The 144,179-nt window shown below is 45.3% G+C and overlaps 1 protein-coding gene and 1 long non-coding RNA gene across 5 annotated transcripts; both read right to left on the bottom strand.

Moving 5' to 3' along the window:
* Window positions 1-25,675: 25,675 nt before the first annotated feature.
* Window positions 25,676-32,137, bottom strand: LOC129816667 (uncharacterized). Its single transcript, XR_008753587.1, has 3 exons — window positions 32,071-32,137; window positions 28,451-28,575; window positions 25,676-27,801 (listed from the first exon to the last, which is right to left on the bottom strand). It is a non-coding gene; the product is annotated as an uncharacterized LOC129816667 (long non-coding RNA).
* A 14,888-nt stretch (window positions 32,138-47,025) lies between these two features.
* On the bottom strand, window positions 47,026-125,325 carry LOC129816666 (zinc finger E-box-binding homeobox 2-like). 4 transcript variants are annotated; one of them, XM_055871422.1, is made up of 10 exons: window positions 125,014-125,325; window positions 123,172-123,328; window positions 62,057-62,329; window positions 59,194-59,262; window positions 57,610-57,807; window positions 57,105-57,319; window positions 53,978-54,086; window positions 51,573-53,608; window positions 50,926-51,103; window positions 47,026-49,118 (listed from the first exon to the last, which is right to left on the bottom strand). In XM_055871422.1, the coding sequence occupies exons 2-10, from the start codon at window positions 123,242-123,244 to the stop codon at window positions 48,532-48,534; spliced, it is 3,738 nt and encodes a 1,245-aa protein (XP_055727397.1). In that variant the 5' UTR covers window positions 123,245-123,328; window positions 125,014-125,325; the 3' UTR covers window positions 47,026-48,531. The 4 variants fall into 4 exon arrangements, with proteins under 4 accessions (XP_055727397.1, XP_055727399.1, XP_055727398.1 ...); XM_055871424.1 differs by having other exon boundaries at window positions 51,004-51,103; window positions 125,014-125,324; XM_055871423.1 differs by lacking the exon at window positions 59,194-59,262 and having other exon boundaries at window positions 125,014-125,324.
* Between the last annotated feature and the right edge of the window lie 18,854 nt (window positions 125,326-144,179).

The following is a 144,179-nucleotide window of genomic DNA, read 5'->3' as shown; positions in this document are numbered from 1 at the left end:
AAGCGGCCATCAGAGGGGAGGTCCTAAAGGACGTGCAACGCTTTCATGCAGAGTTGAAACCTGCATTGATATCTTTTCATGGAAGAACATGAAAGAGTCCCTTCTTTTTCCCCTTAACATTAACAATGGAGAACCTGTTCCATATAACCCTACATACCCTTGGTTCCTTCCACATTCTATGTGAGAAAATGAAATAACAATAGACTAATCATGATCAATCTGGTTTCCCTCCCCCTTGAACACCTGATGGCATTCTGTTCTCCGGAGGAACAGAAATACACGCTGCCTGACAGCCACACAAACACCTCAGAGAGAACTGGGGTGAATGGGGAGACTGCAGCGGGGTCCCAGAATCTGGCACCTGCTGATTATCTGCATATTGATTTGATTACCCACAAGACCTCTGAATTGACAATCCTCAAAGAAATTCAATGTCCCACTGTTCCACCATGACAAATGTGATAGCTTTGTCTCTCACTGCAGGTTTTTGCTGGCTCAGGTCAATCGCAATTCAATTATAAAAGTCCACCTCTCTGAAGCCGAGTGATAGACAGATAGCGCAAACACACACTATCCAGATGATTTGAGCGCTTGGAATGAGAGAACATTTCAGAGACAATGAAAACACAAATACAGAACAATCATCTGGTGTTCCTCTGAGAGTTTTATCTTTTCAAAGAGCTGGACTAACTGGGTTTGGAAAAGGACCGCAGGCATGTTGAGGGATTGTCGGCCATGCATGTAATCGCTTACTTACACTCTGTGAGTTTGCTTTGGATCAGGCAAATTACCATCTGAAAATGAGCTGAAAATCACTCTGGGCGAGAGGCCTGCGTCATCCATGTCATCTCACTTTCAGTATTTCTTACCCCAGCTAATATACAGGGAAACATGTGGAAATATACACACAGATTCTGCTCATCATTGCTTTCAATGTACTTAAAATTTCAAAAGGCAAATAAATACTCTCTAAATACTATAAACAAACATTACTCTTAATCTTGGCACAAAAGCTGGCTAGTTATGTGATTATGCATTATCATGACGTTGAATGTTAAACCTATCCCTGTGAGGGAATATGTGCATCCAGCATAAATCGGAGTGGACTCAAATCACATAACTCACTCGCTCTAATTGGAAAGGCCATAAAATAAAGTCTGCATGACACAATAACTGCAGGGAGGGTCACACACTCTCACACACAAGTTTCATGGAGAGGGAACTCCCAAGGGGACGTAGGCCTACATAATCAGCTATAATATGAAAAAGAGAATGCTCAGAGCAACTTGGGTGAGCGACGGAAACGGCTTTCATCTTTTCCATAATGGCTGGCCAGGAAGCAAGCAGAGGATTCGCAAAAGAAACTGCATCAGGTGTTTGTCAGTTCCTATTCAATAAACTCCATGCTGACCCGATGAAAATATGGGCATTATGGTTTCCCTTAAAAATGGGATACCATGTAAGAAATTCCAGCTGTGTGTGTGATATATCAGAGAATTGTTCAAGCAGCGACACAGACGACGGGGTGACATGCACAAACCTGTGCAACGAATTGTCAGACTTTGTCAGAATAAATTTGGTGTTTCAATACTAATATTTAAGTTTAAACAATTACGATATTCTGGCTTTCGTGTGAAGAACTGTATGTTGTTGATTTGGTCTCTGATAAGAAGCTGACCCTCTCTGTTGCATAGAGTTTTGGAGTGCTTTGCAGAGAGTACATTGTTTTGGAACAGAGCAATAAGATAGTACCAGCCCTCGTCACTGATCTGAGACAACAGCTTATAAATATAGTACCACCCCTCGTCACTGATCCGAGACAACAGCTTATAAATATAGTACCACCCCTCGTCACTGATCCGAGACAACAGCTTATAAATATAGTACCACCCCTCGTCACTGATCCGATACAACAGCTTATAAATATAGTACCACCCCTCGTCACTGATCCGAGACAACAGCTATAAATATAGTACCAGCCCTCGTCACTGATCCGAGACAACAGCTATAAATATAGTACCAGCCCTCGTCACTGATCCGAGACAACAGCTTATAAATATAGTACCACCCCTCGTCACTGATCCGAGACAACAGCTTATAAATATAGTACCACCCCTCGACACAGATCCGAGACAACAGCTTATAAATATAGTACCACCCCTCGTCACTGATCCGAGACAACAGCTTATAAATATAGTACCACCCCTCGACACAGATCCGAGACAACAGCTTATAAATATAGTACCACCCCTCGACACAGATCCGAGACAACAGCTTATAAATATAGTACCACCCCTCGTCACTGATCCGAGACAACAGCTATAAATATAGTACCACCCCTCGTCACTGATCTGAGACAACAGCTATAAATATAGTACCACCCCTCGTCACTGATCTGAGACAACAGCTTATAAATATAGTACCACCCCTCGTCACTGATCCGAGACAACAGCTATAAATATAGTACCACCCCTCGTCACTGATCTGAGACAACAGCTTATAAATATAGTACCACCCCTCGTCACTGATCCGATACAACAGCTTATAAATATAGTACCACCCCTCGTCACTGATCCGAGACAACAGCTTATAAATATAGTACCACCCCTCGTCACTGATCCGATACAACAGCTTATAAATATAGTACCACCCCTCGTTACTGATCCGAGACAACAGCTATAAATATAGTACCACCCCTCGACACTGATCCGAGACATCAGCTATAAATATAGTACCACCCCTCGTCACTGATCCGAGACAACAGCTTATAAATATAGTACCACCCCTCGTCACTGATCCGAGACAACAGCTATAAATATAGTACCACCCCTCGACACAGATCTGAGACAACAGCTTATAAATGTAGTACCACCCCTCGTCACTGATCCGAGACAACAGCTTATAAATATAGTACCACCCCTCGTCACTGATCCGAGACAACAGCTTATAAATATAGTACCACCCCTCGTCACTGATCCGAGACAACAGCTATAAATATAGTACCACCCCTCGTCACTGATCCGAGACAACAGCTTATAAATATAGTACCACCCCTCGTCACTGATCTGAGACAACAGCTTATAAATATAGTACCACCCCTCGTCACTGATCCGAGACAACAGCTATAAATATAGTACCACCCCTCGTCACTGATCCGAGACAACAGCTTATAAATATAGTACCACCCCTCGTCACTGATCCGAGACAACAGCTATAAATATAGTACCACCCCTCGTCACTGATCTGAGACAACAGCTTATAAATATAGTACCACCCCTCGTCACTGATCCGAGACAACAGCTTATAAATATAGTACCACCCCTCGACACAGATCCGAGACAACAGCTTATAAATATAGTACCACCCCTCGTCACTGATCCGAGACAACAGCTTATAAATATAGTACCACCCCTCGACACAGATCCGAGACAACAGCTTATAAATATAGTACCACCCCTCGACACAGATCCGAGACAACAGCTTATAAATATAGTACCACCCCTCGTCACTGATCCGAGACAACAGCTATAAATATAGTACCACCCCTCGTCACTGATCCGAGACAACAGCTATAAATATAGTACCACCCCTCGTCACTGATCTGAGACAACAGCTATAAATATAGTACCACCCCTCGTCACTGATCTGAGACAACAGCTTATAAATATAGTACCACCCCTCGTCACTGATCCGAGACAACAGCTATAAATATAGTACCACCCCTCGTCACTGATCTGAGACAACAGCTTATAAATATAGTACCACCCCTCGTCACTGATCCGATACAACAGCTTATAAATATAGTACCACCCCTCGTCACTGATCCGAGACAACAGCTTATAAATATAGTACCACCCCTCGTCACTGATCCGATACAACAGCTTATAAATATAGTACCACCCCTCGTTACTGATCCGAGACAACAGCTATAAATATAGTACCACCCCTCGACACTGATCCGAGACAACAGCTATAAATATAGTACCACCCCTCGTCACTGATCCGATACAACAGCTTATAAATATAGTACCACCCCTCGTCACTGATCCGAGACAACAGCTATAAATATAGTACCACCCCTCGACACAGATCTGAGACAACAGCTTATAAATGTAGTACCACCCCTCGTCACTGATCCGAGACAACAGCTTATAAATATAGTACCACCCCTCGTCACTGATCCGAGACAACAGCTTATAAATATAGTACCACCCCTCGTCACTGATCCGAGACAACAGCTATAAATATAGTACCACCCCTCGTCACTGATCCGAGACAACAGCTTATAAATATAGTACCACCCCTCGTCACTGATCTGAGACAACAGCTTATAAATATAGTACCACCCCTCGTCACTGATCCGAGACAACAGCTATAAATATAGTACCACCCCTCGTCACTGATCCGAGACAACAGCTTATAAATATAGTACCACCCCTCGTCACTGATCCGAGACAACAGCTATAAATATAGTACCACCCCTCGTCACTGATCTGAGACAACAGCTTATAAATATAGTACCACCCCTCGTCACTGATCCGATACAACAGCTTATAAATATAGTACCACCCCTCGTTACTGATCCGAGACAACAGCTATAAATATAGTACCACCCCTCGACACTGATCCGAGACAACAGCTATAAATATAGTACCACCCCTCGTCACTGATCCGAGACAACAGCTATAAATATAGTACCACCCCTCGTCACTGATCCGAGACAACAGCTTATAAATAAAGTACCACCCCTCGTCACTGATCCGATACAACAGCTTATAAATATAGTACCACCCCTCGTCACTGATCCGAGACAACAGCTATAAATATAGTACCACCCCTCGACACAGATCTGAGACAACAGCTTATAAATGTAGTACCACCCCTCGTCACTGATCCGAGACAACAGCTTATAAATATAGTACCACCCCTCGTCACTGATCCGAGACAACAGCTTATAAATATAGTACCACCCCTCGTCACTGATCCGAGACAACAGCTATAAATATAGTACCACCCCTCGTCACTGATCCGAGACAACAGCTTATAATAATAGTACCACCCCTCGTCACTGATCCGATACAACAGCTATAAATATAGTACCAGCCCTCGTCACTGATCTGAGACAACAGCTTATAAATATAGTACCTCCCCTCGACACTGATCCGAGACAACAGCTATAAATATAGTACCACCCCTCGTCACTGATCCGAGACAACAGCTATAAATATAGTACCACCCCTCGTCACTGATCTGAGACAACAGCTTATAAATATAGTACCACCCCTCGTCACTGATCCGATACAACAGCTTATAAATATAGTACCTCCCCTCGACACTGATCCGAGACAACAGCTATAAATATAGTACCACCCCTCGTCACTGATCTGAGACAACAGCTTATAAATATAGTACTACCCCTCGACACTGATCCGAGACAACAGCTATAAATATAGTACCACCCCTCGTCACTGATCCGAGACAACAGCTATAAATATAGCACCACCCCTCGTCACTGATCTGAGACAACAGCTTATAAATATAGTACCACCCCTCGTCACTGATCCGATACAACAGCTTATAAATATAGTACCACCCCTCGTCACTGATCTGAGACAACAGCTTATAAATATAGTACCACCCCTCGTCACTGATCTGAGACAACAGCTTATAAATATAGTACCACCCCTCGTCACTGATCCGAGACAACAGCTATAAATATAGTACCAGCCCTCGTTACTGATCTGAGACAACAGCTTATAAATATAGTACCTCCCCTCGACACTGATCCGAGACAACAGCTATAAATATAGTACCACCCCTCGTCACTGATCCGAGACAACAGCTATAAATATAGTACCACCCCTCGTCACTGATCTGAGACAACAGCTTATAAATATAGTACCACCCCTCGTCACTGATCCGATACAACAGCTTATAAATATAGTACCTCCCCTCGACACTGATCCGAGACAACAGCTATAAATATAGTACCACCCCTCGTCACTGATCTGAGACAACAGCTTATAAAAATAGTACTACCCCTCGACACTGATCTGAGACAACAGCTTATAAATATAGTACCACCCCTCGTCACTGATCCGATACAACAGCTTATAAATATAGTACCACCCCTCGTTACTGATCCGAGACAACAGCTATAAATATAGTACCACCCCTCGTCACTGATCCGATACAACAGCTTATAAATATAGTACCACCCCTCGTCACTGATCTGAGACAACAGCTTATAAATATACTACCACCCATCGTCACTGATCTGAGACAACAGCTTATAAATATAGTACCACCCCTCGTCACTGATCCGAGACAACAGCTATAAATATAGTACCAGCCCTCGTCACTGATCTGAGACAACAGCTTATAAATATAGTACCTCCCCTCGACACTGATCCGAGACAACAGCTATAAATATAGTACCACCCCTCGTCACTGATCCGAGACAACAGCTATAAATATAGTACCACCCCTCGTCACTGATCTGAGACAACAGCTTATAAATATAGTACCACCCCTCGTCACTGATCCGATACAACAGCTTATAAATATAGTACCTCCCCTCGACACTGATCCGAGACAACAGCTATAAATATAGTACCACCCCTCGTCACTGATCTGAGACAACAGCTTATAAATATAGTACTACCCCTCGACACTGATCTGAGACAACAGCTTATAAATATAGTACCACCCCTCGACACTCAACTCAGCAAAAAAAAGAAACGTCCTCTTTTCAGCAAACTTAACATGTGTAAATATGTGTATGAACATAACAAGAGTCAACAACTGAGACATAAATTGAACAAGTTCCACAGATATGTGACTAACAGAAATTGAATAATGTGTCCCTGATCAAAGGGGGGGTCAAAATCAAAAGTAACAGTCAGTAGTGCATCTCCTCCTCATGGACTGCACCAGATTTGCCAGTTCTTGCTGTGAGATGTTACCCCAATCTTCCACCAACGCACCTGCAAGTTCCCGGACATTTCTGGGGGGAATAGCCCTAGCTCTTACCCTCCGATCCAACAGGTCCCAGACGTGCTCAATGGGATTGAGATCCGTGCTCTTCACTGGCCTGGTCTGCCACTGCGAGGACCATCAGCTGTCTGTTCTGTCGCCCTGTAGCTCCGTCTTAGGCGTCTCACAGTACGGACATTGCAATTTATTGCCCTGGCCACATCTGCAGTCCTCATGCCTCCTTGCAGCATGCCTAGGGCATGTTCACGCAGATGAGCAGGGACCCTGGGCATCTTTCTTTTTTCAGAGTCAATAGAAAGGCATCTTTAGTGTCCTAAGTTTTCATAACTGTGACCTTAATTGCCTACCGTCTGTAAGCTGTTAGTGTCTTAACGACCGTTCCACAGGTGCATGTTCATTAATTGTTTATGGTTCATTGAACAAGCATGGGAAACAGTGTTAAAACCCTTTACAATGAAGATCTGTGAAGTTATTTGGATTTTTAAGAATTATCTTTGAAAGACAGGGTCCTGAAAAAGTGACGTTTCTTTTCTTGCTGAGTTTATGTTCCTTACACTGATGAAGAACTTAAAGAGATAACAAAAAAAATGTTTCCTTCTTAATGTTGCCACCTCTGACAATCTCACCCAAACACTTCAGACAGGTCCACTAAACACCGAAATCTGTAACGTCACACCGACATCTGTAACGTCACCCCGACAATTAACGTCACGTCGACATCTGTAATGCAACACCGACAACCGCAACGTCACACTGACAACCGCAACGTCCCACCGACATCTGTAACGTCACACCGACATCTGTAATGTCACACCGACAACCGCAACGTCACACCGACAACTGTAACGTCACACCGACATTTGTAATGTCACACCGACAACCGCAACGTCATACCGACAACCGCAACGTCACACCGACAACCGCAACGTCACACCGACAACTGTAACGTCACACCGACATCTGTAATGTCACACCAACATCTGTAACATCACACCGACATCTGTAATGCAACACCGACAACCGCAACGTCACACCGACAACTGTAACGTCACACTGACATCTGTAACGTCACACCGACATCTGTAACGTCACACCGACAACCGCAACGTCACACTGACATCTGTAACGTCACACCGACAACTGTAACGTCACACCGACATCTGTAACGTCACACCGACAACCGCAACGTCACACCGACAACCGCAACGTCACACCGACAACTGTAAGGTCACACCGACATCTGTAACGTCACACCAACATCTGTAACATCACACCGACATCTGTAATGCAACACCGACAACCGCAACGTCACACCGACAACTGTAACGTCACACTGACATCTGTAACGTCACACCGACATCTGTAACGTTACACCGACATCAGTAACGTCACACCGACATCTGTAACGTCACACCGACATCTGTAATGCAACACCGACATCTGTATCGTCACACCGACAACCGCAACGTCACACCGACATCTGTAACGTCACACCGACATCTGTAACGTCACACCGACATCTGTAACGTCACACCGACATCTGTAACGTCACACCGACATCTGTAACGTCACACCGACAACCGCAACGTCACACCGACAACCGCAACGTCACACCGACAACCGTAACGTCACACCGACATCTGTAATGTCACACCGACAACCGCAACGTCACACCGACAACCGCAACGTCACACCGACAACCGCAACGTCACACCGACAACCGCAACGTCACACCGACAACTGTAACGTCACACCGACATCTGTAATGTCACACCAACATCTGTAACATCACACCGACATCTGTAATGCAACACCGACAACCGCAACGTCACACCGACAACTGTAACGTCACACCGACATCTGTAACGTTACACCGACATCAGTAACGTCACACCAACATCTGTAACGTCACACAAACATCTGTAACGTCACACCGACATCTGTAATGCAACACCGACATCTGTATCGTCACACCGACAACCGCAACGTCACACCGACATCTGTAACGTCACACCGACATCTGTAACGTCACACCGACATCTGTAACGTCACACCGACATCTGTAACGTCACACCGACATCTGTAACATCACACCGACAACCGCAACGTCACACCGACAACCGCAACGTCACACCGACAACCGTAACGTCACACCGACATCTGTAATGTCACACCGACAACCGCAACGTCACACCGACAACCGCAACGTCACACCGACATCTGTAACGTCACACCGACATCTGTAATGCAACACCGACAACCGCAACGTCACACCGACAACTGTAACGTCACACCGACATCTGTAATGCAACACCGACAACCGCAACGTCACACCAACAACTGTAACGTCACACCGACATCTGTAACGTCACACCGACATCTGTAATGTAACACCGACATCTGTAACGTCACACCGGCATCAGTAACGTCACACCGACATCTGTAACGTCACACCGACATCTGTAACGTCACACCGACATCTGTAACGTCACACCAACATCTGTAACGTCACACCGACATCTGTAACGTCACACCGACATCTGTAAAGTCACAACGTCAACCGCAACGTCACACCGACAACCGCAACGTCACACCAACATCTGTAACGTCACACCGACATCTGTAACGTCACACCGACATCTGTAATGCAACACCGACATCTGTAACGTCACACCGACATCAGTAACGTCACACTGACATCTGTAACGTCACGCCGACATCTGTAATGCAACACCGACAACCGCAAAGTCACACCGACAACTGTAACGTCACACCGACATCTGTAACGTCACACCGACATCTGTAATGCAACACCGACAACCGCAACGTCACACCGACAACTGTAACGTCACACCGACATCAGTAACGTCACACCGACATCAGTAAACGTCACACCGACATCTGTAATGCAACACCGACAACCGCAACGTCATACCGACATCTGTAACGTCACACCGACATCTGTAACGTTACACCGACAACCGCAACGTCACACCGACAACTGTAACGTCACACCGACATCTGTAACGTCACACCGACATCTGTAATGCAACACCGACAACCGCAACGTCACACCGACAACTGTAACGTCACACCGACATCTGTAATGCAACGCCGACAACCGCAACGCCACAACAACAACTGTAACGTCACACCGACATCTGTAACGTCACACCGACATCTGTAATGCAACACCGACAACCGCAACGTCACACCGACAACTGTAACGTCACACCAACATCAGTAACGTCACACCGACATCTGTAACGTCACACCGACATCTGTAACGTCACACCGACATCTGTAATGCAACACCGACAACCGCAACGTCACACCGACAACTGTAACGTCACACCGACATCTGTAATGCAACACCGACAACCGCAACGTCACACCGACAACCGCAACGTCACACCGACAACTGTAACGTCACACCGACATCTGTAATGTCACACCAACATCTGTAACATCACACCGACATCTGTAATGCAACACCGACAACCGCAACGTCACACCGACAACTGTAACGTCACACTGACATCTGTAACGTCACACCGACATCTGTAACGTTACACCGACATCAGTAACGTCACACCAACATCTGTAACGTCACACCGACATCTGTAATGCACTACCGACATCTGTAACGTCACACCGACATCAGTAACGTCACACTGACATCTGTAACGTCACACCGACATCTGTAACGTCACACCGACATCTGTAACGTCACACCAGCATCTGTAACGTCACACCGACATCTGTAACGTCACACTGACAACCGCAACGTCACACCGACAACCGCAACGTCACACCGACATCTGTAACGTCACACCGACATCTGTAACGTCACACCGACATCCGTAACGTCACACCGACATCTGTAACGTCACACCGACATCTGTAATGCAACACCGACAACCGCAACGTCACACCGACAACTGTAACGTCACACCGACATCAGTAACGTCACACCGACATCTGTAACGTTACACCGACAACCGCAACGTCACACCGACAACTGTAACGTCACACCGACATCTGTAACGTCACACCGACATCTGTAACGTCACACCGACATCTGTAACGTCACACCGACATCTGTAACGTCACACCGACATCTGTAACGTCACACCGACATCTGTAACGTCACAACGTCAACCGCAACGTCACACCGACAACCGCAACGTCACACCAACATCTGTAACGTCACACCGACATCTGTAACGTCACACCGACATCTGTAATGCAACACCGACATCTGTAACGTCACACCGACATCAGTAACGTCACACTGACATCTGTAACGTCACACCGACATCTGTAATGCAACACCGACAACCGCAACGTCACACCGACAACTGTAACGTCACACCGACATCAGTAACGTCACACCGACATCTGTAATGCAACACCGACAACCGCAACGTCACACCGACATCTGTAACGTCACACCGACATCTGTAACGTCACACCGACATCTGTAACGTCACACCGACATCAGTAACGTCACACCGACATCAGTAAACGTCACACCGACATCTGTAATGCAACACCGACAACCGCAACGTCACACCGACAACTGTAACGTCATACCGACATCTGTAACGTCACACCGACATCTGTAATGTAACACCAACATCTGTAATGCAACACCGACATCTGTAACGTCACACCGACATCTGTAACGTCACACCAGCATCTGTAACGTCACACCGACATCTGTAACGTCACACTGACAACCGCAACGTCACACCGACAACCGCAACGTCACACCGACATCTGTAACGTCACACGGACATCTGTAAAGTCACACCGACATCCGTAACGTCACACCGACATCTGTAACGTCACACCGACATCTGTAATGCAACACCGACAACCGCAACGTCACACCGACAACTGTAACGTCACACCGACATCAGTAACGTCACACCGACATCTGTAACGTTACACCGACAACCGCAACGTCACACCGACAACTGTAACGTCACACCGACATCTGTAACGTCACACCGACATCTGTAACGTCACACCGACATCTGTAACGTCACACCGACATCTGTAACGTCACACCGACATCTGTAACGTCACAACGTCAACCGCAACGTCACACCGACAACCGCAACGTCACACCAACATCTGTAACGTCACACCGACATCTGTAACGTCACACCGACATCTGTAATGCAACACCGACATCTGTAACGTCACACCGACATCAGTAACGTCACACTGACATCTGTAACGTCACACCGACATCTGTAATGCAACACCGACAACCGCAACGTCACACCGACAACTGTAACGTCACACCGACATCAGTAACGTCACACCGACATCTGTAATGCAACACCGACAACCGCAACGTCACACCGACATCTGTAACGTCACACCGACATCTGTAACGTCACACCGACATCTGTAACGTCACACCGACATCAGTAACGTCACACCGACATCAGTAAACGTCACACCGACATCTGTAATGCAACACCGACAACCGCAACGTCACACCGACAACTGTAACGTCACACCGACATCAGTAACGTCACACCGACATCAGTAAACGTCACACCGACATCTGTAATGCAACACCGACAACCGCAACGTCACACCGACAACTGTAACGTCATACCGACATCTGTAACGTCACACCGACATCTGTAACGTTACACCGACAACCGCAACGTCACACCGACAACTGTAACGTCACACCGACATCTGTAACGTCACACCGACATCTGTAATGCAACACCGACAACCGCAACGTCACACCGACAACTGTAACGTCACACCGACATCTGTAACGTCACACCGACATCTGTAACGTTACACCGACAACCGCAACGTCACACCGACAACTGTAACGTCACACCGACATCTGTAACGTCACACCGACATCTGTAATGCAACACCGACAACTGTAACGTCACACCGACAACCGCAACGTCACACCGACAACCGTAACGTCACACCGACATCTGTAATGCAACACCGACAACCGCAACGTCACACCGACAACTGTAACGTCACACCGACAACTGTAACGTCACACCGACAACCGCAACGTCACACCGACAACTGTAACGTCACACCGACAACCGCAACGTCACACCGACAACTGTAACGTCACACCGACATCTGTAACGTTAGACCGACAACTGTAACGTCACACCGACATCTGTAACGTCACACCGACAACTGTAACATCACACCGACATCTGTAACGTTACACCGACAACCGCAACGTCACACCGACAACTGTAACGTCACACCGACATCTGTAACGTCACACCGACATCTGTAATGCAACACCGACAACTGTAACGTCACACCGACAACCGCAACGTCACACCGACAACCGTAACGTCACACCGACATCTGTAATGCAACGCCGACAACCGCAACGTCACACCGACAACCGCAACGTCACACCGACAACTGTAACGTCACACCGACATCTGTAACGTCACACCGACATCTGTAATGCAACACCGACAACCGCAACGTCACACCGACATCAGTAACGTCACACCGACAACCGCAACGTCACACCGACAACTGTAACGTCACACCGACATCTGTAATGCAACACCGACATCTGTAACGTCACACCGACATCAGTAACGTCACACTGACATCTGTAACGTCACACCGACATCTGTAATGTCACACCGACATCTGTAACGTCACACCGACATCTGTAATGTCACACCGACAACCACAACGTCACACCGACAACTGTAACATATACACAGGACAGTACGGATGAGAATGATAGATGGGCTTTAACAAAACAGGATATTAAAGCTCCGTAGTCACTTCTAATCTTGACTCTTACAGAACTAACTTCTCTCCAGTCAGTCAGATTGCCATTAACCATGCTTCGAAACCCTATCAGCTCTCTGGGTCGGATTAGGAGCCTGCAACGCTCTCTCTCTCAACTCTGCTTTCTTTAATCAGTGGCCTGGTTATCCCTAGAAGGCAAATGACTGTAGCCAAGGATGATGACACTGACCTTGTGACATGGGGGGATTGGATGGGGAAGTGGAGGACACGACCCTTTGGGCAGATGAGCTTGTCCAGGTCTTTGGGCCTGTGGTCCGGAATCATCTTCATGAAGGACGAAATGGAGGACAGGAAGGACTCCATGTTGAAAAAAGAGGAGTTGAACATCTTCCACCAAGCTGAGGGTGGGGGGAACAAGAGGGTGCACACAGTCAGTGACACGCACGCACGCACACACACACACACACACACACACACACACACACCACAAACACACACACAGTGACACTGCTGTGCCGTTCATTTGCAGATTCTGTGTGCCACATGGAATGGTTCAGCATAGTGTGCATTTATCTGTACGGTCTAAAATGGCTCCCATTCTCTTTGAATTAGAACGAAAGCCCTGCATTATAATTCAAATTAGCAAAGCAATCTGGCTTGAATCCAATCAAACATCTCTTAATGACACATTCCCTTTGAGTAGCGTATTATTTAATGCTGCCATATTTGACTGGGTTGATGACATTAAAGTAGATTGAGTGGGCCTTATTGACGCGTTTCCCCACGCAGATCAACAACATTGACTTTTCTTTAGAGTGCCTCTCTCTTTACTGTTTGCCCTCTGATTAATGACAACGCAGTCGCTCGACACAAGTGACTTCAATTACCCAGAGAGCATCATGTTGGCCTATCGTAATTAACCAATCATGTTGCGCACCCCTGACATGCTCATTAAGACAAACTATTACCGTATGAATAGTGTTGTTGTTATTTAAAATACACAGAGTAATTATGCGTGCTGCTAATTTTTCCTCACTTGTTCGGGCTCTTGTTTCTTGGGACAGCTGTTTGCTTTGACGTAAGTTTTGTCCATGTTAACTGTGATACTAAGGTACACACACACGGCACCAAATCCATTGTCTACTGTACAGTCAAGGCCAGGTTAATCTTCACCATGAGAAGACATGGTTGCATTCATACTGGAAGTGTCTGTCCAGACTCTTGTGGACCGGATAGACCAGCTGGTTCTGGCGGAAGTATAGCACCTTTTTCAGTGTGGCCAGGTCAGGGCACAGGGCCACCAGCTCAGTTCATCTATCTGCAAATACGTTAATTCCTCACTAACAAATGCCAAGCCTTACTTCCAGATCCTCTATGTGTCTACTACTGTGTGACTAAAATGAAACCTTGGGAGGTGAGAGAGAACTGTCTTTTTAGCTGAGCCATGTCAGAATTAAATTTTCCCTCCGATGCCAACCTCTAAAATTAATTTTATTCATCAAAAGGAAAAAGATATATCCTGCTTAATACCCATTGGTTAAAACCAGCAGGTAAAATGATAACCAGCAGGTAAAACATTAACATCACCCAGATCTACTAACTTTCCCCAGCAGGATAATCCACCCAGCCTTGCCCATCTCTCATGCATTAGATTTATTTATTTTAATTTTATTTAATTCACCTTTATTTAACCAGGTAGGCCAGTTGAGAACAAGTTCTCATTTACAACTGCAACCTGGCCAAGATAAAGCAAAGCAGTGTGACAAAAACAACAACACAGAGTTACACATGGGATAAACAAACGTACAGTCAATAACACAATAGAAAAATCTGTATGCAGTGTCTGCAAATGAAGTAAGGAGGCAATCAATAGGCCAACAGTGGCAAAGTAATTACAATTTAGCAATTTACATTGGAGTGATATATGTACAGATGAGGATGTGCAAGTAGAAATACTGGTGTGCAAAAGAGCATAAAAACAAAAACAAATATGGGGATGACGTAGGTAGTTGGTTGGATGGGCTATTTACAGATGGGCTGGGTACAGCTGCAGCAATCGGTAAGCCGCTCTGACAACTGACGCTTAAAGTTAGTGAGGGAGATATAAGTATCCAATTTCAGTGATATTTGCAATTTGTTCCAGTCATTGGCAGCAGAGAACTGGAAGGAAAGGCGGCCAAAGGAGATGCTAGTCGGGCGGGCGGGTGTGGGCAACGATCGGTTGAAGAGCATGCATGCGTTTTACTAGCATTTAACTTTTTAGGGATAGAGGGCAGCATTTTCACTTTGGATGAATAGCGTGCCCAGAGTGAACTGCCTCCTACTCTGTCCCAGATGCTAATATATGCATATTATTATTACTATTGGATGGAAAACACTCTGAAGTTTCTAAAACTGTTTGAATTATGTATGTGAGTATAACAGAACTCATATGGCAGGCAAACTTTTAAAAAAGGAAGTGGAAATTCTGAGGCTGGTTGATTTTCAACTCATCGCCTATTCAAATCCCAGTAAGATATGGATTTGTTTGCACTTCCTACGTCTTCCACTAGATGTCAACAGTCTGTAGAACGTTGAATGAAGCCTCTACTGTGATGTGGGGCCGGATGGGAACTGTTTCAGTCAGTGGTCTGGCAGATTCCCAGTTCCTGGTCACGCGCATTCCAAATGATATCGTCTTGCTTTCCATTACTTCTAGAGACACAAAGGAATTCTCCGGTTGGAACGTTATTGGATATATATGATAACAACATCCTGAAGATTGATTCTCTACTTAGTTTGACCTGTTTATTCGACCTGTAATATAACTTTTTGAAGTTTTCGTCCGAGTTCGCCTGGATCTGCGCGAGCGTTTGGATATGTTTACTAAACGTGCTAGCAAAAGTAGCTACTTTGAAATTAATAATTGACATTATCGAACAAAACAACAATTTATTGTGGAACTAGGATTCCTGGGAGTGCATTCTGATGAAGATCATCAAAGGTAGGGAATATTTACGATGTAATTCCGTATTTCTGTTGACTCCAACATGGCGGAGAAATGTTTTTTAATTTTTTTATATCTGAGCGTCGTCTCAGATTATTGCATGGTGTGCTTTTTCCGTAAAGTTTTTTGGAAAACTGACACAGTAGTTGCATTGACCTCTTATGGCTGCAGGGGCAGTATTGAGTAGCTTGGATGAAAGGTGCACAGAGGTGCCCAGAGTAAATTGTTATTTGTTTGTTATTGACCAAATACTTATTTTCCAACATAATTTGCAAATAAATTCATTAAAAATCCTACAATGTGATTTTCTGGATTTTTCTTTCTCATTTTGTCTGTCATAGTTGAAGTGTACCTATGATGCAAATTACAGGCCTCTCTCATCTTTTTAAGTAGGAGAACTTGCACAAGTGGTGGCTGACTAAATACTTTTTTGCCCCACTGTATATGCATATTATTATTAGTATTGGATAGAAAACACTCCTAAGTTTCTAAAACTGTTTGAATTATGTCTGTGAGTATAACAGAACTCATATAGCAGGCAAAAACCAGAGAAAAAATCCAAACAGAAAGTGGAAATTCTGAGGCTGGTCGAGTTTCAACCAAGATCCCATTGAAATCACAGCGAGATATGAATGAGTATTCACTTCCTACGGCTTCCACTAGATGTCAACAGTCTGTAGAACTTTGTCTGATGACTCTACTGTGAAGGGGGGCCGAATGAGAGGAGAATTAGTCACCACTGCCATGAGGTGACCATTCTTTGACCATGCGCGTTCACATGAGAGGGAGCTCCGTTCCATCGCTAATCTGAAGTCAATGTAATTCTCCGGTTGGAACGTTATTCAAGATTTATGTTAACAACATTCTAAAGATTGATTCAATACATCGTTTGATATGTTTCTACTGACTGTTATGGAACTTTTGGACATTTCGTCAGGTTTTAGTGAACGCGCTTCGTGACTTTGGAATTGTTTACCAAACGCGCTAACCAAAGTAGCTAATTGGACATAAATAACGGACATTATCGAACAAATCAAGCATTTATTGTGGACCTGGGATTCCTGGGAGTGCATTCTGATGAAGATCATCAAAGGTAAGGGAATATTTATCATGTAATTTCTGGTTTCTGTTGACTCCAACATGGCGGCTAATTTGACTATTGTTCTGAGCGCCGTCTCAGATTATAGCATGGTTTGCTTTTTCCGTAAAGTTTTTTTAAAATCTGACACAGCGGTTGCATTAAGGAGAGGTGTCACGTTCCTGACCGGTTTTCTGTTATTTTGTATGTGTTTGACGGTCAGGGCGTGAGTTTGGGTGGGTAGTCTATGTTATGTATTTCTATGTTGGTTAATAGGGTGACCTGATATGGCTCTCAATTAGAGGCAGGTGGTTTTCATTTCCTCTGATTGAGAGCCATATTAAGGTAGGTGTTTTCACACTGTTTGTTTGTGGGTGGTTGTCTCCTGTGTCAGTGTCTGTATGTTACGCCACAAGGGACTGTTTCGGTATCGTTCGTTCGTTTTGTATGTAGTCTGTTTCCTGTTCATGCGTTCTTCACGTTATATTTAAGTTCGTGTCCAGATCTGTCTACATCGTTTATTTGTTTTGTAGTTTATCAAGTGTATTTCGTTTCGTCTTCGTCTTGTTTAATAAATCATTATGTCACATAACCACGCTGCATTTTGGTCGAATCACTACTCCTCCTCTTCGTGTGAAGAGGAGGAGGAATATCGTTACAGAACCACCCACCAACAAAAGATCAAGCAGCGGTGTAACGGGAGAGAGAGACAGCGCACGAAGCAGGATTTCTGGTCTTGGGAGGAAATCATGGAAGGAAAAGGACCATGGGCTAAAGTTGGAGTGAATCGCCGCCCATGGGAACAGCTGGAGGCAGCTCGGAGAGCGGAGGAAACCGGAGAGAGGAACCGGCGTTATGAGGGGACGCGTCTAGCACGGAAGCCCGAAAAGCCAGTGAGTACTACCCAAAAATTTCTTGGGGGGGGGGTTTAAGAGGTAGTGGGCCAAGGGCAGGTAGGAGACCTGCGCCCACTTCCCAGGCTAACCGGGGAGAGCGGGAGTACGGGCAGACACCGTGTTACGCAGTAGAGCGCACGGTGTCTCCTGTACGTGGTCATAGCCCGGTGCGGGTTATTCCACCTCCCGCACTGGTAGGGCTAGATTGAGCGTTGCGCCGGATGTCATGAAGCCGGCCCTACATATCTGGCCACCAGTACGTCTCCTCGGGCCGGCTTACATGGCACCAGCCTTACGCATGGTGTCCCCGGTTCGCCTACATAGCCCGGTGCGGGTTATTCCACCTCCCCGCACTGGTCGGGCAACGGGGAGCATACGACCAGGTAAGGTTGGGCAGGCTCAGTGCTCAAGGGAGCCAGTACGCCTGCACGGTCCGGTATTTCCAGCGCCACCTCCCCGCCCCATTCCAGTACCACCAGTGCCTACTCCACGCACCAGGCTTCCAGTGCGTTTCCAGAGCCCTGTTCCTCCTCCACGCACTCTCCCTATGGTGCGTGTCTCCAGCCCAGTGCCTCCAGTTCCGGCACCACGCACTAAGCCACCAGTGCGTCTCCAGAGCCCTGTACGCACTGTTTCTTCTCCCCGCACTCGCCCTGAGGTGCGTGCCCTTAGCCCGGTAGCACCAGTGCCGGTACCACGCACCAGGCCTATAGTGCGCTTCGAGAGGTCAGTGTGCCCTGTCCCTGCTCCCCGCACTAGCCTGAAGGTGCGTGTCCTTAGCCCGGTGCCTCCAGTTCCGGCACCACGCACCAGGCCTACAGTGCGCCTCATCCGGCCAGAGCCATCCGTCTGCCCAGTGCCATCTGAGCCATCCGTCTCCCCAGCGCCATCTGAGCCATCCGTCTCCCCAGCGCCATCTGAGCCATCCGTCTCCCCAGCGCCATCTGAGCCATCCGTCTGCCCAGTGCCGTCTGAGCCGCCCGTCTGTCCCGAGCCATTAGAGCCGCCCGTCTGTCCCGAGCCATTAGAGCCGCCCGTCTGTCCCGAGCCGTCAGAGCCGTTAGTCAGTCAGGAGCTGCTAGAGCCATTCGTTAGTCAGGATCTGCCAGAGCCGCCAACCAGACAGGATCTGCCAGAGCCGCCAACCAGACAGGATCTGCCAGAGCCGCCAACCAGACAGGATCTGCCAGAGCCGCCAACCAGACAGGATCTGCCAGAGCCGCCAACCAGACAGGATCTGCCAGAGCCGTCAGCGAGCCATGAGCGTCCAGAGCCGTCAGCGAGCCATGACCAGCCAGAGCCGTCAGCCAGCCATGACCAGCCAGAGCCGTCAGCCAGCCATGACCAGCCAGAGCCGTCAGCCAGCCATGACCAGCCAGAGCCGTCAGCCAGCCAGGATCCGCCAGAGCCAGCCAGCCAGGATCCACCAGAGCCGTCCAGCCAGGATCCGCCAGAGCCAGCCATCCAGAACTGCCCCTCAGTCCAGAGCTGTCTCTCTGGCCGGAGCTGCCCTTCAGTCCGGAGTTGCCCCTCTATCCTGAGCTACCTCTCTATCCTGACCTACCTCTCTATCCTGACCTACCTCTCTATCCTGACCTACCTCTCTGCCCTGAGATACCTTATCCCGGTGCTGCCCCTTATATCGACGGTACGCTTTAAATTAAGTGGGTGGAATAGGAGGGTGGTCATTCTAAGGGGGAGACGTAAGCTGGGATTAACTATGGTGGGGTGGGGACATCGCCCAGAGCCTGAGCCACCACCGTGGTCAGACGCCCACCCAGACCCTCCCCTAGACTTTGTGCTGGTGCGCCCGGAGTTCGCACCTTAAGGGGGGGGGTTATGTCACGTTCCTGACCGGTTTTCTGTTATTTTGTATGTGTTTGACGGTCCGGGCGTGAGTTTGGGTGGGTAGTCTATGTTATGTGTTTCTATGTTGGTTAATAGGGTGACCTGATATGGCTCTCAATTAGAGGCAGGTGGTTTTCATTTCCTCTGATTGAGAGACATATTAAGGTAGGTGTTTTCACACTGTTTGTTTGTGGGTGCTTGTCTCCTGTGTCAGTGTCTGTATGTTACGCCACACGGGACTGTTTCGGTATCGTTCGTTCGTTCGTTTTGTATGTAGTCTGTTTCCTGTTCATGCGTTCTTCACGTTATATGTAAGTTTGTGTCCAGGTCTGTCTACATCGTTTATTTGTTTTGTAGTTTATCAAGTGTATTTCGTTTCGTCTTCGTCTTGTTTAATAAATCATTATGTCACATAACCACGCTGCATTTTGGTCGAATCACTACTCCTCCTCTTCGTATGAAGAGGAGGAGGAATATCGTTACAAGAGGTATATCTATAATTCCATGTGTATAACTTGTATTATCATCTACATTTATGATGAGTATTTCTGTTGAAACGATGTGGCTATGCATAATCACTGGATGTTTTTCGAACAAGTGAATGTAACGCGTATAACGCGTATATATAAATATGCACATTATCGAACAAAACATACATGTATTGTGTAACATGATGTCCTATGAGTGTCATCTGATGAAGATCATCAAAGGTTAGTGATTAATTTTATCTCTATTTCTGCTTTTTGTGACTTCTATCTTTGGCTGGGAAAATGGCTGTGTGTTCTTTGGACTTGGCGGTGATCTAACGTAATCATATGTTGTGTTTTTGCTGTAAAGCATTTTTTAAATCGGACACGATGGGTAGATTAACACGATGTTTATCTTTCATTTGCTGTATTGGAGTTGTTAATGTGTGAAAGTTACATATTTCTAAAAAATATTTTTGAATTTCCCGCGCTGCCTTTTCAGCAGAATGTTGTGGTGGGGTTCCGCTAGCCGAAAATGTGTCCTATTAAGGTTAAGAGCAGTTGGAGGCCACAGAAGGAGTGTTGTATGGCGTTGAAGCTCGTTTGGAGGTTTGTTAACCTTTCACGAGCCTCTACCCCGGGTCCGGGAGCACCCCCCCCCCCCCCACACTGATTAGCATCGCTAGCATAGCGTCACAATTAAATAGTAGCATCTAAGTATCATTAAATCACAAGTCCAAGACACCTAATGAAAGATACAGATCCTGTGAATAAAGCCACCATTTCAGATTTTTAAAATGTTTTACAGGGAAGACACAATATGTAAATCTATTAGCTAAACACGTTAGCAAAAATCACCATTTTTCTTTGTCCACCATTTTCTCTCAACACCAGTAGCTATCACCAATTCGGCTAAACTAAGATAGTGATAGCCACTAACCAAGAAAAACCTCATCAGATGAGTCTGATAACATATTTATGGTATAGGATAGGTTTTGTTAGAAAAATGTGCATATTTCAGGTAGAAATCATAGCTTACAATTGCACCCACCGTCACAACTAGACTAGAATAAATACATAGAGCAACGTGTATTACCTAATTACTAATCATCAAACATTTCGTAAAAATACACAGCATACACTAATCGAAAGACAGATCCTGTGAATACAGACAATATTTCAGATTTTCTAAGTGTCTTACAGCGAAAACACAATAAATCGTTATATTAGCATACCACATGTGCAAACATTACCAGAGCATTGATTCTAGCCAAAGAGAGCGATAACGTAATCATCGCCAAAATATATTAATTTTTTCACTAACCTTCTCAGAATTCTTCAGATGACACTCCTGTAACATCATATTACAACATACATAGAGAGTTTGTTCGAAAATGTGCATATTTAGCCACCAAAATCATGGTTAGACAATGACAAAAGTAGCTCAGCTGGTCAGAAAATGTCCTGCACCATATTAGACAGTGATCTAGTCTTATACATAAATACTCATAAACTTGACTAAAAAATACAGGGTGGACAGCGATTGATAGACAATTTAATTCTTAATACAATCGCGGAATTACATTTTTTTAATTATCCTTACTTTTCAATACAGGTTGCACCAAGTGAAGCTATAGCAAACAAGATGGCGGCATAAACGTTTAACATTTATCGACAGAAACACGATTTATCATCATAAATTGTTCTTACTATGAGCTGTTCTTCCATCAGAATCTTGGACAATGAATCCTTTCTTGGGTCTAATCTTCTTTTGGTCGAAAGATGTCCACTTGTCCGTCGAAATGCCCACTAACGTACGACCGGGACCCCGAAACGTGCCCGGAGCTTCAAAGTCTATTACAAAGCAATGCCTCAAAATCGCACTAAACGGATATAAATTGCTATAAAACGGTTTAAATTAACTACATTATGATGTTTCTAACACCTGTAACAAGTAAAAAGATGACCGACGCTATATTACTGGCTAAACCAATGCTTGGAAAAAGGCTAGTCAGATATCCTTCTTGCGTTGAGCGCAGTGTCCAAAGGAAGGCTACTTCCGGTATTTTGTCATTTATAGAGCCAATGATTGCGCAATCGACTCCATTCAAATTGTCACCACTTACTGACATCTAGAGGAAGGCGTGGGCAGTGTTTGTATCTCATAGGATTAACAGAGACTTTTAAAACTGATCTGGAACCAGAGGCCAAGATATCTAAATCTCACACACTGGGAGGAAAAGTGCTGTAGAATGAGTTCTGTTTCACTCAGAGACATAATTCAAACGGCTATAGAAACTAGAGAGTGTTTTCTATCCAATAATAACAATAATATGCATATTGTACGAGCAAGAATTGAGTACTAGGCAGTTTAATCTGTAGAGACAATTATGCTAATTTGAAACAGCACCCCCTATAGTTGCAAGAAGTTAACACAGTGTCCAAAGAAGCGCCAGAAGTATACAGAATGGTGTCGTCTGCATAGAAATGGATCAAAGAATCACCCGCAGCAAGAGCAAAATCATTGATACATACAGAGAAAAGAGTCGGCCCGAGAATTGAACCTTGTGGCACCCCCATAGAGACTGCCAGAGGTCCGGACAACAGAACCTCTGATTTGACACACTGAACTCTATCTGAGAAGTAGTTGGTGAACCAGGCGAGGCAGTCATTAGAGAAACCAAGGCTGTTGAGTTTGCCGATAAGAATACGGTGATTGACAGAGTCGAAAGCCTTGGCCAGGTCGATGAAGACGGCTGCATAGTACTGTCTTTTATCGATGGCAGTTATGATATCGTTTAGGACCTTGAGCGTGACTGAGGTGCACCCGTGACAACCTCGAAAACCAGATTGCATAGCGGAGAAGGTACGGTGGGATTCGAAATGGTCAGTGATCTGTTTATTCACTTGGCTTTCGAAGACTTTAGAAAGGCAGGGCAGGATGGATATAGGTCTGTAGCAGTTTGGGTCTAGAGTGTCTCGCCCTTTGAAGAGGGGGATGACCGCGGCCGCTTTACAATCTTTAGGAATCTCAGACAATACGAAAGAGAGTTTGAACAGACTAGTAATAGAGGTGGCAACAATGGCGGCGGATAATTTTAGGAAGAGAGGGTCCAGATTGTCTAGCCCAGCTGATTTTCAGGGATCCAGATTTTGCAGCTCTTTCAGAACATCAGCTATCTGGATTTGGGTGAAGGAGAAACGGGGGGGCTTGGGCCAGTTGCTGCGGGGGTGCAGAGCTGTTGGCCGGGGTAGGGGTAGCCAGGTGGAAAGCATGTCCAGCCGTAGAGAAATGCTTATTAAAATTCTCGATTATCGTGGATTTATCAGTGGTGACAGTGTTTCCTTGTCTCAGTGCAGTGGGCAGCTGGGAGGAGGTACTCTTATTCTCCATGGACTTTACAGTGTCCCAAAACTTTTTGGGATTGGTGCTACAGGATGCAAATTTCTGTTTGAAAAAGCTAGCCTTTGCTTTCCTAACTGACTGTGTGTATTGGTTCCTGACTTACCTGAAAAGTTGCATATCGTGGGGACTACGATGCTAGTGCAGTACGCCCCAGGGTGTTGTTGTGCTGGTCAAGGGCAGTCAAGTCTGGAGTGAACCAAGGGCTATATCTGTTCTTAGTTCTACATTTTTTTAAAGAGGCATGCTTATTTAAGATGGTGAGCAAATTACTTTTAAAGAACAACCAGGCATCCTCTACTGACGGGATGAGGTCAATATCCTTCCAGGATACCCATGCCAGGTCGATTAGAAAGGCCTGCTCACAGAAGTGTTTTAGGGAGCGTTTGACAGTGATGAGGGGTGGTTGTTTGACCGCGGACCCATAACGGACGCAGACAATGAGGCAGTGATAGCTGAGATCCTGGTTGAAAACAGCAGAAGTGTATTTAGAGGGCAAGTTGGTCAGGATGATATCTATGAGGGTGCCCATTTACGGATTTGGGGTTGTACCTGGTAGGTTCTTTGATAATTTGTGTGAGATTGAGGGCATCTAGCTTAGATTGTAGGAGGGCCGGGGTGTTAAGCATATCCCAATTTAGGTCACCTAGCAGTGCGAACTCTGACAATAGATGGGGGACAATCAATTCACATATGGTGTCACAGGGCACAGCTGGGAGCTGAGGGGGGTCTATAGCAAGCGGCAACAGTGAGGGACTTATTTCTGGATAGATGGATCTTTAAAAGTAGAAGGTCGAACTGTTTGGGCGTAGACCTGGATAGTATGACAGAACTCTGCAGGCTATCTCTACAGTAGATTGCAATTCCACACCCTTTAGCAGTTCTGTCTTGACGGAAAATGTTGTCATTGGGGATGGAAATTTCAGAATTTTTGGTGGCCTTCCTAACCCAGGATTCAGATACGGCTAGGACATCACCGTTCGCAGAGTGTGCTAAAGCAGTGAATAAAGCAAACTTAGGGAGGAGGCTTCTGATGTTAACATGCATGAACCCAAGGCTTTTTTGGTTGCAGAAGTCAGCAAATAAGAGCGCCTGGGGACACACAGGGCCTGGGTTAACCTCTACATCACCAGAGGAACAGTAGGATGAGGGTACGGCTAAAGGCTATAAGAACTGCATCGTTTCCACCGCAGCCCTGTGGAACACACATCTCTCTCTCCGTCTCTCTCTGCGGCGTCTATGTATCTGTTGCGTGCTCAGCGATGAGTCTTTGAAGCTCCAGCAACTCCCTAAGTGACTTTAAGCCATGGCTCGTCCCTTCATCAGTCAGTCAGTCCCTTTTACCCATGAGCAGGACTCTTTGATGTGGTTGAGTCCACGAGCCATCGCTAAGATCACGTCCCCGTGTGCCTCTCAGACCTGGGATTAGCCCAATTTCCTGGCCTGTTTGGGCCTTCGATCAAAACCAAAAGAGGCCTACAGTACTGCACGTTACAGAAATCACCCTCACCGCCTAAACTCTGTTGGTAATGCAGGGCTCTGACTCAAACCAGATGAGAGTTCTCTACTTTTAACTTGTTCCTGCCAGTAGAATAGTCCACAGGGACATCCTGTGTAGTTAAGAATTAGAAGCACAGAGACTGGATGAGTTACTTAATGTATCTCTTTAGGAGGAGATGGATTTTTTTTTTGCTTTACGTTTTTATTATATGAATAATAAGTAGAACATTTTGATTTGTTATGTGTTGAATTACAACTTGTTTTCACTTAGAGGGAAAAGCAAATATCTCGTTCTGCATCAAAAAGTATCATCAAAAAAGGTATGACCAGCAGATCTGAGAAAATGGCTTAGTTTAGTTACTGTATGAGCTATTACTTAGCAACATGGAACTCCATAATGTAGGCTATCTAGCCACAACCGATTTGACTACCTGTCTTCATTTTGACTGATGACCTTTTGAAGTAGGAATTTCACTCTACTGTATGTGACGTGGCTCGCCCACTTTGTTTCTTCAGTAGCAACCGTTACAGCAGTGTTGCAGATATGACAGATAGAGATCAAAACCAAACAAGAAGGTTACACATCAACCTGAGTGGTAGTCCTGTGGGTGTGTGGAAGGACTGCAGCATCACTGCATCGCTTTTCCAAACGTATAATAAATCACCCCATCTTTGGTAATCTGTCAAGTACTCACCAAGTCCTGAATCAGACCAGTTTCTGCAAAGCAGAGTTTCTCATCAAATACATAATGATTATATTGCACCCTCTGGCTTAATGACAAAGAAAAGTAGCTAATAAAACATGCAAGCAATTCCAATGCACAAAAAGAGGATGACTAACTACTGTTATACATTGGGTTCTTCCCTTAATAAGGTGTCAAACATACGGAACCCTTTCAATTATTTTGATTAGAAAAATATGTTTTGGGGGAAAAACAATCTCAATCGAAATGGAAATGACTAAAACCAAATGGAAACTGTGTAGAAATTAAAATGAACCTATATTTACAGTCTCTTCATGCTGTCTAGCTTGCTAACAGTAATCAAAACGAAAGCTAGACAACCAGGGAGCATTGGAAATTCTAGAAGCAATGGATAGAGCAGGGTTTCCCAAACTCAGTCCTGGAGCCCTCGTTTTGGATTTTACCCAATGACTACAAAGCTGATTCAAATAACCAAATCATCATCAAGGTTATTTGAATCAGCTGTGTAGGGCTAGGGCAAAAAACAGTGCACTCAGGGGGTCCCCAGGACCCGAGTTTAGGAAACCCTGGGATAGAGGATATTGTTTGCAAATTTTTATGGCGAGAAAATATAATACATTTTATGTGCGGCCATCCAGACCTCGGTGAAGACCGAATGCGACCTGCGGGCCAAAATGAGTTTGACACCCCTGCTCTACATATTACCTAAACCCTCTATGTGGAAGTAAATGACGGAATGGAATCCCAATCTCTGACATCTAGTAGTGAGTGATACAAGGGTACCTTAGAATAGCTAACAACCGCATGCCCCACTCTCCATCTCACTGTACCAAAACAGAGGAATTGGATTTCCCCTACACTGAGCTCACTGTACATGGAAACTCACAAACAACGTCTTGGAAAGAGAAACCCAGTGTACGTTTAGCAACACCAATTACCTAGCAACCTTACTCGGGAATGTATCAATTAACTCCATCCTGCGTCTTTGTGTTAACCTGTATGAGGGGCTGGCCAGGATGGCCTGGGCTGCTGTTGGCTACGCAGTCTTCCACATTCTCTCTGAACAGGTCTATCAGCTGCTTGTGGGAGCACCTCCAGCAGAAGCACACTCATGGATAGGCTATGCTGAATCTGAGGAGAGAAACATGGATGATAATAAGCAAGGACAAAGAACCCCTGCAGTAAGAATAGGAAATGATGGTGAAATCAGAGGTTGGCAATGAAGGCCTCCTTGGCAGGGAAAGGTAAAAGACCCGTTCAATTTTGGGAAGGATAATCTATTAATTTCCTGTGGAACAAATTTTTTTAAAGTGCTGAGCTAACCCCACACAGGCTTTTCCAAATGTATTAGTTTGGTCATCAGAAACTCTATTAGTCATTAGTATTAGTCATCAGAAACTCTATCTGGTAGTGTAAAGGAATGGCAAGCGCAAGGAAGAATATGAGTGATGGGGATAGAAGGAAATGGCAGCCTAAAATGCTGAGAATACATTGATATACAGGACACTAGGCTCCCGACTGGCGCAGCGGTCTAAGGCACTGCATCTTAGTGCTAGAGACGTCCCTTACAGACCCTGGTTCGATTCCAGGCTGTTTCACAACAGGCCGTGATTGGGAGTCCCACAGGGAGGCGCACAATTGGTCCAGCGTCGTACTTTGCTAGGATTTGGCCGAGGTAGGCCGTCATTGTAAATAAGAATTTGTTCTTAACTGACTTGCCTAGTTAAATAAAATAAAAACTGTGTTTGAGTGCAATTTCTTTTCCAATGAATTCTCTCACCATGACATCCAGTTTACATCTGCAGTAAATGCTGTCCTCCATCTCATTCGTCCTGCCCACAATGGGTAACTCATCGTTCGCCCACAGACTTTCCAATCAGTCAATATCTTGGTCCCTCTCTCGCTCTGAAATGCAAGTCATATCTTAAGTAGGGAATGAGCTGTGCAATCTTTTTGTAAATGACAAAACCTTTAGGAGTTTAAAAGACGTGGAGTTCAGTAGAAAGTAGATGTTTTACAGGGCAAACAGAAGTCTAGGCCAATGACAATAAAAATCTATCTTCCTGAAAGCACAATTGTGACCCATTGAACCAAAATCCCTAATGGAATACCAAGACATACTGGGCAGCATTAAATGTGTAAACAAAATCTAAATGTAGAAATCTTTGTTACATATTGACATCTCTGACCTACTGTGTGTGACTCTTGTCAAGCACAAAACATTATGGACGCCTATACAGGAAAAGAAAAACTAAAAAAACTATGTGGATAGATGATGGACCATTGCTGTATAAAGCTCGGCATAACAACAGCTAACAGAAGACAAACATCTCATCTGGAATATAACACGAAACAACAAGTCAGACCACATCTCCGGGGTGATTTCCAAACATTGCGAAATGGACCCACTGACGATCAAATCTCTCCTCACCTATACCTTTCGCCCACCTCTTCAGAGTATTCAGGGTACTGACATCTTTCCACCTCAGAAATGAACTGAAAGGGTTAATGTCACCATTCTCTCCCCCTCACGCTGCTATGAAAGGGAATCCCCAACGCACCAAACCACCCAGGAGTGAATAACAAGGTAAGGACACTGTGAATGCTGACTATTCATTTCACTACCTGACTACCTATTGGATGGGGTTTGAAAGGGAAGAGGCTATAGATCTGATACTTCCTCTGTGAGGGTTTATTTATCCTAAACATAAGATCAGATGAGATATCGCCTCAGATACTGTAGATGCTGAGAACGTGGCAGACTGAAGCGGAGGCTAACTGAATTTCAGTCTGTGTTGTGCACCGTCCGGAAGGTAGTTAGGGATGAGGTCTCACTTGACAAATGTCGTAAATACATATATAACATAACACACCTACTACACATCTAAATATAGAAATGCATACACTAGACAGTCAAATAAACTGCAGTTTGACATGTGGGAAAATATTTGAGAAAATAGGTTAGCTTCTGTCATTTTCTCTTCCTTTAACCTGAATAAATATCATGGTATATATCAAGGTATAAGAGCATCGTCTTATTTTTGATTGAAAGGTTTAGTTAGATGACATACTTGAAATAGACTACATTCCTAATGTATAGAATTTTCCATCCTGATTTATAATTAAGTTATAGGTCATAAGGCAATAATATTCACAGATATTGTTCAAAAGTGGGTACTGCAGTCATGAGACTAACCATGATTCCATTAGGATCAGTGCTCAACCAGCAAAACAGAGGGTAATATTGTGTCCTAAAAACCTTTCATTCAGTCTTCTCATGACAGGCTTTTCAGTTTGACAATGCAAATTTAAGCGGCTTCCCACATCGAGCAAGGAACGTGTAATGCTATTCAGAACTCCTTTGATCTCATATTAGAAAAGGGGAGGCAGCTCCCATTTTCCGCAGATTAAGGTTTCAAAGCGGTGAAATGAGTGAGCAGTGACTTTTCCTTCTTTTAATTGAGGGAGTCGTGCCCTTGTACTTCACAAGCGCAGGCTTTATGTAAAAGCGAATCATTTAAGGATCCACTGAAAGGGACTACAGCTATAATTATAGGCACATGGACATGTGCTAATCTCTCTGTGCTGCTTTGAATGGGGAGAAGGAGAAGGCACAGTGATATGAACAATAACCAGGAAAATGGAAATGCAGGCAGCACAGCAGTCCAATATGCACTGTGTGTGCAAAACATTTAGGTCACCTTCCTAATATTGAGTTGCACCCCCTCCTTTTGCCTTGGACTCGACAATGTGTCGAAAGCATTCCACAGGGATGCTGGCCCATGTTGACTCCAAAGCTTCCCACAGTTGTGTCAAGTTGGCTGGATGTCCTTTGGGTGGTTGGCCATTCTTGATACACAAGTACCCCGTTCAAAGGCAAATGGCACACATACACAATCCATGTCTCAATTGTCTCAAGGCTTAAAAATCCTTCTTTAACCTGTCACCTCCCGTTCATCTACACTGATTGTAGTGGATTTAACAAGTGACATCAATAAGGGATCATAGCTTTCACCTGGTCAGTCTGTACCATGGAAAGAGCAGGTGTCCTTAATGTGTTTTACACTGTAGAACTTCACAGACTTCATATGACAAACTAGAGTGCCACACTCAAGAATATCAGTCCTCCTTTTGGAAATTACCCTACCTGTGAGGTGAGACATTAATTTGCTTTTATAACTGTGCTATTACCTCTAAACTGCTGGGTAAATCCCTTTGAATTCAATCACTTTTTGACAGCATCCCTTTTGATTTAAACAAAACTTTACATACATGTTTGATCATGCAAGAAGTTCTCAGAAAGTGACTTTTTGGACCTGAATGGCAAAACATTCAGGAGATAAAGGTGCTCAGTTGAAACATTTTGCACAGCCCACCCTACCGTGAGACACCATGTCACTGGAAAACAGAAACGGTTGGGTTTGATATCATTTAAAAGCTTACAAACAAGGTTGTCAAACTGAAATCTTTTAACGTTTAATGTCAATTATCTAAAAACGTGTCATCTACAATTTTCTTTATTTTCATATTCACATATGTTGTAGCTTAGACCCTACGTTACATCATCTGAGGTTGTGTAGTGCCCACCATCGGTTGAGACACAACATGTTTCTGAATACAAGGTGAGTGCCATTTCAATACTATAATTCATAGAATGGACCTATCCCTTCAGACCACTGGAATTTAGCTGGTACACCATTGACATTTAAATAGCATTTTAATTACTACCATAAAGATGGCCGCCCGGCCCACCCACTGCCGATTGTCAACCTAAATGGTTATGTGTATTCTATTATCTATTTCTATGATTTCAATAGGTTTCCTGCGTAGGATTGACAGTCTACTCTTATTAAATCCCGTAGATCACTTCATTACTCCCTTCTTGTGTACAAAGCTCTACTCCACAAGCTTCCATCATACCTCACTTCCCTGTTGAGATAGAAAAGTATGAGATACAATACCAGCTCGCAGTGTTGGTTAACTATGGAGGTCCCGCTTGTCTCCACAAAGTTTGGTAAATCTGCCTAAAGTTTTAATGCACCATTATTATGGAATACCTTACAAAACTAATAACACCTGGATTTCCTAGTGTCGGTAGGGCAGTTTAAAACTCTGTTGTTAAATGAGCTCATTGTAATGGACTCCCAAGTGGCGCAGCGGTCTAACGCACTGCATCTCAGTGCGAGAGGAGTTACTACAGTCCCTGGTTCGTATCCAGGCTGTATCACATCTTGCCGTGATTGGGAGTCTCATAGGGCGGCGCACAATCGGCCCAGCGTCATTCGGGTTTGGCCGTGGTAGGCCGTTATTGTGAATAAGAAAAATCAGCCAACAAGTGCTCAGCATATGTGGGAACTTCAAGACTGTTGGAAAAGCATTCCAGTTGATTCCAGTTCCTACCTCATGAGCTGGTTGAGAGAAAGCCAAGAGTGTCCAAAGCTGTCATCAAGGCGGTTATCTAAAATCTAAAAAAGAAATATATTTTGATTTGCTTAACACTTTTGGTTACTACATGATTCAATGTGTTATTTCATAGTTTTGATGTCTTCATTATTATTCTACAATGTAGAAAATAGTAACAATAAAGAATAACCCTTGAATGAGTAGGTGTTTCCAAACTTTTGACTGGTACTGTATGTCTCATGGTATGGTAGGGGATGCAAAATACACCATTATCTCGAGTGATTTGGCATCCAGGTCCAAAAAGTTACTTTCTGAGCACTTCTACAATGGGCAAATACGTATGGAAGGTTTTGTTCAAATCAAAAGTGGTTGTCAAAAAGTGATTGAATATAAATGGATTTACTCTGCTATTAAAATCATACTGTACAGGTCAGAAAATGATTTGTCATGCAGCTGACTTATCACACCTTTAGGCACTGACTGAAATAAGGCTTTTACATTGTGTTTAAGCAATTCTCAGAACTTTGGGTGGCCTTGTAAATGTAGAGCATCCCTTTGAAGTAGGCCCACAGAGTCTTACTCATTTAAAAACCACATCACTGGTGAACGTTTCACTTATGAGCTAGGTCTACTGCAGTAAGAACAATGTCATTTGTTGATTAAGACAGTAAGTGAACTGTCATAAACGACGACAATTTGAATTTTGTAAAGTACCTCAAGTCCACGATGATTTCCTCCACGGAGTTGAGCGTAGACTAGAGTTTTTTTAATCCTTAACGTGTACTTATATTTGTGTTCTGTTGTTGAGTGCCTATCTTTGTTTGTTGAATTCCATCCTTTTTAATAAATCATAAATCAAATACAACTACAGACTGCTTCCTCATTGCTGTTGATCTAAAATGTCAACTCAGCGCAAATGTGCATGTGCCAATTGATTCTGAACCAGGAAGCAGTTGATGGTTTTATTCGATTTTTTTGATTAAAAAGTATGGATTTCATCAAACAAAGGGTTTAAAATGTACATTTTTTTAATTATCGACTGCATAGTGACTAATTAGTCAGATGTTCGTTTCAAAAAGTGTAGTCTACGCTCAACTCCGTGGATTAAATCATCGTGGAGTTGACGTACTTGGTACTATTTAGTATGAGTTGGCTTATCAGATGTTGGCAGAAAAATGTCATAAATTGTGACCATACCCTAGGTCAACAACAATTGAAAATAGGCTACTAAAATCATTCCAATCCCAATTAAAAGGAAAATGCAGTTTAGCGGTATTAGAGGACTTGAGGACCATGAGGACACCTGGGAGCGGGAGTGCAAGACTGTTTGTATGGCTTGCTTGCTCTATGGAGAACGGGTCGACACAGCTGCAGAGAACAGTGCGACTTTTTCTAAAAACAGTGCAGAGATGACTGTAGTAGATGGCTTTGGCTAGGTAACTGCTGTTTGGCTAGGTAACTGCTGTTTGGCTAGGTAACTGCTGTTTGGCTAGGTAACTGCTGTTTGGCTAGGTAACTGCTGTTTGACTAGGCAACTGCTGTTTGACTAGGCAACTTCTGTTTGACTAGGCAACTGCTGTTTGACTAGGCAACTGCTGTTTGTCTATGTAGCTGCTATTTGACTAGGTAACTGCTGTTTAACTTGTCATGGAGCTAAACAAGTGTTTTAATCCTGATGCTGAACTAGTGAACAGCAGCTAATTCTTGTATGACATGTGTTTTTAGAATGTTAAAGGGATAATCCATCCCAAACCACAAATTCCTATGATTAAGTTAAATAACACTAATATGTGAAAACGATATTTTTGTTGAACAAATGTTTCAATTTGTCCTCATAACAAGGTTGGTAATGTAGCAACGTCAAAATCAATGTGGAAATCTGTTGCAGCTCAAGTCGACTACAAAACCCACGATGCAATGATCTCTCTCTGGGCTGGCAAACGTAGATACACACAATAATACCAAAGGCAGTAGCTAGCTAGCTGTAAAATTGCCTAAACAAACTGCACTGTCAACTTAAGAGTTCAACTTGCAGTCCGCCTCTGCCCAGAGCGAGTGCAGAGTACATTGCTATGGCAACAATGGCACTTTCCCAGACACTGGCTGCATTCCAAAAACGTAACTTCTTATGGCTGGGGGCAGTATTGAGTAGCTTGGATGAAAAGGTGCCCAGAGAAAACTGTCTGCTACTCAGGCTCAGAAGCTAAGATATGCATATTATTAGTAGATTTGGATAGAAAACACACTGAAGTTTCATAACTCATATGGCAGGCAAAAACCTGAGAAAAATCCAACCAGGAAGTGGGAAATCTGAGGTTTGTAGGTTTTCAAGTCTTTGCCTATCCAATATACAGTGTCTATGGGGTCATATTTCACTTCCTAAGGCTTCCACTAGATGTCAGCAGTCTTTAGAACCTTGTTTGATGCTTCTACTGTGAAGTGGGTGCGAATGAGAGGGGATTGAGTAAGGTCTCTCCCAGAGAGCCACGAGCTGACCATGCGCGTTCACGTGAGAGTTAGCTTGAGTTCCATTGCATTTCTGAAGACAAAGGAATTCTCCGTTTGGAACATTATTGAAGATTCATGTTAAAAACATCCTAAAGATTGATTCTATACTTCGTTTGACATGTTTCTATGCACTGTTACGGAACTTTTGGACTTTTCGTCTGCTCTTAGTGATCGCGCGTCATGAATTTGGAATACTGGGCTAAACGCGCTAACAAAAAGGAGGTATTTGGACATAAATTATGAACTTTATCGAACAAATCAAACATTTATTGTGGAACTGGGATTCCTGGGAGTGCATTCTGATGAAGATCATCAAAGGTAAGTGAATATTTATAATGCTATTTCTGACTTCTGTTGACTCTAACATGGCGGATATCTGTTTGGGTTGTGTTGGTCTCTGAGCGCTGTACTCAGATTATTGCATGGTTTGCTTTTTCCGTAAATGTAAAAAAAAATCTGACACAGCGGTTGCATTAAGGAGAAGTATATATTTAATTCTGTGAATAACACTTGTATCTTTTATCAAGGTTTATTATGAGTATTTATGTAAATTGATGTGGTTCTGTACAAATTCACGGGATGTTTTGGAGGCAAAGCCAAATGTAAACTGAGGTTTTTGGATATAAATATGAACTTAATCGAACAAAACATACATGTATTGTGTAACATGTTGTCCCGGGAATGTCATCTGATGAAGAATATCAAAGGTTAGTGATTCATTTTATCTATATTTCTGCTTTTTGTAACTCCTCTCTTTGGTTGGAAAATCACTGTATGCTTTCTGTGACTAGTTGCTGACCTAACATAATTATATGTTCTTCGAGAATGTTATCTTTAAAATGGAGTCTAATACTTGTATGTTTGAGAAATTTGAATTATGAGATTTCTGTTGATTGAATTTGGCGCCCTGCAAATTTCATTGGCTGTTGGCGAGGGGTTCCGCTAGCGTTCCTAGACAGGTTAAACACTGGAGTGAAAGATGTGCAGAAGATGAATGTGCAAGTAGAGATACTGGGGTGCAAAGGAGCAAAAAAATAAATAACAGTATGGGGATGAGGTAGGTGGATGGGCTATTTACAGATGGGCTATGTACAGGTGCAGTGATCTGTGAGCTGCTCTGACAGCTGGTGCTTAAAGTTAATGAGGGAGATATGAATCATAAATAAAGGTTAAATAAAAAAAATGAAAATTTTAACCTCTGGGGTGGATTATCCCTTTAAATCCCATTTGTCTGAGGTGAATGAAACTACCGCAACAAGGTGATCATGGCTGGAGTCAATGTTCATGGCTGGAGTCAATGTTCTCCAAATTGCGATTTTAACTCTTTTTAAATTGTGTAAAAATTAAATATGTGAGATTCATTTTTATACAAATGCCATCCCCTGTCTCTTTGCCATACCCTCGGACCTAGATTTATCTGAAATGACGTGCTGGTTTGTGACCGATTGCTTAAAACACATGGCTGGGCCTATTTAGATTTCGCATGACATGTTGGCAAGGCTCAGGAAATATAATACGAAGTTAAAATACTTTAAACACTTTGTTTACCGCCACACTAACCGATTCACGCGCATGTGTTCAACACTCTAGCAACATCTTTCCTTTTTACTTTGTAGCCTACATTGAATCCAGTCACTACACATGGATTCCGTATTTTGGCCGCTCAAAAACCCGATCCAGAATGCTCATTTTACAAGGCGCAGTAATGCTCTGGACCAGAGCTAGATTGTACACAATGTCTCCTTTGCCAGAGACACATTTCCATCCGTAACCATATTTGTCATTGAATACATTTACAGTCTCCCTATGCAAATTGACAATTGTTTTTCTATTCAGTAAGACAAATGAATGTAGAAATAAAGCGTCGCTTTATAGAAAGTGTTTGAAACAACATGCCTTGCACATGTCAGTGTTCTTTTCTGTCTACATGTGGAAAGAAAACTCACCTTTCCTGAATATTATTGGTAGAAAAAATGACGCACTCCTTCCGTCCGTGCGTGATGGTGTCGTTTTAGGAACGCCCCTTACGCTGTTCGTTGTTTAGGTCTTCACTGGTTTGAGAGAGAGAGCTTTTTCGCTCAGTGTTTTGACAATACTGTCAAGGGATGATTTTGCAAGGCTGCTTGTGAACATTTTCTCTGCCGACAACTGATCTTCCATGTTTTAGTGGACTCAGTGACGATATGTACAATATTTTACCCAACATCTGCAAGATCCCAAAATAGACTTTAACTTGTGTGTGTGTGTGTGTGGGGGGGGGGGGGGGGGGGGGATTCTATTTGCATTTCATTGTGTTAGTTAAATTAGTAAGGTCATGGATAATGTAGTTCTTCTGAGATCCGGTGTAAACAGTTCATGGCCAGTTTGGTTGTCTGCTGCTGTGGTAATTTTAGCTCAAGCCTAGTCTTTTTAAACTTCAAAGAGGCGAAAGTAATTTAAAAAGTCTATCACACAGCCTCTACGAAATCTTCACATAAAGTAGAATCCACATCCGAAGGTCAGAATTCAGCAGAACTAATCACATAAGTGTAAAGGCAGCAATAACTAAAAGTTGAGAGTGAGATTTTAGATTATTCTTTCTCGTTTTATAGTAAAGTAAAAGTCTGTGCTAATTACTTTATATTAAATAGGAACTTTCCCTGACTAGAAGCTTGTAAAATGTCTATAGTACTTTTGAAAATGTTTCCCTTTTAAATGTTTATTGAATGTTCCATTATATTGGTATGTTCAAATTCAATTATTATTCAATTGTAATGCGGAACAAAAAGACAACACACAAACGCTTCCTTCTGGGACATGCTACGTTAGAAAGTCTGCAGTCCACACACTGAACTGGGACATGCTACGTTAGAAAGTCTGCAGTCCACACACTGAACTGGGACATGCTACGTTAGAAAGTCTGCAGTCCACACACTGAACTGGGACATGCTACGTTAGAAAGTCTGCAGTCCACACACTGAACTGGGACATGCTACGTTAGAAAGTTTGCAGTCCACACACTGAACTGGGACATGCTACGTTAGAAAGTCTGCAGTCCACACACTGAACTGGGACATGCTACGTTAGAAAGTCTGCAGTCCACACACTGAACTGGGACATGCTACGTTAGAAAGTCTGCAGTCCACACACTGAACTGGGACATGCTACGTTAGAAAGTCTGCAGTCTACACACTGAACTGGGACATGCTACGTTAGAAAGTCTGCAGTCCACACACTGAACTGTGACATGCTACGTTAGAAAGTCTGCAGTCCACACACTGAACTGGGACATGCTACGTTAGAAAGTCTGCAGTCCACACACTGAACTGGGACATGCTACGTTAGAAAGTCTGCAGTCCACACACTGAACTGGGACATGCTACGTTAGAAAGTCTGCAGTCCACACACTGAACTGGGACATGCTACGTTAGAAAGTCTGCAGTCCACACACTGAACTGGGACATGCTACGTTAGAAAGTCTGCAGTCCACACACTGAACTGGGACATGCTACGTTAGAAAGTCTGCAGTCCACACACTGAACTGGGACATGCTACGTTAGAAAGTCTGCAGTCCACACACTGAACTGGGACATGCTACGTTAGAAAGTCTGCAGTCCACACACTGAACTGGGACATGCTACGTTAGAAAGTCTGCAGTCCACACACTGAACTGGGACATGCTACGTTAGAAAGTCTGCAGTCCACACACTGAACTGGGACATGCTACGTTAGAAAGTCTGCAGTCCACACACTGAACTGGGACATGCTACGTTAGAAAGTCTGCAGTCCACACACTGAACTGGGACATGCTACGTTAGAAAGTCTGCAGTCCACACACTGAACTGGGACATGCTACGTTAGAAAGTCTGCAGTCCACACACTGAACTGGGACATGCTACGTTAGAAAGTCTGCAGTCCACACACTGAACTGGGACATGCTACGTTAGAAAGTCTGCAGTCCACACACTGAACTGGGACATGCTACGTTAGAAAGTCTGCAGTCCACACACTGAACTGGGACATGCTACGTTAGAAAGTCTGCAGTCCACACACTGAACTGGGACATGCTACGTTAGAAAGTCTGCAGTCCACACACTGAACTGGGACATGCTACGTTAGAAAGTCTGCAGTCCACACACTGAACTGGGACATGCTACGTTAGAAAGTCTGCAGTCCACACACTGAACTGGGACATGCTACGTTAGAAAGTCTGCAGTCCACACACTGAACTGGGACATGCTACGTTAGAAAGTCTGCAGTCCACACACTGAACTGGGACATGCTACGTTAGAAAGTCTGCAGTCCACACACTGAACTGGGACATGCTACGTTAGAAAGTCTGCAGTCCACACACTGAACTGGGACATGCTACGTTAGAAAGTCTGCAGTCCACACACTGAACTGGGACATGCTACGTTAGAAAGTCTGCAGTCCACACACTGAACTGGGACATGCTACGTTAGAAAGTCTGCAGTCCACACACTGAACTGGGACATGCTACGTTAGAAAGTCTGCAGTCCACACACTGAACTGGGACATGCTACGTTAGAAAGTCTGCAGTCCACACACTGAACTGGGACATGCTACGTTAGAAAGTCTGCAGTCCACACACTGAACTGGGACATGCTACGTTAGAAAGTCTGCAGTCCACACACTGAACTGGGACATGCTACGTTAGAAAGTCTGCAGTCCACACACTGAACTGGGACATGCTACGTTAGAAAGTCTGCAGTCCACACACTGAACTGGGACATGCTACGTTAGAAAGTCTGCAGTCCACACACTGAACTGGGACATGCTACGTTAGAAAGTCTGCAGTCCACACACTGAACTGGGACATGCTACGTTAGAAAGTCTGCAGTCCACACACTGAACTGGGACATGCTACGTTAGAAAGTCTGCAGTCCACACACTGAACTGGGACATGCTACGTTAGAAAGTCTGCAGTCCACACACTGAACTGGGACATGCTACGTTAGAAAGTCTGCAGTCCACACACTGAACTGGGACATGCTACGTTAGAAAGTCTGCAGTCCACACACTGAACTGGGACATGCTACGTTAGAAAGTCTGCAGTCCACACACTGAACTGGGACATGCTACGTTAGAAAGTCTGCAGTCCACACACTGAACTGGGACATGCTACGTTAGAAAGTCTGCAGTCCACACACTGAACTGGGACATGCTACGTTAGAAAGTCTGCAGTCCACACACTGAACTGGGACATGCTACGTTAGAAAGTCTGCAGTCCACACACTGAACTGGGACATGCTACGTTAGAAAGTCTGCAGTCCACACACTGAACTGGGACATGCTACGTTAGAAAGTCTGCAGTCCACACACTGAACTGGGACATGCTACGTTAGAAAGTCTGCAGTCCACACACTGAACTGGGACATGCTACGTTAGAAAGTCTGCAGTCCACACACTGAACTGGGACATGCTACGTTAGAAAGTCTGCAGTCCACACACTGAACTGGGACATGCTACGTTAGAAAGTCTGCAGTCCACACACTGAACTGGGACATGCTACGTTAGAAAGTCTGCAGTCCACACACTGAACTGGGACATGCTACGTTAGAAAGTCTGCAGTCCACACACTGAACTGGGACATGCTACGTTAGAAAGTCTGCAGTCCACACACTGAACTGGGACATGCTACGTTAGAAAGTCTGCAGTCCACACACTGAACTGGGACATGCTACGTTAGAAAGTCTGCAGTCCACACACTGAACTGGGACATGCTACGTTAGAAAGTCTGCAGTCCACACACTGAACTGGGACATGCTACGTTAGAAAGTCTGCAGTCCACACACTGAACTGGGACATGCTACGTTAGAAAGTCTGCAGTCCACACACTGAACTGGGACATGCTACGTTAGAAAGTCTGCAGTCCACACACTGAACTGGGACATGCTACGTTAGAAAGTCTGCAGTCCACACACTGAACTGGGACATGCTACGTTAGAAAGTCTGCAGTCCACACACTGAACTGGGACATGCTACGTTAGAAAGTCTGCAGTCCACACACTGAACTGGGACATGCTACGTTAGAAAGTCTGCAGTCCACACACTGAACTGGGACATGCTACGTTAGAAAGTCTGCAGTCCACACACTGAACTGGGACATGCTACGTTAGAAAGTCTGCAGTCCACACACTGAACTGGGACATGCTACGTTAGAAAGTCTGCAGTCCACACACTGAACTGGGACATGCTACGTTAGAAAGTCTGCAGTCCACACACTGAACTGGGACATGCTACGTTAGAAAGTCTGCAGTCCACACACTGAACTGGGACATGCTACGTTAGAAAGTCTGCAGTCCACACACTGAACTGGGACATGCTACGTTAGAAAGTCTGCAGTCCACACACTGAACTGGGACATGCTACGTTAGAAAGTCTGCAGTCCACACACTGAACTGGGACATGCTACGTTAGAAAGTCTGCAGTCCACACACTGAACTGGGACATGCTACGTTAGAAAGTCTGCAGTCCACACACTGAACTGGGACATGCTACGTTAGAAAGTCTGCAGTCCACACACTGAACTGGGACATGCTACGTTAGAAAGTCTGCAGTCCACACACTGAACTGGGACATGCTACGTTAGAAAGTCTGCAGTCCACACACTGAACTGGGACATGCTACGTTAGAAAGTCTGCAGTCCACACACTGAACTGGGACATGCTACGTTAGAAAGTCTGCAGTCCACACACTGAACTGGGACATGCTACGTTAGAAAGTCTGCAGTCCACACACTGAACTGGGACATGCTACGTTAGAAAGTCTGCAGTCCACACACTGAACTGGGACATGCTACGTTAGAAAGTCTGCAGTCCACACACTGAACTGGGACATGCTACGTTAGAAAGTCTGCAGTCCACACACTGAACTGGGACATGCTACGTTAGAAAGTCTGCAGTCCACACACTGAACTGGGACATGCTACGTTAGAAAGTCTGCAGTCCACACACTGAACTGGGACATGCTACGTTAGAAAGTCTGCAGTCCACACACTGAACTGGGACATGCTACGTTAGAAAGTCTGCAGTCCACACACTGAACTGGGACATGCTACGTTAGAAAGTCTGCAGTCCACACACTGAACTGGGACATGCTACGTTAGAAAGTCTGCAGTCCACACACTGAACTGGGACATGCTACGTTAGAAAGTCTGCAGTCCACACACTGAACTGGGACATGCTACGTTAGAAAGTCTGCAGTCCACACACTGAACTGGGACATGCTACGTTAGAAAGTCTGCAGTCCACACACTGAACTGGGACATGCTACGTTAGAAAGTCTGCAGTCCACACACTGAACTGGGACATGCTACGTTAGAAAGTCTGCAGTCCACACACTGAACTGGGACATGCTACGTTAGAAAGTCTGCAGTCCACACACTGAACTGGGACATGCTACGTTAGAAAGTCTGCAGTCCACACACTGAACTGGGACATGCTACGTTAGAAAGTCTGCAGTCCACACACTGAACTGGGACATGCTACGTTAGAAAGTCTGCAGTCCACACACTGAACTGGGACATGCTACGTTAGAAAGTCTGCAGTCCACACACTGAACTGGGACATGCTACGTTAGAAAGTCTGCAGTCCACACACTGAACTGGGACATGCTACGTTAGAAAGTCTGCAGTCCACACACTGAACTGGGACATGCTACGTTAGAAAGTCTGCAGTCCACACACTGAACTGGGACATGCTACGTTAGAAAGTCTGCAGTCCACACACTGAACTGGGACATGCTACGTTAGAAAGTCTGCAGTCCACACACTGAACTGGGACATGCTACGTTAGAAAGTCTGCAGTCCACACACTGAACTGGGACATGCTACGTTAGAAAGTCTGCAGTCCACACACTGAACTGGGACATGCTACGTTAGAAAGTCTGCAGTCCACACACTGAACTGGGACATGCTACGTTAGAAAGTCTGCAGTCCACACACTGAACTGGGACATGCTACGTTAGAAAGTCTGCAGTCCACACACTGAACTGGGACATGCTACGTTAGAAAGTCTGCAGTCCACACACTGAACTGGGACATGCTACGTTAGAAAGTCTGCAGTCCACACACTGAACTGGGACATGCTACGTTAGAAAGTCTGCAGTCCACACACTGAACTGGGACATGCTACGTTAGAAAGTCTGCAGTCCACACACTGAACTGGGACATGCTACGTTAGAAAGTCTGCAGTCCACACACTGAACTGGGACATGCTACGTTAGAAAGTCTGCAGTCCACACACTGAACTGGGACATGCTACGTTAGAAAGTCTGCAGTCCACACACTGAACTGGGACATGCTACGTTAGAAAGTCTGCAGTCCACACACTGAACTGGGACATGCTACGTTAGAAAGTCTGCAGTCCACACACTGAACTGGGACATGCTACGTTAGAAAGTCTGCAGTCCACACACTGAACTGGGACATGCTACGTTAGAAAGTCTGCAGTCCACACACTGAACTGGGACATGCTACGTTAGAAAGTCTGCAGTCCACACACTGAACTGGGACATGCTACGTTAGAAAGTCTGCAGTCCACACACTGAACTGGGACATGCTACGTTAGAAAGTCTGCAGTCCACACACTGAACTGGGACATGCTACGTTAGAAAGTCTGCAGTCCACACACTGAACTGGGACATGCTACGTTAGAAAGTCTGCAGTCCACACACTGAACTGGGACATGCTACGTTAGAAAGTCTGCAGTCCACACACTGAACTGGGACATGCTACGTTAGAAAGTCTGCAGTCCACACACTGAACTGGGACATGCTACGTTAGAAAGTCTGCAGTCCACACACTGAACTGGGACATGCTACGTTAGAAAGTCTGCAGTCCACACACTGAACTGGGACATGCTACGTTAGAAAGTCTGCAGTCCACACACTGAACTGGGACATGCTACGTTAGAAAGTCTGCAGTCCACACACTGAACTGGGACATGCTACGTTAGAAAGTCTGCAGTCCACACACTGAACTGGGACATGCTACGTTAGAAAGTCTGCAGTCCACACACTGAACTGGGACATGCTACGTTAGAAAGTCTGCAGTCCACACACTGAACTGGGACATGCTACGTTAGAAAGTCTGCAGTCCACACACTGAACTGGGACATGCTACGTTAGAAAGTCTGCAGTCCACACACTGAACTGGGACATGCTACGTTAGAAAGTCTGCAGTCCACACACTGAACTGGGACATGCTACGTTAGAAAGTCTGCAGTCCACACACTGAACTGGGACATGCTACGTTAGAAAGTCTGCAGTCCACACACTGAACTGGGACATGCTACGTTAGAAAGTCTGCAGTCCACACACTGAACTGGGACATGCTACGTTAGAAAGTCTGCAGTCCACACACTGAACTGGGACATGCTACGTTAGAAAGTCTGCAGTCCACACACTGAACTGGGACATGCTACGTTAGAAAGTCTGCAGTCCACACACTGAACTGGGACATGCTACGTTAGAAAGTCTGCAGTCCACACACTGAACTGGGACATGCTACGTTAGAAAGTCTGCAGTCCACACACTGAACTGGGACATGCTACGTTAGAAAGTCTGCAGTCCACACACTGAACTGGGACATGCTACGTTAGAAAGTCTGCAGTCCACACACTGAACTGGGACATGCTACGTTAGAAAGTCTGCAGTCCACACACTGAACTGGGACATGCTACGTTAGAAAGTCTGCAGTCCACACACTGAACTGGGACATGCTACGTTAGAAAGTCTGCAGTCCACACACTGAACTGGGACATGCTACGTTAGAAAGTCTGCAGTCCACACACTGAACTGGGACATGCTACGTTAGAAAGTCTGCAGTCCACACACTGAACTGGGACATGCTACGTTAGAAAGTCTGCAGTCCACACACTGAACTGGGACATGCTACGTTAGAAAGTCTGCAGTCCACACACTGAACTGGGACATGCTACGTTAGAAAGTCTGCAGTCCACACACTGAACTGGGACATGCTACGTTAGAAAGTCTGCAGTCCACACACTGAACTGGGACATGCTACGTTAGAAAGTCTGCAGTCCACACACTGAACTGGGACATGCTACGTTAGAAAGTCTGCAGTCCACACACTGAACTGGGACATGCTACGTTAGAAAGTCTGCAGTCCACACACTGAACTGGGACATGCTACGTTAGAAAGTCTGCAGTCCACACACTGAACTGGGACATGCTACGTTAGAAAGTCTGCAGTCCACACACTGAACTGGGACATGCTACGTTAGAAAGTCTGCAGTCCACACACTGAACTGGGACATGCTACGTTAGAAAGTCTGCAGTCCACACACTGAACTGGGACATGCTACGTTAGAAAGTCTGCAGTCCACACACTGAACTGGGACATGCTACGTTAGAAAGTCTGCAGTCCACACACTGAACTGGGACATGCTACGTTAGAAAGTCTGCAGTCCACACACTGAACTGGGACATGCTACGTTAGAAAGTCTGCAGTCCACACACTGAACTGGGACATGCTACGTTAGAAAGTCTGCAGTCCACACACTGAACTGGGACATGCTACGTTAGAAAGTCTGCAGTCCACACACTGAACTGGGACATGCTACGTTAGAAAGTCTGCAGTCCACACACTGAACTGGGACATGCTACGTTAGAAAGTCTGCAGTCCACACACTGAACTGGGACATGCTACGTTAGAAAGTCTGCAGTCCACACACTGAACTGGGACATGCTACGTTAGAAAGTCTGCAGTCCACACACTGAACTGGGACATGCTACGTTAGAAAGTCTGCAGTCCACACACTGAACTGGGACATGCTACGTTAGAAAGTCTGCAGTCCACACACTGAACTGGGACATGCTACGTTAGAAAGTCTGCAGTCCACACACTGAACTGGGACATGCTACGTTAGAAAGTCTGCAGTCCACACACTGAACTGGGACATGCTACGTTAGAAAGTCTGCAGTCCACACACTGAACTGGGACATGCTACGTTAGAAAGTCTGCAGTCCACACACTGAACTGGGACATGCTACGTTAGAAAGTCTGCAGTCCACACACTGAACTGGGACATGCTACGTTAGAAAGTCTGCAGTCCACACACTGAACTGGGACATGCTACGTTAGAAAGTCTGCAGTCCACACACTGAACTGGGACATGCTACGTTAGAAAGTCTGCAGTCCACACACTGAACTGGGACATGCTACGTTAGAAAGTCTGCAGTCCACACACTGAACTGGGACATGCTACGTTAGAAAGTCTGCAGTCCACACACTGAACTGGGACATGCTACGTTAGAAAGTCTGCAGTCCACACACTGAACTGGGACATGCTACGTTAGAAAGTCTGCAGTCCACACACTGAACTGGGACATGCTACGTTAGAAAGTCTGCAGTCCACACACTGAACTGGGACATGCTACGTTAGAAAGTCTGCAGTCCACACACTGAACTGGGACATGCTACGTTAGAAAGTCTGCAGTCCACACACTGAACTGGGACATGCTACGTTAGAAAGTCTGCAGTCCACACACTGAACTGGGACATGCTACGTTAGAAAGTCTGCAGTCCACACACTGAACTGGGACATGCTACGTTAGAAAGTCTGCAGTCCACACACTGAACTGGGACATGCTACGTTAGAAAGTCTGCAGTCCACACACTGAACTGGGACATGCTACGTTAGAAAGTCTGCAGTCCACACACTGAACTGGGACATGCTACGTTAGAAAGTCTGCAGTCCACACACTGAACTGGGACATGCTACGTTAGAAAGTCTGCAGTCCACACACTGAACTGGGACATGCTACGTTAGAAAGTCTGCAGTCTACACACTGAACTGTGACATTTTCACATCCCTTGTATGTGCTTTCTAGTTCGGACATTGGAAAACAAACAGTAGGTTAATCCATCCTCAAAGCTGAGAGGCATTATTGCCTTAATCGTGGTAAACGTTTCCCTACGGAGAAATAGGGTATTCTGAAAGATGAGCTGCGTCTTGGCATCCATTGTAAAACAGCTAGTATGTATTCTGTGTGGTTTCTAAGATCCATGTGAGGCCACATATGAGATATAAGCTTACTGTATGTGTCGCAATGGATAACTTTTCACTTCAACCTATGAACATGGATTGAGGACTGCCAATAGTAACACAGGTAGCAATATATTGAGATGAGCGTGATGCAACACAGTCACACACAGTATCTGTGCACAGATTCGCTTCAGTCTAAAGACTGTTCAGCATGGAAGCCAGGGCACCAAAACAGGGGAGAAGTTGAGCCTTGCACTTCAACGCTCTAGGTTGAGTGGAAAAAACCCAGTGTGCTGTTCTGCATCTATGTCATATCGCTGAGTTTACCTTTAATAAAATTTCTATAGAGATGAGACTGCTATAGGCCTACTCCTAAATGTTTGCAAGTATACATGATCACTGTTAGATTGATAATAAATAGAAGTCATTCAAGTACAAGAAGAATAACACAGCTTTATTCAAATTAATTTTGGCGACATTTATTCGAGCATGGTCATTTCCAAGAGAAATAACAAATTCAATAATAGCCTACTTAAGACATTTTAGGAATTTTCCATCATCAACACCCCCTTTATCTTAATCTCTTTACCTGGATGACTAAAGTGGATTTTTATTGTCAAAAAATACAGTGTTTTCACAATATTGTATCAAAAGTTCCCCAAATTTCGAATTTCCAGTAGTTTAAAGGAAATAAAATGATAAGAACTAAATTGACAATTTTAACAATGACTGTTTTTCCAAATACCATAGAGTGCTTTCTATTCATGATTTTCTCCAATAGTCAATGACAGAATCCTTTACTAAAATATATTTGTTGAGGAACTATAATACTGTACACTACAGTATGAAATAAATACAATTAGGAAATATAAAATGAGTCACATAAATAAAATGGCAATCTTAAAATGTGATTGAAATGTAATTTATGCTTGGGAAAAAAATCTACAAAAACAAAAGTAATACTGAAAAAAGGTAATGAAAAATACAGAAAATTGCACAAACATGTAAACTAATGAACTGCTGTCTCTATCGATGCTAATACTGACATAGGTACTTTGAAAAACTAGGTGAAATATTGATTTAATGCTGAAGCCAGAGCAAAGATAATACAAGTAAACTCTGATTTTTACACTGTACAGGGATGGCACTTGCAGAAACGCACAGGTGAAAAGGTTTGCATATAAGGCTTTCTCTTGAGAAAATAAAACATACTAAGTCTCTTGTCTGTCATATGGAGCCCTTCGTATTTCACAATTCTCTATTTCATTCTGTCACTTCATTCTAGTCCATTTTAAGACTCACAACATCCAAATCACACAGGTTTAAAGTTTCCTTCACATAAAGACAAAAAATGGTGTGGTTAGTTTGCCGAGCAAAAGGGAGGGTAGAACCAAGGACATCACAGTAAGTAGTAGACAAAGTACAACACTGACGGACTGCTACCAAGTCTTCAAGCACGGTATAAATATACATAGGGTTTTTTAAATAGTTTTTTATTGTTTTTGTAGTGATTAAAGGGGCAGAGTGCAATTTCCTGGTTTGGGGTATGAACACAATAAAACACAAGGGTTAACAACATTATAGCACCACACAGCTTTTAGGCCTTATTTAACACTGTACATTAAAGACAGCTTCATTTAATTTGTTTATTATAATGATAATCATTTTACATCATAATGTTGATTCTTAAATAATCCCACCCAGCTTGTCGTCTCAACTCTGATGTTGGCAGTCAGTCACCACATTCCATGAGTTCATCATTATGAGCTTCTGAGAAGCTACAAGTTGCTTGACTTAGCCACTGCAGTGCCCTTCTGAAAACATAGCAAGTGTCATGTTTGCTGGAAGAATGGAAAAAGGAAATGAAACAAACCATCATGACAAATATTTTCTGCAAGATTTTTTTTTGCCTGACTGCAGAATTGATTTAATCTGCTTCCTAATGGTCTGACTTGGTGTCTCTTTTCCCTTCTGTTGAACTGTCATCCATCGAATGCGCCGCATCTTTCCCCTCATCATCCCTCGCTGTGTCCATCCTTCCGTCACCCTCGTCCTCTCCTTCCCTGAAACTTCCCGCCTCTCGTCTGTCTGTCACCTCCTCATACGTCTCGTCCACTTCCCTCTGTCCTCGTCCTCCCCTCATCCCTCCTTCCGTGCCATCCCTCAGGATGGTGTCGCCCCCGTCCTCCAGCTGGTCCTCGGGGTCTGAGTAGCCCAGCGGCCCCAGACCCTGTAGGTAGGCCCTCCTCATCAGTATCTCTGTGGGTTCCATGGGGCCCTGGCCCTTGTCCCAGGCCTCCCTCTCCTCCGCCTCCCTCTCAGCTGCCTCCCTCTCTTCGGCCTCCCTCTTGCAGTAGGAGTAGCGGTGGTTCATGTGCTGGGAGTAGGAGCCTGAGTGAGAGAAGCGTTTGCCACACTTGTCACATTGGTATGGCTTTTCGCCAGAGTGCAGACGCGAGTGCTCGATGAGGTGGTGCTTATGTTTGAAGGCCTTCTTACAGATTGTGCACTGGTGTGGTCGCTTTCCTGCGGAGACACAGGAGACAGGGGAGAGGAGGTGTTACTACAGTGTTACTATGGTCCCCTTCTCTAGAAACACAGAAAAACACAAAGGGAAAAGAAACAGTTCTTCAGGAGAACAGACACGTAGTACACATGTAAAATTACAGTGAATTTAGTCTGACTTGACACAGAATGTATTGATCATGTTATGTGCATACTGAGTGTAAAAGCATGTATATCATCAATACGGATTTCTTCATTCCCTCCATCATGGTGTAAATAATTATAGGACACAATAATGATAGGAATGAGTAATGTTGTGATTGTACAAATAAATACAAGTACATTTCTCAAATACATTTTAGATAACAAAACAAAGCGTTAAAAGTTAACCTCAATTTATGGTTGACAATCTAACTTTAGAGTTAATTTCAGTTGCTGCTAGAAAACACTGGGGGGAGTCAGGTGGAAATAAACCCCCTCAACACTCTATGATGGGCGGGGCCGGCGAGCAGCGAGCTAAGCCAGTGAACTCAGATGTTTCGAACACCAAGCAAGGTGAAACTGAAGCGCAGCCTGGCACCAGTGACAGTGTGTTCTCATGACATCATAGGTCTAGATTAAAACGAGTAGGATTAGGCATCCTTCACGGGATGGTGTGACAGTTATATTTATAGGAGGAGGACCTTCACACCACTAGCCCCCTTTGCCCCTCTTCCCCACCGCCGCAACATGCAGCTCCTCGCACTAAAGGTTTACTACAACCCTGCTGCGCTACCGGAAATATATTCCCTTCCATCTGACTTGTATTAGACAAAATGGGCCTCTGAAATGCAAGTTCAATCGGCCCATATAATAGCACCCTTCCAAAGCGCACATCCCACGCTCACATGCACAAACACCTCCCATCCTACGAAAGCCAATACACATAAAGTACACACAGGCGAGCAGCCACGCAACAGAATGCACATACACACACAGACACACACACAGGCGATTCCTATCCTCAGATAGCCTTGGAATGCCTGCGACATCATTCATAGTTGGCATACTTTAAGTGCCCCCCCCCCCATCTCGCCCTCCCCACCTCCCCTACAGTGGGACAAAAATAGAGGAGACAGAGAATTCCTCATGGGGCATTCCATTACAGGATGCTGAAAGAGAGGAGTCCCCAGGAGGAGAGGTCACATCTTTGAAGATCATTTAAAAAATAACCAAACATGCCACACAGGCAAGCCTCCTATACGACCTGTCATTCTGTTAAATACCACCAGGGTCAACGCAGTAATTCTCGTCCCTGTCACTGAAGGCACAGTATATATACTGTATGTCCCTGTGTCTTAACATACTAGCGTGAACTTTAAAAAGACAGTCCCTCTTGAAGCAGAACGTTTGTTTCCAAAATGGCCACTGGTCCTGTTACTTCTGGAGACCATGTGATGATGTCATTTAGAATGCCTGGAGTCAGAATGACTACTACCATGGTGTCTGTGATGGATGCAATGATGCTCACTTCTACTTTTACTGAATGTTTATGTAACCGTTTTCATATCCAAACAGCCCACTATTCCCAAACCCCTTGTCAATAAGAAAGGAACATGTTAAAGGTCATGGATCTGAACACATTAGAATGTAAATTATGAAAGACGAGAGGAAAATAACAATTAAGATTGGTGGGGAAAAAATGATATGATCAAGAAGGGGGGAAAAAAAGAGAGAGGATGAAATAACAAAAAATAACAGCTTTCAATGACATAAAACATGGAGGGGGACTGGCACAAAGGTGAAGAGGGAGGGTGGGGTAGAAAACAACTGTCCAAATGTTATATACCTGTGTGTTCATATTTGTGTCTTAGGAGGGAACTGGTCTTCTGGAATGTTTTGTCGCACAAGTCACACGCGTACATACCACTTTCTGTCTTCTTAATCTTCTTCCGGGAGAGGAGCGATTCGTCTGTCAGGTCCTCCAGGCCTGACAGATAGTCCACAGTGCCGTCCAGTAGCTCCCCCTATGAGATGAGAGAGGCATATTGTTCAATTATATGCAAGTAATCCACACCTGTCACCTAAAACAAAAACACCTTCTGCTCTGAGTTTGATCCCAAGTCTGGACAGGACTTAGTCGTCGATCCGTACGACCTGTGTAAGACCCTTCTTACTGCCCAGGAGAGGAGACAATAAAAAGGGGAACATATGGGCTTTTTAAGTCTGTGTTGTGGATTTGATGTGTGGAGTGGACCTATATACAAAACAGGCAGCCACAGTACAAACTCATCTAATTACAGGAAATTGTTTGACAAAAACACAACTAAAAACACAACTAATACAACTAACATAATTTTTTTACTAATCTAAAACATTTAATTTGTTTTGTGTTGAGTGTAACTTTATCCATTAGATACTAATTTAAAAGGGCAAAATGTTTCACTAAAATTAACTTTAGTGAATGGACCTAAAACCACAAAAGGGCTTGCTTACCTGGAAACCTGGTTTCCGTTGGTACTTCCTCGACCTCTGTTGCATTTCAGCGAATGTAGCCGCCCCAGTTGCATAAGTGTAGGCCATGTGGGGCAGGAAGCTCATTGGATCCAGCCCTGGGTATGGCCTCAGGCCTGGGATGCTGGCCTGGGCCTGCATGAAGCTAGGCGGGGGGAATGCTCCATGTGGGGGCAGAGATGTGTACATGTGACCACCACCAAAGGGGTTGATACCAAAGATGGGGCTGGCACTCTTCTCCATCTGGTGTCCGCGGTTGCCTCTGTTGTCTCTCTCTGAGCCCAGGAACTCCTTCTTGATGTGGGCCAAGTCCATGGGCTCAGTACCCTGCTCGCGGCTGGAATGGTGGTGGTCACCGTTGCAGTCTGAGATGTAGCCGTTTGGTTTGGACCTCTTTTCTCCCAGTGAGATGCTCTTGCTCATCATGTGTTTTGGCAGAGAAAGGTCCAATGGTGCGTCCCCCCCATGGCCATCCCCTTCAGAGGCCAGGCTGTTTGGAGTGTACGAGCTGCTCTGGGAGTTTTTAGAAGAAGTGGAGGAGAGATTTAGAGGGGATGGAGTTCTGCTTCTAAGCTGGTTCAAGGGGTCTAGTGGTTTGTCACCCGTCTGCCTGTTTGCTGTAAACTGGTTGGCCTCTGAGTGTCTGTGGAGAGCGTCACGGTCACCGTTGGTGTTGCCACCGTGTAATTCAGCGAGTGCCATGATACGGTCCACGTGTTGCGCCGTGGACATTGGTGACCTGGTTAGCCTGTGGTGCCTGCGCTCCTCTGCACTGCTCCGCTCTGGCGGCGGTGACTGCTTCCTGGGGTTGGCATTGCCCTTGTTGTGTTGTTGTTGTTGCTGCTGATTCTTCCACTGGGAGAACCACTCAGTGACGAACTCCTGCGGAAGGCCGACTGCGATGGAGATCTTCAGCAACTCCTCTGAGTTGGGTTCTGTGTTCATGGCGAAGTAGGCCTTGAGCACTGACATGTGGTCCTTGAAGGGGTTGACGGGGCTGGTGGCACCCCTCTCTGAAAGAGAGGACAGCAGGGCGGCCTGCTGGTCTGAGGGGAACACTCCCCTGTGGCTGAGAGACACGTCCTCGCTGGGCTGAAGGTGGTTGATCTCCTCGTTCTTCTTACACAGGTAGCGCTCATGCTGGTGCAGTGGGATGGGCCCTGGGAAGGTCTCCTTGCAGAACTGGCAGGAGAACGGCAGGAATGGAACCAGGTGGCTCTCGTGGTGCGACTTGTCCTCATGATCCGTCGAGTGGTTGAGCCTCTCCTTCTTTATGTCCATGTTCATCTGCCTCTTGGAGTCATCGATCAGGCTCTTGGCCTCATTCACCTTCTCCAGGGTGTAGTCGATGATGCTCTTGGTGAGGCTGCCGTGGCCCACCGCCTGGAAGCTGGCACGCGGAGAGGACAAGGCCATCTTCTGTTCCTCCATCTGAGCCCCCAGCTCCTTCATATAGGCCCTGAGCTTGGAGATCTCCTCCGGGTTCCCATCCATCTTCTGCCGACACACCGTGTTGTCCACAATCTGGAGGACCTTCTGCACCTCACTCAGGTTGTTCCCCAGGGACCCGTATCCCAGCAGGGGCAGGTCCAACCCCATTCCACCCAGGTGCTGCAGGGGGCTCTGGGATGAGCTGTGGACCCCCAGGGGGCTGCCTCCTCGGCAGGCTCCATTCATGTAGCCCCCTGGTCCTCCGACGCCATATTGGGAGGCCATCAGTAGCCGGTAGTCGTTTAAGTCCATTGGCTCTGCCTTGATGTCCAGTTGGCCCTGCTGATCTTGGAGCCCCATGGGGCGGCCGTTCTCCAGCTTGTGGCGGAGCAGAGCCAGGGCGGGGCTTCCCGGGGAGGAGGCGGTGGAGTTAGGGGAGGAGCCAGCCTTGGCGTTGCCTCCTCCATTACTTACTCGTCCATTGACGGAGAACAGACCGACACACTTCTTGCTGCTGATGTGGGAACTGTAGGAGCCGGAGTGGGAGAAGCGCTTCTTGCAGTTGGAGCACTCGTATGGTTTCTCACCTGTAAAGATAAACAGGTACATACATTTCAAGTTACTCCATTTTGAATGCTTGCAATTGGCTGGTAGTGAAATAGCTGAAGATTTCTTTCAGTGTGAAAATTTGAATTTCTATTTCTATTACACGTCTATTCAACTCTCGTCTTCTTGAGCTATGGCCTCATCCATATGGCGGAATTAGCCAGTTATGAAACAGGTCTGAAACAGTGAGCTATTATAAAACAGAATGACTAATTTACTGACAGAGGCCAAAAAGGAACATTATCAATTTTACTCTTATGGCATGAGCCCTCTCTGTCATCTAGCCACAGTCACATGAATACATTTTAAAATGGTGGGCTGACGCCGGCTTGACTCATCTTAGTACCTACCGCTGTGAATGCGAAGATGCTCCTTCAAGTGATGCTTGTATTTGAAGGCTTTTCCACACTCAGTGCATTTGAACTTGCGGTTGCCGGCCCCTTCACTCAGCAGCTGGGACTGTGGAGGAGATAGAAAAGAGAGTTTTCACATCAGTGCCACCTAAACGTGTTGTGTGTGGGAGTCACAAGTGTGGGAGTCACAAATGAACCAGGCACTGGGCGAGATTTCAAGGTAGCTGGCCTTGAGAAGGAATGTAATGAACTTGTCTTAGCTTCAACGGTAGGCTACTTTGCAACACAATAACCCTCCGTCATAAACGTTAACTACATCTAACTACATAAGTATTTTTTAGGGTTTTATATCTGAAATGGTTTAATAAAAATGATGAAGCATGCAAGGAACTCATTAATCGATTTTGAGAATAGTTTGTGGGTTGAGTTTTTGTGTTCTGTTCAAAGGTAACTGTTTAGTGTAGGTGCATTTCCTGAAATTCAAATGAGTGCAGATAACAAATAAAAACAGCATGTAGAGAGATAAAGCCCCCACAAAGACCTTTATGAGAAAGATGTGGGAGGTTTTCATGGTACAATTTAAATTTCAAAAAAATCCCTTTTCACTAATGCTTGCTGAAGAATCTATATATCGGTGTGTGTTATTGTGTTTGTGTGATTGTGTATGTGTGTATGTATGGCAGCAGGTGACGTTTCAGGTTAGAGCATGTGATTAGGGTTAGACTACTGAATGTGGCTTGAAGGGGACTACATTGTGAAAATGCTAGCGATCTGAAAAATGGGGCCAATGACTGATGTGGTAGAACCTGCCTTTATAACCAAATGTGTGAACAATTACCCCATGCTAAAAATAAATTCCATTGCTCTAGGCACACAGAGGATAAGCAGAGTAGCACAATTCACATGTTTGCACCAATAGCACTCAGTAGCACTCAAATGGAAATCCCTCCACAGTCCGGTGCACTAAGGTAGCCTAGTCATAATGACCTTCCATAGGATCCTTTCTTTAACTCTTTTAACTGTAGAGGAAGTACAGAACTAAACAAACACTTCAAGTCATTTGAGGATTATGATACTCCAGATCACTGGGGAAAATACCATCTGCTCTTATTTAAGCCAGTCTGAAGGGGGATCAGGTGAGGGGGTGGCGGGGGACTCCGAGAGGAAGGAGGGTGGGGTCAGGTGAGGGGGTGGAGGGGGACTCCGGGAGGAAGGGGGGGGTCAGGTGAGGGGGTGGAGGGGGACTCCGGGAGGGGGACACCGGGAGGAGGGAGGAAGGAGGGGGTCAGGTGAGGGGGTGGAGGGGGACTCCTGGAGGAAGGAAGGTGCTTATTTGAGGAAATCTGACTATTATCACCACTATAAGTGGACAATTGTAATGATTGCACTGCTTATTTGCATGGTCCGTCATAAGAGACAGTTGTAGGTTCGTTTTTAGGACAGAAAAAAAGGCCTATACTTTTGGTTTTTTGTCTTTATGTTTACAAATTGCTGGTTGTAAATGGTTGTACTTGTACTGATTCCCTGGTTAAAATCAAAATACTAAATTAAATACAATTTCATCCATCACACGAATTGGTAAACAACAGGTGTAGACTAACAATGAAAAGCTTACTGGCGAGGCCAAACAACGCAGAGAGAAAGACAATAGAGAAATAGAAGACTGAAACACGTATTTAAAAAAAGTAATATTTAAATACACAATCAGTAACTGTCACACCCTGATCTGGTTCACCTGTCCTTGTGATTGTCTCCACCCCCCTCCAGGTGTCGCTTATTATCCCCGGTGTATATATATCCCTGTGTTTCCTGTCTCTGTGCCAGTTCATCTTGTTTGACAAGACAACCAGTGGTTTTCCTTGCTCCTATCTTTTCCAGTCTCTGTTTGTTTCTAGTCCTCCTGGTTTCGACCCTTGCCTGTCCTGACTCCAAACCCGCCTGCCTGACCACTCTGTCTGTTCTGACTACCAGCCTGCCTATCCTGTTGTTTTGTTTTGGACTCGGATCTGGTTTCTGACCCCTGCCTGGCCTGACCTCGAGACCGCCTATCGTCTGGTACTGTTTGGACTGACCTGGTTTATGAACTCTCGCCTGTCCCCGACCTGCCTTTGCCTACTCCCTTTGTTATAATAAATATCGTATTTCTACCATCTGCCTCGTGTCTGCATTTGGGTCTCGCCTTGTGCCCTTATAGTAACGATAACTAGGCTATATACACGGGGTACCAGTACCAAGTCGACGTACAGGGGTACGAGGTAATTGAGGTAGACATGTACAAATAACTAGGAATAAAGTGACAGATAATAAACAGTAGCAGCACTATCTATAAAACTGGTACTTAATAAACGCTATGCTCAGTGAAAGCACTGCGTATTGAACCATAGAAAATGGTCCAAATCTCTGCTACTATGTATGAGTGCTCATTTCTAATCAAATCTGGTCCATTTCTAGCAACAGCTGATGTAAAACGTAAGATGGCCTGAGGAAGGCAATATGCTAGCACATCCCACGCAGGCCTCACTAAAGGAAGACGTTTGGGGGAGCGCAACACAATGCAGCTGTGAACAAGCTGTGTGGGGGTCTGAAGCAGTGTGGGGGTCTGAAGCAGTGTGGGGGTCTGAAGCAATGTGTGGGTCTGAAGCAGTGCGGGGTCTGAAGCAGTGTGGAGGTCTGAAGCAGTGTGGGGGTCTGAAGCAGTGTGGGGGTCTGAAGTAACTTGTTTAATGTGAGAGGAGTAGAGGATGACAGGAAGAGGAAAGGAGAATACTAATTCACTCAAGAGAATATGATTCTCCATGCAGAAGAAAAGAGCATCCAGTCACCATGAGGAAGCCATTAAAGCCATTATAATTAACACAAATCTTAAAAGGAAAAACAAATGAGTGAAGGGCAGTGACCTAAAATGATACTGTGTGTTTCACCCAGATCGTTGGTCGACCCACACAACGATACAACAGTGTGAAGGAGATGAGATGAGGAAAGAAAAGAGTAAAAGAAAAACGGAAAAACATCACCCTGTCTGTCTGTCTGTCTGTCTGTCTGTCTGTCTGTCTGTCTGTCTGTCTGCCTGCCTGCCTGCCTGCCTGCCTGCATGTCTGCCTGCCTGCCTGCCTGCCTGTCTTACCTGATCGATCCCTGGCTTGTGCATGGCCATATGTCTCTCCAGCAGTGTTCGGTGTGAGAAGGTCTCGCTGCACAGTGGGCAGGGTATGCTCTCCTCGTGCTTCTCATGGCGGTACTTGATGTGCTCCTTGAGCGATGTCAGACGCTTGTAGCCCCGGTCGCAGTAAGGACAGATCAACAGTTGGGTGAAAGAATCTGGAGTCCCAGGTGACTGTTCTGTACAGGGGAAAGGAGGAGGAGTTGTCATAAGGTCAGCCAGTAGACCCTGATGGGCAGCATGCCCAGGTTGTAAACAGAGGAGGTGCAAAAAGCAACATGATTATCTCTGCTTCACAAAGACTCTATGTAGAGTCACCATCAGCTTACACTTGAACACAGACTACCCATAAAAGTCAGTCAGTAACACTATTGGGGACAAAGGCACAGAGGTGGAAGGCCTTAAATGCCGTTTCTCAGACTGCAAATAGTCAGAGATTTACTGTAAAATGGATTTTATGGATTCTCACCGTTTTCGTTTTCGTCTTGCCCAATGGTTTCGGGAGTTCCGAGTCGTGTCACTTCCTCTGGGGCTTCTGGGTAAATGATGGCGGTGTCGCCACGCTGGAGGTATTCAGCGATGCTGGCCGAGAGGCCGTCACTCTCCTCCAGTTTACTACACTTAGTGAAGTAGTCGTCAAGCTCTGACACCCCATTCATACCATTAACTGTATAAGATGAGGAGGAGGATGGAGAGGGGGGAAATGAGGAGGAGGAGAGGGGGAGGGGTAGGTAGAGAAGAAGAGAGAGGAAGACAAATGAGAACATTGGTCGGTCTCCATCCTCCTTCCCCCATTTTGAGATGTGCTGCACAGCTACATTATATTGGCCACACAGGGAAACAGACTGGTCTCTAAATGTGATGAAGGACACTGAGGGAGGGAAGCATTAAGCCACTACTTAGAGGGGAGTATACATTTAAGTTACCGTTAATGATGCCATATAATGGCCTTGACAAAGAAAAATAAGAGATAATTTCATCATTAAGTGATGTTCACAACCCATTTTAAAGCTTTTAGACATTTTAACTTAAACATTTCCTAGGGTAACGGGTAATTGGTTTAGATTGCAATTAGATTTTCTGGTTTACAGATCTCACTTAGAATTCTCTCTCTACATAATGTAAAGCAGAGATTTGATTATGAGTAAGAAGATGTGAGGCTATATCTGCTAAACAGTCAGTGTAGGTGTAATGGTACATCAGGTGTCTAATGTATTCATCAGCTGATTTAACAAATCAGGGCAGTTAGTGTGGCTACATTTATTTGTCTTAGGAGCTGTGACACAGATTCTGTGTTTAAATTTGTTGTTGAAAATATCCTTAAAACGAAGGACACTGAACTGTCCCCAAGAGGCTTGGATCCCTTGAAGTTACTTTAGGCAAGATTGTGTTGATAAAATGCTTAACTGCAAAGACATTGTGATTCACTGCCAGGACAAACTACAATTTTAAACCAATTTGAAAGTACATGAATCAAACAAATGAGATTTAGGTCAAAATTCAATTTTGTAGCAAGATGTGATTTGTGCTGCACTCCCACTCAACCTGGAGATGTTTGCTTTCCCTCGCTTTGATGCACGAGGAGGGACATTATCTCTCATGGCCCTTGACTGTGTGTATGTGTTTCCTATTAGGTATTACACCTGCTGCAAGGGGTTATAATCATGTCTCTTCCTAGTGTGTTATATATATATATATTTTTTTTTTAGGTGGTAGATCAGTTTTAATATTGCAGATAGATTGTAGCTTTCATCAATGTATGTGTCTGCATCATTTCCAATCCCCCATATATTGTTTTGCAAATGTATATATGGGGCTCCTGAATGGCGCAGCGGTCTAAGGCACTGCATCTCAGTGCCAGAGGTGTCACTACAGACCCTGGTTCGATTCCAGGCTGTATCACTACCGGCCTTGATTGGGAGTCCCATAGGGCAGCACACAATTGACCAGCGTTGTTAGGGTTTGCCGGGGTAGGCCGTCATTGTAAATAAGAATTTCTTCTTATCTGACTTCCGTAGTTAAATAAAAGTTAAATAAAGAGGGTGGAAGTCACCTGTACCACTTCCTACAGAGTGAAGAGACCGCTCTGGCCCCAAGGGATCATATTCATCCTTCCTTTCATCTATGAAGGAGAGGAGAAAAAGGCTCAAAATCAACTGTGGCTAACACAGCACTCAATAAACTGAAGTATGACCATTGTTTAACACTCGAGGCAAAGTCAACTAGAATGCACATGCTACCCTGACAATTCAGTGAAGTACCTCTTTCCATTCAACCACGGCTTGTAATATGAATGTATTTTCCTGATAATGAGGGACAGGCAGGCGAGGGGTGTACATATACTGTGCCCATTGTGTTTGTTCCCCCTGGCCACAGTCATGTGACTCCTCAACAGGAGTCACAAGAATCATACGCTTTCCCTCTTCAAAGGAGGGATATACAACACCCTTGCCTGCATGCTGCAGCAGAGGAGAGGGAGGGCGGGGGGGGGGGGGGGGGGGGGGTGGGGGGGGACAGTCAGATTTTCTACCCCCTCTTTCATTTACAGCAGGTTACTTTTCAAAACTTCCTTCCTCATGAGCAATGTGTCATACAGGAACTTGATACTGTGCTTTTTTATACCAAAATAGTCTTGCTATGAGTCAAATGAGTCACAAGGTACTATACACAACCTATTGAGAACATGTCAACATAGGATCCATGTTTATAGTCGATTGGCAGCCTGATAGTCAATTGGACTTTGTTGAAGGTAGAATGTATGGGAATTAGTAGGTAGCTATCCTACTTAAATTTCTAAATATTGTGGATGAAAACTATTTTCTTTCTCATAATTCCAAGATGAAATGTAATCAAGAAGCGAGGTCTCACACTTCTCCTTACAATGTTTCGCCCCTGCACCACGCAGATAAAATGGTGGTGCTGCATGTTTCAGTGAACAACTGCAAAAATGCATGCCTCTCCTGATGGGGAAAGCAAATGTTGCTTCCCTTCGCCTCAACTTCAGAATCACTGGCAGACTTTACAGAATGAGTTTCATTCAGCCAACATGGGGCTTTTTGTGGGTTCCAGGCCTCAGAGTAAGGACAAAGACATGTGAGTAACGCCCTGTATCACTGTCGTATAATCTAGACACTGTACTCAAGTTTCATTCTATTTTCAGTAGGCCCCTCCTTCACTACACTTACAGTACTACTTACACTGTATTTGAAATCTGAAATATAAAATGGAGGCTCTTTGTGTTTTTCACTCAGTAGTCTTTTCTTTCCTAGAGAGGCAGAGGCAAGATGGCGTGTACAGTAAATTAGCATTTCTGTTATTTTTGTGGTAAATCTTGATTCGATCCTTTGTGCATTCTCGATGTGACTCAGTACCTTGAAGTGACACCCAAGTCTTTTACATCTGTTACCTGAGTGAAATGAATATAACAAATATGTGGGTTGTCTATCTCTCATCTTTCATCAGTTTACATATAAATGTCAAATGCCAGTTGAATTCAAATCAAACCACTCAGCAAATAGCTAGGTTAGCATTAGCTATAATGGACTGTTAGCAGATGTGCTAATCTGCCATTGATTTATTTTTACAGCTTTCTTATAATGATCATGATAATAATGATTCTATACACATATGCTCCCCATATCAAGGCTCTTTTCATTTACATTTTGTTTTGGACTGGGTTCAAATTTTCTAAAACTATTTCCCAGTCCCTCATATTTCCCAATTCAGCAGCGCAGCTCGCCACCAAGTCATTAACAGAGACGGATAGTCAACGCAGGTCCATTTAAAAAAAGAAACTGTGTGTCTCGCATGAGTTTTCTCTGCACTCTGTATCTGTCAGGCGGCCACAGAATGGTGGGCCTATTAAGCATGTAAATGGCCGTCATAAAGCTCAGAATTTCATTTAGGGATGTTAATGAGTTCTGCAAAAGCCTGGCTCCCTCTTTAACGATCCCGTTTGGCTTCTAATTAAAAGTATTTGTCTTTGCAGCCCTGGCGACACCAGTTGTCCTGTCACTGATGCAGATGAGTTGGAAGGGGAGGGGGGAATGGAGAGGGAGGAAAAGAGAAAGAGAGAGAGGGTGGGTTGACAGGTTATACATGCGCTACTTGGTTATCATTGGTAGCTCTGCCTGTATGCGGGAGTTAGAGGCTCCGTTGGTCACAGCCCACTAAACTGAGTCTAATTATAAGAGTTACAATTATGGGTCAATAGAATGAAAGGCTGGCTGTTTCACAGTGCTTCATATATTGAACTAAAATATTGTGACATTCTCCTCTGCCGAGACCTTGAGAATATTGAACTGTTTGGAGTTGACTTTATTCCTCTGAATGTATGTGAAACCAATGAGGAGACAATGCTTTTAATGAGCCAAGACAACAGAGAGAGAAACATTGATGAGACAGTGCTTTTACAAAACCAAGACAAAAGAGAGAAGGAGAGCAAAGAGGGGACAGAGAACGGCGAGAGGTTCAGAGGTCAGAGGTGCTAGAGGGTGTGAACAGTCATACAGAGATGAGTATGGGGGTGAGGGAGGTGGTTTTGCGATGTGAGCCTGTGAAGCAGCTAGAGTGCTGACTGTATTTCAGCAGCAACACGTCTCACTATAATAGAGCACTGTGTTAATCTCTACAATCTCCTGTCAACCTCACAGAGATACGGAAATTGAAAAAATAGACAGAGTATAGAACAAAGCCATTTCCCAGGCTACAACTATTTTAGCAGAAACTGAAGAGGTGAATATACTGTATTATTATGAGTTCTGTAATTGATATACATAAGTGCAGTGTGTTGATTGATTTACGGTCAAAGCACTTTGTAAAAAAGGCTGATGTAAAAAAGGGTAACATAAATGCATTGGTTTGATATAGGCTACTAATTTATATTGTGCCGGTGTTGACGTGATCAGATCACTCACCAGTCCCATTGAGGTGTCTGTGTTGGTTGTCTGCCAGGCGGCAGGCGTGTTGGTGGCTCTGCCGCCCGTCCCTGCCCTCTGATCCCTCTGCTCCACCCCTGTAGGACAGCAGGGCGTGGCCCACCCTGGGTGATTCCTCCAGGTTAGGCACGCTGGCTCCGGCAGGGCTACCACCCTCCTCCCCATTGGTCAGGCCATTCTCCTCTGAGAGCAGCGTCTTGTCATCCTCGTCTGTCTCAGAGCTCATCTCCACCACATTCTCATAGGTCAGCACTGCAAGACACAAACAAAGACACCCTGTTAGGTTTCTAAAACAACATCCGCCTAACTCGGCTCTGATGGTAGTAAGGAGAAAGTCGCATTCCTGCTTTGAATAGTTTGGGGAGCTTTATATACAGAGCAGACAACCTAGGAACCAAATGGACAGCTTATAATATTACATCCCTGAACCTTGATAAAAATGTGGTTCATTTTGATTCAGGCTGAACTCAAGGGCCTTCACGGTAACCTATAAATATGTCGACTTTGGTGTAGATGAAAAATACTCTGATAAAGGTGCATGAGAAAAGCAGACCTAGGCCCAAAAGAAAAAGAGGGAGATGGGAACAAATAACATAACAAAATGTAAAAGCCATGACATCATGGGAACTAGGCGCAGGAAAGGGGGCCCTTGGGGATAGAAAATAGAGCCCAATTTTCAGGTTCATTTTGAGTTCTGTGTATGCCTAATAAAGCAATATTTCGCCAAGCTTTCATGCACGTTATCTCTGGAGGGCGCTGCCAACTCCATACAGCGAATGGGAAGTGGCTTAAAATTATGCGTTTTTTGAAGTCAATTGCTTGTTTGGAGATATTATTTTGTTCCCCTCAACAGTTTTTGGAAACTATAAACCTTTACATCCCAACGGCATACCATTCCCATTCCCAACACACACGTTCCCATGGAAGAGATTAAAAAATACGTTTTTTTCACTTTTCCCCTTTGGGTACATGGAGATTAGGCATTGCATATCTGTTCATAAAATGATCTTTGTCTGACTGTATGGTTCGGCACTTGCCTCCTGGACAACTGCACAACAGGTGCAAATTAAAAAGGGTAAGCATGGTGGGGTGGGTTGAAATCTGCTGACCCGGGCTGAATTCCAAGAGCAGCGGAGGGGGGTGTAGGGCGTGGGACAAAACCCTTTTTAATAAGAGGTGTGACCACAAGGATTTAGGGGGAGTTCAGACAGGGTAATGCCCTCTCTGATCAAAAAAGAAAAGAAAGAGAGATGGAGAGAAAGAAAAGGCTGAAAAGTGAGACGTGAAAACACGTTGTGTGGTCTAGGTATATGTTGGATATTATATGATTTCATTTAACGTCTTAACGTCGCGCTCACCCTCACACACCCTCCCCTCTTCAGTCCCGCCGCTACAGCAACAGCAGTGGATTTGACTTTTCGCTGAATTCAATATCTGACCCTTTTTTTAAATGTATTCTGAGCTAAGAGCAGTTTGGGAAAGACCAGTGAAAAGACCAGCTAGCATCCTATCCACTTTAGGAAATTATGTTTTTGCCATCTAGACTTGAGCGTGTTATTATGCCACAGAAGATAAGTAGGCACATTTACTTTAGGAAAGGATAGTATTCAACTCATTTCTTCCTGGAAAAAGAGAGAGAAAGATGCACGCTTCCCATTCCTAGAATAACTCACCAGCCGACAAAGATAAATGTTTGCGGGGAAAAACACGAAGACGACTGTTTGTTTGTTACTTTACTTATGTTGCTCAGATACTTGGCCAGTGTGTGGCTGTTTTGTATCTGTGTTGCGGTGGGTGGTAAGCGGTAGGCGGACGAAAAAAATTCAGTAACCTCCCAAACAAAAGCAATTCATTGAACTGTTTGTCTCCCCGGTCACATGGTCTAGTAGTGTGGCAGATGTTACAGGACTAAAGCTACAGGCTAAAGACTACAGAGCCTGGTTCCTCTCTAGGTTTCTTCCTAGGTTCCTGCCTTTCTAGGGAGTTTTTCCTAGCCACGTGCTTCTACATCTGCATTGCTTGCTGTTTGGGGTTTTAGGCTGGATTTCTGTATAGCACTTGTGAAAAGGGCTTTATAAATACATTTGATTGATTGATACAGGCTGGGATCTCAGTTGCTGTGTGTCTCTAAATCAATAGTTCTGGTTGGAAATGACTTTAGACATGCTACCTATACGTACAACCTGCCACTACTCTTGATGGTAGTTAGAAAACCGTTTTCTGTAGGTTTGAGTTAGGATAAAGCGAGTTGTAACAACTCTGCCACAGAGAGAGCCAGGGAGTGAGTGTGCTTTGTCTCCGGTGACATCTTTGATGGCGCACCACCCTTCGCTCCGTCTTGTCGCACCTCTATTGTGTGTGGAACGCCGCCGTTCCGACCTGCTGAACTCACAGAGATCCATTGTCTCCGCCCGTCACCTATCCATCGATCGATTCATTGTGCTCATTCAAGGAACCCGAAACAAAGCAGCAACAACGCTTGCTACTTTCATCAGACCGCTTCTCTCTGCCTCTCCCGCTCTCTCTCCCTCTCTCTCGCTCCCTCTGCTACTCTCTCTGCCTCTCTCTCTCCCCCTCTCTTTCTGCCTCTCCCTCTCTTTCTCCCTCTCCCTCGCTCTCTCTGCTACTCTCTCCCTCTCGCTCTCTCGCTCTCTCCCTCTCTCCCTCTCTCTCTCTCTCTCCCTCCCTCTCTCCCTCCCTCTCTCTCTCTCTCCCTCTCTCTCTCCCTCTCTCTGTCTGCCTCTCTCTCCCTCTCCCTCCCTCTCTCTCTCTTTTATCTCCATCTTTCTCCCTCTCTGTGTCTGCCTCTCTCCCTCTCTCTCTCTCGACTCTCCCTCTCTCACTCTCCCTCTCTTGCTCAGCTCCCCTGAATGAGACATTAGCTCCGAGTGAAACGTTTGGGGATCTCTAAATAATCTTAATTTAACCATTCACCTTTTTCTTTAAAAGGCAGTGGTTATTATGAAAATAAAAGCACCTCCACCTCTCTATAATGGTTTAAAATTCTATAGAGAGGCGCTGTCCACTCAGTAGTGCTGAATTTCAGCCTCAGCTGAGCTCCCTTAAAAGCATAGCTTTTCCAAAATAGCCTATTAGTTTAATCCAATTCATTAGATTTATCCGTTATTTTATCATTGTTTGCTTTTCTCAGTCAGCTGTTTAGAGCGCTCATTTCTTCGTTTTTCAGGTGTGTGTGGGTATTGGTGTTCTCCGTGGTCACAAGAAATCCACCATCTATTTAACTTTATTATTTTCTATCAAAATGTGTTTTCTTTCCTGGATCAGCTGATGATGGTCGACAATATCACTAGACAACTAGACATCAACGTGCTTCCAATCCATCCAGCTAGATTTTCGAGTTCTCAGTTGTTTTGTTACGCGAGATAAGCAGTTTTTTCTGAAACCTTGTGTGTGTTCATATTGTGTAAAATTGCCTTGGCTGTGATGGTAGGCTACCAGCAGTGGTGCAAGCCTAGTGGAGGGTAAATACAGGTAAACGCTGTTTACCCACCTTTTTCATAAATTTGCATTGAAAGTATAGGGAGCATGCATTTTTTTCACCACGACCCGCAATCAGAGTTTAGCCCCTTTATTTAACACACTAGGCTAGATCACTGGCTACAGGTAGGCCTATTTAAAGCTCAGGGTAATACACACTGTAGCCTAGGCTAGTAAATTAACTGTGTGTTAGGGTGACTGAACATGACGGTTTGTCATGTGACACTTCCGGCCTCATTTCATGTGTACCGACTACAAAGACGGTCAATTTGTCAACAAGACGCAATCACCGAATGTCATTAGGAATACTTTCTGGTGTTTTGTAAACAGATGTTTGGATGCTGGAGTTATTTCGGAGTGGACGAACATGCACAGGTAGCCTACATTTTTGAAGTGACTTTTTTGACAGTCAGATAATATAAGGCCATTCATTTCTATTGTTACGTGACATCGTTACTATTTGTTCCATAAAAAAGAGACCCTCCCCCCAGTAAGCAACGTTCCAAGCCGTGCTGTGTTGGCCGTCACAGACACACCTACGCCTGCTAACAGTTCCATCTGAAAATGATCACTGTGCCTCCATCAGAATATCATGTTCATGTTGCTGTCCGAATCATCTCTTGTATTTATCTCAACTCAAACATTATTTCCCCTGGCTTCCAGCCTAGCATTTAGTTTGGTACAGCAGGGGTTAATATAAGCCTAGCATTTAGTTTGGTACAGCGGGGGTTAATATAAGCCTAGCATTTAGTTTGGTACAGCAGGGGTTAATATACGCCTAGCATTTAGTTTGGTACAGCGGTGGTTAATATAAGCCTAGCATTTAGTTTGGTACAGCGGGGGTTAATATAAGCATTTAGTTTGGTACAGTGGGGTTAATATAAGCCTAGCATTTAGTTTGGTACAGCGGGGGTTAATATAAGCCTAGCATTTAGTTTGGTACAGCAGGGGTTAATATACGCCTAGCATTTAGTTTGGTACAGCGGTGGTTAATATAAGCCTAGCATATAGTTTGGTACAGCGGGGTTAATATAAGCATATAGTTTGGTACAGCGGGGTTAATATAAGCCTAGCATTTAGTTTGGTACAGCGGTGGTTAATATAAGCATTTAGTTTGGTACAGCGGGGGTTAATATAAGCCTAGCATTTAGTTTGGTACAGCGGCGGTTAATATAAGCATTTAGTTTGGTACAGCGGGGGTTAATATACGCCTAGCATTTAGTTTGGTACAGCGAGGTTAATATAAGCATTTAGTTTGGTACATCGGGGGTTAATATACGCCTAGCATTTAGTTTGGTACAGCGAGGTTAATATAAGCCTAGCATTTAGTTTGGTACAGCAGGGGTTAATATACGCCTAGCATTTAGTTTGGTACAGCGGTGGTTAATATAAGCATTTAGTTTGGTACAGCGGGGGTTAATATACGCCTAGCATTTAGTTTGGTACAGCTGGGGGTAACATAAGCCTAGCATTTAGTTTGGTACAGCAGGGGTTAATATACGCCTAGCATTTAGTTTGGTACAGCGGGGGTTAATATAAACCTAGCATTTAGTTTGGTACAGCGGGGGTTAATATACGCCTAGCATTTAGTTTGGTACAGCGGGGGTTAATATAAGCCTAGCATTTAGTTTGGTACAGCGGGGGTTAATATACGCCTAGCATTTAGTTTGGTACAGCGGTGGTTAATATAAGCCTAGCATTTAGTTTGGTACAGCGGGGGTTAATATACGCCTAGCATTTAGTTTGGTACAGCGGTGGTTAATATAAGCCTAGAATTTAGTTTGGTACAGCGGGGTTAATATAAGCCTAGCATTTAGTTTGGTACAGCGGGAGTTAAATATAAGCCTAGAATTTAGTTTGGTACAGTGGGGTTAATGTAAGCCTAGCATTTAGTTTGGTACAGCGGGGTTAATATAAGCCTAGCATTTAGTTTGGTACAGCGGGAGTTAAATATAAGCCTAGAATTTAGTTTGGTACAGTGGGGTTAATGTAAGCCTAGCATGTTGTGTGGTACAGCAAGGGTTAATATAAGCCTAGTATGTTGTGTGGTACAGCAGGGGTTAAGATAAACCTAGGATTTAGTTTGGTAAGCCTCGCTGTTCTGGGTGTCTGAACTCAGAAACAACGTTTCACTTTAGAAATTTGATCTCTGTAGTACCATACATAGAGTGAACGGTGCCCAGACGAGACAACTATTTTTGAGCAGGTCGAAATCACGCATCAACGTCATTGTCATGGACATATCCAAGTAATAATCCCAATTGAATGAAAGCTCTAACAAACAAAAATGCAGCTCGGTTCATTGTTTGACGTGACTGAGTTAGCTGAAGTTGACGAGCTAGCTAGTAAGTGACACGAACCTTAGCTATCCAGCCTGCATAGCAACCAATTTGTTTAGAATGGACGACCAGAACTTTTGCATAGCAACTATGCAACAATAATTAATGACTGGCTCGCCTCTGTAGCAACATGACCAAAATAACTAATAACCAGATTTTTGTCCGGACTATATCTCCTGGTGGAAGAATTCAATTGTATGAATTGACTTATCAAATTAACGTTTTAATGAAAATATATAATTCATTGTTATTGTTAAATACCATGTCAGGCTGAACAACGCCATTTACCTGTGACTGTATTCATGATACAGCACAGCCTCTTGTGGCTTATTTAAGCAATGAGGCATGGGGGGGTGTGGTATATGGCCAATATACCACGGCTAAGGGCTGTTCTTATGCGTGACGCATCGCGGAGTGCCTGGACACAGCCCTTAGCCGTGGTATATTGACCATACACCACAAACCCCCGAGGTGCCTTATTGCTATTATAAACTGGTTATCAAAGTAATTAGAGCAGTAAAAATAAATGTTTTGTCATACCCGTGGTATACGGTCTGATTTACCACGACTGTCAGCCAATCAGTATTCAGTGCTCTAACCACCAAGTTTAAAATACTTAAATAAACCCCATCATAATTTGAATATAGTACAAATCCACTAAATCCTATTAAACAGACATCCCAGTATCAAGACCACTAACTACAACTGTTTGTTTCAATATGAGCTAACTGCCTTTGAGGAGCATATAAATGCGCTAACTAACAGGTGCATACCATACCTGTCACATATCATATTAATTCCGTAAAAGACAACCCTGTCCACATCATCGCCTGTCCCACAGCGCGTCCTCAGGCTCTGCAGAGACCACACCTGCCCTCTCCTCTCCTGGGGGAGGCTTCCTTCCTCGTCGTCCATTTTAAACAGCCCCACAGTTCAACAGACACATCAGACAGAGCAGCCCTTGCATATGCCATGAGGCGCTAGTATCTACTCCATACAGTCTCTTTCTCTCTATCTCTCTTCCTTTCTCTGTGCGGCTCTTCCATGAAAAAAGCCATATTTGATATGTGTTTGATATGATCATAAAAATAAATAGACATGTTTCAGGTCTACTGCTGGCTCCAGGTGATCCGCACGCTCTCCTGTCTCTCCTGTCTGCCGCTACCACTGCCTGGATAATGAGAGATGAGGTGGAAGCTACCGGAGGAAAACTGCTCTCTCTGTTCTACCTCTCTCTCTTTTCTCTCTCTCTCTCTCCCTCTGCCTGTGAGCGGTGCAGATCACCTGAGCGAACAACTGGAGGGGAAGGGGGAGGGGGAGGGGAAGTTGGAGTGGAAGGTGGAGGGCAGGTGAGGGGGAGGGGGAGGGGCAGGGGAAGGTGAGGGGGAGGGGAATGAGTAGGTCGGGAAGCGTGGTATGAACACTGTGGAAATGAGGTGGCTGACTTAGCTACTGCAGGCTGGAAGTGGTCCAACATCCATCTAATGATAATCCCAGGCAGACAAGTAGGGATTTTCCACACACAGGGAGGTGGGAAATAAAAGTGTAATATTATTTCTTGAGAATATTACATGGAAATAGCCTACAGTATGATTGATTTGCCATAATACCACAACTACTCTCAGGGAAGTGAAATGTAGATGTTTCCCATACAATAGCTGTTGCATTTCTTATCAGCTGGCAGAGAGGGCAGGAGGCTTTACAAGGTGTGCGTGTGTGTGTGTGTGTGTGTGCGCGTGCGTGCGTGTGTGTGTGTGTGAACGTCAGGGGTGTAACAGCCAGGAGGAAGGGGGTGGTTCCACTGTGCCAGTGACTGCCGTGAGGCAGAAACAGTAGCCTGCCTCTAATTGAATTAAACTCCCATTTATCTAGGGGGTCCTGAGCTGGAATTTATCTAGGGGTTCCTGAGCTGGAATGTATCTAGGGGGTCCTGAGCTGGAATGTATCGAGGGGGTCCTGAGCTGGAATGTATCTAGGGGGTTCTGAGCTGGAATGTATCTAGGGGGTTCTGAGCTGGAATGTATCTAGGAGGTCCTGAGCTGGAATGTATCTAGGAGGTTCTGAGCTGGAATGTATCTAGGAGGTTCTGAGCTGGAATGTATCTAGGGGGTTCTGAGCTGGAATGTATCTAGGGGGTTCTGAGCTGGAATGTATCTAGGGGGTTCTGAGCTGGAATGTATCTAGGGGGTTCTGAGCCGGAATGTATCTAGGGGGTTCTGAGCTGGAATGTATCTAGGGGGTTCTGAGCTGGAATGTATCTAGGGGGTTCTGAGCCGGAATGTATCTAGGGGGTTCTGAGCCGGAATGTATCTAGGGGGTTCTGAGCTGGAATGTATCTAGGGGGTTCTGAGCTGGAATGTATCTAGGGGGTTCTGAGCTGGAATGTATCTAGGGGGTTCTGAGCTGGAATGTATCTAGGGGGTTCTGAGCTGGAATGTATCTAGGGGGTTCTGAGCCGGAATGTATCTAGGGGGTTCTGAGCCGGAATGTATCTAGGGGGTTCTGAGCTGGAATGTATCTAGGGGGTTCTGAGCTGGAATGTATCTAGGGGGTTCTGAGCTGGAATGTATCTAGGGGGTTCTGAGCTGGAATGTATCTAGGGGGTTCTGAGCTGGAATGTATCTAGGGGGTTCTGAGCTGGAATGTATCTAGGGGGTTCTGAGCCGGAATGTATCTAGGGGGTTCTGAGCTGGAATGTATCTAGGGGGTTCTGAGCCGGAATGTATCTAGGAGGTCCTGAGCTGGAATGTATCTAGGAGGTTCTGAGCTGGAATATATCTAGGGGGTTCTGAGCTGGAATATATGTAGGGGGTTCTGAGCTGGAGAGGAGGAGAGAGAACTAAGAAAGAGAGAGCAAGAGAAAGATTTACTCCGGCGCCCAGACGGCCCACCTTTCCCCTTACTCCCTCCCTGCTTTATTCTCTCCCTGCTTTATTCTCTCCCTGCTTTACTCTCTCCCTCCTTTCCTCCCTCCTTCCTTTCCTCCCTCCTTCCTTTCCTCTATTCCTCCCTCCTCTCCTCCCTCCTTCCTTTCCTCCCTCCTTCCTTTCCTCCCTCCCTCCCTCCTTTCCTCCGTCCTTCCTTTCCTCTCTCCCTCCTTTCCGCCCTCCTTCCTCTACTGCTTCATTGCTTTACCCCCTCCCTCCCTCCCTCCTTTCCTCTCTCCTTGCCTCCTTTCCTCTCTCCCGCCCTGGTTTCCTCCCTCCCGTTACGCAGCCACCATCTGTGGCATGCCTGAGCACATGTCAATCCTCTAGATACATGTTCAAGGCCCCTACCGGCCCCCTACCAGCTCCCTACTGGCTCCCTACCGGATCCGTACCGGCCCCCTACCAGCTCCCTACCGGATCCGTACCGGATCCCTACCAGATCCCTACCCGCCCCCTACCAGCTCCCTACTGGCTCCCTACCGGCCCCCTACCAGCTCCCTACTGGCTCCCTACCAGCTCCCTACTGGCTCCCTACCGGCCCCCTACCAGCTCCCTACTGGCTCCCTACCAGCTCCCTACCGGCTCCCTACCGGATCCCTACCCGCCCCCTACCAGCTCCCTACCGGATCCCTACCGGCTCCCTACCAGCTCCCTACTGGCTCCCTACCGGATCCCTACCGGATCCCTACCCGCCCCCTACCAGCTCCCTACCGGATCCCTACCCGCCCCCTCACACACACTTACACAAACAGTTTTAGACATGCATAGCGTACACACAAAAAGCCAAATAGTCTTCCTTTGGATAGCCTATTCACAAGACTGGAGGAAGTTAAAGATAGAAAACTCTCAAAATGGTTCCTTCACATGGTGGCTGAAGGAAAGCCAAAGCCTTTAGAAACAAAGGCCAAATCAGACAGAAGGGTGATGTCCTCACATGGAAAGGATTACAAGAAAAATACAAAGGAGTGACTGATGATCAACCCACATGAGCAGATGAAAGAGAAAATAAGAGGCTATGAGTACAGAGGGAGGATTTAGTTTGATCATTCTGTAGAGTCATGAACTACTGTAGATAGATATGTGTTCCTGTTTGGAGTGAATACGGGTCAATTAGTATGCAAATGTAGGAGCAGTTGTGCAGCAGTCAGCCGCCTCCTGTGTGATTCTATCTGGCCGGTCCGTCTCTAGCTGTATAGAACTGTTACAGAACCACAAACACACACAAACACATCACAGGCTTTTCTCAGAACAAACAATGCTACCGGTTACAAACCTGGACTGAAACTAATGCCCTATGAAAGGCAGCCATTCTGAACATACACTTTACACCGTTGGGTCTTTAAATAATTCCTTTGTTCTGTAATAAACTGCCAAAATAACTGCCACGATCAATTTAGGCTTTTCATTTACTCTGTGATGTTGACCTGAATACACTTAACTAGATGGATTTTGCTCTTGGCTGCAGGTTAGCCATCGAATTCACGCTAATGCTATTTTTAGGACGACAATGAGGTGCTCCATATTTTGCATTGATTTCAGAGGAATAACAAACCCAATAGGAAAAATTATCCTTGTTTTGAGTGCATCTATATATTAAATCGAGCCCAGACTCTCTCTATATCTATGAATCTCTCGCTCACTATATATATATATATATATATATATATATATATATATATATATACTGTATATATAAATATATATACAGTACCAGTCAAAAGTTTGGACACACCTACTCAATCCAGGGTTTTTCTTTATGTTTACTCTTTCCTACATTGTAGAATAATAGTGAAGACATCAAAACTATAAAATTACACAAATGGAATCATGTCGTAACCGAAAAAGTGTTAAACAAATCAAAAATATATTTTTAAAAGTAGCCACCCTTTGCCTTGATGACAGCTTTGCACACTCTTGGCATTCTCTCAACCAGCTTAATGAGGTAGTCACCTGGAATGCATTTCAATTAAAAGGTGTTCCTTGTTAAAAGTTAATTTGTGGAATTCCTGTCCTTCATGCAATTGATCCAATCAGTTGTGTTGTGACAAGGTAGGGGTGGTATACAGAAGATAGCTACTTGGTAAAAGACCAAGTCCATATTATGGCAAGAACAAGAACTTTGAACGTTTCTTCAAGTAAAGTAACAAAAAACATCAAGCGCTACTGTAAGGTTCTGTATTTATTTTCTTAGTCAACTTTGTGTTCTGTTTCGTTGTGTTCTTGAACGTAGCCTTGTTTCTTTGTGTTTTTGAACGTAGCCCTGTCTTTCATTTTTGTTCAATGTTTTCACCTGTTTTAGTTACTCACTTGTTGTTTGTTTTGACTCTACTAAGCCTTTTCCTAGCTCGTTTGTGAGAACCAGCTATAGCCTTCAGTCCTCGTTTTGATTCACCTGCCTGCTTGACTACCTGTGTATGACCATTGCCTGCCTGTGAGCACGATTCCTGCCTTCTGAGAAGGCGAAATAAACACGTGCCGCGCTCTGCACCTGAATCTACACCTTTTTCTCTCTGAGTATTCATTATAGCTATGATGAAACTGGCTCTCATGAGGACCACCACAGGACATGAAGACCCAGAGTTACCTCTGCTGCAGAGGATAAGTTCATTAGAGTTAACTGCATCTCAGATTGCAGCCCAAATAAATGCTTCACAGAGTTCAAGTAACAGACATATCTCAACATCAACTGTTCAGAGGAGAATGTGTGAATCACGCCTTCATGGTCAAACTGCTGCAAAAAAATTATTACTTAAGTACACCAATAAAAAGAAGAGACTTGCTTGGGCAAAGAAACATGAGCAATGGATATTAGACCAGTGGAAATCTGTCCTTTGGTCTGTTGAGTCCAATTTTGAGATTGTTGGTTCCAACCACGGTGTCTTTGTGAGATGCAGAGTAGGTGAACGGATGATCTCCGCATATGCGGTTCCCACCGTGAAGCAAGGAGGAGGAGGTGTGATGGTGTGGTGGTGCTTTGCTGGTGACACTGTCTGTCATTTATTTAGAATTCAAGGCACACTGACCCAGCATGGCTACCATCGCATTCTGCAGGGATACGCCATCCCACCTGGTTTGCGCTTAGTTGGACTATTATTTGTTCTTCAACAGGACAATGACACAAAACACACCTCCAGCCTGTGTAAGTGCTATTTGACCAATAAGGAGAGTGATGGAGTGCTGCTTCAGATGACCTGGCCTCCACAATCACCCAACCTCAACCCAATTGAGATGGTCTGGGATGAGTTGGACCGCAGAGTGAAGAAAAAGCAGCCAACAAATGCTCAGCATATGTGGGAACTCCTTCAAGACTGTTGAAAAAGCATTATTCATGAAGCTGGTTGAGAGAATGCAAAGAGTATGAAAAGCTGTCATCAAGGAAAAGGGTGGCTACTTTGAAGAATCTAATATACACTGCTCAAAAAAATAAAGGGAACACTTAAACAACACAATGTAACTCCAAGTCAATCACACTTCTGTGAATTTCAAACTGTCCACTTAGGAAGCAACACTGATTGACAATAAATGTCACATGCTGTTGTGCAAATGGAATAGACAAAATGTGGAAATTATAGGTAATTAGCAAGACACCCCCAAAAAAGGAGTGATTCTGCAGGTGGTGACCACAGACCACTTCTCAGTTCGTATGCTTCCTGGCTGATGTTTTGGTCACTTTTGAATGCTGGCGGTGCTCTCACTCTAGTGGTAGCATGAGACGGAGTCTACAACCCACACACAGTGGCTCAGGTAGTGCAGTTCATCCAGGATGGCACATCAATGCGAGCTGTGGCAAAAAGGTTTGCTGTGTCTGTCAGCGTAGTATCCAGAGTATGGAGGCGCTACCAGGAGACAGGCCAGTACATCAGGAGACGTGGAGGAGGCCGTAGGATGGCAACAACCCAGCAGCAGGACCGCTACCTCCGCCTTTGTGCAAGGAGGTGCACTGCCAGAGCCCTGCAAAATGACCTCCAGCAGGCCACAAATGTGCATCCCCTCAAGGTACAAAACAAGAAAGCAAGCGTCCCTTCTGTCCCCTAACCCCCTAGCAATCCCCAAAGGCTCTGTGGCCTATGAACTCTCTGAGTGGCTACATCCACTAGGCTACATCCACTAGGCTACATCCACTAGGCTCCATCCACTAGGCTCCATCCACTAGGCTACATCCACTAGGCTACATCCACTAGGCCACATCCACTAGGCCACATCCACTAGGCTCCATCCACTAGGCCACATCCACTAGGCTACATCCACTAGGCTCCATCCACTAGGCTACATCCACTAGGCTACATCCACTAGGCTACATCCACTAGGCCACATCCACTAGGCTACATCCACTAGGCTACATCCACTAGGCCACATCCACTAGGCCATATCCACTAGGCTACATCCACTAGGCTACATCCACTAGGCTCCATCCACTAGGCTCCATCCACTAGGCTACATCCACTAGGCTACATCCACTAGGCTACATCCACTAGGCTCCATCCACTAGGCTACATCCACTAGGCTCCATCCACTAGGCTACATCCACTAGGCTCCATCCACCAGGGCACATCCAATTGGCTACATCCACTAGGCTACATCCACTAGGCTACATCCACTAGGCCACATCCACTAGGCTACATCCACTAGGCCACATCCACTAGGCTCCATCCACTAGGCTACATCCCCTAGGCTACATCCACTAGGCTACATCCACTAGGCCACATCCACTAGGCTACATCCACTAGGCTCCATCCACTAGGCTCCATCCACCAGGGCACATCCAATAGGCTACATCCACTAGGCTACATCCACTAGGCTACATCCACTAGGCCACATCCACTAGGCTACATCCACTAGGCCACATCCACTAGGCTCCATCCACTAGGCTACATCCCCTAGGCTACATCCACTAGGCTACATCCACTAGGCCACATCCACTAGGCTACATCCACTAGGGCACATCCACTAGGCTACATCCACTAGGCTACATCCACAAGGCCACTACCACTAGGCTACATCCACTAGGCTACATCCACTAGGCCACATCCCCTAGGCTACATCCACTAGGCCACATCCACCAGGCTACATCCACTTGGCTACATCCACGAGGCCATATCCACTAGGCTACATCCACTAGGCCACATCCACTAGGCTACATCCACTAGGCTACATCCACTAGGCCACATCCACTAGGCCACATCCACTAGGCTACATCCACTAGGCTACATCCACTAGGCCACATCCACTAGGCTACATCCACTAGGCTACATCCACTAGTCTACATCCACTAGGCTACATCCACTAGGCCACATCCACTAGGCCACATCCACTAGGCCACATCCACTAGGCTACATCCACTAGGCTACATCCACTAGGCCACATCCACTAGGCCCCATCCACTAGGCCACATCCACTAGGGCACATCCACTAGGCTACATCCACTAGGCCACATCCACTAGGCTACATCCACTAGGCCACATCCACTAGGCTACATCCACTAGGCTCCATCCACTAGGCCACATCCACTAGGGCACATCCACTAGGCCACACCCACTAGGCTACATCCACTAGGGCACATCCACTAGGCTACATCCACTAGGCCACATCCACTAGCCCACATCCACTAGGCCACATCCACTAGGCTACATCCACTAGGCTACATCCACTAGGTTACATCCACTAGGCCACATCCACTAGGCCATATCCACTTGGCCACATCCACTAGGCTACATCCACTAGGCCACATCCACTAGGCTACATCCACTAGGCTACATCCACTAGGTTACATCCACTAGGGCACATCCACTAGGCCATATCCACTAGGCCACATCCACTAGGCTACATCCACTAGACTACATCCACTAGGCCACATCCACTAGGCCACATCCACTAGGCCACATCCACTAGGCTACATCCACTAGGCCACATCCACTAGGCTACATCCACTAGGCTACATCCACTAGGCCACATCCACTAGGCTACATCCACTAGGCCACATCCACTAGGCTACATCCACTAGGCTACATCCACTAGGCCACATCCACTAGGCTACATCCACTAGGCCACATCCACTAGGGCACATCCACTAGGCCACATCCACTAGGCTACATCCACTAGGCTACATCCACTAGGCCACATCCACTAGGCCACATCCACTAGGCCACATCCACTAGGCTACATCCACTAGGCTACATCCACTAGGCCACATCCACTAGACTACATCCACTAGGCTACACCCACTAGGCTACATCCACCAGGCCACATCCACTAGGCTACATCCACGAGGCTACATCCACTAGGCTACATCCACTAGGCCACATCCACTAGGCTACATCCACTAGGCTACATCCACTAGTCCACATCCACTAGGCCACATCCACTAGGCCACATCCACTAGGCTACATCCACTAGGCTACATCCACCAGGCCACATCCACTAGGCTACATCCACTAGGCTACATCCACTAGGCCACATCCACTAGGCTCCATCCACTAGGCCACATCCACTAGGGCACATCCACTATTTTACATCCACTAGGCCACATCCACTAGGCAACATCCACTAGGGCACATCCACTAGGCCACATCCACTAGGCCATATCCACTTGGCCACATCCACTAGGCAACATCCACTAGGCTACATCCACTAGACTACATCCACTAGGCCCAACACTGTAAAGTTATCTGTCAGTTAACCTGGCCAGGATATCTATTGTCAAAGAGATACAACAGCTCACATCTATAACAAAAGGGATTTAGGGCATCTGTGAATGTCTTTTAGTCAGGGGCTGAATGAGTGTGTGTGAGTTCTTAGGATACCTGGAAAGGTGATAATTAGAGCAAGTGGATAATTAGGCTACAGCTTACGCCACTCAAATAGGGATCTGGCTTGCACGCTGCTAAGCTATGGAATCCCCTTGTACCCTAAACACACACACACACACACACACACACACACACACACACACACACACACACACACACACACACACACACACACACACACACACACACACACACACACACACACACACACACACACACACACACACAAGCCATTAACAATGCTCTAGGACGGACGATTATGAGCTTAGCTCCAGTGCATATTTGAAGCACCATTGTTCCTGCCACTTTCTCTGGGAAACCATGAAGACTATAAAAACTAGCCTTTTCCACTTGGGGGTTCCTCAGGGGAGAGAGCCGCGGATCAAACTATCATCCCAGATAGAAGTCGTATCAACTCCGCCGACCCCGTAACTCAGGCATCATCATGAGCATGGCTACAGACTCGAGACCAAGGTGGGGGTTGGGGTGTGTTGTGGAATCACAGGACAGGGACATGCATTAACTACGACCTCTTCTGCTCTAATGTGAAGACATAAAGTAGTTTGTTGAGCACTAGGAATCACTGAACATTCAGAAATACACTATAGAATGAACAGCGTGGCGGGGGACTTTTAGGGCTTGTCAACTACTGTGTATTTCTTATGAAAGTCAAAGATGACCTGGCTCTGCTGGAAGCCTAACCTTGTGGAGATGTCTGGGCACGCTAAACCTGATAATTTCTCAACTATGCAGACGGAGAATCTAAGAATGGAGAAAATCTCTGCGGGCTTCAGGAGAGAGCAGGGCAGTAGCGATGCCGTTGGCTTCCATCGCCAGCCAACCTGTTGGCAGCTAGAGCTATCATTATGGCTGCCATACCCAGCCTTTCCCCGATGCGGTCCACCATTTTGAAAACAAAAAGGAGAGTCGCTCTGTAATTCAACCTGACTGGTTCTGTTTTCTTCAAATTCAACAGCCTGTGAACAGTCTTTCTGGGAATGGGGAGGTTTTGGGGTGCTGCTCTCAACTTCAAACATGCAACAACAACAAAAATGTCTCAGAGCTCCCTATTAAAAGTGAGACCATGGCCGTGCTTTATCTTGTAGGTGGCTCCTTATTTCTGAGGAGAGCCCCTTTGAGTAACACTATACCTCACCAGGGTTTAGAGAGACTGACCGGCGCTGGTGGTCCTTTACAGTCTGACAAAGGCAACAAATTAGCCCCTCGCAGGAATAGGAGTGTTAAAACATCAGAGAGGAAAGAGAGAGAAAGAGAAGTGTATTTATTTTGCCACACTGTTTTGTTATTTTCTGTTATGATCTATTTCTTGTACAGCCTAGTTTCACCCTGGTGTGTTTAGGTCTCTATGTGTGTGTTCTTGTCAGCCCTGCTGCCTGTGTGCAAGGTGTGAAAACGTGAGTTCCTCTTTGAACATGTCACGGGACGACTGCTATGTAGCACAAAATACTTCTGAGGGGAGCTTAATCAGGTTTTGGCACCTTGAGCTGGGCTGGCTGTTCTAGAGGGAGCATTAACTGTGGTGCCCCTCGCCCCTTTGCTTCCTACCACCCCAACCAGCTAACACAATGCCCCTCACAATACATCAAACATTGAGGAGTAAAAAAACAACAACAACAAAACAACTGTTTTCAGAGTCAAGAATATGGTATTAGATATTACATAGTAATTATTCAATCTTACTGTAATGTGCTTTTAATGTGATATGATGTCATTAGTTAATGAAGCCACATGTTTTAAAGTTCATATCAGTTCTGTATGCATATGCCACGTAACAGTTCCAACAGCCAGTCCTCTCACCTCAAGGAGCCAGTAACATTTCTGCAACGGTGAGTCCCTGAGTCACTGCTGTTTCCCTGATAAGAGTCTCTGAGATGGATATCAAATGTGCACGGTGTGGGTGTGTGTTTGTTTCAAGTCACACGCACAAGTACAGTGAAATGTCTTTCTGTCAAGCTCTACACCCAACAATGCAGTAAACAATGCAGTGTTAAAAACATAAAGTCGAACAAAAACAAGAAACAAGAAATAAGAACACGAGTAAGAAGCTACATACAAGGTCAGTTCCAGGGTCAGTAGCTATATACAAGGTCAGTTCCAGGGTTAGTAGCTATATACAAGGTCAGTTCCAGGGTCAGTAGCTATATACAAGGTCAGTTCCAGGGTTAGTAGCTATATACAAGGTCAGTTCCAGGGTCAGTAGCTATATACAAGGTCAGTTCCAGGGTCAGTAGCTATATACAAGGTCAATTCCAGGGTCAGTAGCTATATACAAGGTCAGTTCCAGGGTCAGTAGCTATATACAAGGTCAGTTCCAGGGTCAGTAGCTATATACAAGGTCAGTTCCAGGGTTAGTAGCTATATACAAGGTCAGTTCCAGGGTCAGTAGCTATATACAAGGTCAGTTCCAGGGTCAGTAGCTATATACAAGGTCAATTCCAGGGTCAGTAGCTATATACAACGTCAGTTCCAGGGTCAGTAGCTATATACAAGGTCAGTTCCAGGGTCAGTAGCTATATACAAGGTCAGTTCCAGGGTCAGTAGCTATATACAAGGTCAGTTCCAGGGTCAGTAGCTATATACAAGGTCAGTTCCAGGGTCAGTAGCTATATACAAGGTCAGTTCCAGGGTCAGTAGCTATATACAAGGTCAGTTCCAGGGTCAGTAGCTATATACAGGGTCAGTTCCAGGGTCAGTAGCTATATACAAGGTCAGTTCCAGGGTCAGTAGCTATATACAGGGTCAGTTGCAGGGTTTGTAGCTATATACAGGGTCAATTCCAGGGTCAGTAGCTATATACAGGGTCAGTTCCAGGGGCAGTAGCTATATACAGGGTCAGTTCCAGGGGCAGTAGCTATATACAGGGCCAGTTCCAGGGGCAGTAGCTATATACAGGGACAGTTCCAGGGTCAGTAGCTATATACAGGGCCAGTTCCAGGGGCAGTAGCTATATACAGGGACAGTTCCAGGGTCAGTAGCTATATACAGGGACAGTTCCAGGGTCAGTAGCTATATACAGGGTCAGTTCCAGGGACAGTAGCTATATACAGGGTCAGTTCCAGGTGCAGTAGCTATATACAGGGTCAGTTCCAGGGACAGTAGCTATATACAGGGTCAGTTCCAGGGGCAGTAGCTATATACAGGGTCAGTTCCAGGGGCAGTAGCTATATACAGGGTCAATTCTCTGGTCAGTAGCTATATACAGGGTCAGTTCAAAGGTCAGTTGCCAATACCATATTTACAACGTGCATGGATACTGGAGTGGTAGGGGTAGATATGTATAGGGGTAAGGTGACTAGGCATCAGGATATATGTGAAACAGGGTAGCTCGTTGTATGATCGTTATATATATGATCGTTGTATGTGAGTGTGTGTGTGTGTGTGTGTGTGTGTGTGTGTGTGTGTGTGTGTGTGTGTGTGTGTGTGTGTGTGTGTGTGTGTGTGTGTGTGTGTGTGTGTGTGTGTGTGTGTGTGTGTGTGTGTGTGTGTATTGGAGTGTCAGTGTGTGTGAGTGTTTAGAGTCCTGTGAGTGCATAGAGACAGTGCAAAAATAAAATACAACTCAGATACTCCATGTACTGTAGCCATTTGGTTAACTATTTATAGTCACATGGCTTGAAAATATAAGCTTTTCAGGAGTCTGTTGGTGTCAGACTTGATTCACAGGTACTGCGTGGAATCAGAGAGAACAGTCAATTGCTTGGGAGGTTGGAGTCTAACGATTTTGCAGGTTTTCCTTTCACACCGTCTGGTATGGAGGTCCTGGATGGCAGGGAGCTCGGCCTCAGTGATGAACTGGGCTGTCCGCACCTCCCTCTGTAGCGCCATGTGATCGAGGGTTGCCATACCAAGCGGTGATGCTGCCAGTCAAGATGCTCTCAATGGTGTAGCTGTAGAACGTTTTAAGGATCTGAGGGCCCATGACAAATCTTTTCAGCCTCCTGAGGAGGAAGACTGCGTGCGTGTGGACCATTTTAAGGTCTTAGTGATTTGGACACCGAGGGACTTGAAGCTCTCGATCCACTCCACTGCAGTCCCATCAATCAGCTCCTTGGTCTTACTGACGTTGAGGGAGAGGTCTCGACACCACACTGCCAGGTCACTGACCTCCTCCCTATAGACTGTCTCATCATTGTCGGTGATCAGGACTACCACCGTCATGTCGTCAGCCAGCTTGATGATGGTGTTGGAATTGTTTAAAAAAAAATGTATTTACCTTTATTTAACTAGACAAGTCAGTTAAGAACAAAATATTATTCACAATGACGGAGTACCCTGGACAAACCCTAACCCGGACAACACTGGGCCAATTGTGCGGTGCCCTATGGGACTCCCAATCACGGCCGGTTGTGATACAGACCGAAATTGAACCAGTGTCTGTAGTAATGCCTCTAGCACTGAGATGCAGTGCCTTATACTGCTGCGTAACTCAGGAGCCCTGAAGTCATGGGTGAACAGGGAGTACAGGAGGGGACTAAGCACACACCCCTGTGGGGCCCCTGTGTTGAGGGTCAGCGTTGTGGAGTTATTGTTGCCTACTCTCACCACCTGGAGTCGGCCTGTCAGGAAGTCCAGGATCCAGTTGCAGAGGGAGGTCTTACATTTACATTTTAGTCATTTAGCAGACGTTCTTATAAAGAGCAATTTACAGGAGCAAATAGGTTTAAGTGCCTTGCTCAAGGGCACATCGACATATTTTCTCGGAGATTCAAACCTGCAACATGTCGTTTACTGGCCCAATGCTCTTAACCGCTAGGCTACCTGCCACAGAGGGTCAGGCCCAGGGTCCTAAGCTTTGTGACGAGTTTGGAGGGGACAGTGGTGTTGAACTCTGTAGTCAATGAACAGCATTTTCACATACTGTAGATATTACTCTTATCTAGATGTGTGAGGGCAGTATGGAGTGCAATTGAGATTGTGCGATCTATTAGGGCAGTATGCAAATTGGAGTGGGTCTAGGGTGTCTGAGATGATGGAGTTGATGTGTGCCATAACCAGCCCAAATCACTTCATTATTACAGATGTGTGCTACAGGACGGTAGTCAATGTGGCATGAAGCCTTAAGAGTTCTTGGGAACAGGAATGGTGGTAGTCAGCTTAAGACATGCTGATTACAGACTGGGATAAGGAGAGTTTGAAAATGAATGTGAATATGCCTGCCAGCTGTTCTGAGCATACTCTGAGAACGCGCACTGGAATATGGTCCAGCCCTTCGATCCTGCGATTGTTGACATGATTAAAGACCTTACTCACGTCTGCCTCGGAGAGCGAAATCCCCCAGTCGTCTGGGTCGGTGACAGCCCTCACGCACGGTGTTGTTATTGTCGAAGCGTGCATAAAATGCATTAAGTTCGTCAGGTAGAGAGGCATCGTTGGACAGATCATGGCTGGGTCTTCCTTTGTTATCCGTAATGGACTGTAGCCCTTGCCAAATGTGGTGGGCCGCGGAGCATGTGGAGTATATTGTATTGTCCTTTTGCTCATTTGATGACTCTGCGGAGGTCATAGCTAGACTTATTGTACTTGTTCCTGTCCTCAGCCGTATCCTCAGGGTTGTCTGCGATAGCCCTGTGTGCGGGAGGTAGCCTGTCCTTTATCTTCGTGCCAACCTCAGTGTTAATCCAGGGCTTTTGATTGGGGAAGCAGCGAACCTTTACTGTTGGGACAACATCCTAATTAAGCCGGTGACAGAGGTGGTTCCCTTGTGATGACATCGGCAGAGTCTCGGAACATATTACAATCAGCGCTAGCGACGCAATCCTGTAGCACAATCTCTGATTCTGATTATAATTTCTCAATGGAGAGGTCACTTCCTGTTTGAGCTTCTGTTTGTAAACAGGAAGCAGGAACGTGGATTCATGATCTGTTTTGCCCGAATAGAGGACGAGGGAGGGCCTTGTATGCTTGCTTGTGAATAAAGTGAGTGGTCTAGGACTTTATTGCCCCTAGTGGCGAAGGAGATGTGTTGACTGAAGTTGGGCGTCACGTGTCTTAATTAATGACCCAAAATTTAAATCGCCGGCAACAAGAAAAGCGGCCTCCGGGTGCAAATTTTCCTGCTTGTTTATAGCCTTGTACAGTTTGTTATTAAGTGCCAGTTTGCTGTGTGTGTGCGTATGGGTGGGTGTAAGTGGGTGAGTGAGTGTGCCCTTCAGCTATTTTTTTAAGGGATTTTACAGTCATGCTAGGACCTCCGTTCCTAGCTACCCAGACTCCTTGTTCCGGCCAAACGCTAGGCCACACCCACGGATGTTAGTTTCTTCTCAACAATGACTCTGGATCTGAGTACCTCCCAGACCCTTCACCGAATGCGAACACATTCAGGCCGTCTGATTGGTCCAGAAACCGATGGGTTCGGCGAGAGCCAAAACATACGTGGGCAAAGCAGGGTTTGAAAATTGGCTTTGATACACTGATTGTTTAGAGGCGATCCAATCACCGATGACTTTGTTTTGTACAAAGCCCCCTTCACCACAAACAACAATGACGTCAGTCTCACACTAAAGTATGTAGCGAACGACAGAGCAGTCGGAATCATTTAGTGTGAGTCATCAGGCAAAGGAACTGCAGTTTGTGTATTTGTGCGTTTGCATGTCTATGTATGTGCATCTGTGTGTGTGTGAATGTGAAAACGAGAGATAGAACAAGTAATAAATAAATATGTAATTGAGCTTACCAAACCACAGAGAAGGTAAAAACTTCCCTTTGGAACTTCTGAACATGTGCTACATACAGTTGAAGCACAATGCATCTACGCATTCAATCAATCATCGACTAATGGAAAGAGAGGTTGGAAAGAGCTACATAGCCTCACCACGCTGGAATCTAGGTTGCCTAAGAGAAGACTGACTTAACTCAAGTTGAACTGAATAATGTATGTTTCAGGCTTTACAGGCAGCCCACCAGCCTCTCTGGAGGGACAGGGAAGGAGGCCTACTTCCAAAATGTCTGAATTATTCATCTTCCCAGGTGGAACTAGACTTAATCCTTGTTTCAATCATTTTTACAAAAGGAAGCAAAGGTTTTAATTTCAAATCCCTTTGATGAATACACCCGCCTTCCCCTTCCAAAAAGTAAAATTACAAATACAAAACAAGATCCATACAAGAATCAGCTCTTCAAAATGAAACTATGGAGCTGTTATAAAGTTCCCAAATTAAAGTTCCCAAAATAAATTTACTCAAGCATTTCACACCAAATCATTCAAGATTACAAGTGTAAAAAAATATGTATCTTAATGTTACCCTCAGAGTAGCGGCAAAAGACTAAGTGGATAGTTTTCCGACCTCTTCATTTTATACGTCTGTGTCTGCCTGTTTGGCTCCTAGGCGTCTCTCTTTATTGGCCCCTGTAGAATCATAATCGTCCGCTGGACCTAAATATGAAACATAATCTTGTTTGTAGATGATCTTATTTGTGAACCTTGGCTGATAGACATCTCCCTCAGGTGAGCCGAGTTTTATTCAGCACTCTTTAGTGGATTAGCACAGAGCTTTTTAGCAGGACGTTGAGGGTGGGTAGGGAAGGATTAGAGGACCCTAGAGAATGTTATTAGGTTTTTATTTTAGTTATTTTAGTATGGTGGGAGTGGAACAAGAGAGAGAAGAGGAGGAGGGATGGTGGGAAGGGTCATGATGATTTCAAAATCAACATGACCCTTTCAGTTTTCGAAGCAAACAAAAAAAATACAATTTCTGTTTCAGGTCTTCATAAGGCTGTTTGAGATGTAAAATAACTCAGCTACATGAGACCTTTATGACACGCAAAAAAACGAAATCCCTCGTACACAGTGCCATAACAGGAATCATCTGTTTAGTAATAAGGGGAAGGAGAATAATAAGAGGCACTGTGAAGATAGTGTATGTGTCCCAAATGGGACCATTTGTCCCATAGGGCTCTGGTCAAACGGAGTGCACTATATAGGGAACAGGGTGCCATTTCGGATGCAAACAGTATAAGGGATTTGAGGCGGGGTTACAGATGACTTGTATGACAGCATTTGCAATTATCCGGGCATGAATCATGACAAAGATAATACATGCACCCTGCCTAATGAATATTCTAGATTGGCCACTCCCTGATCCTAACGAGGGATCAGGCCTTTAATTACCACTGATGGCTTCAACTTCATCATCACACACTGCAACACGGGAGCGTACCCACAAGGGTGCTCGCTCACACACAAACGGGCACACACACACACACACACACACACACACACACACACACACACACACACACACACACACACACACACACACACACACACACACACACACACACACACACACACACACACACACACACTGTGTATTGCTTCACATTCGACACGATAGTTCCTCTCCCTGTCGACCAGAAAAACACCACATTTGGCATGTTGCGAAGCTGGTACATTTCCTGGAAAACACAGTTTGGAGTAATGAAACTGCTGCTTTTGCTGAGGGGGTCAGTCTGGCCAAACACTGCTCAAGCTTTACATGGTGGCATGACTACAGAGCAGGCCAAGGCAGCAGTCATACTTTCTGATCAGCAGTCAGACTTTCTGATCAGCAGTCATACTTTCTGATCAGCAGTCATACTTTCTGATCAGCAGTCATACTTTCTGATCAGCAGTCATACTTTCTGATCAGCAGTCATACTTTCTGATCAGCAGTCAGACTTTCTGATCAGCAGTCAGACTTTCTGATCAGCAGTCATACTTTCTGATCAGCAGTCAGACTTTCTGATCAGCAGTCATACTTTCTGATCAGCAGTCAGACTTTCCGACACCCTTCACTCACATAGGATGAAACAGTAGGTGCTTCAAGGCCTACTGTAAAGGGTGATTCATTATAACATCTCAAAGCTTCAAAAGGTTCGACCATGAAAAGTGCACAGAAATAAATACACTTGTTTTCTTTTCAGGTAAATTGTCAAGCTTGAAAGTGAGTTTGTATCTTGGCAGCCAGTCGTTTGACCCTCTGACACACACACACACACACACACACACACACACACACACACACACACACACACACACACACACGAGGGTATGTGGGTATGTTTTTCAGGGACTGAGAGGCTAGTCAGGATTGAGGAAAAGATGAAAGAAGCAAAGTACAGAGAGATCCTTGATGAAAACCTGCTCCAGAGAGCTCAGGACCTCAGACTACGGCGAATGTTCACCGTTTGACAGTACAACAACCCGAAGCACACAGCCAAGACAATGCAGGAGTGGCTTTGGGACAAGTCTCTGAATGTCCTTGAGTGGCCCAGCCAGAGTCCAGACTTGAACTTGATCGAACATCTCCGGAGAGACATGAAAATAGCTGTGCAGCAACACTACCCATCCAACTGGAAACTCCCCAAATACAGGTGTGGCAAGCTTGTAGCATCATACCCAAGAAGACTCGAGGTTGTAATCACTGCCAAAGGCGCTTCAACAAAGTACTGAGTAAAGGGTCTAAACACTTATATAAATGTCATATTTCATTTTTTTTCTTTTTATGAATTTGCAAAAATGATGAGTATGACACCATAGAAATAACATTTACTGAACACGTCAATAAGCCTCAAAGAGATAGACAGTCTGATACTAAACCCTGCTCTCCCCTTCTTTGTGACAGTAATAACCGGTAAATAAGGATGAAGGATAAACAGGAAATGAGGTACACGCTGTCTGTCAATTCTAATGGATGTGGCCTGTCCTAGATCAGAGCACTTTGCCCTGCGGTGCCACCTTTGGAGTGACAGATGTGTGCATCCTCCATGTGACCTGGGAAAACGACCCCTTACTGTCACCGACCTCCGGGCCCAGTGTGGGTAATTTGTCCCCTGTTCCCATTCTACACCGTCGATGTCGCTAGCCGGGCTGAGGTGAGGGGAACTGACAAGCGTTCAGTCCCCAAGGCACAACTTTCCAGTCAAGTGGATCGGAAGGCTGGGGGATAAAACAAATCAAATAAATGACTTATGAATTGCCCCCCACTACCACTCCCAAACAATGTAGACTTATCCTGCTGGCTCTCCATCGCTCTCTCTCTCACAGCAAGCATCCAAATGTATTTTATTACCCTGATAGCATTTGACCTTAAAAATCATGTTTTGACATAAGGGTGCTAATATAATGACATGGTTAAGCACTGGAATTACTACTGAACAGTAACCTAAGCAGAACATTTCACCTAACCTACACTTCCATTCTTTCAACTCCCCTTCCAACTCCCCTGTGCAATGTCCTCTGATTGTCATGGCAGAGCTGTAGCCTTAACAAGCTGAATAAGAGGAGAGGGGAGAGGAGAGGAGAGGAGAGGAGAGGAGAGGAGAGGAGAGGAGAGGAGAGGAGAGGAGAGGAGAGGAGAGGAGAGGAGAGGAGAGGAGAGGAGAGGAGAGGAGAGGAGAAGAGGAGAGAGGAAAGAGGAGAGAAGAAGAGAGAAGAGCGAAGAAGAGAGAAGAGAGAGTACTGCATCGGGGGACATGGAGCGCGGTAAAGGGGATAGGGGAAAGATGAGTGGGTGTTGGTGGAGAGAGAAGGGGGTGTGGTGCAGGCACAATGAGCCCAGTGTTACTGTGATGTGCTCACCATTTGTGCCGCCCTCCTATGAGGTATCCCACTTCCGCCTAGGGCAGGAACCAAGCTACCCGTAGCTGCCTAGCTGTGTGCCTGATATAGGCCAAGGACACAAAGACAGACGCACTGACTGAATGAATCACACAGGGCCAGATAACATTTAAAGACAAACTACTATAATAATCATAATCAAAAGATAGAAGGTGGATAAAGGTGGAGGATATTAGCAAGGTCTCTCTTGGGAAAGAGGTATTCTGACCTCAATGGGATTTCCTGGTTAAATCAAATACTGCCGATCCCAGTAATTCCAATATTTTCGAAAAGGCCCAAGCTGGATGATCTTGGTCCAGCTGTGTGATCCCAGATCCAGCGGTAACACTTCCTGTCTCACATCTAGGCCTACCACCTGATGCCAAAAGGATTTGTGACCAAAGTCTTACGTTGTGTCGAGCTGAGCTGCCAGAGAAGTCAGTGTAGAATTGAAATACCACACAATCTGATTCTGAAACAGTTGGACAAGGCCACTTAGAAAAAGTGAAAAGTGTCTGAATGAGTAAATGCGAGTTATTTGATCATGTCACAGGTGCGGAATTTAACAACTCATGCTTTTAGCATTTTTGTAGCCATTCCTTCTGGGTCACAGGTTGTCCTGTAAGCAAGGCAACATAGAGGAGAGCAACAGGACCCATGGTGGGAACACTATTCTTTAATTAACACTTGTTTTTTTATGTCCTTATTGTATTTGGGCCTGTGCCTACAGAACCCAGGTGGAGATCAATTCAAGGACAAGCTCCAAAAATGTGTTTTAACATCCAGCAAAGGACATGGGTGGCTAAGGACATGCAAGCTCTAAAATGGTAGCTCTTATATGCTGTATACAGGGGCTGTATACAGGGGCACCATGCAAAAATAAAGATCTGGGAAGTATAGGACGGTCCATATATAAGACCACATGAAGGCAGCTTCAAAGCACACTCCTGACTAAATGAGTAATCGATGGGAACAAGCAGGCAACATGCATACTGTACATGAGCCTGATGTTTTACCTTGCCTGTCCTCCTCTTTCCTTTCTGCATCACTCTGACATTGTGTCAACACCCAGACTAGATTGAGGTGACAATCCGAAGCAAGTCACGAGTCACCTGTCCCTCGTAGCGCTTGTCCATTTTGGAAACATCTCAGGGGGAGGGGATAAATTGTGCACACACTAGAAAAGTAGCAACTCCTTGTATCACATGACCGATCCAACCTTCCTAGCCTCTTTCCTCCATGTCTCTTCAGATAGCTGGTTTCCACCAAGTTGTGGGTGTTTGAACCCACAATGATAACATAACTGGTTTGGAACTAAAGACTACCCAATCGTAGTCTTTACCATTTCTATCAGTAGGTAAAATATAAATGAAATCAAAATACACTAGCTAAAGAAAAAGCTACTTCAAGTCACAACAAATAAACAGATATGAATACACTGAAAGTGAGTTTACCTGATTCTGTCTTAGTAACCCGCTACTCTAAAAAGTTTAAACCTGACGGTCAGGTTCATCCTGAGGAAAAGATGGTCGGTCTGGGCTTCCTTGAACACAGCAGGGTCTGTTAATATACACTGATCCTTTTGTTCAGGGCACAGTTGGCAGACAATACAGGGCTTGAACTAACTCTGTCTATTAAGGGTCAGACACACCAAGACATCTGACTGCCGATAGGTACTTAGCACCTCTACCCAAAGTGTCGCCAGTTAACATTTTATTGTTCACAAGGAACAGTTTTTACCGATTTGTTTCGTTTAAATTCTCCGGGCCCAAGGTGGCAATAGCTTGTTTGGCTTGTGCCTGCAGTAGCTAATGTAAGACAACTAGCAAGCTGCTAGTTGTTGCTAGCTAGCTAGAATTTGAAGTAAGCCCTTGTTAATACTAACCGGCTGGGCACAACTAGACAACTAACATGGCTAGTAACATTATAATTAAATCCCGATGGATTTGTTTTTGAATGAAGCAGCTGCCTCTTAGCGGTTGGGAGTCGGTGGAGTAGTTGCTAGCCATGTTGTGCCAAATGGCACTGCAAATCATTTAGCTAGCATTAGCCAGCAAGCGAGCTGGCACTGGCAGTATGAAATAATGGAGATTGAATTACATTATTTCTTCATCATCTTGCTAGATAGCTAGTTTGGTAAAGCATTTATTGTTGTGTGCATTGTGCTGCACTTACCACCCCATTAATTTCAGGAAGTGTGTGCGACTGCCTGGCTCAGTTTGCAAGCTAACATTAGCTAGCTATCTAGCTAACTAATGAGCAGGTGTAAATTATCAAACTGAACAAACTGAACAAAAATCATCCTTAATCTTGCAGAAAACCCCTTAGATAGATCTAAAAGATGTTAAGACTTGCTCTTGAGAAGTAATATGTATTATGCAGCTTAATAGTTTTAGTTAGAACAAGTTTGATATAAAGGGGGTGAATTAGGCTACATCCGGAAAAGTGCCTAGTTTCAATTTTTGGGTCACTTCTGTTGGTAACCCCCCGCATGGAGGTTTGTGCTCTCGGATCGGATCGGCTCAAAGTCATGTTCTCGGTCACTGACGAACATTGCGATTCTACAAGGAGACTACAAGGTAAAAAGGGCAGGTTCGTTGGTACACAGCAGGGACGTCGTTTGATCTAGTAAGAGAAGGAACGGCCTCCTACTGTACGTATCAGCAGTCAGATTCCTCGGTGTGTCTGTACCATTACAAAAACAGGGTGTTGTTAACGTTAAACACAAGGTGTAACCTTGTTGGTATTCTATCGAAATGCTGTGTGATTCTGGTTAGACAAAACAATAGCTTTGTTGTTCAATGTGCCTTGTCTTCAAATCATGTTTAATATTAACATCAAATGGCTTTCTTGTGATCGCTTTCTCATACATTTCACAGACAGACTTTACAGTATGTTGCCTGTAAAAAAAAACTGCCAATGTTTTTTAGAGCACAATTCATACAGTCACATTTTCACCACCTTCTTTTTTTTAATATCTCCTGTGCAGGTGCTGGCGCGTTTAAGAGTAGGAGTAGATGTGGGCCGATGTGCGTGGATGTCTATTTTAACAAATCCATTGAATACACACCATCACAAAGAAATCAAGCAGGTCCTAATTTTCCAAAGAATAGAATGGCAGATTTTGAGTTGAATTATGTTACTGTGAAGCCTATTATGCTACATGGCTTGCTCCATACGCATTAAATCAATAGATATTTTGTTCATTAATTAAACAAACAATAGACATGTAGGCTACCCTGATCACAGTCAAGACACATATATTGTAAAGTAGGCTAGGAATATAATGAAACATAACAGAGTAAAATACAAATAATATGTTTCCAACACCACTTGCGTCACGGCAATGTGAGAAACTGCTCTCATATTGCCTAAAAAAATGATATTTTTAAACCAAGACAAGCCATGCTTTTTTGATCCACGTTTCATCTCTTTCCTACCCTCACTCACCCAGTATCTTCATCATGATACCCATAGAAAATAATAGCAATCTATATTTTCAAAAGCATGTGAGTCTCGTGTTCACGTTTTACAACCTCCACAGGCTTTTGGAATAGCCTATACGGAAAAGAGCAAAATAATAATCCTACACTTGATTCAGGCTACATTATAGTATGCTAAATATTAATGATCAGTGATTCAGGCTACATTATAGCATGCTAAATATTTATGATCAGTGATTCAGGCTACATTATTGCATGCTAAAAATTTATGATCAGTGATTTAGGCTACATTGTAGCATGCTAAATGTTTCTGATTAGTGATTTAGGCTACATTATAGCATGCTAAATGTTTATGATCAGTGATTTCGGCTACATTATAGCATGCTAAATACATTTACATTTACATTTAAGTCATTTAGCAGACGCTCTTATCCAGAGCGACTTACAAATTGGTGCATTCACCTTATGACATCCAGTGGAACAGCCACTTTACAATAGTGCATCTAAATCTTTTAAGGGGGGGGGGGGGGGGGGGGGCAGAAGGATTGCTTTATCCTATCCTAGGTATTCCTTAAAGAGGTGGGGTTTCAGGTGTCTCCGGAAGGTGGTGATTGACTCCGCTGTCCTGGCGTCGTGAGGGAGTTTGTTCCACCATTGGGGTGCCAGAGCAGCGAACAGTTTTGACTGGGCTGAGCGGGAACTGTACTTCCTCAGTGGTAGGGAGGCGAGCAGGCCAGAGGTGGATGAACGCAGTGCCCTTGTTTGGGTGTAGGGCCTGATCAGAGCCTGAAGGTACTGAGGTGCCGTTCCCCTCACAGCTCCGTAGGCAAGCACCATGGTCTTAAATGTTTCTGATCAGTGATTTAGGCTACATTATAGCATGCTAAATGTTTCTGAGCAGTGATTTAGGCTACATTATAGCATGCTAAATGTTTCTGATCAGTGATTTAGGCTACATTATAGCATGCTAAATGTTTCTGAGCAGTGATTTAGGCTACATTATTGCATGCTAAATGTTTCTGATCAGTGATTTAGGCTACATTATAGCATGCTAAATGTTTCTGATCAGTGATTTAGGCTACATTATTGCATGCTAAATGTTTCTGATCAGTGATTCAGGCTACATTATTGCATGCTAAATGTTTCTGATCAGTCATTTAGGCTACATTATTGAATGCTAAATGTTTCTGATCAGTGATTTAGGCTACATTATTGAATGCTAAATGTTTCTGATCAGTGATTTAGGCTACATTATTGCATGCTAAATGTTTCTGATCAGTGATTTAGGCTACATTATTGAATGCTAAATGTTTCTGATCAGTGATTTAGGCTACATTATTGAATGCTAAATGTTTCTGATCAGTGATTTAGGCTACATTATTGCATGCTAAATGTTTCTGATCAGTGATTTAGGCTACATTATTGCATGCTAAATGTTTCTGATCAGTGATTCAGGCTACATGTTTCTGATCAGTGATTCAGGCTACATTATTGCATGCTAAATGTTTATGATCAGTGATTCAGGCTACATGTTTCTGATCAGTGATTTAGGCTACATTATTGCATGCTAAATGTTTCTGATCAGTGATTTAGGCTACATTATTGCATGCTAAATGTTTCTGATCAGTGATTCAGGCTACATGTTTCTGATCAGTGATTTAGGCTACATTATTGCATGCTAAATGTTTCTGATCAGTGATTCAGGCTACATGTTTCTGATCAGTGATTCAGGCTACATGTTTCTGATCAGTGATTCAGGCTAAATGTTTCTGATCAGTGATTCAGGCTACATTATTGCATGCTAAATGTTTCTGATCAGTGATTCAGGCTACATTATTGCATGCTAAATGTTTCTGATCAGTGATTCAGGCTACATTATTGCATGCTAAATGTTTATGATCAGTGATTCAGGCTAAATGTTTCTGATCAGTGATTTAGGCTACATTATAGCATGCTAAATGTTTCTGATCAGTGATTTAGGCTACATTATTGCATGCTAAATGTTTATGATCAGTGATTCAGGCTACATTATTGAATGCTAAATGTTTCTGATCAGTGATTTAGGCTACATTATTGCATGCTAAATGTTTCTGATCAGTGATTTAGGCTACATTATTGCATGCTAAATGTTTCTGATCAGTGATTCAGGCTACATGTTTCTGATCAGTGATTCAGGCTACATTATTGCATGCTAAATGTTTATGATCAGTGATTCAGGCTACATGTTTCTGATCAGTGATTTAGGCTACATTATTGCATGCTAAATGTTTCTGATCAGTGATTTAGGCTACATTATTGCATGCTAAATGTTTCTGATCAGTGATTCAGGCTACATGTTTCTGATCAGTGATTTAGGCTACATTATTGCATGCTAAATGTTTCTGATCAGTGATTCAGGCTACATGTTTCTGATCAGTGATTCAGGCTACATGTTTCTGATCAGTGATTCAGGCTAAATGTTTCTGATCAGTGATTCAGGCTACATTATTGCATGCTAAATGTTTCTGATCAGTGATTCAGGCTACATTATTGCATGCTAAATGTTTCTGATCAGTGATTCAGGCTACATTATTGCATGCTAAATGTTTATGATCAGTGATTCAGGCTAAATGTTTCTGATCAGTGATTTAGGCTACATTATAGCATGCTAAATGTTTCTGATCAGTGATTTAGGCTACATTATTGCATGCTAAATGTTTATGATCAGTGATTCAGGCTAAATGTTTCTGATCAGTGATAGATGAGCCAACGAATAGATGAGCTATTCCACCTCCACTTATTTGCCAAGCAAAGGAAGCTGCCGAGGGGAAAACGGCTCATAATAATGGCCGGAACAGAGCAAATGGAATGTCATCAATGACCTGGAAACCATGTGTTTGATGTATTTATTACCGTTCCACTGATTCCGCTCCAGTCATTACCACGAGCCCGTTCTTCCCAATTAACGGGCCACCAACCTCCTGTGTTGCCCAGCCAGAGAATTAGCCAAATATACAGACAGCCATTCAGTGAAAAAATATCACATTTATTGATTAAGACAAGTCAAAGGCTTTGGGTTGGGAGTAGGCCTAGGGTACTGAGGGACTGAGTGAAGAGCAAAATAATAAATTTGTTAAGCTACATGAAATGCTGGCAAAATGTTCTAATCAGAGATAATACATGATCAAACTAGACAAGATGATCGGGAGCAGCACTCACATCAACTTAGCTAACATTTCCACAGCCTAATTGTAGCATAATCAATATCCAAACGGAGATTCAATGAAAAGAAAAAACTGACATGATTGATTAATCAAGGCGAGTCCCCACGCTTGTCTCAAAGCAGCGTGAAGCAATGCTGAAATCATTGAACATGTGATGACTTTGGGAGTTTCAATAAGAAACAATTTGATGCCTTCAATGGCATTAGCCTACTTTATTCCAGTATTCTCGTCATTCAGTGATATTTATTCTCACGTTAATTCTGTATGGACAAATCCAATTGTGGTTAAGAAATCAGTGCATGTGTTGGGCTACGCGACGTGATGGGTGAAGTGACATGCCTCGCCAAGTTTACAACTGGCAGGAGGATGGTTAACGGGCGTTGCCTAGCAACCGTCTTAGAGCTTAAGAGCATAGTGCGTGCTAATGCTGCCACAGCATTACAACAACATTTCATACCAAGCCTTAGGCAGAACTTTACCGCAATCGTGACTAGGTTGGTTGGTGGATATAAAAGTAGATGATTTCTTGCCATCAATACCTTTCAGATATAAAGATAAGTCCGCAAAAACTTGTCAGGATGCTAAAGTTGGAAGAAAAAATGTCTCGGTTTGAAAGGTTTTATTAGAGTCAAATAGAATCATAACAACTTCAAGAATCTGCTTTGTTCACTTTGATCAATCAAGTTTTATGCCCTTGTCTTCCTCCACAAGATGAACCACCAGATGGGTGATAAGACGATGTTCCCAGTCAGTTCCTCGCAGGCTTAGACTCATCGCAGGGTTCTTCTCAAAAGTGACGGGCCGCATGGTTTCTGTTCTCCACGCTCCTCAGGCCTGACCCTAATCTGTGTTCGGCACCTCTGTGGGGGCCCAGGTGTTGTTACAGCTGTGGTCACCCAGTGGGGAGGTGTGTGTGGGTGTGTGTGTGTCTGTGTTGGGGGGAGTTGTTGGGAGGCTGTTAAAGGCCCAGGGAAGTGGCCAGCTGATTAGAACCAGATGCCAGACAGATGGGACGAGGTGCGACACAAATAGAAGCACACTGTCGCCCATTCCTGACACATGCAGGCATGGTTCCTCCTTTAGCCAGGCCCAACTTCACACCCCCATCTTTACACATGCTCTCATCTTCCCAGGGAACTTGTATGAATGTTACCTTGGGGTCAGAGAATGTGTGCGTGTGTGTGTGTGTGTGTGTGTGTGTGTGTGTGTGTGTGTGTGTGTGTGTGTGTGTGTGTGTGTGTGTGTGTGTGTGTGTGTGTGTGTGTGTGTGTGTGTGTGTGTGTGTGTGTGTGTGTGTGTGTGTGTGTGTGTGTGTGTGTGTATGACAGGCCAGGAGTAAATAGGCCAGTAAATGGTTCTATTACGACTAGATGACATTGAACTTTCCCTCTCGCGTTCGCTGCCATTCAAAGATGTATCACTCATCAACTGAAAGCCCAGGAGGGCGAAGGGGGGACCACCTCGCCCCTGTCAGCAGCCCAGCCAGCGTGTAGGCCCGATACCACAGGGCCATTTTTAATCCTTTAATAGCAAGCCTTTAGTATTCCCTCTTGAGCCACACTCTAGTTGCACTCCAAAATAAACGTGAGGAGGACCCTTATATTGTTCCTCTCTCGATGCTTCCTCAACCAATTAGTCATGAAGCAAACCGCTCAGATTGTTCAATATCACTGGCTTCAGTCCTTCCCTGGACTGATCCCTAGTATTCTAAGTGTGAAAAGGGGGGGCACTTCAACATAAATCTTAAAGGCTCAAGGAAAATGAAATTCTGTAAGTAGAGATCATAGTTGCTGTTGAAGAGGTGACAAGAAACTCTTGTTGACCATGGCTGTAGTATCAGACACACACTAGCCTGGAGTAACAGACCACAAAGTGTTCAACAATCACATTACTTCAACCAATTCACTCTACACAGGCAACAGACTGAGAGTAAAGAGTCCTACGACCCCTACCTATTATCTAGAAGTCCTTGCTGATAGTGCTCTCAAACTAAACATAATGTCCCGTTCCTCCGTCAGAGCTGACTTCTCTTCTATCAGCACGTCTCTCAAATAGCCAGTCATGTCAGTTCTTGTGGCAACTTCACTTCCTCATATGTCAATGCCATCATGTTAATAACTACCACGTTATGAGATATGGTAAATTAAACATGTTTCTTTATGGGGCTAGTTTCTAGATACTGTATTTAAACACAAAGTCTATATGATCACTTACAATTCAATTCTGTTTAATGTTGGAGCAGGGTAATCATTATCCTGCTCCCATAGTAATGCAGCATTATCATTTCTAGTTCTAGTCTGAAGTTCTGAACTCTGTTCCACCGCAACTAGGGAACAGATTCCAACATATTTATCGGGATGAATAATGAAAATCCCCAGAATTCTGTTTGTTAGAATGCATGCTTGGCCACGTTAATATCTACATTTACATTTAAGTCATTTAGCAGACGCTCTTATCCAGAGCGACTTACAAATTGGAAAGTTCATACATATTCATCCTGGTCCCCCCGTGGGAATTGAACCCTGGTCCCCCCGTGGGAATTGAACCCACAACCCTGGCGTTGCAAGCGCCATGCTCTACCAACTGAGCCAAACGCAGCTTGCGGGAAATAAGCCATCTTTTTATTTATAACAACGATGAAGATGGCAACACGAAAACAAACACTTTAACAAACTTACAAAATAAGAAAACGACGTAGAACGAAACCTGAACATAAACTCACATCACTAAACGTAAACTCACGGACAGGAACGTTACATCAAAACACACGAACAACCAAACAGTCCCGTATGTGAAAATACATCGACAACGACGAAGACATCACAGGAGACAATCACCCACAAACCAACAGTGAGAACGCCCTACCTAAATATGACTCTTAATTAGAGGAAAACGCAAACCACCTTCCTCTAATCAAGAGCCATACCAGGTAACCCAAAACCAACATAGAAACAGATAACATAGACTGCCCACCCAAAACACATGCCCTGACCATAAACACATAAAAAACAACATAAAACAGGTCAGGACTGTTACAGAACCCCCCCCTCAAGGTGCGAACGCCGGGCGCACCAGCACAAAGTCCAGGGGAGGGTCTGGGTGGGCAGTTGACCACGGTGGTGGCTCCGGCTCAGGACGCTCTCCCCACACCACCATAGTCACTCCCCTCTTCTGTCTACCCCTTCCACTGACCACCCTAAAACTACCTTCCCCTAAATAAACAGCCAGCACCGGGACAAGGGGCAGCACCGGGACAAGGGGTAGCACCGGGACAAGGGGCAGCACCGGAACAAGGGGCAGCACCAGGATAAGGACCAGCACCGGAATAAGGGGCAGCACCGGGACAAGGGGCAGCACCGGGACAAGGGGCAGCACCGGGACAAGGGGCAGCACCGGGACAAGGGGCAGATCCCGGCTGAAGGACTCTGGCAGGTCCTGGCTGAGGGACTCTGGCAGGTCCTGGCTGGACGGCTCTGGCAGGTCCTGGCTGGACGGCTCTGGCAGGTCCTGGCTGGACGGCTCTGGCAGGTCATAGCAGGACGGCTCTGGCAGGTCCTGGCTGGACGGCTCTGGCAGGTCCTGGCTGGACGGCTCTGGCAGGTCCTGGCTGGACGGCTCTGGCAGGTCCTGGCTGGACGGCTCTGGCAGGTCCTGGCTGGACGGCTCTGGCTGGTCATGGCAGGACGGCTCTGGCTGGTCATGGCAGGACGGCTCTGGCTGGTCATGGCTCGCTGGCGGCTCTGGCAGATCCTGTCTGGTTGGCGGCTCTGGCAGATCCTGTCTGGTTGGCGGCTCTGGCAGATCCTGTCTGGTTGGCGGCTCTGGCAGATCCTGTCTGGTTGGCGGCTCTGGCAGATCCTGTCTGGCGGGCGGCTCTAGCGGCTCCTGTCTGGCGGGCGGCTCTAGCGGCTCCTGTCTGGCGGACGGCTCTGTAGGCTCATGGCAGACGGGCGGCTTTGCAGGCTCATGACAGACGGGCGGCTTTGCAGGCTCATGGCAGACGGATGGCTCAGACGGCGCTGGGGAGACGGATGGCTCAGATGGCGCTGGGGAGACGGATGGCTCAGATGGCGCTGGGGAGACGGATGGCTCAGATGGCGCTGGGGAGACGGATGGCTCAGATGGCGCTGGGGAGACGGATGGCTCTGTAGGGAGGAGAAGGAGAGACAGCCTGGTGCGTGGTCTAGGCACTGGCTGCGCTGGAGAGGAGGAAACAGCAGGAGAGAGAACCCGGAGAGACAGCCTGGTACGGGGGGCTGCCACCGGAGGACTGGTACATGGAGGTGGCACCGGGTCTACCGGACCGTGAAGGAGGACACGTGCTCTTGAGCACCGAGCCTCCCCAACCCTACCAGGTTGAATGATCCCCGTAGCCCTGCCAGTGCAGCGAGGTGGAATAGCCCGCACTGGCCTATGCAGGCGAACCGGGGACACCACCTGTAAGGCTGGTGCCATGTACGCCGGCCCGAGGAGACGTACTGGAGGCCAGATACGTTGGGCCGGCTTCATGACATCCGGCTCGATGCCCAACCTAGCCCTCCCAGTGCGGCAAGGTGGAATAGCCCGCACTTGGCTAAGCACGCGTACTGGGGACACCGTGCGCTTTACCGCATAACACGGTGTCTTACCAGTACGACGCCTTCTACCTCCACGGTAAGCACGGGGAGTTGGCTCGGGTATCCTACTCGGCTTTGCCACACTCCTCGTGTGCCTCCCCCCAAGAAATTTTTTGGTCTGACTCACGGGCTCCCAACCGCGTCGTCGCACTGCCTCCTCATACCAGCGCCTCTCAGCCTTCGCTGCTTCCAACTCCTCCTTTGGACGGCGATATTCCCCTGGTTGAGCCCAAGGTCCTCTACCGTCCAGGATCTCCTCCCAAGTCCAGGAGTCCTTGTTGCTCCGTAGAGCATTCCCATACCGCTTGGTCTTAGCGTGGTGGGTGATTCTGTTACGGCTGTCGCTCTCCTCATCCTCGGACGAGGTGAGGAGAGAAGGATCTTCAGACCAAAACGCAGCTTGCGGGAAATAAGACATCTTTTTATTTATAACAACGATGAAGATGGCAACACGAAAACAAACACTTTAACAAACTTACAAAATAAGAAAACGACGTAGAACGAAACCTGAACATAAACTCACATCACTAAACGTAAACTCACGGACAGGAACGTTACATCAAAACACACGAACAACCAAACAGTCCCGTATGTGAAAATACATCGACAACGACGAAGACATCACAGGAGACAATCACCCACAAACCAACAGTGAGAACGCCCTACCTAAATATGACTCTTAATTAGAGGAAAACGCAAACCACCTGCCTCTAATCAAGAGCCATACCAGGTAACCCAAAACCAACATAGAAACAGATAACATAGACTGCCCACCCAAAACACATGCCCTGACCATAAACACATAAAAAACAACATAAAACAGGTCAGGACTGTTACACTACAAGTAATTTAGATAATATAGTTGCCATTGCATTAATGGGGAAGATTCAGGACACCTCATATCTAGCCATAGCCATTGCTTAAAACATGAATGGAGATACAATACATTGTAGATGTGCTACCTTGTTCCAACTGGTAATACAGAGAGAGAAACACCTATCAATGTGCTGTGTTGAATAGAGAGAGGCACAAACAGCCAACGAGTGAATACAAAGGGAACCTTTCAAGTTCATCTTGGCTGATGTAATAAAATTGACACATGGAGTCAGTGCTGGATTGTGGGGCTCTGTCACCTCCCTTCACTGTAAATGAATCAATTACAGCCCAACCTAATCCTGTTAGAGCGATGAAATGACTGCATACCTCTCCGTGGGCAGGTGCTGCGTGCCAGGCTCAAGGGCTCATTTAGACGCAGGCAAAATCAAATCAAACAGAGGCTTATATCATCAACATTATACAGACTAGACTGTCATCAGAAACCAGCAGTGTGCGTTATGTGTTTGTTCTTTTGTAATGAAATTCATTCAAAATGTAAGCTACAGTTTTTTGAACAGAAACTTTGATTTCTGAATCTCATCGCACTACAAGCATGTTGATCTGAAACAGTCTGATGGATAGAACAAGTAGCATTTCCCACAACCAGAAACATCTCCCTAACCTCCACGTGTTCACTCTCTCTCTATTTCCTATTCCCTTCTTTCCTTTAGAGGAGGCATTGCTCATACTGGTTATTTTCAAACCTCGTCACTCCTTTATGCAAATCCTAACAAAGGGAGAGCAGCTTGTAAACTCTAGCTTTACCGTCAGGTATAACTGTTCCTGTTAGTACTTTACAGGACAAATAAAGAGGGTATGAGTGGGGGGGGTAACTAACACTGTCTTATGGTTCCACTGTTCCACTGGTTGAGGGCCCTGGTTCTGCTACAGCACGCTAAGCTACAATCTGTCTAGCGGGGGCTCCCGGCATTCTGAAGCACCTTGTCAGCTATCGCCTGACCCACACACTGAGGAGTGCCTGGGGGGAAAATAACGGAACAAAACAATGACAGAGGGCTTGTGTGCAGCCAAGAGGAGAAACAGGAGGGAGGGAAAGAGAGAAACGTAGAAAGAGAACCCCCCCTTCCCTCCACCATGGGCCGGCCCGCTCTCTGCTCTGCTCTGCTCATATTAACCACGTTTGACGGGCCGCACAAAAAGGGACACCTCGGGTACCATGACGCAACCTGTACCCTTCCTCTGCTCTGCAGCCCACCTCCCCCTACCCCCACACTCCCCATCTCCACCCAGACATGAAATACAGGGGACAGTCCCACTGAAGCACCCGATGAAGTGCAAAGAAAAGAGCGCAACAATTTGTCATTGGGATGTAAGGGCTCGGCGCTTTAGGAGTTGGAAAGACATGTTACATTGTAGGGAGGGGCAGAGGTAGGCTTTTAGAAGTAACACATTTAATAATTCATATTATACAACGGTGGGTCAAATCCTGGATGCTGATTGGTTAAAACCACATTCCAGTCAGTGTCTATTCCACAAGTTACTACCGGCTAAGGCTATGATGTTGAAATACCTATTCACTATTCCATCTCACTGTGCAATCCACTATCTCATCAGCCCAGCCAGGCAATTTATAAACTTGATCTCAACTGTAAAAAGCATCTAGACATTATCTCCCATTTCGTTTAGACTAGCATTTGGTTTTCAACAGCCGAGATTTGTATTAACCTTGCTGTCTGCCTCTCCGACATTTGCCACATTGCTTCAATATCGACATTCGTTCCTGCTTGTCCCATAGTAATAAACGTGTTGGGAGTCAGGACGAGACAGTCTGGCAGCTTTTCTCAGCCAGTCATAATCATGAATCAGTATCATTTGTCTGGATATACAGTACCAGTCAAAAGTTTGGACACACCTACTCATTCAAGGGTTTTTCTTTATTTTTACTATGTTCTACATTGTAGAATAATGATGAAACAGTAAGAAAAAAATCATTTAAAAAATATTTAAAAAATATGTCAATCATTATTTGAATATGTTGGTAACCCGTTGTATGAAAGTGATAATGAGTGAATACCCCTATAGGGCTAAACCCTTAGAATGCATTATCTACTAAGCTAACATATGAAATTGTTTAAAGACGGTCATAAAATGTATCACTTAGCCATTTGATTTATATTTTTAGGATCCCTGTAGGTATAGAAAAAACAATATGAAATATTGAATTTGGCCTTTACTACTATAGCTCATAGCAACACATTGAATAGCACATTCATAAAAGCCATAACAGAAAGTCAAAACAATGAATCATAAGGAACAAAGATTTGAAGTGTCTGTCCTATAACTGAGAGGTATAAGAAAACATATAAAAAAATAAATGTTTGGACATCGGTCTGGACAGTCAGTTTTGTAAGAAGACCTCTTTGAAATATGGACATCTGCGACAGAAGGTTCAGCTGTAGCTCACACGGTTCGGGTATTACAGATGCATTTGTGACAATTTTCTTGACTGTATGTGTAGAAAAAGGCAGCTTTCACAAGCCGCATGTCATGTAATAGGTGTACACTTTATATCGGCGGAAAGATGGGATTGAGTTGCAGCCACAACAATAAACGGTAAATCTCTAGCACAAACACACAGGGAGATATTCAATATTCAAATTGATGTCGCCGTGTGACGCACAGCAGCGTGAATCGACTCTATGGGGGTATTAGCACACAAAATAGAAATGGAAAGAAATGAAATGTCTTTGTGCCAAACTCTTTTTCCATATGACTGTAAATGACAAATGAGTCGGTTTGGATGCATTGTCTCATTGATGGCTCAGTTGGAGTCTTGTTTTCTGTAACATACAGTATGATGATGTCCTACACTATAATGAGTCAAGTCCAATTACAGATCATTTGTCTAGACTAGAACCATCACACACAATGAAGAAAATAAAACGTTTAGATTTACTACCCATTAAACTGCATTAGTACACTATTAGAACAAACAGCTACTATTAACAAGGTCATAAAGGTAACATTGTCTTGGAGGGACTACTCTTACAACACGGGAACAACAGCCTTTACACCAGGTATTTGTCACGTTGAAAATAAAATTGTAGTTGGTCAATGCAATCGCGTAGATGTAATGTAATACATCTGACTCTAAATAAATCGGATAGCGAGGCCTTTTAAAATGCATCCATCTCTACACCATATGTCCGTTTAGGAGAAATAAACTACGCTGAACTTGGGGAGTATAGCTATCACCCACAGCACCCACTCACAATTCAGCTTAGCCCCAAAGGGTGGGGGGCAAAGAGGCCTGTAGTACTACAATTTTCAGCTCTGTCACAGCTTTGACGCCTGGTAGGACACACAAAATCACCTGCCCCATCTCCAGAGTGTTGGACTCCACACCCCCACCCTTCTCTGACCAGCATTCCACGCCATCAGGAGGTCCTCCCATGGCTACCTTTACCCGGTCACCCCATGCCCCCAAACCCCCGGACACCCTTAGCCCCCCCGAGCCCTCATACAACCCCCCCCCCCAGCCCTCGTAATCCCACTGCAAACACAGTTAGGCCTGTGCAAAGACAACGCACGAGACTTCTCACACACAGACAGGTCCCAGCTAAAGGTGCACAACTGATTAGGCCCCATTGCGTGGGAACTGGAAGAGAGAATCTGTGAAAGAAAAACTCATTGAAATGCATATGGGGACTTTTCTCAAAATGTAAACCTGGCACATGACGTGTCATTTTGTATGAGAGAGGAGATTTCAAGGTTAACTGGTCTGTGAAACAAGCAAAGTCGGTTTTCGTAGGTTTTCGCATTTAAACTTCCAAAGTTTTGCCACAACTTTGGATGTATGCTTGGTGTCATTGTCCATTTGGAAGACCCATTTGCGACCAAGCTTAAACTTCCTGACTGATGTCTTGAGATGTTGCTTCAATATATCCACATAATTTTCCTGCCTCATGATGCCATCTATTTTGTGAAGTGCACCAGTCCCATTTGAAGCAAAGCACCCCCACAACATGATGCTGCCACCCCCGTGCTTCACGGTTGGGATGGTGTTCTTTGGCTTGCAAGCCTCCCCCTCCTCCAAACATAACGATGGTCATTATAGCCAAACAGTTCTATTTTGGTTTCATCAGACCAGAGGACTTTTCTCCATGTGCAGTTGCAAACCGTACTCTGGCTTTTTTTATGGTGGTTTTGGAGCAGTGGCTTCTTCCTTGCTGAGCAACCTTTCAGGTTATGTCGATATAGGACTCGTTTTACTGTGGATATAGATACTTTTGTACTTGTTTCCTCCAGCATCTTCACAAGGTCTTTTGCTGTTGTTCTGGGATTGATTTGCACTTTTCACACCAAAGTACGTTCATCTCTAGGAGACAGAACGTGTCTCCTTCCTGAGCGGTATGACGGCTGCGTGGTCCCATGGTGTTTATACTTGCATATTATTGTTTGTATAGATGAACGTGGTACCTTCAGGCGTTTGGAAAGAAATACACCCACAGGTACACCTCCAATTGACTCAAATTATGTCAATTAGCCTATCAGAAGCTTCAAAAGCCATGACATTAGTTCTGGAATTTTCCAAGCTGTTCAAAGGCACAGTCAACTTAGTGTATGTTAACTTCTGACCCACTGGAATTGTGTGAATTTTAAGTGAAATAATCTGTCTGTAAACAATTGTTGGAAAAATGACTTGTGTCATGCACAAAGTAGATGTCCTAACTGACTTGCGAAAACTATAGTTTGTTAATAAGAAATTTGTGGAGGGGTTGAAAAACGAGTTTTAATGACTCCAATCTAAGTGTATGTAATCTCCTGACTTCAACTGTATATGTTATTTTTATAAATGTGGGAGAAAAAAAATACAAATGGTTAAAACAATTTTCAAAACTAAGGAAAAAGAATCTGCTCCTAATAGGTACGTCTCATAGCAACAAGAATGCACTGTAGATTTCTGATGTAATGAATATGACCCTGCTAAAGCTGCGTTGCACCAACCCTAACAGTGACAACACTTATATCCACACAGACAAAGTCATCCCAGCACCCCTCTTTTCCTTTGTTCCCGGCTTAACCAAACTCCGCCATCACGCCGCTTTAGCTCAGACCGTGGACAGCCCTAACCCCATCTGGCCCCGCCTGTCATATGCAAACCTGTGTGTGTGTGTGTGTGTGCGTGTGTGAGAGAGAGTGTGAGAGGGCAAGAAAAAATAAAATAAAGAAATTGGTAATGTGTGGTTGATGCAATTGTCTCATGCTTAATCTGTGAATGTGCTGTGTTTGAACAGATGCTTAATGTCAGAACTTCACATTCAGAAAAAGAGAGATGTAGAGATAAAGAAAGAAAAAAAAAAGCTGAAGGGGACAGCCAAGCTAAACATTGAAAGGCGTTTCATCATTGATCGATGCAAAGTATTATGCTGGACCTGGCTATGACGTCAGACTCTATTTTAACATACAGAATAAATGTAATACATATAACCATATAAGACCACTTCCTGTCTTGTTCAGGCATAAACTCCCCCTGTGCCTTTTTTGTTGTTCAGGATAAAGATGAGAATTCAAGGGGAGGAGCATTGAATGTGTAACAACAAGCAACTCTCCCCTTTTCTACCCAATATATACCTCCATCCTCTACCTCCTATCCCCGCCCTGTGCTACAGCTGCTTGCCAGAGCAAAGCCCTAAATGCCAACATGCCATGCTGCCTCCATAATACAACCAGGGGCCATGCTGCCTCCATTATACAAACAGGGGCCATGCTGCCTCCATTATACAAACAGGGGCCATGCTGCCTCCATTATACAAACAGGGGCCATGCTGCCTCCATAATACAAACAGGGGCCATGCTGCCTCCATTATACAAACAGGGGCCATGCTGCCTCCATTATACAAACAGGGGCCATGCTGCCTCCATAATACAACCAGGGGCCATGCTGCCTCCATTATACAAACAGGGGCCATGCTGCCTCCATTATACAAACAGGGGCCATGCTGCCTCCATTATACAAACAGGGGCCATGCTGCCTCCGTAATACAAACAGGGGCCATGCTGTCTCCATACTACAAACAGGGGCCATGCTGCCTCCATAATACAAACAGGGGCCATGCTGCCTCCATAATACAAACAGGGGCCATGCTGCCTCCATAATACAAACAGGGGCCATGCTGCCTTCATAATACAAACGGGGCCATGCTGCCTCCATAATACAAACAGGGGCCATGCTGCCTCCATTATACAACCAGGGGGTGCATTAAGCGGCGCGCTCATTTGCGAGGAGGACGGCTGAGAAAGTGCCACACATGAATATTTCATTAAGTCTAATTGGACAGGATCACTCCTTTATGGTAAAAACAGAGAGATGGCAAGTCATTAGGAATGCAGTCGTCTGTACTGTAAAACTCCAAACATTAAGATGCCCTGTGATTTTGTCTGCTTAGACGGTACGATAAGAAGACGTGCCGTCTGGATGAGTGGCACACACCTCGCAGTGCCAAGTCTCTTTGGTACAGTATACAACAATACACCAGCCATCTCAGTGATGGAAGAACCACATCGGTTGGATCACGCCTGAAATGATCTGAAACTGTCACGCAACTGGCCTTTTTACAAATCTTTTAACTCATCACTTCTGAAGACAGAGTTCCCCAAACGTACTACAATCCAACCCCACAGCAGGGAGAACAAAGGGCTCACATTTCCTTCAAATAAAACTGTATGTGTCCTCTTCGACAGGAATGTCAGTTCCAATACCCCTGAGTGGGGGGACTAACACTAGGAAGGGGATCATTTAGCTGTGCAATAGAAAGACAGGACACCCTCTGAGATAGGACACAAGCAGCCCACGCCTGAGGTTGTGACTGAGCAGATCAGATTGAGGATCTATTGGGAGGGAGGGAGGGAGGACTGGCTCGGAAGTCAGCAGTCAGCGTCATCGCGGTGGCTGAGGCCCAGCTCAGGCCTGGCTTCCATGAGCACTGCACATCCTCATTACTTTAATTGCTAGATCTGTGACCAGGAAGTTGTGTCCTTTCATCCCTGACTGGAACCCCTGCTGATGTACCCTCAGGAGCATTACGGACGATCCAATAGGAGGACAGGACAGTGAATTGGTAGTGTTAACCTAACGCTGCAGAGAGAGAGAACCCCTGCATGGGAAACAAAGGATGTCTCCAAACCAACCAGGACAGATTCCAAAACAAGAGAGGGGATCGGAAACAAGGGACGAGGACAGGAGGCGCTGGCTGGGGCCTGTCTGGCTGGGGGATGAGGATGGAAGAAGCAGGATGGAGAATGGGTGCTGTCACCATGACTAATCCCTTCACCCTGTTGGTTGTGTTTGTCACCTGGGAGGTGTCTGGGTGACATTTGGTAGTGACAGCACCGGGACAGCTACGGCTCAGAGGAGCCTGGGCCCCAGTCAGAACCTATTAGAGGACCAACTTTACCTCTCCAGATGTCTCTTTAGCCACCTCATTGTCACAGCACTACAAACTAGCAACACTGCCCAAAAGCTGATCATCAAGGGAATTAAAGTACATGGTGTTGTTGTTTTTTTTGCCCCGGTAGCTGTCATGTAAATGGCCAGATCTGTCTGGGTGGTGAGGTTTCACATCCACACTATTCATGCCGGGTTATAGGTTCAGCGAATGATTATAAAGCAACACTAATGCAATTCCAGTGACAGCAGTATTTGAGATCTTTCGGTTGCTTTACAGATGTCGGATCTCAATTTGATCATCCTGTTGCTTTCCTGCAATGCAAGTCATTGAAAACTTGTAGTGTATTTTAGGTTTTTAAAGGCTTCTGAAGTTTGTAATTTCCTCTTTGAAATTTCAGTCTTGATTTTCCCTTATGAGAAATGTATCAACCACTTTCCAAAAACTGACCATTAATTCTAATCCACATAATTGTTCACATTTGCTGTTGCTGCAGGATTATTTTCCTGCTGTAGAAAACTGGCAGTAGAGGTCCTAAAGCGTACTAATCTAGTTCAGATGAGGGCTAACAGAACAGGGCTAACAGAAGAGGACTAACAGAAGAGAGCTAACAGAAGAGGACTAACAGAAGAGAGGGACTGCAGACATCCAGAGACTAATCTCCAAAGAACAGTACTATTACTTCTACACGGAACAGTACATCTCTATTACTTCTACATGGAACAGTATATCTCTATTACTTCTACATGGAACAGTATATCTCTATTACTTCTACACGGAACAGTACATCTCTATTACTTCTACATGGAACAGTATATCTCTATTACTTCTACATGGAACAGTAGATCTCTATTACTTCTACATGGAACAGTAGATCTCTATTACTTCTACATGGAACAGTATATCTCTATTACTTCTACATGGAACAGTATATCTCTATTACTTCTACACGGAACAGTACATCTCTATTACTTCTACATGGAACAGTATATCTCTATTACTTCTACATGGAACAGTAGATCTCTATTACTTCTACATGGAACAGTAGATCTCTATTACTTCTACATGGAACAGTAGATCTCTATTACTTCTACATGGAACAGTAGATCTCTATTACTTCTACACGGAACAGTAGATCTCTATTACTTCTACATGGAACAGTAGATCTCTATTACTTCTACATGGAAGAGTAGATCTCTATTACTTCTACATGGAACAGTATATCTCTATTACTTCTACATGGAACAGTAGATCTCTATTACTTCTACATGGAACAGTAGATCTCTATTACTTCTACATGGAACAGTATATCTCTATTACTTCTACATGGAACAGTAGATCTCTATTACTTCTACATAGTAGTACCGACGATGTGCCAACTTCTGTCTGTAGTGTCCGAACCATTTGGGCTACAAACTAATATGACCCCACTATGGAACGATGAGACTCTCACGAACACGATGGTGTTCCGTTTCCCTCTACGACTCGTCTGAAGGTCACCGGGTACCGGACTCGTCTGAAGGTCACCGGGTATAACCGGTACCGGTAAAAAAAATTTAAGGAAGTATGGAGGTAGTTTTATGTGTTCAAAAAACAAAAATATTTCCTGAGCATTCTTATATCTCCTAGATATAGGACAGACACTTTGAAACTGTATTCCTTATTTGACATTTTTGGACTGTCTGTTTTGCCATTTATAAATGTGTTATTGAATGTGTTTCTATGGGATATAGTAGTAAAAGACTAATTCAATATTTAATCAAATAATTCCTACAGGGGTCCTAAAATTCAAAATCAAATATATAAATGATCTATGATATGACCATCTTACAACATGTAAGTCCTGGTTGTATAGATCAGACTGGAACACTCGCTGACTGACAAAAAGAGCTCTCTGTGGGAGTGATTCACTCATACACGAAAGGTCATGACACCTTAATCCACCGATCCGTTATTGATTGTTCCATGTGTGTGTGACCTTGCCCTGGGCACCACACCACACAAATCAAGCCCACATATCCATGTTAAGGGATGGCCCATAGGTGTGTGTGCAAATGTTGTGATCTGGCTCAAACATGTTCAGTCAAAATATATACAGCCCTCGCTTAGAGACCACCTTATGCTCACTTTATGACTCATAATAGTGATAACATGCCAAAGAAAGATCAAGGAACACTAGAATGAATTAACATGACACAATATCCAAGAATATATTTTCTGACAGAAAATTAATTCCAACAAACAACTTCTAAAGCTGCTCAATTTAAAATAACTGAATAGTTTTTGTACTTGTACACTATGGTTGTCATAAGGTTGTCATACAGAGCCCCCCCCCCCCCCCCCCACTGAACCCTATTCACATTCGTTATAACTGGGGCTGTTGTTTCAGTAGCCTGCAGTGACATACCTCATTACTGACCTTGGTAAATCCTAGCTGTTTAGGCTAAAGGCGATGTGGCCCCACAAAATGTCACGGGGGTACTCTGTATTCACTCATGAAGAAAATGTGCACATGGTTACAGAGAGAGACATATACAATAACCCATGTCAGTCACCTTGAAATACACACACAGTGCCAGGCACACAAACAACAAGCACAATGTGACTCTTAAGCAGCCATTTGTATCCCTCAACGTTGTTAGGTGCAGTGCAACCCCGTAGTACTAACGTCAGCAGGCAACACTCTCTCTATCACCACCGTTCCAGTCAGCAGCGTGAGGGAGGCGGAGGTGTTCGGAAGCTGTCGAAGTGGGCTCTCTGTTCTGAAGATTTCTGTACTGCTGACAAAGTGATGAGTTTTGTTTGTACAGTTAGACGTCTTGGCATTTACAAGTAGGCAGGCAGGGTCCATGCATCTCAGGAAATGTATTAAATAACAGGGTGAGTGAGTGAGAGAGTGAGTGAGTGAGTGAGTGAGTGAGTGAGTGAGTGAGTGAGTGAGTGAGTGAGTGAGTGAGTGAGTGAGTGAGTGAACGGCAGGCAGGCAGGCTACACAACAAGGGGGGTGGAGGAGGTGTAGTTTTGTTGTGATTTAGTCAAGCAGGACATACAGTAGGGTACAAACACACTGCTCAATAGTTCCATAGCTCTCCTCGCGACACACATTTCAATAACATGATCAAAACTCAGGTTTAACCAAAGTATAAAACTGTACAGCCATGCTTAACACATTGACCTTGGTTATTTTCCCTGTGAATGTATAAATATGAGAGAGTGTATGTTATTGTTTGTGAGTGTATAGCTACATATGTAGGAGACAGCAGTCATTGGGGCCAACTGAAGTCAGAGAAAGAGGTTTGAGCATGAAGCCAGTCAGCCCATCTGTCCCTGTATAAGAAGTGAGGAGGGGGCTGTGGCTGCATAGAAACTTAACACGGCTCGCTCCCCGGGCCACCAGCACACTGGTTAATATAATGGGCCTGCCTCTAACTGGCTGCCTGGTGAAGTATTATCTCTCTTGCACCTCTCTGAGCAAATCCCCTCTTTTTCCCAAAGCACGCCTGTCTCCTCCCCAATGTCCAAAGGTGTTTGGTGAAGTAAATCTGCCTAAATCCCTCACAGCTTGGGCTGGCAAAGGGAGAGAGGGGTGTTGAATGAAGGTGAATAAAGATAATCTCCTTTTCTTAACAAAAAAAAGAGTTCTGGGGGTGGTGGGAAGGAACAGAGAAATTAGGAATTCATATCACATGGTGTATTTTAAAGTTGCAGCATCCCATCTCTCTCTCTCTCTCTCTCTCTCTCTCACTCTCACTCTCTCATTCTCTCACTCTCTCTCTCCCTCTCTCCTTTCTGTCTGCCTCTGTGGATGCGTGATTCCTGACCTCTGAAGCAGGAGAAAAGAGGAGAGGCCTACCACAATGACGTCTGTCTCTCTAGACAGCACTGCAAGACACGTGTTTTGCCTCTGACTTGGCTTTACGGAAGCTCAAATTGCATGCACTGTATTTGAAATGAACAGATATAGACATAACACACTGTAGGAAGGTAGTTTGTTGTGAGGGGTTGAGGGATGGATGGGGCGGAGTGTGTAATGTTATACAACACACGATGTGACTAGCACATCCAATCCAGAAGGGAAAACAAAAACTAATCACACCTGCCCCCAACTCTGTCATGCTGATTAAAATGGAATCTGAAAAGTCTCAAGCACTCGCAAGATTTATTTTAGAGCCATTAAGCAATCTGTTGCGTTCCCTCCCTCACTCGCCCTACCAACCCTGCTCTCTCTATCCATACCCCTCACCTCTCCCTTTCTCTTTCCCTCTCTAGCCTCTCTCTCACTTTCTCCCTGCTTACCATTCACCTCTCTCCCTCTGTCTCCCTACACCACTCATCCCTCTTTCTCTGTCTCCCTACACCACTCAACCCTCTCTCTATGTCTCCCTACACCACTCATCCCTCTCTCTCTCTCTGTCTCCCTACACCACTCATCCCTCTTTCTCTGTCTCCCTACACCACTCATCCTCCTCTCTCTCTCTGTCTCCCCAACCCACTCATCCCTCTCTCCCTCTGTCTCCCTACACCACTCATCCCTCTCTCTCTCTCTGTCTCCCTACACCACTCATCCCTCTCTCTCTCTCTGTCTCCCTACACCACTCATCCCTCTCTCTCTCTATGTCTCCCTACACCACTCATCCCTCTCTCTCTCTCTGTCTCCCTACACCACTCATCCCCCTCTCTCTCTCTGTCTCCCCAACCCACTCATCCCTCTCACTCTATGTCTCCCTACACCACTCATCCCTCTCTCTGTCTCCCTACACCACTCATCCATCTCTCTCTGTTTCCCTACACCACTCATCCCCCTCTCTCTCTCTCTCTCTCTCTCTCTCTCTGTCTCCCTACACCACTCAACCCCCTCTCTCTCTGTCTCCCCAACCCACTCATCCCTCTCACTCTCTATCTCCCTACACCACTCATCCCCCTCTCTCTCTCTCTCTCTCTCTCTCTCTCTCTCTCTCTCTCTCCCTATACCACTCATCCCTCTCTCTGTCTCCCTACACCCCTCATCCCTCACTCTCTGTCTCCCTACACCACTCATCCATCTCTCTCTCTCTATGGCTCCCTAGAACCACTTATCCCGCTCTCTCTGTCTTCCTACACCACTTATCCCTCTCTCTGTCTCCCTACACCCCTCATCCCTCTCTCTGTCCCCCTACACCCCTCATCCCTCTCTCTGTCTCCCTACACCCCTCATCCCTCACTCTCTGTCTCCCTACACCACTCATCCATCTCTCTCTCTCTATGGCTCCCTAGAACCACTTATCCCGCTTTCTCTGTCTTCCTACACCACTCATCCCTCTCTCTGTCTCCCTACACCACTCATCCCTCTCTTTCTCCCTCTTACTCCTATTATTCAGCTGTGAATAGTCCAGGAATGGCATCCCGTAACCCTATCTGTCCACCAATAGTGCCCAGCCCTTGGGCGGAGTGAGAAGGAGGCTATATAGGGCACGTAACCAGGGGAGGCCTGACAAACAGCCGAAGACACCTAAGTTATGTCGCTCAGTCACTACCCACTTTCTGTTCCTCTTTTCCATAATCTCTCTTTTTCATTCCCCCTCTCACTCTCACTCACTCTCAATCAGTCTGCTTTCCATTTTTCTGAGCTCTTTTCATCTCAGGCTTTGGGATGCTGAATGTGAGAGCGGCCTGGCGGCGGTGAAAGGCCTGAATTGTGATTAAGAATGAGGAGAGAGGGAGGGAGGAGGAGAGGAGCTCCTTTTCTTTGTTCTGCCCTCTGGGGTGTTTACTGAGGGGGTGGGGGGGGGGGGGGGGGGTTGGAAGAGGGGACATAGGAGGGAGGGGAGGGAGTGCATAAGACATGGCGGAGCAGATATGAAAGGCATTCAGGTCAGCGCTGATGTGAGCAAGAGTGGTAATCATACCAAAGGCGTTCTGAAGGACCACCGTAGCAGTACCAAAGAGCTCCAGGACAGAAGGTGTGTGTCTGTGTGTGTGTGTGTGTGTGTGTGTGTGTGTGTGTGTGTGTGTGTGTGTGTGTGTGTGTGTGTGTGTGTGTGTGTGTGTGTGTGTGTGTGTGTGTGTGTGTGTGTGTGTGTGTGTGTGTGTATGTGGGAATGCGTAGATGTGAACACATATGAGTGTGCTCATATTATACCATTAGCCATAATAAGCTGGCAGACTGTTACGCGGAGTGGAACAGGGGAACCCAAGAGCAGACTCAGACGAGGAGACTGGGATGAAGTAACCAAGGTATTTATTAAAACACAGGGGGTTGATGGAGTGCAGGCCAGGGGTATTCGTGTGGGTTGCAGGAAACCAGGTGCGGAGGCTGGGGCTAGAGAGAGAGGGGTTGGGACAGGGTAAGCAGGTCCGGAGGGGAATCCAAGAGAATAGTAGAGTGGGGCATCCAGAACAGAGTAGCAGGATGACAAGACGTGGAACTGGAGACAGGGACCAGAGTCAGACCGGGCGGAACTGTAGCGGAGAGGAAAACAGCGTCAGGCAAGGAACACAGGCACAACAGGATAACAGGATCTAACAGTAACAAACGGCTAGAAGCGTAGACTGACTGAGCAGAGATTACGATCTGTCAGCGTGGAAGTGGCAGGGCTGAGTATTTGTAGAGGTCTTGATTATGGAACAGGTTGCAGCTGGTAGGGATCTGCTCTTACTCCAGCACATCTGTCTCCGCCCACAAAATCACACACAGAGAGAGAGAGGGAGAGGGTACTGGGGGAGTGGCGGCAGGTCAAGGAGACGCAGGATGAGCAATAGAGGGCATGGCAGGAGCAGATGTAACAGTACCCAATCCCTCTACGGGCACCCAACCAGGCTTATCTGGGTGTGAGGTATAGAAATCACGTAAGAGGGAGGGGTCCAGAATGTGACGGCGGGGCACCCAACAGTGTTCCTCAGGCCCGTATCCTTCCCAGTCCATCAGGTACTGCCAGCCGCGACTCCGACGGCGCACATCCAAAGTCGCCGGACGGTATAGGCAGGATGGTCATAGATGAGCAGGGGGGGTGGAGGAGCCGCTGCAGCAGGAGACTGGGGACTGGAGCAGACAGGGATACATGGGATACATGAAAGGTAGGATGGATCCTGATAGAGGCTGGGAGTTTCAGGCGCACAGCAGAGGGGTTAATGACATGGTCAATTTCAAAGGGACCAATGAATCGGGGGGAAAGTTTCTTCGATCCCACTTTCAATGGCAGATCCTTCGTTGAGAGCCATACCTTTTGACCTGGATGTAGACTGAAGCTGAGGCCCAGCGACGGTTGGCTTGGGACTGGGTCCTGTGAGAGGCACGAAGAAGGGCAGCCGGGGCCTTCCTCCAGGTACAGTGACAACGGCGCAGATGGTCCTGGACAGAGGGAACCGCAACCTCTTGGGCGGGGAACAAGGGGGATTGGTAACCCAGAGCACACTTGAAGGGTGACATACCTGACGAGACGTTGGTGAGGGAGTTGTGGGGATTTTCAACCCAGGGTAGCTGAGCGCTCCAGGAGGAAGGGTTAGCAGAAGTCATGCAGTGTAGGGCAGTCTCCATCTCTTGGTTGGTCCGTTCGGTCTGGGGGTGATATCCAGAAGAAAGACTGACATTGATACCAAGAGCTGAACAGAAGGATCTCCATACCTGGGAGGTAAACTGGGGTCCTCTGTCAGAAACGATGTCAGTGGGAATTTGCATGCAGACAAAACACATGGGATACTAACAGGTCCTCAGTCTCCCTGGAGGATGGGAGCTTGGAAAGGGGAATGAAGTGAGCCACTTTGGAAAACCTGTCAATAACGGTGAGGATGACAGAGTTACCGTTAGATGGGGGAAGGCCCGTGAGGAAGGCCAGAGCTATGTGTGACCAGGGGCAACTCGGAATGGGAAGATGGCAAAGCAGACCGGAAGTGGGTTTAGTAGAGGTTTTATTCCGGGCACAAACCGAACAGGCTGAGACAAACTCCCAGACATCTCTCTCCATGGTGGGCCACCAAAAGCGTTGACGCAGGAAGGCAAGGGTCCAGTTCATACTAGGGTGACAGGTGAGGTGGGTAGAATGGCCCCACTGAAGAACATCAGAGCGAACACAATCTGGAACAAACAGAGCATTACTGGGATCGTTACCTGGGTCAGGCTGGTTCTGCTGAGCCTGGCGGATACGGGACTCGATCTCCCAGGCGACAGCGGCAACAATGCAGGTGGATGGCACAATGGCTCCTGGCTCGGTACCCGTGTTGTCGGTGGTGAACTGGTGAGAGAGGGCATCAAGCTTGGTATTCTTCAAACCGGGGCTATAAGTGAGTGTGAAATTGAATCTACCGAAGAACAAGGCCCAGTTGGCTTTCCGGGAGTTCAGACGTTAGGCGATCTGTATGTAGGACAGGTTTTTATGGTCAGTCCACACGATGTAGGGGGGTACAGAGCCCTCCGGCCAGTGATGCCATTCTTCACGAGCCAGCTTAACTGCCAGGAGTTCCCGGGTTCCGATGTCAAAATTCCTCTCTGCAGGTGAGAGCTTACGGGAAAAGAATGCGCATGGGTGGAGTTCTGGGTCAGGCTGAGTAAGGACCGGAGCGGAAGTGAAGCGAAGCTTGAGTTCCAGGAATGCTGCCTCTGCCTCAGGAGTCCAGTGGAACGGAGTGGAGGTGGAGGTGAGAGTGGTGAGAGGTGCTGCCAGATGGCTGTAGTTGCGGATGAAACGTCTGTAAAAATGTGCAAACCCCAGGAAACGCTGTAGCTACTTCAGGTTGGAGGGCGCAGGCAAATCTTTGACTGCCATGACCTTGGTGGGGTCCATACGTAACTGTCCCTGTGCAATAATATAACCCAGGAAAGACACTGAGGCAGCATGGAACTCACATTCTTCAGCTTTAACTTCTCTAGGCTAGGGGGCAGCATTCAGAATTTTGGATGGAAATGCATGCCCAAATTAAACTGCCTGCTTCTCGGGCCCAGAAGATATGATATGCATATAACTGGTAGATTTGGATCGGAAACACTCTGAGGTTTCCAAAACTGTTAAAATAGTGTCTGTGAGTATAACAGAACTGATTTGGCAGGCGAAAACCTGAGGAAAATTCTTCAGGAAGTAGTTTTTGGGGGGGTTTTGTAGTTTTCTATTCAATGCCATTACAGTATCCATTGACTTAGGACTCAAATTGCAGTTTCTATGCCTTCCACTAGATGTCAACAGTCTTTAGAAATTGTTTCAGGCTTGTATTCTGAAAAATGAAGAAGTAAGAGCAGTCTCAATGAGTCGACCCTAAAGTGTCACAGAGCTTTTTCATGTGCAAGACGGAGACGGTGCGTTTCTTGTTTACCTTTAAAATTGACGACGTTATTGTCCGGTTTAAATATTATTGATTATTTAGGCTAAAAACAACCTGAGGATTGAATATAAACATCGTTTGACACGTTTCTATGAACTTTACGGATACAATTTGGATTTTTTTGTCTTCCTGTTTTGACTGCGTTTGAGCCTGTGGATTACTGAAGAAAACGCGCGGATAAAACTGAGGTTTTTGGATATAAAGAGACTTTATTGTACAAAAGGAACATTTATTGACTAAATTAATGTCTGCTGAGTGCAACCACATGAAGATCATCAAAGGTAAGGGATAAATTTGATCTCTATTTCTGACTTGTGTAACTGTTCTACTTGGCTGGTTACTGTTTGTAATGAATTGTCTAGTGGGCTACGTTCTCAAATAATCGTAAGGTATGCTTTCGCCGTAAAGCATTTTTTAAATCTGACACCGTGGTTGGATTCACAAGAAGTTAATCTTTAAACCTATGTAAAATATGTTTTGTTTTCTGAATTTTTATAATGAGTATTTCTGTATTTGAATTTGGCGCCCAGCAATTTCACTGGCTGTTGAAGAGGTGGGACGTTAACGTCTCACGTACCCAAGAGAGGTTAACAGAAAGCTTATTCTCCAACAGCCGTTAAGAACTTGGCCCATGTGTTGCTGGTGAGCCTCAGGGTCCTTGAAAAAAATCAGGATGTCATCTAAATAGACAAAAACAGTCCAATCACATCCCTCAGCACATCATTGACTAAGTTCTGAAAAACAGCAGGAGCATTAGTAAGACCAAAAGGCATGACCAAATACTCAAAGTGACCGTGGTGTGTTGAATGCAGTCTTCCACTCGTTCCCCTCTCTTATGCGGACAAGGTGGTAGGCATTCCAGAGGTCAAATTTGGTTAACACCGTGGCATCATGGAGGGGGGAAAAAGCAGAGCTGATGAGTGGCAAGGGGTACTTGTTCTTTACTGTGATATTATTCAGCCCACGAAGTCTATGCACGGCCTCAGTGACCCATCCTTCTTCACAAAGAAAAACTCAGCACCCACCGGGGAGGAAGATGGCTTGATAAGTCCTGCAGCCAGAGAATCCTGGATGTACCTCTCCACAGCCTCTTGCTCGGGGCGAGAGAGGTTAAACAACCGGCTACTGGGGAGAGGAGCTCCAGGCTGAAGGTCAATGGTGCAGTCGTACGGCCAATGAGGCGGCAGCGACAGGGTGTGATGCTTGCTGAACACAGGAGCTAGATCGTGATAATGGGGCGGAATTGATGACAAGTTCGGAGGTTCTAGAATGACCTTGGGCACAGACAAGGCAGAGGGGATGGCAGAATGTAGACAATTAGAGAGACAAAATTAACTCCAAGTGGTTACCTTTCAGGTGGTCCAGTCAATCTGTGGGTTGTGTAGCTTTAACCATGGATGGCAAAGAACCAGAGGAGAGTAAGGACAATCGATTATGTGGAAACTGATCTTTTCCTGGTGATTTCCAGAGAGACGCAGGATGACAGGGACGGTTCTCACAGACACGGGCGAGGAGCTTTCCATTGAGAGCGTTAGCATCGAGCGGTGAATCGAGTGGGACAGTGTCCAGGCCCAACTGGTTATTGACACCTCAGTCCAGGAAGCTCTTGTCGGTGCCCGAATCGATGAGAACAGACAGAGGAAAAGCCTGGCTCTGCCACACAAGGTTGCCTTCAAGTAGGGGTCTGGGGGAAGATGGGCAGGCGATTTGGCTAAACAGTATATCCCCCACTACTGCCGAGCCCCCTCTTTTGCTGGATGCAGGGAACAAGTGAAGACAAAGTGACCAACCTGGCCACAGTATAGGCAGTTCCTAGCGCTGATTCATCGTTGCCTCTCCTCTGGAGAGAGACGGGCCCGGCCGAGCTGCATGTGTTCAGGATCTGGAATAGCCTTGGGATGGGATGCAGTCGGAGAAGGAGGACAAGGCACTGAAGCAGATGTTATGGTGCATGCAACCCTACCTACCCTCTCCCTCCGACGCTCACGGAGACAGTTGTTGATGTGGATAGCGAGAGAGATGAGTTCATGAAGTCCATCAGGCTCATCCCTGGACACCAACTAGTCATTGAGGGTTTCCGTGAGCGCATTCTGAAATGCTCCCTGAAGGGCCTCCTCATTCCAGCTGCTCTCATCAGCGAGGGCGCGAAACTCACATGCCATCTCAACAACACTATAGGGGCATTGACGGAGGGACAGGAGTCGTTTAGTGGCATCATTACCGCAGACCGGGTGGTCGAAGACTTTCTTCATTATCTCCATGGCTCTGGAGTAGGAGTAGCAGATGGGGGACTGTCTTTCTCACAATGCCGTGAGCCAGGAGGGCGCTGCTCCATGGAGGCAGCAAATCAGAAAGGAAATCTTGGCCTGTTCGCTAGCATAAGAGTAGGGCTGTTGCTCAAATAGTAGTAAGCATTGTACCAAAAAGGCTCCGCAAGCTCCGAGGTTGCCATCGTAACGGATTCGGAACGGCTCCCGGAGCGGAGAAGAATGACTTGGAACTGGTGGTGAGCTCTGGGCAAAAGGTAGGCCCTGTAGGTCAGACCTGCTCTGTGAAAACTCATTGATGTGCTCCAGAAGGGTCTTTAGGGCTTGGTCATGTTGCTTGAGCAGGGCACCTTGGCCGGCGAGGGTTTGGTGGAGAGTATCAGAGTCTGCTGGGTTCATCTCTTTGGCCAGATCGTACTGTTACGCAGAGTGCAACAGGGGAACCCAAGAGCAGACTCAGACGAGGAGAATGGGATGAAGCAACCAAGTTATTTATTAAAACACAGGGGTGAAGATGGAGTGCAGGCCAGCGGAATCTCGGGTGGGTTGCAGGAAACCAGGTGCGGAGGCTGAGACTGGAGCGAGAGGGGTTGGGACAGGGTAAGCAGGTCTGGAGGGGAATCCAAGGGAGTAGTAGAGTGGGGAATCCAGGACAGAGTAGCAGGATGACGAGACGTGGAACTGGAGACAGGGACCAGAGTCAGAGCGGGCGGGACTGTAGCGGAGTGGACAACAGCGTCAGGCAAGGATAAGAGGCACAACAGGATAACAGGATCTAACAGTAACAAACGGCTAGAAGCGTAGGCTGACTGAGCAGAGATTACAATCTGGCAGCTTGGAAGTGGCAGGGCTGAGTATTTGTAGAGGTCTTGATTATGGAACAGGTTGCAGCTGGTGGGGATCTGCTCTGACTCCAGCACACCTGTCTCCGCCCACACAATCACACACACACACACACAGAGGGAGAGGTAGAAAGTACTGGGGGAGTGGCGGCAGGTCAAGGAGACACAGGATGAGCAATAGAGGGCGTTTCGGGAGCAGATGTAACACGGACACATGTCTCCAGCAGCAAGGACAATGGCATGTTTGTGAGAAATGTAGCATGAATGGTACAGCAGGCACCCTGACACTGCTCACTGCTGATGATAGGAGCACACTTCCATTGAAACCCCATTGTCTTGAGACAGTTATGGACCCACTAGCATACTGGCCATGACAGCCATGCCTTCATTTGAATGTTGTGATAATCCTGAGATGAACCCATGTATTAAATGTCTTATAACTCTGACTATATAAGGGTTGCAAGACAATAACAAGACACTGCTGGTGCCTAGGCTCTTCTGATTTAATCGAACATGTCCAGTTTATTACGTGTTTGATCAGTCTTATTTATATTTACCTCACACACTTTAGTACACCAATTGTGGCTTTGAAAGTTGAAATTGTGTAAAAAAAAAATATATATTTATAATAATAATGAAAGAAAGAGTATTTTAAGGCGAGGTTAATGGAGCGCTTTTGACAGCTGCGTTCACACAACTGAACGATCCCTCACAGCTGGATGTGACGTATCGCGGGGGGGGGGGGGGGGGGGGTGGCTGCGAAATGCAACAAAGTTGTGCAGGCTGAGCATATCGAGTTGCACAGGGCCTAATGTGACCTCCGATTGGGACCAGGGAGTCACGGAGTTAAGATGAGGTGGGGGGCAAACATCCCAAGAAGAGAAGTATAGGCCTAACCACACGATACTGTAGGTCTGTATGCAACAAGCCATACGGACAATTTGTAGGCCTACTCTATAAATAGTGAATTTCATTTACATAATAAATCGCATATTTCGAATATGAGGATTATGGAAAAACAAATAAACACAGATATCAACAGTTCTGGTTCTGCGTTCCTCTGCGATAATAAAATGCACGTGGTCCTCCAGACCTTATATAGTAGATATCCCTATGGGAATACTGCATCGGAGTGAAAGTTGTCCACAAGCAAAAAAAGATCTTCAGACTGGCAAAAGTTCTAGTTCACAAACAAAGGTATTTCGTAGTAGACTTTCAGTCTGAATGACTATATCCATTCTGAATAACACATATTTACACCAGACCACAACTGAGGGGACACATGTTTTTCTGTTGTTGCCTTATTAACCCTACCATTAATGTCTTGCATCGACAGTATGCCTAGATGCATATTTTCAGGGAAATACAAGCGAAAAATAACAAATTGCATATTAAAATATAGACCTAGGAGGCTATGCAATTCTCCCGCAGGGAAGAAGGAATCCGTTTAAATGGGGGATGGAAACAAACATTTCCACATTAAAATGATCAATAATAAAAGTGGCCACCTGGGACAAACAACAGTAGCAGCAGTCCTCCGTTATAGCTTCTGACAAAACAATATTGTCAACATTATTTTTATCTTCATGTTTGCCCACATTGACATTGGCTGAATGGTCTTAAAAATTTAAACAAAACCATTGCAATTCGAAAAATCCCTTCTCATCTTGGTTTTTATAAAAAACCGATGTGCGGATAAAAGGAGCTGCAATACTTCCGTATCATCTTTATTGCTCAGAAACGTGCTCGACAGCAGTAAAGATCCTGAACAACATACCGAGTTCACTAAATCAATAAACAAAATAAAAACTAGTAAACAAAATAAGTCGAATGAAAATGTTTGATATTAAAAAAAACTATATAATTAAAATGCAAAGATTGTTTCAAAAATACACGTTTAGCTACAATAGTGCTATCAAACAAAATGAAAATTAAACAAACTACTGTGACATCAGTTTTACATCAAACATGTAATACCATGGGATATTAAAGTAACAAGAAAAAACAAGTCAGTTCAACATTGACATGAATTAAATATAACTTTGCATAACACACATGGCTGAGGCGTCAAAAGGGATGCCCCCTCGTAAAATCCCTATCACTCCCAACACAACTCCTACACAAAAGTCAGGAGTTTTCTATATATCCTCCAAACGTTGTAGGTTAACACGTAACTCAAGTAACGTTTCAGAAATACCAGAAATGCACTCGGATACTTTTGGTCAGTCTGTGAGCTTGCCTATACGAGGTGTGTTGTGTTTAGTGCTGTAGCCTTTGTGCAGCACCAGATCCGAACAAAAAACTGACACATTCAGAAACTGTGTCCTATTGTCATGGCCATTTTAAGACCTTTAACTCCGAGTTGACAGACTATATATAATAACTAAGACGTGGTAAAGGTCTTTAAAGGCACCAAGTCACTTATGAATGGCAATTATAGCACAACACTTCACAATACCAACAACACAACACAATTCACACGACAATGAAACTGTGTTGAATAATCGCGAGGCACATTTACGTCACAATCACACAAAAGTTACCAACGCAATTCAGTTTCTACCTAATCCACAGGTTTTTCCGATTTATCCAATTCATAGGAGAAGCGCTATAGGCCTCCCCAAATAACGGTTTTCCTGCCTGCTAGAAAGTAGCACTCTCTCGCTGAACCGCATTCGAGCCTCATTCTGACATCCCTTTCTTACACAGTCCGCTCGAGACTTTGATGGTTTACTTTAACGCTCATAATCTCATTCAAAAGGTAAACATGAAAATGCTTTTCATAGTGATTAAGTTCAAAACTACAACAAAATCTAGTGTACTTTTACCCAACCACCCCATTCTCAGTGTCTACACTGAATATGAACTATAATCGAACTGTGAAAGGCGACAAGGCGCGGGAGGTCCCGCAAATTACTGCTGGCAAAACTTACAAATGTTCCCAAACATTCATTTTATTTAACTTAAAACATGTTCTTACCGTTCTTTCTCTGTGGGTTGGACTGTTTTCGCCTCTTACACCGGGGACCCTCTGCCATGATCTCCTGCTTCATTGATAAGAGTTTAGGCTAGATCAGATGGTTTACAGTCCGCATGGGTTCCTTCAGTCAGCAGCACAGGCAGGCTCCGCTTGATATCTAATAACCAAACAAAACGGCGACAAATGTTGGGACAAGATGACTGTATGGATCCAGTTCAACCAAAGGGGCACGAAATAAAACGCTTTAATTCACTCTAAAGTCTTCAACGAAACTCCATATGGGTTAAAGTCCAGGAGAGGGAGTTTGAATAAGACCGTACTGCGTCCGCCGTCGCCTGGTCTTTTGATGTGTCTCCTAATCGAGCAGATTGTCAATGAATCGGAGCAGAAGGAGGAGGAGGACGGACAGGCAGACACATTCAATAGCTTACAAGGATGACTGAAAGAAAGCAAGGCATACATTTCCAATAATGTCGATTATTGTATGAAACCTCGAATTAAAAGGTGGATGTTTCTGTGCAAGTTTCTAATTTAACTTATACATCAACTTCTGAGACTTGTTGATGTCTTTGATATTGAAGGTTTGTTATGGCTGTCCCTACTGTCAGTCTTAGGCAACTTTGCTGTCATCATCAAATGTATCACACTCGAGAAACATTGATTCAGTTTTAATCTTTAACAAAATATATTAATAGGCCACAGCCTACTATCTGAAATCCTTTTTTTCGTCTGTCTCAATCAAGTTAAGCAAAGTGTTCGATTCAACTAAACAGGCTCGTCTCAAATCCTGTCAGTCATTTAGAGTATATTTTACATTTTTCCAAACTGTGTTTATGAGTGTATCTGCGAAAGACCTAATCATTTTGATAGACTATACACATGATGTATGGATGTTGGACACATTCACCAAGAAAAAAAACGTGTCAAATGTAGCAATTTGTGGGGAAATAGACTAACTTCCCCATTCTAGTAATGATATGTTCAAATGTATTTTATCTACCATTCAAACTGATTGGTAAAAATTAAAGCAGCATCAGACCCGATTTTAAATGTTGTTTCAAATGTAGGGACGTGGTGTCCGTGGAGTTTGTATTAAAAGGGTAGCGAACCGTAACAGAAGAAAACAAACACGAAAACACTCATAAACATTTACACGACAACAAACGGAAAAGCTTAATATTATACACAGGAAAGTCAATTGAAATAGAATGATAGAAGCATAGCCCAAACGAGGGTCTTCTAGTTTAGAGACTTACATTTGGAAATGTTTGCCACCGAATCATATTGCTTTTTTTTCACAAGGCTTTGGCATTTGCACAAGCAGTGAACACACACATAGCCTACAACACACACACCAGTGCAGATGTTAGTGGTCACTGCCCAAACCCCAGCTACACATAATATGAGCTGTCCACAAATGTAGAATGTGGATAAAAAACAGTGTCTGTTGATCTGTCTAATAGAAGGCTATACGTAAAATGAACAAATACAATGGATGGCAAACCAACGCGAATAGCCTACGCCCGTTTCTACTCGGACAGCTCAAAAGGAATAGGAACGAATAACATCGAATACAATTTGATTTCCCGGAAAGGATACAGGGAATATAGGAGAGCATCAGACCACAGTTGATGCAGGTAGGCCTATATAGCGCTCTATCCACTGCTGCAGCAGCGCGCACCTTTCTCACCTGAGCAGGTAGGCTGTCCAACTTTGATAATTGCGCAACGGCGCACGGATACCTGAAGTACCTGCATGGCAAATCTACCTCAATCACATAGATATTGACGTTTCATTCACATAAACTGATGTCAAAATAGCAATATGTTAAAATACACGTACCGGTGTCAGTGTGATCCTCTAAACAGCTGGTTGGAAGACAGAACGTCACAGAGAGATGATAAAGGGGTGCGTCGTGGATCCAAAGAAAATAACTGGTAATAAGCCTTTAAAATAGCTTGATGATGAGGGACCGTTATTCCTGATGGGCAGGTTAGGACTGGTCTCTTTCAGCCACTTCACGAAACAGACCTGGGAACGCGCACTGACGGGTTACGCCTCTTCTAATGACATTTTTTCGCTCTTTTTCTTTTCCTGCAATATAGAGGCGCGAGACATCCTTAACACGCCACCTATCTTCACGCGCAGGGATAATTGAGGAGTATGTGTGCGCGTTGTTGTGGAGAGGGAGAACGTGATCAAGTTGTTGTCTCCCATGAGATTGTATTTGATCAGTTGTAGGCTGTGCTTTGAGTCAAATGTGAGATGAATTACCCACGCATCAGATTTCTAATAGCGACTTCATAAAATAAACAAAACAGTAATGTATTGGAGTGAGAGAGAAGGTATTTATAATGCGGTGACAACTACTCTCCAAACTGGCATATGAAAGGAGCGCCAAGGTACCTGATTGGAGCGCACAGGTAGTTTACCTGCACGCAAATGTCTGCCTTCCGGCATGTATTAAAAGGCACCACAGCGGATACCTCTGCCTTTTTATCTTGACTGAGTGAGTGTATATTCTCATTGAAATTGTTCTGTGCCATTTCACACTGTAATTTTTGTATAAAAACGAAAGAGGGAAGATGCAGCATATTTTCCTACGGGGCTGTCACTGGCATTTAACGAAACACGTTACGGTAAAGGCGTAAATTATAGTCTGCAAATATGTGTATAATTCTGTAGTGTTTTTTTTTTTTAATAGTGTTAAATGTTTAGCACATTTCGTTTTCATTTACATCATCACTTGAACAGCAGCATAATGTCTAGCGGAGAGTTACACCCATGGTTTGTGGTTGTTAAAGTATTCTCTGTGTCTATGCATTTTCTGCATGGATGATACGTTCACCAATGAATGGAATATGATCAGTCTACTCATAGCCAACTGGATTAGACTGGAGATCATACCAGAACAGGAATATGGGAACTGGATAAAGATGTTATCAGGTCATTTTGAGCTCTACAGAAATCTTTTAAAGTTATTAACAATAATAACGTTGTAACGTTATTATTATTATCAAATGTCATAAGCATGTATATATTGTAGCCTAATTTTCATGTATTTAGTCATATGTATTTGGGGACCACTTTTTCCAAGGCCTCACTATATCACAATACTTGCATGGATGCTAAAGTAAAGTATCTAATATGTCTGTAAATAAGCCCTGTAATATGATTCACGACAGAGGACACGTGTTAAATAACCATAAGGGTTGTCTGGAAGTGCACAGAGGACACGTGTTATATAACCATAAGAGTTATCTAGAAGTGCACAGAGGACATGTGTTATATAACCATAAGGGTTGTCTGGAAGTGCACAGAGGACACGTGTTTAATAACCATAAGAGTTATCTAGAGGTGCACAGAGGACACGTGTTATATAACCATAAGGGTTATCTAGAAGCGCACAGAGGACATGTGTTTAATAACCATAAGAGTTATCTAGAGGTGCACAGAGGACACGTGTTAAATAACCATAAGGGTTATCTAGAGGTGCACAGAGGACACGTGTTAAATAACCATAAAGGTTATCTAGAAGTGCACAGAGGACACGTGTTTAATAACCATACGGGTTATCTAGAAGTGCACAGAGGACACGTGTTTAATAACCATAAGGGTTATCTAGAAGTGCACAGAGGACACGGGTTTAATAACCATGAGGGTTATCTAGAAGTGCACAGCGGACACATGTTAAATAACCATAAGGGTTATCTAGAAGTGCACAGAGGACACGTGTTTAATCATCATAAGGGTTATCTAGAAGTGCACAGAGGATACGTGTTTAATCATCATAAGGGTTATCTAGAAGTGCACAGAGGACACGTGTTTAATAATCATAAGGGTTATCTAGAGGTGCACAGAGGACACGTGTTATATAATCATAAGGGTTATCTAGAAGTGCACAGAGGACACGTGTTTGATAACCATAAGGGTTATCTAGAAGTGCACAGAGGACACGTGTTATATAATCATACGGGTTATCTAGAAGTGCACAGAGGACACGTGTTATATAACCATAAGGGTTATCTAGAAGTGCACAGAGGACACGTGTTAAATAACCATAAGGGTTATCTAGAAGTGCACAGAGGACACGTGTTATATAACCATAAGGGTTATCTAGAAGTGCACAGAAGACATGTGTTATATAACCATAAGGGTTATCTAGAAGTGCACAGAGGACACGGGTTTAATAACCATAAGGGTTATCTAGAAGTGCACAGAGGACACGTGTTAAATAACCATAAGGGTTATCTAGAAGTGCACAGAGGACACGTGTTAAATAACCATAAGGGTTATCTAGAAGTGCACAGAGGACACGTGTTAAATAACCGTAAGTGTTATCTAGAAGTGCACAGAGGACACGTGTTATATAACCATAAGGGTTATCTAGAAGTGCACAGAAGACATGTGTTATATAACCATAAGGGTTATCTAGAAGTGCACAGAGGACACGTGTTTAATAACCATAAGGGTTATCTAGAAGTGCACAGAGGACACATGTTTAATAACCATAAGGGTTATCTAGAAGTACACAGAGGACATGTGTTATATAACCATAAGGGTTATCTAGAAGTGCACAGAGGACACGTGTTATATAACCATAAGGGTTATCTAGAAGTGCACAGAGGACACGTGTTATATAATCATAAGGGTTATCTAGAAGTGCACAGAGGACACGTGTTTAATAACCATAAGGGTTATCTAGAAGTGCACAGAGGACATGTGTTATATAACCATAAGGGTTTTCTAGAAGTGCACAGAGGATACGTGTTTAAAGTAACTCTCTCTTGTTGGTGTCTCTGTTGGTTCTTCAAATTACATAACATTTGATTAGACTTCGATGCCCGAGTGCCGCTCTTTATGATCAAGACATCTTTACAACATCTACTGTAAGTTGTGCATCCTCTCGTCTCTTCTAGAAGAAAAGCGTTTTAAGAACATTTGTCCTGACTCCGAGTTTGACCAAGTATATATATATATATCATAGTTCCGTAATTGCCTAAATCCTCTAATTAGCTTTTGATCATGAAGAATTGTATATACTGCCATTATATAAATGACATTCCCACCCAATGGGCACACACCGAAATTACGTTGAACCAATGTGGAATAAAGGCTGAATTGACGTCTCTGCCCAGTGGGCACTAACGTGGTTGATTTGGAAAATGGACCCAACATTTTTTTTGAAACCATACTTACTGTCACGCCCTGGCCTTGGTTATCTTTGTTTTCTTTATTATTTTAGTTAGGTCAGGGTGTGACATGGGGGATGTAGGTGTTTTTGTCATGTCTAGGGTTTTGTATGTTTATGGGGTTTTGTCTAGTCTAGGTGTTTGTATGTCTATGGCTGCCTAGATTGGTTCTCAATTAGAGGCAGCTGTTTATCATTGTCTCTGATTGGGAACCATATTTAGGCAGCCATATTCATTGGGTATGTCGTGGGTGATTGTCTATGTCATTACGTAAGTTGCCTGCGTCTGCACTTGTCGTAGTATAGCTTCACGGTAGTTCGTTGTTTTGTAAGTCTGTTTAAGTATTCTTCGTTACGTTATAATAAATAGAAGAATGTATTTATATCACGCTGCGCCTTGGTCCTCCTCTCTTCAAAGTTACGACGATCGTGACACTTACCTCAATGTGATTAAAACAGTTGTGTTGAAAAAATGTATCTGCAGTTTTATGAAAAAGTTTGGATTTTTTTTTAAAGTACATTTATACTGAACGTTTATACTGAACGTGTGGCCCGTAGATCTATGTGTTAAAACCACCTGTTAAGTTCTAGGAACAACAAAAAGAGAAGTGACAGTGTCAGTCACCTCAAAAACCTGAGGAGAGGGTTGTCATGCCCTGCACACACACACACACACACACACACACACACACACACACACACACACACACACACACACACACACACACACACACACACACACACACACACACACACACACACACACACACCACAAAGATAGAAACCTTGTCACGAATCCCGCCGAGGATGGTGCCTCTTCCTGTTCGGGCGGGGCTCGGCGGTCGTCGTCACCGGCCTACTAGCTGCCATCGTTTCTTTCGTTTTGGTTTCTGTTAATTTGGGCTGATTGGGTGCACCTGTTTTAGTTTAGCGATGGACATGATGATGGAGAGGATGGAACGATGGGAGAGGAGTGGTCTCCCGACGCCCCCTACAGCTCCCCTGCAGACGACACAACCCACTCCCACAGGGTCATCGGCTGGGACCAGCTCTTTGCGTCTCACCCCACCGAAGGAGTACGATGGAGCAGCGGCTGGTTGCCAGGGGTTTTTGCTCCAGCTTGAGCTATACCTGGCTACTGTGCGTCCGACTCCCTCGGAGGAAGAGAGGGTAAGCCTCCTTGTCTCCTGTTTATCGGGGAGAGCCCTGGACTGGGCCAACGCGGTATGGAACAGCCCAGACTCTGCTCGGGACCATTATGCAGAGTTCACCCGTCGGTTTCGGGCTGTGTTCGACCACCCACCAGAGGGCCGAGCGGCGGGTGAGCGTCTGTTCCACCTGAGACAGGAGACGAGGAGCGCCCAGGAGTTCGCTTTAGAGTTCCGGACTTTGGCTGCTGGAGCGGGGTGGAATGACAGGGCCTTAATAGATCATTACCGTTGTAGCCTTCGGGAGGACGTCCGTCGGGAGCTAGCTTGTCGGGACACCACACTATCTCTAGATGAACTGATCGACATGTCGATTCGACTGGATAACCTGCTAGCTGCCCGCGGGCGTTCAGAGGGGGTCCTGTCCATTCCACCTCCCAGCTCTCCCGCTCCAACTCCAATGGAGTTGGGAGGAGCTGCATCTAGGGGGACCGGAGGAGGTGGCTCTTCCTGCACCTACTGTGGCCGGAGAGGACACACTTCGGACCGGTGCTGGAGGAGTCCATCTGGGAGTCGGGATGGCAGGCGGAATACTCCTCGGCCACCTCAGGTGAGTTGGCACAAGACTCACCCAGAGCTCCCTGTTGGTCATATGTTTTTGGTTATTTTTTTCCCTGCGTTTTTCCCCTCTCTTCAGCATAAGGCGCTAGTCGACTCAGGCGCAGCTGGGAGTTTTATGGATCGCGGACTCGCCCGTAGGTTGGGTGTTCCGGTGGTGCAGATAGACCCACCTTTTCCCGTGCACTCCCTAGATAGCCGTCCGTTAGGGTCAGGACTGGTCAGGGAGGCCACGATTCCGCTGGACATGGTAACCCAGGGGGATCATAGGGAGCAGATCAGTTTTTACCTTATTGATTCACCTGGTTTTCCAGTGGTATTGGGGATTCCCTGGCTAGCCATTCACAATCCCCTCATTTCCTGGCGACAGGGAGCTCTTCAGGGGTGGTCAGATGAGTGTTCAGGTAGGTGTGTGGGAGTTTCCATCGGTGCCACATCGGTGGAGAGTTCAGACCAGGTTTCCACTGTGCGCATTCCCCCAGAATATGCCGATTTGGCTATCGCTTTTAGTAAGAAGGAAGCGACTAAATTACCCCCTCATCGACGGTGGGATTGCGTGATAAACCTTCAGGAGAACGCTGCACTTCCCAGGAGTCACGTGTACCCTTTGTCACAGGAGGAGACGTTGGCTATGGAGACATATGTCACGGAAGCTCTGGGACAGGGGTTCATTCGGCCCTCCATGTCACCCGCTTCCTCGAGTTTCTTTTTTGTGAGAAAAAAGGACGGAGGACTGCGTCCGTGCATTGATTATCGAGGTCTAAATTCAATCACAGTGGGATTTAGTTATCCACTACCTCTGATCGCTACGGCGATGGAATCATTCCACGGAGCGCGTTTTTTCACAAAACTGGATCTCAGGAGCGCGTATAATCTGGTGCGTATTCGGGGAGGAGACGAGTGGAAAACAGCGTTTAGTACCACATCAGGCCACTATGAGTACCTCGTCATGCCGTATGGGTTGAAGAATGCTCCAGCCGTTTTCCAATCCTTTGTAGATGAGAGAGAGACTTGCAGGGGCTGGGTGTGGTAGTATATATTGATGACATTTTGATCTATTCGGCCACACGCGCTGCTCATGTCTCCTTGGTGCGCAGGGTGCTTGGGCGACTGCTGGAGCATGACTTATACGTCAAGGCTGAGAAATGTGTGTTCTCCAAACCAGCCGTTTCCTTCCTGGGTTATCGCATTTCCACCTCGGGGGTGAGGATGGAGTGTGACCGCGTAAACGCCGTGCGTAATTGGCCGACTCCAACCACGGTAAAGGAGGTGCAGCGGTTTTTAGGGTTTGCCAATTACTACCGGAGGTTTATCCGGGGTTTTGGTCAAGTGGCGGCACCAATTACCTCACTGCTAAAGGGGGGGCCGGTGCGTTTACGGTGGTCGGCTGAGGCAGATGGAGCCTTCAACCAGTTGAAGGCAAGGTTTACTGAAGCTCCCGTGTTGGCGCATCCGGACCCTTCGTTAGCGTTCATAGTGGAGGTGGATGCGTCCGAGGCTGGTGTTGGAGCCGTGCTATCCCAGCGCTCGGGCGCGCCGCCGAAGCTCCGTCCCTGTGCTTTTTTTTCTAAGAAGCTGGAGCCGGCGGAGCGGAACTATGATGTGGGGGATCGGGAGTTACTAGCTATGGTAAAAGCCCTGAAAGTGTGGAGACACTGGCTTGAGGGGGCCAAATACCCTTTTCTCATCTGGACTGACCACCGAAATCTGGAGTATATCCGAGAGGCGAAGAGACTGAGTCCGCGTCAGGCTAGGTGGGCCATGTTTTTTACTCGTTTTAGATTTAAGATCTCTTACCGACCAGGTTCCCTTAACACCAAGGCTGACGCGCTGTCACGTCTGTATGACACGGATGACCGGTCCATCGATCCGACTCCCATCCTTCCAGCCTCGTGTCTGGTGGCCCCGGTGGTATGGGAGGTGGACGCGGACATCGAGCGGGCGTTAAGGGTAGAACCTGTGCCATCCCAGTGTCCAACTGGCCGTAAGTACGTACCGCTTGGTGTTCGTGATCGTTTGATTCGGTGGGCTCATACACTACCTTCTTCGGGTCATCCGGGGATTGAGAGAACAGTGCGGGATCTTAGGAGGAAATACTGGTGGCCCACCTTGGCTAAGGACGTGAGACTCTATGTCTCTTCCTGCTCGGTATGCGCACAGAGTAAGGCTCCTAGGCACCTACCGAGAGGGAAGTTACAACCCCTCCCGGTTCCACAACGGCCATGGTCTCATTTATCGGTAGATTTCCTGACTGATCTTCCTCCTTCTCAGGGGAACACTACCGTTTTGGTCGTTGTGGATCGGTTTTCTAAGTCCTGTCGTCTCCTTCCATTGCCTGGTCTCCCTACGGCCCTACAGACTGCGGAGGCTCTTTTTACTCACGTCTTCCGGCATTACGGGGTGCCGGAGGACATCGTATCTGATCGAGGTCCCCAGTTCACGTCCCGGGTATGGAGGGCGTTTATGGAGCGTCTGGGGGTCTCGGTCAGCCTTACCTCTGGGTATCACCCTGAAAGTAATGGGCAGGTAGAACGGGTGAACCAGGAAGTGGGTAGGTTTCTGAGGTCGTATTGCCAGGACCGGCCTGGAGAATGGGCAAGGTATGTTCCGTGGGCAGAGTTGGCCCAGAATTCACTCCGCCACTCCTCAACTAACATGTCGCCATTTGAGTGCGTATTGGGGTACCAGCCGGTCCTGGCTCCGTGGCATCAGAGCCAGACCGAAGCTCCTGCGGTGGAGGAGTGGGTCCAGCGCTCTAGAGAGACCTGGCGGGCAGTCCAGGCCTCTCTCAGGCAGGCCAGTGAGCGTCAGAAGAGGAGCGCTGACCGCCACCGCAGTGAGGCCCCTGTGTTCGCACCAGGGGACAGGGTCTGGCTCTCGACCCGAAACCTGCCCCTCCGCCTGCCCTGCCGGAAGCTGGGGCCGCAGTGTGTGGGGCCATTTAAAGTCCTGAGGAGGATAAACGAGGTGTGTTATAGATTACAACTCCCCTCTTATTATCGTATTAACCCCTCGTTTCATGTGTCTCTCCTCAGGCCGGTGGTAGCTGGTCCCCTTCAGGAAGGTGAGGTGCCGGAGGTCCCTCCGCCCCCTCTGGATATCGAGGGGTCCCCGGCGTACGCTGTACGAGCTATTCTGGACTCGAGACGCCGGGTGAGGGGCCTGCAGTACCTCGTTGACTGGGAGGGGTACGGTCCGGAGGAGAGGTGCTGGGTACCTGGGAAGGATATTTTAGATCCTTCCCTCTTGGCTGATTTCCACCGTCGCCACCCGGATTGTCCTGCGCCTCGCCCTCCGGGTCGTCCTCGAGGCCGGGGTCGGCGCGCTGCGGGAGCCGCGCGTCAGAGGGGGGGTACTGTCACGAATCCCGCCGAGGATGGTGCCTCTTCCTGTTCGGGCGGGGCTCGGCGGTCGTCGTCACCGGCCTACTAGCTGCCATCGTTTCTTTCGTTTTGGTTTCTGTTAATTTGGTCTGATTGGGTGCACCTGTTTTAGTTTAGGTTGGTTGGGTAGGCTATATAAGGTTAGGTAGCCCGCTGGCTGTTGTGCGGGCTTACTTACTGTTATGTTGGTGTAGGATATTGTAGTGGATTTTGTTATTTTCCTCGGAACAGTTTAGTCTGGTGTTACTTGGACTTTTCTTATGTGCCCGTATGTGTTAGGGCAGGATTTCCCGTGCATTGGAAAATAAATCCACGAACCTTAACTTTGCTCTCTGCGTTTGACTCCATTCCACCCAGCACTCCTAGTAGCTCTGACAAACCTAATGTTGCTCAAGAGGTCTTATTGCAATATGGGGGGGATATGGTTGAGGGAGTAGATTAGAGTCAAATAGAGAACTTTCTACTGTAGTGGGCTAAATCAGGATCACACACAGTGTTTCTTGGTAGTCTTAAACACATCTACTTTGAAACAAAAGTATACACCTCACACGCATGGTTATGGGCTTAAAAAAGAAGACTCCTGTATGACGTCAGATATAGAGTTGACATTGTTTACATTTTGAGTTTGCATCCCAAAATGAGACTTTATATTCAGTACCAGTCAAAAGTTTGGACACACCTACTCATTCAAGGGATTTTCTTTATTTGTACTATTTTCTACATTGTAGAATAATAGTGAAGACATTAAAACTATGAAATAACACACATGGAATCATGTATTGTTAAACAAATCAAAATATGTTTGAGATTCTTCAAAGTAGATTTTTGCAAACTCTTGGCATTCTCTCAACCAGCTTCCATTCACCTGGAATGCATTTCTATTAAAGTAAATTTGTGTAATTTCTTTCCTTCTTAATGTGTTTGAGCAGATGATACAGAAGATAGCCCTATTTGCTAAAAGACCAAGTCCATATTATGGCACGAACAGCTCAAATGCCTCTCTACAGTCAAACAAACTTCTCCCACTTTGATTATTTTGAACAATGTGGTAAAGCAAGATTTACTCACCTTATGTTTTCCACTCTTTTGTGGATTATATGTAAATTGAACTTGTCACCTCAAAATACCAGTAGCACATTGAACACCCACAGGGCAGTTCTCTCTGATGTGGTTTGGCATCGGAATGTTGCCCACTGGCATCCAACAAAAAACAACTTCAATCAACAACAAAACTAATTTAGTCTGATATCCTTGCCTTTTGCAGTTTGCTATGCAACTATCACCATTGAAGTTTATGTATTGTTTATGTATAGTTTATGTTTTTATATTGACATAATGTACTCAATATCCCACTGGCCCCCCACTCCTCTGCTCACGAGGACTGTGTGCTCTCATTCGCCATGCCCTACGTGAGAAAGTCATTTAAGCGAGTCAACCCTCGCAAGGTTGCCGGCCCAGACAGCATCTCAAGCCGTGTCCTCAGAGCAGGTGCAGACCAGTTGGATGGAGTGTTTCCAGACAGTTTCAATCTTTATGTATCCCAGTCTGTTGTCCCCACTTGCTTCAAGATGTCTACGATTGTTCCTGTATCCAAGAAAGCAAAGGTAACTAAACAAAACTACAACACCCCGTAGCACTCATTTCTGTCATCATGAAGTGCTTTGAGAGGCTAGTTAAGGATCATATCACTTCCACCTTACCTGATACCCTAGACCCACTGCAATTTGTATACTGGCCTAACAGATCCATGGAAGACGCAGTTGCCCCTATCCCACCTGCACAAGACAAATACACTACATCACCAAAAGAATCTGGACACCTCCTCGTTGAACATCTCATTCCAAATGGGCATTAATATGGAGTTAGGGCACTCTTCTGGGAAGGCTTTCCGCTAGATGTTGGAACATTTCTGTGGGGAATTGATTCCATTCAGCCACAAGAGCATTAGTGAGCTCGGGCACTGATGTTGGCCGATTTTTCGTGGCTCGCAGTCGGCGTTCCAATTTAGCCTATAGGCGTTCGATGGGGTTGAGGACAGGGCTCTGTGCAGGCCAGTCAAGTTCTTCCACACAGCTCTCGACAATCCACTTCTGTATGGACCTCGCTTTGTGCATGGGGGCATTGTCATGCTAAAACAAGAAAGGGCCTTCCCCAAACTATTGCCACAAAGTTGGAAGCACAGAATTGTCTAGAATGTAACTGAATTGTCTAGAATGTCATTAAGATTTCCCTTCACTGGAACTAAGTGGCCTAGCCCAAACCATGAAAAACAGCCCCAGTCCATTATTCCTCCTCCACCAAATTTGACAGTTGACACTATGTATTCGGGAAGGTAGTGATTTTTATGCGCTACTCACTTCAGCACTCAGCGGTCCCGTTCTGTGAGCTTGTGTGGCCTACTTTTTCACGGCTGAGCACTTGTTGCACCTAGATGTTTCCACTTTACAATAACAGCACTTACAGTTGACCGGGGCAGCTTTAGCAGGGCAGACATTTGACAAACTGACTTGTTGGAAAGATGGCATCCTATGAAAGTCACTGAGCTCTCCAGTAAGGCCATTCTACTGCCAATGTTTGTCTATGGAGATTACATGGCTCTGTGCTCAATTTTATACACCTGTCAGCAATGAGTGTGGCTGAAATATAATTTGAAAGGGTGTTTACATACTGTTGTATCACAGTGTAATAACGCAGCTCAGCCTTCAATACCATAGTGCCCTCCAAGCTCATCACTAAGTTCAGGGCCCTGGGTCTGAAACCCTTCTTGTAAAACTGGGTCCTGGACATCCTGACGGGCTGACCCCAAATGGTGGAGGTAACACAACACCTCCTCAATGCTGATCATCAACATGGGGGCCCCACAGGGGTGCATGCTCAGCCCCCTCCTGTACTCCCTGTTTACCCATGACTGTGTGGCCACGCACATCTCCAACTCTATCATCAAATTTGCTGACGACACAACAGTGGATATTACTTGTCAGATATTGCTGCACTGTCGGAACTAGAAGCACAAGCATTTCTCTACACTCGCAATAACATCTGCTAACCATGAGTATGTCACCAATAACATTTGATTTGATTTGATTTGGTAGGCCTGATTACCAACAACGATGAGACAGCCTACAGAAAGGAGGTGAGAGCCCTGGCAGAGTGGAGTTAGGGCACTCTAACGTCTACAGGAGACAGCAGAGAGAGTATGTCCCTATCCACATCCATGGGGCAGCAGTGGAGAGGGTCAAAAAACTTCAAGTTAATCTACGTGCACGTCATTGACAGAAGGCTGAAAAATTAGGCTTGGCCCCTAAGACCCTCACAAACTTCTACAGAAGCATCATTCAGAGCATCCTGTCGGCTGTATCACCGCCTGGTACATCAATTGCACCGCCTGCAAATGCAGGGCTCTCCAGAGGGTGGTGAGGTCAGCCCAACGCATCACCAGGGACCACCGCCTGCCCTCCAGGACATCTACAGCACCCAGTGTCACAGGAAGGCCAAGATGATCATCAAGGACCTCAGCCACCTGACCCACGGCCTGTTCACCCCGCTACCATATAGAACGCGGAGACAGTACAGGTGCATCAAGGCAAATCTCCAGGCCATCAGACTGAATTTTAGTTACTGTTCTAGCCAGCTACCACCAGATACTCTACCCTGCATCTTAGAGACTGCTGCCCTATGTACATAGAGTCATTGAACAATGGTGACTTTAACCTTATACTGCAGTGGGCTAAATCAGGGTCACACAGAGTGATTCTTGGCAGTCTTAAACACATCTACTGTGAAACAAAAGTATATACCTCACACACAACAATATGGGCTTAAAATAAAGAAGACACCTGTACCATGTCAGATATAGAGTTGAAATGTATTACATTTTAAGTTTGCATCCCAATATTACCCTTTATACACACCTCAAAAGATTGAAATATAACATAACTGTTTGACATAGAAACACCGGATTTTCTGCAAGTTTTTTCAAAAAATCTTTATTAATTATGACATTATGAAAAATATGACTAACATTCCACCCATGAGGCAAAGGGGTCATTGACTGCAGGAAAGGGATACTAATGTATACATACTGTTTCACTCACTTTATACACTGAATGTACAAAACATTAAAAAATAATAATAATTAGGAACACCTGCTCTTTTCATGACATAGACTGGCCAGGTGACTCCAGGTGAAAGCTATGAACCCTTATTGATGTTACCTGTTAAAAATTCAATCAGTGTAGATGAATGTGGAGGAGACGGGTTAAATAAGGATTTTTAAGCCTTGAGACAATTGAGGATTGTGTATGTGTGCTATTCAGAGGGTGAATGGGCAAGTCAAAGTGCTTTTGAACAGGGTATGGTAGTAGGTGCCAGGCACACCGGTTTGAGTGTGTCAAGAACTGCAGCGCTGCAGGGTTTTTCTTGCTCAAGAGTTTCCTGTGTGTATCAAGAACGGTCCACCACCCAAGGGAAATCTTGACACAACTGTGCGAAACATTGGAGTCAGCATGGGCCACTGTGGAACACTTTCAACACCTCATCCCCTTCTCCCCTCTCTCCTCTCCCCTCCTCTCCTCTCCCCTCCACTCCTCTCCTATCTCCACATCACCACCTAACCTCCTCCCCTCCTCTTCTATGACCCTCCTCCCTTTTATTTATTTTATTGTATTTTTACATTTAACCTTTATTTAACTAGGCAAGTCAGTTAAGAACAAATTCTTAGTTACAATGACAGCCTACCAAAAGGCAAAATACTTCCTGCTGGGATTTAAAAAAATTCAAATACAAATAAATATAGGACAAAACACACACCATGACAAGAGAGACAACACAACACTACATAAAGAGAGACCTAAGAAAATAGCAAGGCAGCAATACATGACAACACAGCATGGTAGCAACAGAAAATGACAACAACATAGTAGCAACACAACATTTGTAATTATTTTAATACATTTTTATTTCACCTTTATTTAACCAGGTAGGCTAGTTGAGAACAAGTTTTCGTTTACAACTGCGACCTGGCCAAGATAAAGCAAAGCAGAGTGACATAAACAACCACACAGAGTTACACATGGAATAAACAAACATACAGCCAATAATGCAATTGGGAAAGTCTATATACAGTGTGTGCAAATGAGGTAGGATAAGGGGGGAGGCAATAAATAGGCCATAGTGGTGAAATTATTACAGTATGGCAAATTAAACACTGGGGTGATAGATGTGCAGAAGATGAGTGTTCAAGTACCAGTACTGGGGTGCAAAGGACAAAATAAATAACAATATGGTGATGAGGTAGTTGGATGGGCTATTTACAGATTGGCTATGTACAGGTGAAGTGATCTGTGAGCTGCTCTGACAGCTGGTGCTTAAAGCTAGTGAGGGAGATATGAGTCTACAGCTTCAGTGATTGTTGCTGTTTGTTCCAGTCATTGGCAGCAGAGACTGGAAGGAAAGGCGGCCGTTTGAGGAATTGGCTTTGGGGGTGAGCAGTGAAATATACCTGCTGGAGCGCGTGCTGTGGGTGGGTGCTGCTATGGTGACCAGTGAGCTGAGATAAGGCGGGGCTTTACCTAGCAACGACTTATAGATGACCTGGAGCCAGTGGGTTTGTCGACAGATATGAAGCGAGGGCCAGCCAACGAGAGCATACAGGTCGCAGTGGTGGGTAGTATATGAGGCTTTGGTGACAAAATGGATGGCACTGTGATAGACTGCATCCAATTTGCTGAGTAGAGTATTGGAGGCTATTTTGTAAATGACATCGCCAAAGTCAAGGATAGTCAGTTTTACAAGGGTATGTTTAGCAGCATGAGTGAAGGATGCTTTGTTGTAAAATAGGAAGCCGATTCTAGATTTAATTTTGGATTGGAGATGCTTAATGTGAGTCTGGAAGGAGAGTTTACAATCTAACCAGACACCTAGGTATTTGTAGTTGTCCACATATTCTAAGTCAGAACCGTCCAGAGTAGTGATGCTAGACGGGTGGGTAGGTGTGGGCAGCGATCGGTTGAAGAGCATGCATTTAGATTTGCTTGCATTTAAGAGTAGTTGGAGGCCATGGAAGGAGAATTGTATGGCATTGAAGTTCGTCTGGAGGTTAGTTAACACAGTGTCCAAAGAAGGGCCAGAAGTATACAGAATGGTGTCATCTGCGTAGAGGTTTGATCAGAGAATCACCAGCAGCAAGAGCGACGTCATTGATGTAGACAGAGAAGAGAGTCGGCCCGAGAATTGAACCCTGTGGCACCCCCATAGAAACTGCCAGAGGTCCGGACAACAGGCCCTCCAATTTAGTAGTAGTTGGTGAACCAGGCGAGGCAGTCATTAGAGAAACCAAGGCTGTTGAGTCTGCCGATAAGACTGTGGTGATTGACAGAGTCGAAAGCCTTGGCCAGGTCGATGAAGACAGCTGCACGATGGCAGTTATGATGTCGTTTAGGACCTTGAGCGTGGCTGAGGTGCACCCATGACCAGCTCGGAAACCAGATTGCATAGCGTAGAAGGTACGGTGGTTTCAAAATGGTCAGTGATCTGTTTGTTAACTTGGCTTTCTAAGACCTTAGAAAGGCAGGGTAGGATGGATATAGGTCTGTCGCAGTTTGAGTCTAGAGTGTCTCACCCTTTGAAGTGAGGGATGAGCACGTCAGCTTCCAATCTTTGGGGATCTCAGACGTTACGAAAGAAAGGTTGAACAAGCTAGTGATAGGGGTTGCAACAATTTCGGCAGATAATTTTAGGAAGAGAGGGTCCAGATTGTCTAGCCCTGCTGATTTGTAGGGGTCCAGATTTTGCCGCTCTTTCAGAACATCAGCTATCTGGATTTGGGTGAAGGAGAAATGGGGGAGGCTTGGGCAAGTTGCAGTGAGGGGTGCAGGGCTGTTAACCGGGGTAGGGGTAGCCAGGTGGAAAGCATGGTCAGCCATAGAAAAAGGCTTATTGAAATTCTCAATTATAGTGGATTTATCGGTGGTGACAGAGTTTCCTATCCTCAGTGCAGTGGGCAGCTGGGAGGAGGTGCTCTTATTCTCCATGGACTTTACAGTGTCCCATAACTTTTTGGAGTTTGTGCTACAGGATGCACATTTCTGTTTGAAAAAGCTAGCCATTGATTTGCCAACTGCCTGTGTATATTGGTTCCTAACTTCCCAGAAAAGTTGCAGATTTTCGAAGCTAATGCAGTATGCCACAGGATGTTTTTGTGCTGGTCAAGGGCAGTCAGGTCTGGAGTGAACCAAGGGCTATATCTGTTCCTGGTTCAACATTTTTTGAATGGGGCATGCTTATTTAAGATGGTTAGGAAAGCACTTTTAAGGAATAACCAGGCATCCTCTACTGATTGAATGAGGTCAATATCATTCCAGGATACCCGGGCCAGGTCGAATAGAAAGGCCTGCTCACTGAAGTGTTTTAGGGAGCGTTTCACAGTGATGAGGGGGGGTCGCACACCCATTACGGACGCAGGCAATGAGGCAGTGATCGCTGAGATCCTGTTTGAAGACAGCAGAAGTGTATTTGGAGGGCAGGTTGGTTAGGATGATATCTATGAGGGTGCCCGTGTTTACGGATTTGGGGTTGTCCCTGGTGGGTTCATTGATAATTTGTGTGAGATTGAGAGCATCAAGCTTAGATTGTAGGATGGCCGGGGTGTTAAGCATGTCCCAGTTTAGGTCACCTAACAGCACGAGCTCTGGAGATAGATGGGGGGCAATCAATTCGCATATGGTGTCCAGGGCACAGCTGGTGACAGAAGTTGGTCTATAGCAAGCGGCAACGGTAAGAGACTTGTTTCTGGAGAGGTGGATTTTTAAAAGTAGAAGTTCAAATTGTTTCGGCACAGACCTGGATAGTATGACAGAACTCTGCAGGCTATCTCTGCAGTAGATTACAACTCCGCACCCTATGGCAATTCTATCTTGTCGGAAAATTTTATAGTTAGGGATGGAAATTTCTGGGGTTTGGTGGTCTTCCTAAGCCAGGATTCAGACACGGCTTAGACATCCGGGTTGGCAGAGTGTGCTAGGGCAGTGAATAGAACAAACTTAGGGAGGAGGCTTCTAAAGTTAACATGCATGAACCCAAGGCTTTTACGGTTACAGAAGTCAACAAATGAGAGTGCCTGGGGAAATGGGAGTGGAGCTAGGCACTGCAGGACCTGGATTAACCTCCACATCACCAGATGAACAGAGGAGGAGTAGGATAAGGGTACGGCTAAAGGCTAAAAGAACTGTCCGTCTAGTACGTTCAGAACAGAGAGTAAAAGGAGCAGATTTCTGGGCACGGTAGAAAAGATTCAAGGCATACGGTAGTTACAGGTTATTACTCTCAACCCCCTGCCTCCCCACCCCTAAATCATTGCTACCCAATGTGTCACGCCCTGGCCTTAGTATTCTTTGTTTTCTTTATTATTTTAGTTAGGTCAGGGTGTGACATGGGGAATGTTTGTGTTTTGTTGGTTTTGGGTGATTCTATGGTAAAGGGGTTGTTGGGTGTAGGATATGGGTTTGTGTTGAGTACATGTGTCTAGCGTTGTCTATGTATGTTTAGTTGTCTAGGAGAGTCTATGGTTACCTGAATGAGTTCCCAATTAGAGACAGCTGATTTCGGTTGTCTCTGATTGGGAGCCTTATTTAGGGTAGCCATAGGCTTTCATTTGTTGTAAGTAGTTGTCTATGTGATACGTTTGTAGCCTGTGTGTGCACATCGTTATTTAGCTTCACGATCGTTTTCTTGTTTTGTTTAGTGTGTAAGTGTTTTTGTTTCGTTTTTCCTTCACATTCATTAAAAGGAATATGGCTTACTTTCCTACTGCTGCGTTTTGGTCCGTCAATACTCCACACGATCGTGACACAATGCCATCCCTCACCCTCTCCTGTAGACCCTTCCCTCCACCACTGCAGCCTTCTTTCCCTCTCTTTTTAAAATTACGACCTTGCAGTGAAGTGAGTATTTCTACCTTGCAGTGTAGCGAGTATTCCTACCTTGCAGTGTAGTGAGTATTTCTACCTTGCAGTGTAGTGAGTATTTCTACCTTGCAGTGTAGCGAGTATTCCTACCTTGCAGTGTAGCGAGTATTCCTACCTTGCAGTGTAGCGAGTATTCCTACCTTGCAGTGTATTGAGTATTCCTACCTTGCAGTGTATTGAGTATTTCTACCTTGCAGTGTATTGAGTATTTCTACCTTGCAGTGAAGTGAGTATTTCTACCTTGCAGTGTAGCGAGTATTCCTACCTTGCAGTGTAGCGAGTATTCCTACCTTGCAGTGTAGCGAGTATTCCTACCTTGCAGTGTAGCGAGTATTCCTACCTTGCAGTGTAGCGAGTATTCCTACCTTGCAGTGTAGCGAGTATTCCTACCTTGCAGTGTAGCGAGTATTCCTACCTTGCAGTGTAGCGAGTATTCCTACCTTGCAGTGTAGCGAGTATTCCTACCTTGCAGTGTAGCGAGTATTCCTACCTTGCAGTGTAGCGAGTATTCCTACCTTGCAGTGTAGCGAGTATTCCTACCTTGCAGTGTAGCGAGTATTCCTACCATGCGGTGTAATGAGTATTCCTACCTTACGGTGTAGTGAGTATTCCTACCTTGCATGTGTAATTCGTTTTCCTACCTTGTGGTGTAGTGAGTGTTCCTACCTTGCGGTGTAATGAGTTTTCCTACCTTGCACAGTAGTGAGTATTCCTACCTTGCGGTGTAATGAGTAATCCTACCTTGCGGTGTAGTGAGTAATCCTACCTTGCGGTGTAGTGAGTAATCCTACCTTGCGGTGTAGTGAGTATTCCTACCTTGCGGTGTAGTGAGTATTCCTACCTTGCGGTGTAGTGAGTATTCCTACCTTGCGGTGTAATGAGTATTCCTACCTTACGGTGTAGTGAGTATTCCTACCTTGCATGTGTAATTCGTTTTCCTACCTTGTGGTGTAGTGAGTGTTCCTACCTTGCGGTGTAATGAGTTTTCCTACCTTGCACAGTAGTGAGTATTCCTACCTTGCGGTGTAATGAGTAATCCTACCTTGCGGTGTAGTGAGTAATCCTACCTTGCGGTGTAGTGAGTAATCCTACCTTGCGGTGTAGTGAGTATTCCTACCTTGCGGTGTAGTGAGTATTCCTACCTTGCGGTGTAGTGAGTATTCCTACCTTGCGGTGTAGTGAGTATTCCTACCTTGCGGTGTAGTGAGTATTCCTACCTTGCGGTGTAGTGAGTATTCCTACCTTGCATTGTATTGAGTAAATCTACCTTGCGTTGTAGTGAGTATTCCTACCTTGCGATGTAGTGAGTGCTGTGCACAGGATTTAGGCCTTAATTGACAGCCAGGTGTGAGACCCCTGGGGAGCAAGGTGGTGAGCTCTGGTGCTCTATGACTAATGGGAAGTTTTATATGTACGACAGCAAGGGCCTTGAACTGATTACTGTAATTCCCCCTAACCCCCCCCCCCCCCAAAAAAAAAATCTGATTAAGGTAAACCAAATGTAATCTTCAGATATTACCTATACAGCCATTATAATCTACAGCTGATTATAATCTACAGCTAGTTTTGAAAGTAGAGCTCACGAACAAAAACTGATCCCAGATAATGTTTGTTTTTTTGCAATTCATATGATATGTTATGAATTTGTACTTATGATCCTGGACTGCATCTTTAAGTCACAGTAATGGGTAATGTAGGTCGGACA

The sequence above is a fragment of the Salvelinus fontinalis genome, chromosome 19, assembly GCF_029448725.1.
Source record: "Salvelinus fontinalis isolate EN_2023a chromosome 19, ASM2944872v1, whole genome shotgun sequence".
NCBI lineage: Eukaryota > Metazoa > Chordata > Actinopteri > Salmoniformes > Salmonidae > Salvelinus > Salvelinus fontinalis.
Note: the sequence above shows the minus strand (reverse complement) of the source record. Positions and strands in the feature narration are given on the sequence as shown.

Bases quoted from the DNA above. Each gene is read 5' to 3' on its own strand.
- LOC129816666 (XM_055871422.1), bottom strand. From the start codon at position 123,244: ATGAAGCAGGAGATCATGGCAGAGGGTCCCCGGTGTAAGAGGCGAAAA. The intron at 59,263-62,056 runs GTGAGTGATCTG...TCTCCTTCATAG, and splicing joins CAGACACCTCAATGGGACTG to ATGAAAGGAAGGATGAATAT. The intron at 53,609-53,977 runs GTAGGTACTAAG...TTATCTTTACAG, and splicing joins GCATCTTCGCATTCACAGCG to GTGAGAAACCATACGAGTGC.